The following is a 125,398-nucleotide window of genomic DNA, read 5'->3' as shown; positions in this document are numbered from 1 at the left end:
GGGACTTTCCGTTTGATCAGTTAGCACTCCTGGGTCTTCACCCTTCTTTCCTGAAGATACTGAGGACTTATTTCAAACTTCCATATAAAGTTTCATCCCAATCCTTCCCTTTCTGGGCGATCTATTTGTTTCGTATTTAACATGATTATTATTTTTGGAAGATAAGAAAGCTTATCAAGAGTGTCTGCCTTTTGGACCACACAGAGCTCATTTCCTCTGTGGAAACCTGAGGCCTCCACAAGGTTCTTCTCATCTTGTAATAGGGCCCTTTATACCTACCTATTAGGATGTTCTGTTTTAAGGCAGAGAAGCGCTTGAAGACAGGAACTGGGCTCTTTTCATCTTTGCAAAGCCAGTTTCTGAACAGGCCCCTGCACACAAGTTATGCTCTTAGCAAAACGGAATGAGTGGTCTTTGAGAAATAAAAGTCCAGTGTCTTTCAGGAGAGGAAATGGCAAAGCTCAGGCAACCTAACTGCCCTCTGTGACTTGAACGCTTGGTGGAGTGCCTAGGACCAAAATTCACTTGTTTCACATGTCCTTGTCCCTCAGAGGCTTTCCTAAATATGGCTCTTCCTTTCCTAATGGTGTGGATCATTTCCTCCCCCAGCCTATTCTCTTTCCAGTTATTTCCTCCCAAAGAAAGCCATTTTTATTTATTGCTGACAGTGCTTTCACCTACAGTGTTTTGTACTTTATAATTCACACTGCCTGTCATTTTAGGATCCAATTGCAAGTTTCTTCACAACACAGCACAGCTAGACTCAAATTCTTGTGTGCCGCAGGTGTACACTGATAAAGTAGAAACAAGAAACAATTAGAATTTATTTTTTTTAATTACTACAATAAAGTGAAAGTAGAAGTATCAAAGAGGAATCTCAGATGAAGAAACGTTGACAGAGCACTGGGAACAATGAGCAAAGCCCAGTGACCTGGTACAAACTTTCTAAATATCTTGTGTGATACTGAATATATTTTAAGTTCTCAAAGCCTACATCCAACGTATGGCTTCAGTTCAGTCGCTCAGTCGTGTCTGACCCTGCGACCCCATAGACTGCAGCACGCCAGGCCTCCCTGTCCATCACCAACTCCCAGAGTCCACCCAAACCCATGTCGATTTCTCGGTGATGCCATCCAACCATCTCATCCTCTGTCATCCCCTTCTCCTCCTGCCCTCAATCTTTCCCAGCATCAGGGTCTTTTCAAAGGAGTCAGCTCTTTGCACAAGGTGGCCAAAGTATTGGAGTTTCAGCTTCAACATCAGTCCTTCCAATGAATATTCAGGACTGATCTCCTTTAGGATGGACTGGTTGGATCTCCTTGCAGTCCAAGGGACTCTCAAGAGTCTTCTCCAACACCACAGTTCAAAAGCATCAATTCTTTGGTGCTCAGCTTTCTTTATAGTCCAACTTTCACATCCGTACATGACTATGGAAAAACCATAGCCTTGACTAGATGGACCTCTGTTGCCAAAGTAATGTCTCTGTTTTTTAATATGCTAAGTTGGTCATAACTTTTCTTCCAAGGAGTAAGCGTCTTTTTATTTCATGGCTGCAGTCTCTAGTGATTTTGGAGCCCCCAAAAATAAAGTCAGCCACTGTTTCTCCATCTATTTGCCATGAAGTGATGGGACCAGATGCCATGATCTTAGTTTTCTGAATGTTGGGTTTTAAGCCAACTTTTTCACTCTCCTCTTTCACTTTCATCAAGAGGCTCTTTAGTTCCTCTTCACTTTCTGCTATAAGGGTAGTGTCATCTGCGTATCTGAGGTTATTGATATTTCTCCCAGCAATCTTGCTTCCAGCTTGTGCTTCATCCACCCCAGCATTTCTCATCGTGTACTCTGCATATAAGTTAAACAAGCAGGATGACAACATACAGCCTTGACGTACTCCTTTTCCTATTTGCAACCAGTCTGTTGTTCCATGTCCAGTTCTAACTGTTGCTTCCTGACCTGCATATAGATTTCTCAGGAGGCAGGTCAGGTGGTCTGGTATCCCCATCTCTTGAAGAATTTTCCACAGTTTATTGTGATCCACACAGTCAAAGGCTTTGGCATAGTCAATAAAGTAAAAATAGATGTTTTTCTGGAACTCTCTTGCTTTTTCAATGATCCAGCAGATGTTGGCAATTTGATCTCTGGTTCCTCTGCCTTTTCTAAAACCAGCTTGAACATCTGGAAGTTCACGGTTCACATATTGTTGAAGCCTGGCTTGGAGAATTTTGAGCATTACTTTGCTAGCATGTGAGATGAGTGCAACTGTGCAGTAGTTTGAACCTTCTTTGGCATTGCCTTTCTTTGGGATTGGAATGAAAACTGACCTTTTCCAGTCCTGTGGCCACTGCTGAGTTTTCCAGATTTGCTGACATATTGAGTGCAGCACTTTGACAGCATCATCTTTTAGGATTTGAGATAGCTCAACTCGAATTCTATCACCTCCACTAGCTTTTTTCATAGTGATGCTTCCTAAGGCCCACTTGACTTCACATTCCAGGATGTCTGGCTCTAGGTGAGTGATCACACCATCATGATTATCTGGGTCGTGAAGATCTTTTTTGTACAGTTCTTCTGTGTATTCTTGCCACCTCTTCTTAATATCTTCTGCTTCTATTAGGGCCATATCATTTCTGTCCTTTATTGAGCCCATCTTTGCATGAAATATTCCCTGGTATCTCTAATTTTCTTAAGAGCTCTCTAGTCTTTCCCATTCTTTTGTTTTCCTCTATATCTTTGCATTGATCACTGAGGAAGGCTTTCTTATCTCTCCATGTTATTCTTTGGAACTCTGCACTCAAATGGGTATAGCTTTCCTTTTCTCCTTTGCTTTTTGCTTCTCTTCTTTTCATAGCTATTTGTAAGGCCTCCTCAGACAGCTGTTTTGCTTTTTTCTTGGAGATGGTCTTGATCCCTGTCTCCTGTACAATGTCACGAACCTCCGACCATAGTTCATCAGGCACTCTATCAGATCTAGTCCCTTAAATCTATTTCTCACTTCCACTGTATAATCATAAGGGATTTGATTCAGTCATACCCAAATCGTGTAGTGGTTTTCCCTACTTTCTTCAATGTAAGTCTGAATTTGGCAACAAGATGTTCATGATCTGAGCCACAGTCAGCTCCTGGTCTTGTTTTTGCTGACTGTATAGAGCTTCTCCATCTTTGGCTGCAAAGAATGTAATCAATCTGAATTCGGTGTTGGTCATCTGGTGATGTCCATGTGTAGAGTCTTCTCCTGTGTTGTTGGAAGAGGGTGTTTGCTATGACCAGTGCATTCTCTTTGCAGAACTCTATTAGCCTTTGCTCTGCTTCATTCTGTACTCCAAGGCCAAATTTGCCTGTTACTCCAGGTGTTTCTTGACTTCCTGCTTTTGCATTCCAGTCCCCTATAATGAAAAGGACATCTTTTGGGGGTGTTCTAAAAGGTCTTGTAGGTCTTCATAGAACTGTTCAGCTTCTTCAGCATTACTGGTCAGGGCATAGACTTGGATTACTGTGATATTGAATGATTTGCCTTGGAGACAAACAGATCGTTCTGTCATTTTTGAGACTGCATGCAAGTACTGCATTTCGGACTCTTTTGTTGAGTATGATGGCTACTCCATTTCTTCTAAGGGATTCTTGCCCACAGTAGTAGATATAATGGTCATCTGAGTTAAATTCACCCATTCCTGTCCGTTTTAGTTCGCTGATTCCTAAAATGTCAACATTCACTCTTGCCATCTCCTGTTTGATCATTTCCACTTGCCTTGATTCATGGACCTAGCATTCCAGGTTCCTATGCAATATTGCTCTTTATAGCATCAGACCTTGCGTCCATCACCAGTCACATCCACAACTGGGTGTTGTTTTTGCTTTGGCTCCATGTCTTTGTTCTTTCTGGAGTTACTTCTCCACTGATCTCCAGTAGCATATTGGGCACCTACCAACCTGTGGAGTTCATCTTTCAGTCTCCTATCTTTTTGCCTTTTCATACTGTTCATGGGGTTCTCAAGGCAGGAATACTGAAGTGGTTTGCCATTCTCTTCTCTAGTGGACCACATTTTGTCAGAACTCTCCACCATGACCCATCCATCTTGGGTGGCCCTACATGGCTTGGCTCATAGTTTCACTGAGTTAGACAGGGCTGTGGTACATGTCATTAGATTGGTTAGTTTTCTGTGATGCAACCCCATGGATTGAAGCCTACCAGGTTCCTCCACCCATGGGATTTTCCAGGCAAGAATATCGGAGTGGGTTGCCATTTCCTTCTCCAGGAGATCTTCCCAACCCAGGGATTGAACCCAGGTCACCTGCATTGTAGGCAGACGTTTTACCATCTGAGCCACCAGGGAAGCCCAACTATGGATTATACCAAGTTAAAATGCAGCTCTCACACCCCTCAGTTGGTAAGGAAACCCAGCCTTGCTGAACGTTGCTACTATACTCATGGTTTACTTAACTTATAGTAGGTTAGAGTCAATATGTACTAGTATTAAACTTAATTCTTTCTTTGGACAGCTCAAATCAAACTGTTAATTTAGGGACTTCCCTGCTGGCCCAGTGGTTAAGACTCTGAGCTCCCAATGCAGGGGGCCCAGGTTCAATCCTTGGTCAGGGAACTAGATCCCACATGCTGCAACTAAGACCTGGTGCAGCCAAATAAATGAATAAATATTAAAAAAAAAAAAAAAAAAACTGTTAATTTAAATGACTTAAGAGGTAGGGATTTCCTGGTGGTTCAATGACTGAGACTCAGTGCTCCCAATGTAGGGGTCCTGGGTTCGCTACCTGGTCAGGGAACTAGATCCCACATGCCATAACTGTAAGATCCCACATATGGCAATGAAGATTGAAGATCCCATGTACTACAACTAAGATCTGGTGCAGCCAAATAAATAAATATTTTTTAAAAGATTGAGAAGTAAAACTCAGGAAGCATGTTTAAAAAGACATAGGTTTTTAAGTTCACTGTGAGTGACCTTTGAGCTTACTGCAGATGAGTTGTTCAGCGACAGTAAGTTCTTAGATACAGAAAATGCTAATTAGCCTGCACTAAAACATGAGAAGAGCTAAAGAAGGAAGGCATAAATTATATTCTGCATAATTTAACTTAGGTGAGATAAAGAAACTACACACTTCCTGGTTAGCCAGAAATGCCTTTAAAACTCAGAAATACTTTGTAATTCACGCAAATAATCAGTTATTTAACTCAACTGGAATCTCTTTTGCACACTTTGTGCATATAGCCTCAGGCCTTTGACAAATTGTCTGCTTGATTGGATTGACTGTTGTTGATTGGTGTAGGCAGCAGCCATGAATTCCCATTGACACAACTCACAGGGGACTACAGGGTTATCCTAGAGTGGGAGAGAAGTTCATGGACAGTCTCAGGAAACTGATAGTCAAGGTCCTTTAGCCCCAAATTGCCTTTTAGTTTTAAATCTCATTGCTGACCTATATAAAATAATTTATAAGATATTTTGCTGGACGATGAAGGGACTAGAAAACTATATGAGCTGGTTTCTGTCTTCTCAAAGCTTGCAGTTAAATTGAGGAAACAAGGCATATACTCAGGAGAGACTACAAGGCACATCTAAAGTGTAAGTCATTCAATCGTGTCTGACTCTTTGTGGCCTCATGGCCTGTAGCCTTCCAGGCTTCTCTGGCCATGAAATTCTCTGGGTAAGAACACTGGAGTGGGTTGCCATTGATTCTCCAGGGGATTCTCCAGATCCAGGGATCAATGACCTGGGTCTCCAGCATTGTGGGCAGATTCTTTACCATCTGAGTCACCAGGGAAGCCCCACCAAGCACATCTAACATACATGTAATCACAGCAGCCACTTAGCATGCTGTATGCTGTGCTAACCACTGCAAGGGTCATGTCAGTTAAGTTCTGACAGAAACCCCCTAACAGAGGCATTATTATTGCTGTGGCCATGGTACAATTAAAGAAAGTCGAGGAGAAGTTAAGAGACCTGCCCTAGAGTCACAATTAGTAAACTGGAAAGCCAAGACTGGAACCCAAGAATCTGATTCCAGAGCCAGTACTTTCATCAAGAAGAATGATGATTTAAGTGTTATTTACTGCCACGGACATACAGATCAAATTTAGAGTCACTTATCATGATACTTATTCATTCACTAATTTCTAACAGGGCTTATACCTGTAACTCTGGGAAGGCATAAATAGATTTATCACCTTTTTCACTGGTATAAGGAAATTCAATTAGCTTCCATAGGAAATTACAAATATACTGTTTTAGTATTCATTTTAAAATGTAATTTCTATAGACAAGGCCCAGAAATCATAAAGTCTCACCATCTTCTGATGGATGCATTGCTTTGAACAACTAGAGATACAAATGATAAGATTTTATGCCCAAACTCAATTTTCAATATTGCTGTTTTGCTGAATACACAAAATTTTGTTTCCTGCCTTAGCTTCTGCAAAAATCAAAGCCTTCATCTTACCTGTGAACAATATTATCCAAAGGATTGTAACCCTAGAGATGTGTTTTAAATAAGACATATTTAACATGAAGGGATTCTCTGGTAGCTCAGCTGGTAAAGAATCTGCCTGCAATGCAGGGGACCCCGGTTCAATTCCTGGGTCAGGAAGATCCCCTGGAGAAGGGAACAGCTACCCACTCCAGTATTCTGGCCTGGAGAATTCCGTGGACTGTATAGTCCATGGGGTCGCAAAGAGTTAGACACAACTGAGCAACTTTCACTTCCAGCTTCAAACAAAGTCCATTCAGAAATATTTCAATTATTAATAGTTCCTATGAAAGTTTGTCAAATCCAGAGTATATTGTTTGTGATACCATTTTCCTTGTATGAGATCACCAAGAATGAGCACTATGGTGCTATTACCAAAACTAACCCCTTTAATTCAGTCCACATTTGGTTAGTTTTGGTGAAAAGAAACCACCGTTCCAGGAGGATGCGCCCTGCAGGAAGTGCATCAAAGCACTATTACCTAACTGTGCAGTCAAGTGTAACCACAATGGTATTCTATTTCAGATGCTGTCACCCAGCACATTCTGCTTTGGGCCGGAGCTGCCACTGTGTTTGGTCTCTTCAAAAAAAAACAAAACAGTAATTTGTGACAAATCTGCAAAATGAATACATTGACCCTAGAACGATATGTGGTATATGACCAGACAGTGACAGGTCATATTCTTGTTATCAGTTATAGCCACTTACCCCTAGTCTTAGCAACAATATTGACATTATTTTTACCTTCCTGTCTGACTCATGTGAACTGATAGTGTTTAGACATCTTTAAAAATAACTGTAATAAATAGAGTAAAATCATAGCATCTGTTCACTGTTTAGAATAAATAGAATTTATCAAAATAAATTCATCTTGCATATGAAAATAGAGGTAAAGCAAAATTAACCAGGTGCTCACTTCGGCAGCACATACACTAAAGTTGGAACCATACAGAGAAGATTAACATAGCCCCTGAGCAAGGATAACATGCAAATTCACGAAGCATTCTGTATTTTTGAGAGAGTGGACATATGTATACCTATGACTGATTCATGTTGATGTATGGCAGAAAACCACACAATATGGTAAAGCAATTATTCTTCAATTAAAAAATAAATGAATTTTAAAAAATTTAACCAGTGGCTGTTAACATTTAACAAAATGGTATTAAGTGCTACAGATCACCCCAATAGTTTGTGACCCGTAGCATGTAATACCTTTTTGTTAAATATGAGTTCTCATCTAACAGATATCTTGGATATGGCCCACCCCACCCCATCAAGGAAATTTTTCATAAGGAATTTACTAATAACCTCATCCTTTTCTGATCTTTGATGGCCGATATAAAATGACAAGAAATGCTAACGATAACACATAAACTAGATTTTTTGACGGTTTTGTTTGTTTGTTTGTTTTTGACCTTACCGTGTGGCATGTGAGACTTTAGTTCCCCATCCAGGGATTGAATCCATGCACCCTGCAATGGTAGCTCAAAGTCTTAAGCATGGGCCCACCAGGGATGTCCCTAAACTAGACTTTTTAGACCTCAGTTTTTTGACCTTTGCTGTCTAGCTTTCTTGGCCTGGCAATGTCTTTCATTCTAAACATTATTCAGTCGCTAAGTAGTGTCCGACTCTTATGTGACCCCCATAGACTGCAGCATGCCAGGCTTTCCTGTCTTTTATATCTCCTGGAATTTGCTCAAAGTCATGTCCATTGAGTCAGTGATGCCACCCAACCATCTCATCCTCTGTTGCCCCCTTCTCCTCCTGCCGTCAATCTTGCCCAGCATCAGGATCTTTTCCAGTGAATCAGCTCTTTACATCACGTGGCCAAAGTAGTGGAGCTGCAGCATCAGCACTTCCAGTGAATATTCAGGGTTGATTTCCTTTAGGATCAATTGGTTTGATCTCGTTGCTGTCCAAGGAACTTCTCAGGAGTCTTCTCCAGCACCACAATTTAAAAGCATCAATTCTTTGGCACTCAGCCTTCTTTAATGTCCAGCTCTTACATCCAAACATGACTACTGGAAAAACCATAGCTTTGACTATACACACCTTTGTCAGCAAAGTGATGTTTCTGCTTTTTAATATGCCATCTAGGTTTATTATAGTTTTTTTTCCAAGGAGTAAGCATCTTTGAATTTCATGGCTGCAGTCATATGTTAGGGGACATTTTAATAAAATAGAACAGATTTTAAACAGAATTGTATAACTGTTTCTCTTGTTGCTGTTTATTTTTCCAAACCATTGCACCACTTTCCCCAACCCCACCTATAAGACCAGAAAATTAATAGGCCACCTTTATTTTAAGACAAAAGAAAAGGGTCTTGCCAATACATCATCCCCCCTGCACTACACCCTCAGGAACCACAGGTCAGCTGTTGTGTTTGGCTTAGACCTATGCTGTCCAACACAGCAGTCACTAGTGACGCACAGCTATTTAATTTAAATAGATAAATATAAGGTTCAGTTTCTGAGTCATACCAGCCATACTTAAGTGATCAATGACCACAAGTACAATTGGCTGCAGCTTTAGACAGTACTGGACTGAAGTGTAACATAGAAGATGACTGTGTCTTTTTCATCTTTGTGTCTTTAAAACCTAAAACATTGCCTGGTAGGTAGGAGGCACTAACTAACTAGACATTTCTTGATCTAAATCAAGCTTCTCTTTCACATAGCTCATGAAAAAGAAACACATAAAACATGTGAACTTTGCAAATTATGACTATGCTGGTGTCTCAAAGACTGATTTATAATTTGATGTGCTCTTCACCCATATTTGAAATGAGATCATTTGTAAGATATAACTCTGTTTTTCAAACAACTAAACAATTAGCTTATTTTGTGCACTGAATGTACCAAGATGTGTATTAAATGTGTAAAGCAACAATTGTATTAAATGTGAGAGAGGCATATTTTAGTAAAAGGTTTCCTATTGTGGATTTTTTTCAGAAGTAGAAAATTCCTCTCCCCAAATGAGTAGTCACTCTATGATTTATCTTTCAGAATACCTTTATATGAAAATCAGGATTTGTACTGAATTGAGAATTAGGCAAACAAAAATAGTTCTCTCTAAAGGTGCTCTCATAAGCATCCAATGTTGAAACCCTTGTAGGATAAAATTATTATTATTAATTATAAACACTCAGCACTGTGTAGCACTTTGCTGTGTATAACGCAGTTTCACATACTTGGCATCATTTTTTTTTTTTAATTTATTTTTTTTTGTCATACATTGATATGAATCAGCCATAGATTTACACTTATTCCCCATCCCGATCCCCCCTCCCACCTCCCTCTCCACCCGATTCCTCTGGGTCTTCCCAGTGCACCAGGCCGGAGCACTTGTCTCATGCATCCCACCTGGGCTGGTGACCTGTTTCACCATAAATAGTATACATGCTGTTCTTTTGAAATATCCCACCCTCACATTCTCCCACAGAGTTCAAAAGTCTGTTCTGTATTTCTGTGTCTCTTTTTCCGTTTTGCATATAGGGTTATCGTTACCATCTTTCTAAATTCCATATATATGTGTTAGTATGCTGTAATGTTCTTTATCTTTCTGGCTTACTTCACTCTGTATAAGGGGCTCCAGTTTCATCCATCTCATTAGGACTGATTCAAATGAATTCTTTTTAACGGCTGAGTAATATTCCATGGTGTATATGTACCACAGCTTCCTTATCCATTCGTCTGCTGATGGGCATCTAGGTTGCTTCCATGTCCTGGCTATTATAAACAGTGCTGCGATGAACATTGGGGTGCACGTGTCTCTTTCAGATCTGGTTTCCTTGGTGTGTATGCCCAGAAGTGGGATTGCTGGGTCATATGGCAGTTCTATTTCCAGTTTTTTAAGGAATCTCCACACTGTTTTCCATAGCGGCTGTAGTAGTTTGCATTCCCACCAACAGTGTAAGAGGGTTCCCTTTTCTCCACACCCTCTCCAGCATTTGTTGCTTGTAGACTTTTGGATAGCAGCCATCCTGACTGGCGAGTAATGGTACCTCATTGTGGTTTTGATTTGCATTTCTCTAATAATGAGTGATGTTGAGCATCTTTTCATGTGTTTGTTAGCCATCTGTATGTCTTCTTTGGAGAAATGTCTGTTTAGTTCTCTGGCCCATTTTTTGATTGGGTCATTTATTTTTCTGGAATTGAGCTTCAGGAGTTGCTTGTATATTTTTGAGATTAATCCTTTGTCTGTTTCTTCATTTGCTATTATTTTCTCCCAATCTGAGGGCTGTCTTTTCACCTTACTTATAGTTTCCTTTGTCGTGCAAAAGCTTTTAAGTTTCATTAGGTCCCATTTGTTTAGTTTTGCTTTTATTTCCAATATTCTGGGAGGTGGGTCATAGAGGATCTTGCTGTGATTTGTGTCGGAGAGTGTTTTGCCTATGTTCTCCTCTAGGAGTTTTATAGTTTCTGGTCTTACATTTAGATCTTTAATCCATTTTGAGTTTATTTTTGTGTATGGTGTTAGAAAGTGTTCTAGTTTCATTCTTTTACAAGTGGTTGACCAGTTTTCCCAGCACCACTTGTTAAAGAGGTTGTCTTTTTTCCATTGTATATCCTTGCCTCCTTTGTCAAAGATAAGGTGTCCATAGGTCCGTGGATTTATCTCTGGGCTTTCTATTCTGTTCCATTGATCTATATTTCTGTCTTTGTGCCAGTACCATACTGTCTTGATGACTGTGGCTTTGTAGTAGAGTCTGAAGTCAGGCAGGTTGATTCCTCCAGTTCCATTCTTCTTTCTCAAGATTACTTTGGCTATTCGAGGTTTTTTGTATTTCCATACAAATTGTGAAATTATTTGTTCTAGTTCTGTGAAAAATACCGTTGGTAACTTGATAGGGATTGCATTGAATCTATAGATTGCTTTAGGTAGAATAGCCATTTTGACAATATTGATTCTTCCAATCCATGAACACGATATGTTTCTCCATCTGTTTGTGTCCTCTTTGATTTCTTTCATCAGTGTTTTATAGTTTTCTATGTATAGGTCTTTTGTTTCTTTAGGTAGATATACTCCTAAGTATTTTATTCTTTTTGTTGCAATGGTGAATGTGAAAAGAGACAAAGAAGGACACTATATAATGATCAAAGGATCAATCCAAGAAGAAGATATAACAATTATAAATATATATGCACCCAACATAGGAGCACCGCAATATGTATGGCAAACACTAACGAGTATGAAAGAGGAAATTAATAGTAACACAATAATAGTGGGAGACTTTAATACCCCACTCACAACTATGGATAGATCAACTAAACAGAAAATTAACAAGGAAACACAAACCTTAAATGAAACAATGGACCAGCTAGACCTAATTGATATCTATAGGACATTTCACCCCAAAACAATCAACTTCACCTTTTTCTCAAGTGCACACGGAACCTTCTCCAGAATAGATCACATCCTGGGCCATAAATCTGGTCTTGGAAAATTCAAAAAAATTGAAATCATTCCAGTCATCTTTTCTGACCACAGTGCAGTAAGATTAGATCTCAATTACAGGAAAAAAATTGTTAAAAATTCAAACATATGGAGGCTAAATAACACGCTTCTGAATAACCAACAAATCATATAAGAAATCAAAAAAGAAATCAAAATATGTATAGAAATGAATGAAAATGAAAACACAACAACCCAAAACCTATGGGACACTGTAAAAGCAGTGCTAAGGGGAAGGTTCATAGCATTACAGGCTTACATCAAGAAACAAGGCATCATTTGATTCTCACAGAAACCTTATGAGGTAGGACAGGTCCTTACTGCCTCCATTTGTCAGATGAAGTTCGGAAAGACTAACCTTTTGTCTCTAAATTCCCATAATCTTTTCATTATACCAATGAGGACACATGAACTATCTGTGGTGATTAGATTGGAAATGGAACTTTTAATTTCTATGCTCTATTTAGATGGAACTACTTTGCTGGAAATATAATTTGTAAAACAACATATAATTTCTGTGATCTAAAACTATTGTTTGACACATCTGAAAAAAAATATATATGTATATATATATCTCATCACTTGTTTCAGAAAAGGCCTTCAATAAATATTTGTTAAATCAATGAAAAATGCATGGTCCTAAAAACAAATTGAGCAGATTATATCAGTCAAAGTTAGGCTGCAGAGAACAGAATATACTCCAGTTAGTAATACACTTGACAAGAATAATTGAGGATATTAAGGGAGCAATTCTCAAAACCACACCTCAGAGCTAACGCCAAAAGAGCTATGCTCTTCCTTTTTGAGAAGCTTGACATCTTCAGAACTACAGCACTTCGGCCACTGTCTGGAAGCTACCAGAATCAAGAAGCTGCCCCCTCCTCAGCAAGCTCCAGAATCACACCATACCACCTGCAATCTGAACCAGCAAAATGGATGCACCACCCATGCTTCCTAATGTTCACAAAACTAATGACTGAACAATGACACCTCTGGTAACTCTGCTACAGAAGAAAAAATTGCTTCCACATCCGTACCTTTCAAAGAAACAGCTTTCCAAATCTTACATAAAGGGTTTGTTGAAACCTACATACTTCCATAATATAAGAGCTGCAACAGATTCTAGAGAATGTGATCTTGGCCTACCAGTCCTCTGCCATACAGGAAGCATATTTGAAGCTTGAAGGAGATGACTGTTAGGTGCAAGCTTGTTTATCTTCCATACTCAAAAGAATGTTTGGTTTAAGTAGACCATGCATTTTTGTGCTGCACATTTCACAGAATACTGAATATATATATATATATATATATATATATATATATATATAATACTCTATATATACTTTCTATATATAGAGAGAGCTCCATGCTGCCAGAAAAGTTACAAGATCAAATCTCAGATCCCAGGCAGGAAATGCACAACTTCTTGCGAGGTAAAAAACATGTTAATGATTATCTGTTTTGCCTCCAAGCAGTCTAGTAATATTATCCACTATTTTCTAGATCAGTGCTCTCAAATTTTAATGTGCACGTAAATCACCTGGGAATCTTATAATAATGCAGATTCTGATTCAGTAAATTGGGATAGAGCTGTGATTCTGCATTTCTAACAAGCTCCCAGGTGATGCTGCTGCTGCTGATGTGAAGGCTACATTTTGAATAGCATTTTATCCTCTCCAACCAGGTTGCCCATTGAATGGAGTATGCTGAGATGATTCCCTTCAATCCCTGGGGGCAGTTAGGTTAGGCCAGGTGCAGGCAGAGCCTCCAGGTTAGATGGCTCCACCTTACATCATTGTGCAATACACATATTAATATTTTCTACCTATACTGTGATGTGGGAAGCATTTGAATAAATGCTTGAATAAGCATTTCCATTATTGAATCTTGGTCAAGTATTGACCAATATGTATCCTCATTTTGGAACCTGAGTCACAGGTAGTTTTTTAAATATTAAATATTCTTTCAACAAATTAATAAAACTAAAAATATAATCAACTTATGTATCACCAAATCAACTCTTGTAATAAAGATTTTCCTTTTCTATTGAGGTATAGTTGATTTATATTTTGTAATGTTTACAGTGAGAAAAGAATATATTAATATAGCAAGTTATCTTTGTCCAAAAGCAGTTTTAAGATGGTCTCAGCTGTTCTGCCAATGACACCAAAATGACCACAGGAAGGGAGAAGAAAGTCAATCTGCTTGATTATTTCCATAGTACAATGCTTTTTGCAGAAAAGAAGTGAAAATTTGTAAAAATGGTTTCTCCACAAATTCCAATGTGTAATCTATAATGAAGACATTTTATGTGTATATGTTTGGGGGTTTTGTTTTTGTGGTTTTGGGGGGAGGTTGTTTGAGGTTTTTGTTTTGTTTTGTTTTTTGGTTTTGTCCTGCAAACAGTAAGACAGACTTTAGTCATTTTAAACTAGGTAAGGCAACCATTCTACCTAATCAAATTGAGTTCTTTTCACAAGTGGTAACATTTCAACTACTCCTTAAACAACCCTTTTATACCACATTTCTCAAACCTATCAACCAGCTAGAGGTGGAGTAATAAAGGGGTAATTGCTGGGTGAGCAAAGAAGGGAATTTTATAATCACAACCTTACATGGAAAGCTGTCTTGTATGTACCATGCTGTGGGGTTCTGAATGGTCAGGGCCCCTTGGGTATTGTATGCCCAGGGAAGAAGGGCAAAGAAAGCTAAGATTGCCAAAGACAGATTTCCCCTACTTCACAACTTTAAAAGATTAACTCTGCCCGCTGTTGTAGTGGAGAAGGAATGTTGGCTTGCCAGTGAGTGACCTCTAGTGCTCTTAAAGCTCTACAGCCACCTGATGTGAAGAGCTGACTCATTGGAAAAGACCCTGATGCTGGGAAAGACTGGAAGTAGGAGGAGAAGGGGACAACAGAGGACGAGATGATTGGATGGCATCACTGATTCAATGGACATGGGTTTGAGCAAACTCTGGGAAATAGTGAAGGACAGGGAAGCCTGGTGTGCTGCAGTGCATGGGGTTGCAAAAAGTCAGACCTGACTGAGCGACTGAATAACAACAGTCTTAGAGATTCAAATAAGAAAGAGAAGAATGGGTTAAAGAAAACAATCTACAAATGCCATGGATAGAATCATCAAGTATTTACTGATTGCTGTTTATCTCCTGGTATTTTAGAGGGATCAAGTTCTGACATGCCAGACTTCATAGTTCAGTAGTGGAACAGATTCATTGATTCATAATCCAGTTGATACTACTGCCACATTTGGAAAGAATTCTTATTTATAGACACTCGTAACTATAAATTCAGTTCTCTTCTGCATTTTCAGCTAGGCATACAGCCACCTAGCTAAAGACTTCACTTCCCAGCATCCCTTGTAGCTAAACATGGCCACATGAGAAAATTCTTACTAGTGGAATATAAGTAGAAATGATGGTGCAACTTCTGCACCATTGGTTTAAAAAGAAATTGTTTGACTTTCATGACCTTTCTTTCTTTTTCCTATATGGCTGGAGTACAGATGTGCTGCCAAGTTAGCTTTCACCATGCACAACACCAAAAGAGCAGAATAGCAAATTAAAGGCACCTGGTCTTGGAATGGTTTTTGTAGAGCAGCGCCACCCCCATGAACTTACAGACTGTTACATGACAGAGGCAAACTCATATTTTGCTTGTGTACTTTATTTGGTGACCTGTTGTCTATGGCAGTTTCTAGACTAAACCTAGCATATCCATGTTAGACCCTCCAGGGAGGGAAACTGGATTGCTGGAAATCCCAATTTGAAAAAATATTTTATATATTCTTTTATACTTTTCTGCTTTTGTGCTGTGTATATGTATTCCCTAGTTATTAAAAATTCATCAATCAGTTAATTAATTTTTAATGCCTTTGTGTCCCTGCTAAACAAAAACCAATGTTATCTTGCTAGAGAGTGCTTTTACATCCTGGCGGAGAGGAAGAAGAATGTATTTGTTCCCAGATCTTTAAAATGTTGGCTTCTACCACCAGCCTTAGCAGATATTTCTAGCAGAGTCTGATAGCAAGGGCAACAATTCTTAAATCATTAAGTATAATGATAAGTATAAGAACGAATCATAACACGAATGCTAATGGTTTTATGGGAACACCAAACTTTATATGCTATCATCAGCCCCAGCAAAGTCAGACACATTCAGTTAGTCACTTCATGTGTTACTGCTCTTACCCCTCTCTGACCGTTCAACAAATGTTTATAATAATGTACCTTTTCAACCTGAAGTTGTGGTGGGCACTAAAGATACGAAGATGAATAAGACACCATCACAGCTCTCTCTGGATCCATGTCAGTGTGTATATCTATATAGGTGTGTGTTTCTTTTTTTTTGACCAACATGTGGCATGTAGGATCTTAGCTCCCTGACCAGGGATTGAAACCCTGCAGTGGAAGCGTGGAGTCTTAACCACTGAACCATGAGAGGAGTCCAAGTACTTATATTTTAGAGAAGGCTAAGGCACATGGTTCTTTTCCTCCCATGGACTTACGTGATATTTCATAAAACAGTGAGGAAGGTAATATGGGGAAAGAGAAATCCTCTGCTCCTGAAATCACATTGCCTATTCAAAGGCTGAAACTGTCAGATAAAATCTTCACCCAGCACCATTACTTCCCACTTACAAAATCAGAGCATTAGAAACTGTAATTAAAGGCAAACTTCAATTCTCATTAATAAGCTATTAATAATGAATGTGTTTTGCTAAGTTAATGTTTATAAGGTCCCTATACCAAGTTTGAGCCATAAAATAATACCATTTATCAAAGTAGTTTTACTCATAATAATTTAGGTTTAATCCAAACAAATTTAAAAGCTATGTACATGAAGGTGCTCACATTATCTATATCTGAGAGCGGGGAATCATTTACATAAATTATGATTGTCAAATAGATAAAATGAGGAATAACTCTGAGAATCTTGTTACAAAAAAGGATGTATTATTTAACAGTTTTGAAAAGCATAATACAAATGTGTGTGTATGTACAAGGGTTTCTTAATCTTGGGACTACTGACATTTTGGACTGGATCATTCATTTTTTTGAGAGGGGCCTATACTTTGTAGTATGTTTAGCAGCATCCCTGGCTTCTACCCATGAGATGCCAGTAGTGCACTCCTGCCCCTAGTAAAGACAATCAAAAATGTCTCCAGACATTTCCAATTGTCTCCCGGGGGAGTGGGAATCACCTCTTGTTGAGAATCCTTATTCATATATGATGAACTACATATATAGTATATATTTCTGTGATCACAGTTATGTAAAACATATGCACATAGAGACAAAGCTGGAAGGAAATTTGGAAGATTTTTAAAAGCATTTTTAATAGGATGATGAAGTTTCTGAAGCTTTTAAACATTCTCTTTAATATTTTTGAAATGAAAATATTAAGAGTGTTAAAATTAAGGACTGTTATGATTTACAAAATCTTCTAAGGAATTTAAATCTTTAAAGATTATTATATTGATACATTTCACTATTAGAAATAATGTTTATCTCCCCACTACAAACATATCATCAAAAGAAACTTTATTTAGATGGTTACAAAATCATTTTTAAAAAACTCATAAAGCCAAATTGATATGTGATTCAGATGAGGAAGAAGGACACAATGACTCATTAATACTGGATGTGACTCTTATTCTGCAGAATGCTTCTTGAGTTAGTCCACATTCAGAGTTGTCACAATTTCAAAGGAAAGGAACTTCATACAAGAAAAAAGTGAACTCAGAATTATTCCATCACCAATCTCCATCACTGGATTTGAGTAAGAACTTAATATATGTTTGACTTCAATGAGAAAGTTACTGAAAACATTTTGACAATGCCCAATTTTGTAAAAAAAAAAAAAAAAAAAGGTATTAGGGATTATAGCATATAACACTTGCAGAATAAATGGGGAAACAATGGAAACAATGACAGACTTCATTTTCTTGGGCTCCAAAACCATTGCAGATGGTGACTGCAGTCATGAAAATAAAAGATGCTTGCTCCTTGGAAGAAAAGCTATGACAAACCTAGACAACATATTAAAAAGCAGAGACGTCACTCTGCTGCCAAAGATCTATATAGTCAAAGCTATGGTTTTTCAAGTAGTCACATATGAATGTGAGAGTTGGACCATAAAGAAGGCTGAGTGCCCAAGAATTGATGCTTTTGAACTGTGGTGTTGGAGAAGACTCTTGAGAGTCCCTTGGACTGCAAGGAGATCAAACCAGTTAATCCTAAAGGAAATCAGTCCTGAATACTCATTGGAAGGACTGATGCTAAAGCTGAAACTCCAATACTTTGGCCACCTGATGCGAAGAACTGACTCCTTGGAAAAGACTCTGATGCTAGGAAAGATTGAAGGCAGGAGGAGAAGGGGACAACAGAGGATGAGATGGTTGGCATCACTGACTCGATGGTCATGAGTTTGATGGGCATGAGTTTGAGCAAGCTACAGTAGTTGGTGATGGACAGAGAAGCCTGGCATGATGCAGTCCATGGGATTGCAAAGAGTTGGACATGACTGAGAAACTGAATGAACCGAACTTACAGTGTTCATTCTATCATTTAATGGAAATGAGCCCAAGAAATAGAACTTCCATTTATGAATGTGTGCTGAGCAACACGGCCAGTATAGAACATAGAACAAAGAGTGTAGGCTATTCAACCACTGTAGGATTAGGAAAGAATAAGACTATTGTCATCATTTACATAGCCATTCTGTTCCCCGCTCCATTACTACGGGATGATTAAAAGCTAATTTTGGAAGTCTCAATGACATTATTCTGAAAAGCATTCTATCTGAAAAGCAGGTGATCCATCCAGTGGACCTCCACTTTGGCAAAGAGAATGATGGTTCTGGGGCATATATTTGAATCTGTAAACAAACAAAGGTGTTGGCTGGCGGTTTGGGTGACTTGAAAACTGAGAAAGAAAGGAAAAGAGAGCAGATTGTGAACAAGAATCTGTCAGACCCAAGTAACAAAGAACAGAGTGGACTGGGGATATCGTCTTCATTTCTGCATGAGTGGAGCAAAGCAAGTACAATAAGTGCTGTGTGGAATTCAGCAGACAAAAAGCAGAATTTATCTGGTGAGTTCCAGCAACAGGGTTGGTGACTCCTTCAAGCAGATTTTGAACAAGGGACTTCCACCAGGAGATTAGAACAAGACAGGAAATGAGCAGATTTATTCCTAAGTGCGTGCAAAATACCCAGTCACAACTCCCAAATTAACTGGTGAAGATTTTGTGAGAGGAAGTTATTGTAGTCTTTTGGGTACGCGTTTATTATTGATGTGACTCTTTTGGTTCCCATAGGCTAATAGGTATGAGAACATTCAGACTATATCTGATTAATAAAAAATATCTTGCAGTTCCAGTTTTATATTTGCTAGGTATTCCTCACTTTATAAAATAAATACTTCAGAAAAGTTGGTAAAATTCTTTTTTTCTTATAAGTAACCATTTTTAGGTATAATTTACACACATGAAACCATTATATTCTTTTGCAGTCAGGAAAAAATCAGATTAAAAACTTGATAAGAAGAACATTGAGACGAAGACTAGGTTGAAGTCTGGGCATTGACAAGTCAGTAGGGGCATATTATCTCCTCTAAAATTATTCCTCCTCTGTTAGCCGCTGCCATGGTCTCCATGTTCACAGCTAGCAAGTTTTTAAGCTCATATTTATGAAGCCTAATAAATGAGGCTGTAATAGCAACCTTTCTACAGGTACTATGGTCATCACACTAGGTTAAATTTTACTTAATTATTTCTTAGAACAAGTCAATTCCATGTTTATTCTAAAAGCTTGGAATGTTTTATGTCAAATGACATAATCTCTGTTGGGGACCATGCTTGCTAGCACACAGGATAAGATTCTACTTCACAGGTACTGAGTGAATCTGTAATGGACATCATTTATTTTTAATAGTCTGTTTCCTTCCCTTTAGACTAGCTCTTCTTTCCTGTTAGGAACTCAATGCAGGTATCTTAGTTGGGGCTGAGCTTTGAGGGTCACATGACCATCATCACAAGAGAGCACAAGTGGCCAGATGAGGCCAACCAGAGTTACCCATTTCCTGAGTGTCATTTCTTGTTTCAGAGATGTACCGGTATCCCAGCAGAACATCAGAATCACCTTCAGGAATTTTTCGTCAGAGCTATTGGGAAAGGCTTCCCTCTTTTCTGGATTTGCTAAGCTGGAAGCATAAACATCTGGGACTTGAGAAACCCAGAATGAAACTGCAAGAGATGAGCAGAGCTAGGAGGTAGGGAAACAGCCCTGATGACATCATTTGAGCCCCTGGATCCAGTAATATCTAAAGCCCACTCCGTGTTAACTCCTTTTTCTCTCCTACCATCTGCTCTGAAGCAGTAGGTTCAATTGCTCCAGTCCCAGACTTATTTACCTGAGTTTCCTGCATTGCAGGCAGATTCTTTACTGTCTGAGCCACCACGGATGCCCTTGCCCAGCTCAGCAGGAGTAAAAAGTCTCACTATTTCCCAATCCTGGATTCCTAGAATTTCCTTCAGGCATTTGTGTGAATGAAACAACTGTTGAGACAATTAGAACATGCAAGCACATGATTTATTGTCTTCATTAACTTTGACCAAAGTCAGGGAGAAAGATACCAGGTTGGAATTACCTAGAAGCTCTCTCAAGTCCATAGGGTCTAGATAATCCTTTTCACAAGCAAATTATTTTCTTTATGATACTACCCTTGTATCTGCGGTCAAACACTTCCAATCATTTCCAAAATTCCTCTCTAGATAGTTCCCCAAGGTTCAGCTAGTGAGACTACCTATGACTTTGCCCTACAGTTATTTACTTAATGTGCATGTGGTCTTTGTCATTATGATAAAGAGTATGTTCTATTGCTAGAACTACTGTGGGGAAGGAGCGTACATATCACTTGAGTGAAGCTTGAACCACACCAGACTTATTTCCACTGTGTTCTTCACTGCACTTGCTTTTGTGTTCACAAAAATATAGAAATTCTGCAATTCCTACCTGTTTTTCTTTTTTTTTTTTTTTTGGACAGGAAATAGCATTTATTGGTGAGCGTGATTAAGGAGGGAACAGGGCTGATGCTCATGAGTGCAGGGCCCGCCATTTGTCCAGGGGACCACGATTAGGGATGTATTTGACCCCACAGCCGTCCGGGATGAGTCGCTTTTCTGCCACCATGTTCTCAAATTCATCCGCACTGAACTTGGTAAATCCCCACTTCTTGGAGATGTGGATCTTCTGACAGCCAGGGAACTTGAACTTGGCCTGGAGGAGGGCTTCAATCACATGCTCCTTGTTCTGCAGCTTGGTGTGGATGGACATTATGACCTGGCCAATGTGGACCCTGGCCACTGTGCCCTGGGGCTTTCCAAAGGCACCGCGCATACCTGTCTGGAGTCTAGATTGAGAAACAGCAGGCCAGTCATGAATGGCCACTAGCAAGAGTTGTCTCCAAGGTCCCTTAGGGCTACCTGTACAGGCAACAGGTTGCATACACTACCAAGGAGGCTGCTGTCTGCAGCCATTGCACACCCTACCTGTTTTTCTTGTTTGTCTCCTTCCAAAACTTCTAGCTGACATGTTTACTTTGTCTTGAATTTATTAACTTATTTTACGTATACTAATTAATATAGATAGCTTATGTTCCTCCTATATAATAGATTATTTCTCTGAATTTCTCTTTTAGACCAAAATTGTTCTTTCAGTTCCCTGAATCTCCCAACTGGCATGAGCCAACCAGTTCTTCTTTTGCTTGAGCCTGTTTGCACAGGGTTTCTTTCACTAAAAAGTGACTCAAGGACTTCCCTGGTGGTTCAGTGTCTATACTCCATGCTACCAGTGCAGGGGTTCTGGATTCAATCCCTGGTCAGGGAAATAGATCCCACATCCTGCAACTAAGAGTTCACATGCCGCAACTAAGGATCTCACAAAGCAGCAGTGAAGGTCGAAGATTCCACGTGCCACAACTAAGACTTGGCACAGCCAAATAAATGAATATTTAAAACAACTAAAAAATGACTCAAGCTCCTTCAACAACCTGCTCAACTGTTAAACCTTTCCTGGGAGTTTTTATTCCTACAGCCAATTATTGGGATGCTAACTGTCATAATGCCTGGGATTAAAAATCAAGTTAACTAGATAAAGGAAGAAAGACATGGCAGAGTGACCACACGTCTATTCCTCCTCTCAAGCACCAATAAAATAACAGTAAAGAAATACAAGTTGGAGGGGAAACAGAAACCAAAAATATTCAACAAACTTACAGAAGATGGAAAGTGAATGTAGTAATAACTAAGATAATAGAGCAGAGGAAGTGGAAATCTAAGCATTTCAGAGGGGAATTTCAATGAATGAGCTAATACTGAAAGTCTCAGTGTTTGGAGGTAGCAAGTACCACAAAAGGTGAAGTGAAGATGTGACTTTAAAATTAGTGGGATTGGAGGACAAGTGTGGGAAATGGTTGGATCCCTAGTCCTGGGTCCCCTTCCAACTCTAAGCAGCCAGGTAGATATTCCCGCTCTCTACTCACCACTGCTCAGGAGAATGGATGTTCGTACTCTGGAGAAATTAACCCAAAAGGCTCTGAACTTGGAGACCAAGCCACACACAGGGCAAGGACAAGTCATTGAGTTGAAAACTGGTGTATTGTATAAGAAGCTATATGCTGAACCACAGAAGCCCTAGCCATGTCCCTTTCCTGCTCCCTGAATGCCAGCAACCAAACATATACCTAAAGAATCTGCCTCCCAATGCAGGAGACATGGGTTCCATCCCTGGTCCAGAAAGATCCCACATGCGGCAGAGCAACTAAGCCCATGCACTACAACTATTGAGCCTGCAGTTCTAGAGCCTGGGAGCCACAACGCCTGAGCTGGTGCTCTGCAACAAGAGGAGCCACCACAATGAGAAGCCCGCACACCTCAACTAGAGAGTGCACACCTCAACTCACCACAACTAGAGAAAAGCCTGAACAGCAACAAAGACCCAGCATAGCCAAAAATAAATAAATAAGTTTAAAATAACATCACAATTTCTATAAGAGTTCTCATTGGTGGGTACATGTAATTAATATCTACAGTAAGTTCCAAACATGGCTACAAAAAGCATACAGTAGGCTTAAATGTGAGCCTGTCATTGTGCAAAAATAGCTCCCATACTCATGTGCAACATACTCTGTGATAAAACTTTATTCATTTCTATCTCGTTAGAACTCAAGCTCAAAGCAGGATCTTTGCAAGGATCCTGGCTTTGTTTCTATCAACAGTGCCTAGAACAACAGTTGGAATATAGTAGGGCTCAATAAATATTAATTTAACGAATGACTCTCCTGACTTCCCTCTTTTCTTCTTGCTTTCCTACTCTACCTCCTACTACTTTTGCAGAAGAAAACCACCACATGTCAGGCATATGAGGAACTTGACTGCAAAAGATAGAACTGCTGCCTAGTTCCTATTCTATGCTGTAGTATTTTCACATTGTGCAGCTGGCAAAAGGGTATTTTCAACCATAAAGAGGTAGCTGATGCTTAGAATTGTTTTTACCATACCCCCAAAAATATGATGAAGAAAAAGAATTTGCATAGACTTTATTTACCTCTACTCCTACTACCTGTATAAAGCATGTGGTCATGGTTGTTTATGAATGAAGACATTAGTGACCACTGTCATTGGCAAAGCTCCTGTCTTCTTTACGCTGAATGTTTAAGGAGGGAATAGAATGGTGAAGATAGAAGGTCATTTAGGACACAGGTCTGAAACAGTGCATTTTTAAAGTCACTTTGATGTAACCAGGTCAGAATTGCCGTATATAAATGTGAAATCACTATTTTAAAAAAGCTCCAAGTATGAATGCAATAGACACACTTAACTTTGGCCCACCCCTATCAGAACTATTATTAAGACACCATTTCCAAATTTAATGATGACTTTTTTGGAACTGAGAATAACATCCTGTTTATTTATTTTTTGTTAGTTTTTTTATTTATATAGTCCCTCCTCAATCAGAGTCTAATATATACCAGATCAAGAATAGCATAATCATGAGGTGTACAGAAAATAGAAGTATCTATACTTTAGTGTAAAACAGTGTTTCTCACCATTTTTAAAAAACTTTTCTCCTTTTTCTATAAATATTGATACAAAAATGCCAGGTCTAACAAACTCATTTTCCTGAATTTCCCTAGCCATCTGATGGCTAAGACTCACTCCTTTTGCTATATGGGGACATGGGTTCAATCCCTGGTAGAGGAATTAAGATACCCCTCCCCTTTCTTCCCCACATGCCCTGGAGCTGGGCCCAAATAAATAAATTCGTTTTCCCACTTTACAAGGAGATTTTGTAAAGCTCTATGTTTTTTAGTTAGACTTTGTAAAATGCTGAATTAAATGATCAAAAGTCTCTCAGTCTTGGCTTTTAAAGTCTCTTGAATGACTCAGTAATGAGGGTAGATAGATGCTCAGTGACTTTGAGAGGATACTGGCTCAGTGATAGGAACTGTAGAATGCTGGGGCGTAAGGGGAAGAGCCTGCAATCTAGGGGGTGTCCAGGATCCTTCTTAGTCACTGTTCTGGAAGGATGTTTGGTCTTATCCCTTGGTGAGGAACTTTTAGCTCATATGTTTTCTTCCTCTCTGCCATTTAAGATATTGTGCTGTTACCACTGAGGGAGTTGATGGTTTTGTCCATTTGTTTTCAGTCATGAAGTCTCCACAGAGCTCTTTGTCCCAGCACAGACCTCTACCCAGTGGTGTGAGGCTAAACATTTAACAACCGGCTGTCTCCAAATTACCTCAGGTCCTCAGACCCCTAACTGCTCAGGGTGCTCCCTAGGGCAACTCTTGTGGACCAGCCTGTTACCCTGGTCTGCTATAGACCTTCTTGAATCTCTGGCGACTGTGAAAGAATAGGACTTCTCAAAACTCTCACCGTGTTTCTTCCTCTGGTCTCTAGATAAGTGGAGATGAGAGCCTTAGGTGGCCAGAAGTGGACAAGGACTCCAGAGAGTTACACTGAGTAAATTCATGGTGGTCTCCTATAGCTACCCCTTTATACCCCTTCTCATGCAAGACTGTCACTAGTCAGGTCAGAGAGAAGCTTGGAGAATAGCTAACTTTCCTTTCCCTCTTGGTCTCGGTCTCCAGTAGTCAGACGCCCATCTTTATCAATCTCATTCACTTTTCCAACAGATATTGTCCTTTATGTACAAGGTACACAGTAGTGAACAAACCGTGATCTTCATTTGTTCTCTGAGACTGTAATCTCCAACAGGAGATGTGTACACAGACTATGTTTCTTTTAATAAGCACATTTTAAAAATTATTTATTCATTTTAGCTGTGGTGGGTCTTCATTGCTGTTCAGGCTTTTCTCTAGTTGTGGGCAACAGGACCTATACTCTAGTTGATGTGCATGAGCTTCTCATTGGAGTGGCTTCTCTTGTTGCAGAGAATGACTCTAGGGTGTGTGGCCTCAGTAGTTGAGGCATGTAAGCTCATTAGTTGCAGCTCCCAGGCTCTAGAGCACAGGCTCAATAATTGTGGCACACGGGGTTATTTGCCCCACAGCATGTGGAATCTTCCCGTACCAGGGATGGAACTTGGGTTTTCTGCATTGGCAGATGGAGTCTTTACTACTGAGCCACCAGAGCAGCTCCAGATTATGATCTTTTTTAATGTTGCTATAAGTGTCAGAAAAGTTTTTAAAGACAATGAAACCTCTTGTGTGGTGTTACCCCTCAAATGCTATGCAAGCATCTCTCATAGCTCAAAAGCAATCTGTATTTGTGTTGCCAATTTGTAATTTCAAGGGTATGTGTCAATCACCATTAAAAGACATATGGACTAAACATGTAAAAGTGAATATGGTTCATTTGTTGAGTGAGTGAGTGACTGAAGTCACTCAGTCATGTCTGACTCTTTGCGACCCATGGACTGTAGCCTATCATGCTCCTTCGTCCATGGGGTTTTCCAGGCAAGAGTACTGGAGTGGGTTGCCAGTTCACTTGTTAGGGTGATGAAATATGTTAGGGTGATGAAATTTCCCCAATGGTTTTGACTTGCATTACCATGAAGTTTATGAATTTTTTGTGTTTAAAGCAGTGGTTCCCAAACTTTTTGGTGCCGGGGACTGGTTTCATAGAAGACAATTTTTCCACAGAAGGAGGGTGGAAGAGATGGTTTGGGGATAATTCAAGTGCATTATATTTATTCCATAACTTTATTTCTAATCTAATGCCACTGCTTATCTGACAGGAGTTATCAGTTCATGGCCTGGAGGTTGGGGATCCCTGGTTTAAAGGAAAAAGGCTAGAAATTGTTGTCAACAACCTAGCTCCAGAGACTGATTCCCAAGTTAGCCCAGTTCATCTCCAAATTAATCTCCTGAGAATCTGAGAATTCCGTAAGATCCCACAGAACACTGCCAGCTTTACATTCATAGCAACATTTTTTTTTAACAATTTGAGAGTGTTTTATGTATTATATACAACATGAAATACTGTTTAAAATGGTAATTGTTACACCTTTGGAAAAATGATGTGTTCAGGTTACAAAATTATACAAAAATCAATTGCCTTTCTATATACCAACAACAGAATATCTGAAAAAGAAATGAAAAAAATCTCATTTCTAAAAACATCAAAAACAATTAAATAGTAATACATTTAACCAAAGAGGTGAAAGAACTGTACACTGAAAACTCTAAGACTTTGAGGAAAGAAATTGAAAGAAACAATTAAATGGAAAGATATACTGTGTTCATGGATCAAAAAATTAATATTATTAAAACGTCCATACTACCCAAAGCCATCTACAGCTTCAATGCACTCTCCATCAAAATTTCAGTAACATTTTCATAGAAATAGAGCAAATAATCGAAAATTTGTATGAACCACAAAATATCTTCAAAAGCCAAAGCAATCCTGGAAAGAAGAACAAAGCTGGAGAAATCACACATCCTGATTTCAAATGATATCACAAAGTTATAGTAATCAAAAGAGTGTGGTACTATCATAAAAATGGACAACAGAACAGAATCAAGAGTCCCCTTCTCCCAAAATCATGCATATATGGACAACTAATGGGCTTCTCAGGTGGCGCTAGTGGTAAATAACCTGCCTGCCAATGAGGGAGAAATAAGAGATGCTGGTTTGTTCCCTGAGTTGGGAAGATTCCTTAGAGGGGGACATGGCAACCCACTGCAGTATTCTTGCCTGGAGAATCCCATGGACAGAGGAGTCTGGCAGGCTGCAGTTAATGAGGTTGCATAGAGTCAGAGATGACTGAAGCAACTTAGCACGCACATACCCACCCACAACTAATAATTTACAAGATAGCCAAGAATACTCAATGGGGAAAGGATAGTCTCTTCAATAAATGGTGTTGGAAAACTGTATGCATGTGTGCTAAGTCGCTTCAGTTGTGTCTGACCCTTTGTAATCCTATGGACTATAGTCTGCCTGGCTCCTCTGTCCACAGGATTCTCCAGGCAAGAATACTGGAGTGGGTTGCCATGACCTCTTCCAGGGTATCTTCCAAACCCAGGGATCAAACCTGCATTTCTATCTCTCCTGCATTGGCAGGCCAGTTCTTTGCCCCTACTGCTACCTGGGAAGCCCAGAAAACTGGGTAATCTCATGCAAAAGAATTAAGTTGGATTTGTATCTTACACCAGTCACAAAATTAACTTGAAATAAATTAAAGACTTCCTGGAGAAAGGAATGGCGATGGAGATTAAAGACTTAAAGAAAAGACCTGAAACCGTATAACTTCTAGAAGAAAATATAAGGACAAAGCTCTTTAACATTGGTCTTGGCAACGATTTTTTAGGTATGACACCAAAAGCACAAGCAACAGAAGCAAAAATAAACAAGTGGTACTACATCAAACTAAAGTTTTTGCACAGCAAATGAAGCAATCAACAAAATGAAAAGGCAATTTATAAAGAAAATATTTGCAAACCATCTATCTAATAAGGGGTTAATATCCAAAAAATATAAGGAACTAACACAACTCAATAGCCTATCCAAAAATTGTTTTAAATGGGCAGGAGATCTGAATAGACATTAAAAGAAAAAAAAAAGACATGCAAATGACTAACAGATACATGAAAAGATACTGAACATCATCAGAGAAATGCAAATCAAAACCACAGTGAGATACCATACCTATTAGAATGGTTATCAAAATGACAAGAGATTACAAGTAGGGACAAGGATATGGAGAAGAGAATCCTTGTGCACTGTTGGTAAGAACGTAAACCAAAAAAGAAAGAAAGGGGAAAAAAAAAAAAGCCACTATGGAAACCAGTAAGATTTGAGCTAAATAAAACTCCCCCTCCTACACAAAAAGGAAATTTAAGAACAGAGGGTTGTTACCAGGAACCCAAGAGTCAGGAAATAACATCAGGCACCAAGATGGACTTGAATCAAGAAATGGAAATCTGTTAGAGGCAGTACAAATGCCTGGAATTCATATGAGGGTACTTTTGTGGTTAGTTCATCCCCATCTCTCTTTCTTCCTTAATATCATCTTCCTTCCTCAAGGTTTCTTGCTTCTTTCTCTGTATATCTTCTTCCTCTGTCTCCTTCTTTTGTATGCCCCAGGCATTTGCTCTCTTTCTCTACGTGTGCATGGCCAAGTATAGTTGCCCCCCAGCCTGCAAGTTTACTTGTTCTAAATTCAAGTGGTCATAATTCTAAACATTAGAAGAGGAAATCCAATTAACCTTGTCTTCTTCTCTTCTGATGCAATCGAATATGTCCAGTCAGGCAGTCACATAATGCAAACACGAGTATAGGGCACATTCCTAGGGGAAGTTCTCAGAGAAGGAGGCTTGTGGTCTGGGCAGACTTCCCAAAAGGTATATTCTCCAGCCCTTGAGGTTAGATTAGAATCCTGGTCTTTCTGACTCCAGAGCCAGCGTTCTTAACTACCATGTTAATCTGAGAGAAGGAAACAATACCTACTGGGTTTCCACATTGTTAGAGTCACAGCAGGGGCTTCCCTTGTGGCTCAGCGGTAAAGAATCCACCTGCCAATGCAGGAAACACGGGTTTGATCCTTGATCCAGGAGGATCCCATATGCCTCAAAGCAGCTAAGCCCATGTGCCACAACTATTAAGCCTGTGCTCTAGAGCCCAGGAGCCGCAACTACTGGGCCCATGTGCCACAACTACTGAAGCCCTTGAGCCCTGTAGCCTGTGCTCCGCAACAGGAGAAGCCACTGCAATGGGAAGCCTGGGCATCACAATGAGAGGGTAGCCCCCACTCTCCGCAGTCAGAGAAGGCCTACCAGCAGCAACAAAGACATGGCTTTGCTGGTGGCTCAGACGGTAAAGTGTCTGCCCTCAATGTGGGAGACCTGGGTTTGGTCCCTGGGTCGGAAAGATCTCCCGAAGGAGGAAATGACCCAGAGCAGCCAGAAATAAAATAGATAAGTAGAAGTTTTAAAAAAAGATTTATTGTAGAGTTTTGTGGTGTTAGCTCAGAAACAAATAGACCAACAGAATAGATTAGGTGACACAGAAATAGATTTACACACGGAAATCTAATATATAATAGAACTGGCATTGCAACAAGTTACAGAAATATGAATACAGTATGACTACATTGAAAAAAAGAAGTTGAAAATAGACAAAATCAAGCAGTATATTATTTAGGGATTACCTGGTAAAACTATTTTAAAAAGTAAGAACCAAAACTCAAACTTTGACAACCCCAGGGCTTAGGGAGGATAAGGTTGGAGAGTTTTACACAGGTGTCATAAAAAATATTGTTTCTCAACTTGAATGGGGATACAGAGGTGTTCAATTTATTACAAAGTTTTATATTGTAAAAATGTGCAACATATATTCTTTTGTTTGAGTATCTTTATATTTTTAATTTAGAAGGCCATCTCATCCTTTTTTTCTGAGTTCATTTTAAAAATCAATAGGTTAAAATTTGAAAATGCATAAATAATAAGGTTAAAGCATCACTATTATATAAAATTCATATAAATTAATCAGATAAAGATTGTGTTGGAAAAGGACAAGTCAAGAATAGACAAATTCAAACAAGAGATATAAATAGCAGTTAAACATATGGGGTTAAAAAAAGAAAACAACTTCCATCAAACTAAGTAGTAAAAAGAAAAAAACCCTAAAATTGAATATTTAAATACTATCATCTCTCAAATTAAAAAAACAAAAAACAGTTTAAAAGTGTTTCTACTCTTTGGTTAAATAATACCATTTACAGGAAGCTGTTCTATATCCACAAATATTTTCATTACAAAATGAATAATATTTACTGAATATTTATGCCATGTGCCAAGTATGGTGCTAAACCATATGAAACATGTAGTTTTATAATCCCCATCACAAACAGCTGAGTTGGGCTAAATCACTACTCAGATTACTCAGCCTAGATGTACTTGGGCCAGGATTCAAACCCAGGCAGTGTGCCTCTAGGGCCCATATTTTTAACTGCCACATTATACTATAGTATTGTTTCTAATTGTCAAAACAAAATATTGTTAATGATTCAATAACAGAGTGAGACAATTATTCATGGGGAAAAAATGAAAGAAAAAACTGAAAGCAACCTAAATGTCTAGTGAAAATTAAATAGCAAAAAAACCCAAAAAACAAAAAAATCCAATGAAAGTCAAATAGCAAAGTAAAGTATTTATATTTATATGCAATAGGAGAAGGGAATTACTCATTTCAGAAATTTTCATACATGGAAAAAATACATCTTAGAATGGAAGAAATGTGGTATCATGATTCACGCTAAATGTATCACTGTTAAACTAAAAATAGAATTCATACTAATGGTGAATCAATAATATACAGACAAACAAAGGATAGCACATTCTTATTTCTATTTTAATGTTAATAATATATTCACATTGTCCAAACATCAAACAAGGATAAAAATGTACACAGTAGAAAGTCTCACTTCCATTCAGTCCCAGATCTTTGGTTCCCAGCCCTAACCATAGCACAAGTCATTGATTTTAGAAGTTTCTTGTTTAGACTTACAAAGAATTGTTTCGGGTAGAAGACAACATGTATTCTCTGTCCTCTTACATTGTTTACATGAATAATAAAATACTATAAACATTTTCCCAGCAGCTTGATTTTTTTCATTTAATGTATCTTGAAGATCTTTCTAAATCAATACAAAAAGCATGTACTCATTCTTTTCAATAACTGTGTAATATTCCAAAGTGTAATTATCTATTATTTAACAAGGCTTATACTAATTGACATTTGTGCTGCTTCCAATTTTTCGCTATTGCCCCAGAAGAATGTTGCATTGAATACTATTTCTTAGATACTATTTCTAGAATCATTATTAAAAGTAGAATGCTGGATCCAAATGTATACCCACTTACAACTTTGAAGGACACTGCCAGCCCCTAATGGGCTAACATCATCATGCCTCTTAAGTTTTTCTACCCAAGAACACAGTCTACCTTTCCATTTGCCCCAGGCCTCTTTTGTGAAGGACAACAAATCTCCAAGCCTTTACCTCTCAAAAAGTAGTATATACACAAAACTGTATACATTGATGATTTCAGTTATCAAAAAAAAAAGAAGCAGCTTATGTCAACATTGATTAATCTATCAGTGCAGGTGAGATTATGGTTTATATAGGCTACCACTATATTCTTTTTAATCCTTTTCTACATTTTTCAGTTCTTTATTTTGTTTTGTTACAACGAGCATGACTTTTTTTTCCTGGCTGTACCCTGAAGCTTGTGGGATCTTAGTTTCACAATCAGGGAGTGAAAGTGCCAAGTCCTAACTACTGGACCACCAGGGAATTCCCATGATTAGTTTTCTTTTGTTTGTTTTAATCTTTTGGTGGAGTCACACAGCGTGTTGGATCTTAATTCTCCATTCAGGGATCAAACCTCCGGCCTCTGCATTGGCAGTTCAGAGTCTTAACCACTGGACCACCAGGAAAGTCCACTCATGATTACTTTTAAAATATAAGTTTTAATAATGGTCATCTGGCCCAGCTTTTGACCTTAAGTCTGCCAAGATGAGACAACTCAAGCAAAGAGTTTAAATGACAAGTCTGGGGTCACATTAAAGTATTCATCTTTGCTAGATGAAAGGTCAAATATCCTGCCTCCCAGTATGGGATTTCCCATCCCCACCCCCACCACCCCCCACACCCCTACCACCCCCCACACCCCTACTTTCCATATCTTGCTGCTTCATTTGGCAACAATGAAGGTTTTAGTTACTTGCTAAAGTTTGGGAAAGGGTTTCCCTGGTGGCTCAGTGGTAAAAAATCCTCCTGACAATACAAGAGACACCGATTTGATCTCTGGGTCAGGAAGATCTCCTGGAGAAGGAAATGGCAACCCATTCCAGTATTCTTGTCTGGGAAATCCCATGAGCAAAGGAGACTGGCGGGCTACAGTCCATGGGGTCCCAAAGAGTTGGACAGAACTTAGCAACTCAACACAAGCAAGGTTTGGGAAACTGAGTTTCATACATTTAATTCAGCCATTAGGGACTGTTTTTAAGCTTGACTTAGTGCTGAATTTCTATACAACTTCAGACAATATTTTAAACAGGCAATCACCACATCCCAAGGATAAATGTCTCCCAAGAAGCCCCATTCATTACCACAATATTTCTGAAGATTAAGCTGAATGCAGCTTAACGTGGCCAACACCCACTCTTCTATCCTACATCTTCACGGCAAACATCTACTTGGATCTTCAAAATAAATTTCTAATCTGAACTACCAAAAGAAATCATCTTTAGGGCTTTTGCTTGGTGAAATCTGGCTCAATTTTGTGACCAACAAATACATTAGACGTTGTTTGACAGAAAAGGTGAGGAATGGTAGGAGATACATAGTTTTCCAGAGGCCTAGAAAGGAAACACAAATTTTTAGTTACTTTAAATTTTTTTAATTTAAAAAATCTGAGTAGTCAATAACTTATCAAAATGATAAGATTTAGCATCATTCTTCAGAAAAAAGCATGATAAATCCAAGAATAATTGGCTCAGAACATTAGGTACTTGGGATGAAATTGTAAAGTATCTAGATTAAGCAAATTTCTCCTTTGTCCTTACTATATGATAAATAGGTGACAAGATCATGAAAGATAAGTAAGGAAGAAGCTATACCCTTGCTCTGAGTTTGACCTTTCTCAAAGCAGAATGTGGTTTTGCTAAAATATGAGCAGAATCTATCAAGGTCATGCTATACGTGGTTGTTATCTTACAAAATGTGGCAGAAGCTTGGCCCTAAACCTATCAGCAGTGCTGACAATTCCATAGAAGAATTTGTTTAGGCAGGTGCCATCACTACTGATGCATAAACTCATCTTAGGAAGCTTTATGGTCTTGGGAAACCACAGTTTAGATATGTATAATTTGATTTTCTATGGAACAGTTTAAAGAATTTATGAAGAGAAAAATTCTAATATAGAGACTCATTGAAGGAAAAATTTGCTGAAAATTTCCTTTATGGGAAATTTCTTATGTGGTGTAAATGATTTTATCCTCTTTGGTCAATTCTTACAAGAACTCTTTTTTTTTTTTTTAGACCAAAACCTTTTGAACTTTCTATTTGGGGAAGAAGGAAAGAAAGAAGAAAAGGAAAGGAAGAAAAGTCTTAAAATTTTAGCCGAAATAAGAAAGGACTATTCTCAATTTTGCTAGGGGCTCATCCTAGGGAGAATTAAAAGCAGTTTTCTCTTTTGCCTTATAACTCTCTGTATCCTCTCCAAACTTATCTGTTTTATATTTGTTCATATTGTTCTTCCCAGCCAAATTTCAAACATGGAAGCTTATAAATTCATAAGATGGTTTTCTTTTCCAAGGGATATTCACATTTCAAAAAACTTTCTAAAGACCAAAAGGAACGTAGCTCTTAATACTGGTGATTTAGAGACTGTAAGAGGCCGGTGTGGAAACAGGAGAGGCCCATAGAATTCCTGACCATACATGCAGATTGGTTACATACACCACCTACTTAAGGTTAGTTCCAGATCCCCAAAATGCCCTAGGAAAAGAATCTTCATTACTTCTACCTCAAAATAAAGGGAGAAGGAAAATATTTAAGTGGATAGCATGAAGGTTTTATTTTTGGTTTTCAAAGAAAAAGAAATTTTCAAACCATGGCTGCAAATCATGTTTCATTTAGAATTTCATTTAATACATTCAAATTTTAACTATTAAAGGAAATGTATAAATTATTCATAAAAGTAAAAAAGGACATCTACCACACCTAATGTGTACCTCAGTACAAGAAATAATTAATCTTCCTAAATATAAATTTTCTTTTGAGGCTACCTGTCAGATCACTCAATTTTCCTGGATCAGAAATAACGAAAACTCCTGCCTGCTACAACAGATTGTGAGAGTTTTATTCTCCCAATTTAAAACAATGAGGTGCCTCTTGGACAGTTTTGTAAACTCCACAAGGTAAAAAATGTACATATAAAGAACATTAAGACAAAAGGTGGGACTTTCCTGGTTGAGTCCCATGGTTAGGACTTCACCTTCCAAAGCAGCCATTACAGGTTTGATTCCTGGTTGGGAACTAAGATCCCACATGTCTTGTGGTCAAAAAATCAAAACATGAAACATAAACAATATTGTAACAAATTCAATAATAAAGAATTGAATTTGAATTATTTAATAAAGAATTATTAAAAAGTGGTCCACAATAAACTCTTGAATAAGTAAATAGGATATTTTTAGAAAAAGACAGAAGATAAATGAAGGTTAGAAAATAAAGCCATAATGAGGTTAACACATAAAAGCCATGCCACAAAGCCAACTTTCCTGTTAATATGGGTTTATGGTATGTTGGTTTTGAGCTTCTGACAGCCAAACAAGAGGAAAATTAGATCAGTTAGAAAACCAAAAGCCAAGTTAAAGTTCTAGTCACAGAACCCAAGAAAATAGGGCACAAATGTGGTCAGGTACAACATCATATGTTTATTTGAGCTCTTCTATGAATCTGTTATCAAGGACCAAGATGCAGAATTGTAGCAGGGAGAAGTCAAGACATACCTAGGCGAGAGCATGCCCCCAACTAAATCTGGTGGCTGGAGGATATTCACAGATCATAGTCAGCAAGGGCTGGCCTCTGGGAGATACAATTGCCTCCTGGTTCATCCCCATCTAGCAGGGAAAACTGGACGTTCTAAGATCAAGGGCAATACCTGGAGTTCCTTACAAAAAAAAAAAGAATGAAAACATTTATGATACAGAATAAAGAAGACAGTGGAAAATATGAAAAGAGAACTTAAAGGATTCATAGCAAGTTTATGGTTGATAAACACAGGGGGTGAGGCAGAGCTGGACTGTGATGATGGGTGAAGATCCAAGGTAATTAATGTATTGGGGAATATTTTATTATTTACACAAAAATATACATAAAGACTAAAAACAAATATGCAAAAAATGCCAACCACTCTCAATTCTGGGAGGTGAGAAAACTTTATATTTATCTGTATTTTTAACTCAGCTTTGTGTGTGTGTGTGTTTTTTTAATAGAAGAGATTGCAGTAGAAGTGGTACATTGGTAAAGAATTCTTGGATAAAATGCTTTGAGGCAGACTGTAAAAAATGGACTCTAGAAGGCCTCAAGGGAGATTGCAGGGTCAAAGACTGAGGAGCTTTCTGTTTGGAAATAGTCACGGTTCTTCAGAAGCTAGTTAGGGAGTTTTTTTGGGTTTTTTTTGTGAAAGTCACTCAGTCATGTCTGACTCTTTGGGACTGCATGGACTATACAGTCCACGGAATTTTCCAGGCCAGAATACTGGAGTAGGTAGCCTTTCCCTTCTACAGGGGATCTTCCCAACCCAGGGATCGAACCCAGGTTTCCTGCACTGCAGGCAGATTCTTTATCAGCTGAGCCACAAAGGAAGCCCAAGAAAACTGGAGTGGGTAGCCTATTCCTTCTCCAGGGGATCTTCCCATCCCAGGAATTGAACTGGCGTCTCCTGCATCACAGGCAGATTCTTTACCAACTGAGCTATGAGGGAAGCCCAGTTAGGGACATAAGAATTATCTATGTGAAGCACCCAGACACCAATACAGAGTCACACAGACTTAAAGTTATATCACTTATTATTAATAAAAGAGAAAGAAGAAGGAAAGAAGGCAGGAGGAAGGGAGGATGGAAGAGAAAGAAAGAAAAGAAGAGAGGAAAGAGGAAGGAAGGAGGGAAGAAGAAAGGAAGGAAGGAAGAGAGAGAGGGGAGGAGAAAGAGGAAGGGAGAGAGGAAGACCGAAGAGAGAGCAGAGAAAACGGAGATCTACATTTGTCCAGGTAACTCACTATTGGGCAGGGTTATTATTCATCCTAGAACAGAAAGAAAAAAAGAACAAGTCCACAACTGATGTTCCACAGTATCATCTTTGAAAATAAGTTTTGTATTTTGAGGGACTTCTGCCCTGCAATGGTTGTGCTAGAAGGATACCTGGCAAGTCTCTCACCCTGTGATTAAAATATACCTGACACTTCTGGCTCTTCGGAGTTGTCTATTTTTATGAGTACCTCGTTATAACAAAGGGGCTCCCTCAGTGGCTGAGTGGGTAAAGAATCCGCCTGCAATGCAGGAGATGCAGGAGAGGCAGGTTCAATCCTTGGGTCAGGAAGGTCCCCTGGAGAGGGAAATAGCAACTCACTCTCATATCTGTGCCTGGAAAATCCCATGGACAGAGGAACATGGTGGGCTACCGTCCGTCCAAAGGGTCACAAAGAGTTGGTAAACACCTTAGTGAATAAGCAACAGTTGTAACAGAAGTCCTCCCCATCATGTTCCTTAATGCTGTTTGTATCAGCTCAAGTTCTTGATGTCATTTTTGTGTTGAGTCCTTTGCTTTTTAAGGATACTTTATTATCTTGATATCTTTGGGAACCATATTATTGATTAGCAGCATGGCACAGACGCCCGGCAATAAATTGTTACCACAGCTGCAGAACTCATCTATGCTATAAAACTGCATTTAAAATTTTGTCTTTTCAAGTTTGAATGATCTATGATTCCATTATGATGGTAAAAAGCAAATCTATAAGGTAAGCATTCCCAAACACTCCCTCTATGATAAGATGGCCGCTTGTCCCCCTGAACTGTTGAGGCCTATCTGTTACCTGGTTTAAAACAACATTAATGTGAGGTCAGAGTCAAAATGCTCTAAGTCCTGCAGATCAAAAAGCATAAAACCAAGCTGACCATATTCTTTGGGGGGAAAAAAATGTGCGTATTTTCACTATAATTACTGTGTCTTAGTCCTTAATGAGATATGTCTTTTTCAGAGAAAATTAAAAAAGAAATTCTGATGCAGATAAAATGTTTACATGAAGAGGGAATGTGAGAACATTTAAATCACTCTGAAACTAAATAATGGTAAATTGTAACAGCTTCCAACAATTACTTAGTTCTTATGGAAAGTATTTACCATGGCAACCATGGCATCAAATTGTTCTTAAATAGTCCTGAGCTGTACACAATAAAAAAGGAAGCAGGAAAAAATTTGTCTACTAGACCTGTGTTTGTTCAGTTTAGAGGCAAGTAGCCTACAGTAACCTGATAATACAAGCATACTATATGTGCACCATGCTTTCCTCTTTAAAGAACACCTCATATATACCATTTTTGTAGATGTGCTCACAATGGTGCAATCAGTCTCATTATCTTGATCTCCTTTCTGACATTTCAGAAAGGACTCCCTGACTAATTGTGAAATAATAGGTCTTTAGCAAATGGTAATGGAAAGGTCCCTCCTCTCATGGGATTACTGAAAACGTTAAATTCTTGAAGCCCCTTCCATAACCACATGGCTTCTTCCATATTTGATTTCATATTATAAAAGAAAATAGACATATTCTTAAGGAAATAATTTGATGTACGGACAAAGATAAACAGTGCAGCACTAAAATAACCTGGATATTAGAGCATACCCTGGCCCTTTTATTCTTATTAGGCCAAGATAAGAATAAAGGAGTAAGAGCATGGACTCTGGAGCCAAATTGCTTGATTTTAAATCCAGGCTATACCACTTCAAACTACCGCACAATTGCACTCATCTCACACGCTAGCAAAGTAATGCTCAAAATTCTCCAAGCCAGGCTTCAACAGTACATGAACCGTGAACTTCCAGATGTTCAGGTTGGATTGAGAAAAGGCAGAGGAACCAGAGATCAAATTGCCAACATCCACTGGATCATTGAAAAAGCAAGAGTTCCAGAAAAACATCTATTTCTGCTTTATTGACTATGCCAAGGCCTTTGACTGTATGGATCACAGCAAGCTGTGGAAAAGTCTTAAAGAAATAGGAATACCAGACTATCTGACCTGCCTCCTGAGAAATCTGTATGCAGGTCAAGAAGCAAGTTAGAACTGGACATGGAACAACACACTGGTTCCAAATTGGGAAAGGAGTACATCAAGGCTGAATACTGTCACCCTGCTTATTTAACTTATATGCAGAGTACATCATGTGAAATGCTGGGCTGGATGAAGCACAAGCTGGAATTAAGATTGCTGGGAGAAATATCAATAACCTCAGATATGCAGATGACACCACCCTTATGGCAGAAAGTGAAGAAGAACTAAAGAGCCTCTTGATGAAACTGAAAGAGGAGAGTGAAAAAGTTGGCTTAAAACTCAACATTCAGAAAACTAAGATCATGGCATCCTGTCCCATCACTTCATGGCAAACATATGGGGAAACAATGGAAACATAAACAGACTTTTTTTTTGGGGGGGGGCTCCAAAATCACTGCAGATGGTAACTGCAGCCATGAAATTAAAAGATGCTTGTTCCTTGGAAGAAAAGCTATGACCAACCTAGACGGCATATTAAAAAGCAGAGACATTACTTTGCCAACAAAGGTCCATCTAGTCAAAGCTATGGTTTTTCTAGTAGTCATGTATGGATGTGAGAGTTGGAATATAAAGAAAGCTGAGCGCTGAAGAATTGATGCTTTTGAACTGTGGTGCTGGAGAAGACTCTTGAGAGTCTCTTGGACTGCAAGGAGATCCAACCAGTCCATCCTAAAGGAGATCAGTCCTGAATATTCATTGGAAGGACTATGCTAAAGCTGAAGCTCCAGTACTTTGGTCACCTGATGAGAAGAACTGACTCATTGGAAAAGACCCTGATGTTGGGAAAGATTGAAGGAGGGAGAAGGGGACGACAGAGGACGAGATGGTTGGATGGCATCACCGACGCAATGGACATGAGTTTGAGTAGGCTCCAGGAGTTGGTTATGGACAGGGAAGCCTGGCGTGCTGTAGTCTATGGGGTCTCAAAGAGTTTGACACGATTGAGCGACTGAACTGAACTGATACCACTCCCAGATGCTATTTCGCTCCTGTAGTCACTGATCGACCTACGTGTAATACTAAGATCTTTTAAGCTAAGATCAGTAGAAAAGCAATGTATTTGGGGATTATCTAATTTTTCTCTAATACTTTTTTCTTTTTTTCATGTACTTTATATTTTGATATATTTTGATTTTGATATGATTTTGGAATTCTCCCCTTTTGGTAAAATTTTGAGTTGGCAAAATTGACATTCCACTTTAAATTTATCTTCACAAAAAGAAGAAATTTCCCAAATGGCACTTTCTTGAATAATTCATGATATAAACAGAATTTTAAATAGTTCTTAAAGATTATTGTATTTAATCCATTTAATGATTAATTAATTAATTAATTTATTTATTTGCTATATTTATTTACTTAATAATTACACAATTATTGAAATTATAATATAATCTAATCTCTCTTATTCTGACTTATTATTTTCATAAGGATTTAAATTTATTCACTCAACAAAAATCTATTGTTCTTCCTATAACTATCTAACAAATGCACCCTTAATAGTTGTATTAACTGTCCATCTGTTTCTCTATTTATTTAACTACTGAAAAGTTCTTAATAATTTTCATGGAAAATTAATATCTTTTATAATCATCATGAATTATTCTGGCACATTCTTCTTGCAATAATAAATACATATTTTTACTTCAAAGACTGATAGAATTCCAATGTACAAAAGCATGCAAAGAGGTTTTTCACCCCAACTTATATCCACAAAGCTAAATTATATTTGAAAAGGAATTTCCAGATATTAAGAATAAATCCAAATTGCATGTCTTGTCCAAATAATTGGAATAGCTGTACTGATTAGCTAAAAAGTTAACTACAAGAGCATGTGATCATTGATCACTGCTTGACCCCAGAACCAGGTGCCAGGAATGATCTGGAAGCAGGATTCAGCTCGTTGGCCTTCCCAAAAACAAAGCTTATGTCAGTATTGTAGCACTTCTTTCACTTTGAAAAGTTTAAAATATGCAGAAAACCTGATTTTGTTTAGGGATATTTGAGGACAAAATTCAACTAAAAACATTTTAAAGATATTATTGGCTGTATTCAATAATTTACAAATCGGGCAGCATCAAGTCTGGAAGATAGAAGGGAGCTCCAAGACGCTCCACCAAATGATTTTTATAGGCAGAAGGGAGCAGGAACAAGGAAGTCGTACTTGGCAAAAAGGCAGATTGGTTATTGCACGGTTACTTTCCTTTTGGAGATGATAGGGGTCTCAGATAACCTAACTAGTGCTGATCAAGGGACTCTTAATTGACTGATTTAAGATTTCATTTCTGGGAGAACTAAGTCTCATTTCAGAGACTGAGGACTTAGCTTAGTGACTCCACTTTGGGCCTGTTGTCTCTTTTTAACAGGAATTACATGACTATGTATCACAATTACAAAGGCATGTCTGAGAGTAAGAACCAAATTCATACTTGAATGAATGAATTCAAGTATGAATTTGGTTCTTTTGTGGGAAAAGTGAGAAAAGCACTAGGTGAAAGATACACAGAAGGGCCAATCATATTTGTAATATTTCATTTCTTAAACAAGATTTGAAACTTGATTTTTTATTATATTTTCTCTACTTTTTGCATGCCTCAAAAATTTAGTATTAATAAACAAAAGAAAAAAGTAGAGAATTAAAAAGTGTGCTTATCAAGAAGTCCATGTACAATTCTAGAAAGTGGCTCAGATGGTCGAGAATCTGCCTGCAATGTGGGAGTTTCAATCACTGGGTTGAAGATCCCCTGGAGATGGGAATGGCTACCCACTTCAGTATTCTTGCCTGGAGAATTCCATGGACAGAGGAGCCTGGCGGCCTTTAGTATACAGGGTCACAAAAAGTCGGACACAACTGAACAACTAACACTTTCACTTTTTCATGCACAGTTCTAGAAACCAGAAATATTACTTTCCCACTTATGAACTTTTCTTCTGGCTTTGCCATGTGGCATGGGGCTCCCCCATGCTTAGCTCCCTCATCAGGGATCTGAACCCTTGCCCCCTGCAGAATCTGAAGTGCAGAATCTTAACAGTTGGACCACCAGAGAAGTCCTATGAACTTTTCAAACTGGAAAAAGGTTTTTAAATTGGGATTTATCTTTCCTTCAGAGATGAAATTATTGGTTATTAAAGCATCCACTTAGCTGTTAATTTATTTAAATCTCAAAAAAAAAAAAGACAAAAATAAACAGAAAGCTAACTTTTTAAATAGCAAACTGGTACAAAATGTCTTCCTGCTATAATGACGGCAATGAAAGGCAAAGGGAAAAAGTAGCTAAGAGGAAAAGAAACTTGATAGTTTGATAGTGTCAGGGTAAGATCTCTACTTTAAGTGTAATGTAACCCAATATCAAAAGCTGTCTCATTGAAATGTTTCCTCACTTTTGTTCGGGCACAGTCTTTCATTTCTCAGTACTAACTGTCACAAATTTTCTGTTTCTCTCCACGAGTCCTCAAACCTCTGATCAGAAAGCCCTGGCCTAGAACATTTAGGTGATAGCTGCTTGCTCAGTACCTGCTTCATTTCCTGTTTTTACTCTCATCTAGATACACCAGGCTCTAAGTAGAGCAGGAGATGACAGTTAGAGGGAATGCTACAAACGATAATGAAAGCAGTTACTCCGAGTCTTAGGCCCATTGGCTCATTTTCATTTCAGTAGGTAAATGATATTATCTCTTGCAAATAACACAAACAGGGACATGGGCTGTACCATCCCAGGGGACAAGAAAAGGCACCTGGCTCAGTTAGCACTTCTAACCAGCAAATGTTTGGCCCCCCAAAACCTTAGGGTTTTGTTTTTTCTAATTAAACTCTTCCCACTAATGAGATTTTGCATTTGCATTATGAGTTTTGTAACTTTATATCTAATTTATATCTTTCTAAATCTCATCTTTATTTTTTTAAAAAGGCTGAAATATAAAAAAGACAAGATTTAGAAAACTGTATGATTCTTTAGGACAAAATGAGAAAAGAGATAAGGTGCTTAAAAGCTCTGCTTTCACTGAGTGCAATATTGCACCAGTTCACACACACACACACAACTCTACTATAGCAGATGAATTGCCTTCTGTGACATATTTAAATCAAATTACCTACCCCAAAGCTCATTTTTACAGTGTTCCTACTGACTTACCAGAAGAAAATCACTCTTTTAAAATTTTTTGCTCTAAGAAAATTAGTGGTTGCCTCGGCCGGGGGGTCTGGGGGTGGAAATAAGAGTAACTGCTGCTGGGTAGGGGATACTTTCTATGATAGTAAAAATATTCTGAGCTTAGATTTGGGTGGTGGTTGCACAATTATGTGAATATACAACATCATTGAATTGTTCACTTTAAACGGATGAACTTGATGGTTTGTGAATTATCTCAACAAAGATTTTTTAAAATCTGTTCTTGAGGAAGAATCTGGAAGAGAGAAGAGTGCCATAAAAAGAAGTCTCTTGGATGTGAGTAATCTCTTTGCTACAGCTTTAAGGCCAGGAAACAAAAGCCAGACCTGAGGTTTTTGATCTAATATATCCTAATATTTCACTATTTTCTTTCCCCACTTTTCATCAAGATCCTTCTTCATAATTTATCATATGAATAATCTAACCCAGTGGAGCCCTGTGATAGATTTTGGGGACTGACAGCCCATCAGTCAGTCAGAATGTCCTCTTCTCCTGCCCTTTTCCAATATAGGAACTAGACAGCAAACTAAAATTGGCTTTCTGTATTATGGGTTCTGTATCTGTGGATTCAGCATCCATGGATTCAACCAACCTCAGATTGGAAATATTCAAAACCGGAAAAGATTCTAGAAAGTTGCAAAAGGCAAAACTTGAATTTGGCACATGTTGGCAACTATTTACATAGCATTTACATTGTATGGACAACTTTTAACATAGCATTTACATGTATTAGGTTTTCTGAGTCATCTAGAGATGATTTAAAGTATCAGGGAGGATGTGGGGAGATTACGTGCCAGTACTACACCATTTTGTATAAGGGATTCAAGCATCCACAGATTTTGGTATCCAAAGAGGTCCTGGAACTAATCCCCCAATGACTATATTTCTTTTTTCATTTTTGCTGCTAGAAGCAACTATGTGACTTTGATCCAGTCAATACAGTGTAAGCAGAACTCTCTCATTTGAGATTTCCAGGGAAAGTTTTAGTTCCACATGAAAAGGGATAATTACAACTGGCAGAGCCCTTTTGTCCCTTTTGTCTCTTCCTCCTTCTTCCTACCTAGAAAGCAGACATGAGACCTGGAGATGCAACAGCCAGTTGGTGATATGAGGGGACAAGCATGAGAAAAAAAACCCATAAGCTAAGGAAGGTAGAGCAGAAACATTTGGTCCTTGTCAGCATTTCTCAGCAGCTGTACCAGTGCTGGACTGCTCAGCTCTGGATTTCTCATTATGTGAGGGAAAAAAAAAAAACTGTTTTTTGTTCACCTACTATTACTTGTTGCAAACAAGTAGTTTGTCATTGTTGTTCAGTCGCTAAGTTACTTGTAACCAAACGCACTTTTTAAAGTATAGTTTTTATTTATTTATTTTTGGCTGGGCTGGGTCTTCTTTGCTGTGTGGGCTTTTCTCTGGTTGTGGTAAGGGGGAGCTACTCTCTAGTTGCAATGCCTGAGCTTCTTGTTGAGGTGGCTCCTCTTGCTGCGGAACATGGCTCTAGGGTGCACAAGCTTCAGTAGTTGTGGCAAATGAGCCTTGATTGCCCTGGGGCATGTGGGATCTTCTTGGACCAGGGATCAAATCTGTGTCCCCTGCATTGGCAGGTGGATTCTTATCCACTGTACCACCAGAGAAGTCCCAAAATCACTTTTAACAAGCCAGTTATGAGACTTTTCATATTTAAAAATTATCTAAATATTTGAGTCTTTCAAAGTGAGTTTATTTTAATGTCCAGGGGCTGCTGCTTGTACACAAAGAAGTCCATTTATAGTTAATCGGGGTTTAAATTCTTATATACTTTCATGAATTATACAAATTGGTATATACTTTATTGAATTACACAAAATTGCACAATTTTCCTTAAGCTTTTAAGTTTAATTTAAAATATTTTATCTTCCTTAAAAAGCTATTAAGTGCCATACTACAGATCTATGCAAAAATAAAGAAAAATAAAAAGTTGCTTTACAGAGACACATTTGAGCTAGGCTTTAAAGGAAGAAGAGAAAGTAAAATTCTATACAGAAGAATACATAAACTCAGAGGCATGAAAGGGTATGATGCGTTAGATGGGCGTGGGAAGCCAGAGCAAAGATGAGGCTAAAAAGCTAATTGAAGTCAAATTGTTCACTTTTATATATCAGACTAAGCACACTAAAGTTTAAACTTTATCCTGCAGCAAACTGGAAGCTCTTAGAAGTTTTGAAGGGAGTGATGTGATTATGCAGGTATTTAAGAAAGAGAAAAAGCTTGGAGAAGGCCATAGAGACTAGTTGAAGACTATAGCACTATAACTAATGAGAGAGGATAAAGGTTATTAAAAACAACAACAACAAAAAAAAACCCAGTGCAGATGCTGCAGGAGATCCCAGGGCAGGAGGCCAGTGGAGGATGAAGCAGAGGCTCAGTCGGAAGGAATTAAGAGGAGGCCAAGTCTGCAAGGGAGAGGGTCAATATTTCTAGGAAGCAATGCCGAGTCTGTTCTGAGCCACATATTAACTAAAGCAGGCTGCAGCTTTGGAAACCAGTGAGGCCCAGAACAAACAAGTGAACAGGGGAGCAGAGGAGGCAAGGGACGCCCAGCCAAGCACCCTGGCTTTTCCTGCTGTGACAAATACTCATAAGCCATACCTCTCCCTTTTCTTAATACCTACTCGACACGTTAGGAAAAGAAGTAGGGAGAAGGGAGTTTATCTGGGAGTTTGGTTTTGGTTTTTTGTTTGCTTGGTTTGTTTTAATGAAGAGAAATTTAACATACCACTTAAATTAATTCAATGAGGCCATTAAACTGAGGTGGCTCTAATGCCATGGGGGCCTATGTAAGCAAACTGAAATCTAAGCCTGTCAATGCCTCAATGTTAGGAAATTGAAACCTAAAGGCAACCAATCACAAATAGCCAACTAGGTTTTAAGATACAGCCTATCAGGACCCTGGCGGACTGATGGTTAAGGCTCCACGGTTTCACTGTGCAGGGCTTGGGTTTGATCCCAGCTCAGGGAACTAAGGTCTCACAAGCTTCATGACATAGCCAAAATATGTGTGTGCATGTGTATATATAGCCAATCAATAATTTCCTTACTTTGCTTCCACCTTTTTCTGTAAAAGTATCTCTTCGGGCTCCTATTGGTAGAGTGTTCCTGACTATTTCCGATTTGGTGCTGCCCAATGGTAACCCATTTTTGCTCTAACAAATTCTTTAAAAGTTTTAAATGCAAAAAAAAAAAAAAAAGTTTTAAATGCTTCAGTTTATATTTTAACATACCTTAAGGGTTCATTAAATTATTGGCATTGTTGTGCTTTAAACGAGATGGGACATTTAACTTGTCGTCACCACTACCAATAACTAACCAGTGGGTGGGAGCTCTAGAGAAGACCGCATCAGTTATGGACAAAGTAGTAGGAAAAATCCATTTTATCTGCACAACAAAGTTGAATTAATTGACTCTGAATCAGAAGCCCACAAAAAAAGCCAAGTCAAAACTACAAACATTGGCTGTTTATGTGCCACACCACCCTGAATCTGTGGGACATCAGCAATTCGGTCATCAGAGGAAATGCCCACTTATGAAGCAAGTACATTTTGGGGGGCCTAGCCCCAGCCCAAACTCCCCAGCTTTCTGCTCCAATCCATGCTTATCAAATGGTCCTTGATTATTAATCCATCATAAACTTAGTCCATTCTAGAGACTGGCAGTGGAAAAGCATAACCTCCTTTTGAGGAGATAGAATGGGCTTTTGTTTTACACATCAGTCTCTTAACAGCGTAGCTGGTATTAGTCACGCTAAGCAGGACTCATCCTGGGGCTCTCACGAGATGGATTTTCCTCAACAGAACACTGTAATTCAACTGTCCTTCAAGAGAGAGTTCCCTGGTGGCCTAGTGGTTAGGATTCAGGGCTTTCACCTGCCAACGCCAGATTCAATCCCTCGTCGGGAAACAGATCCCACAAGCTGTGTGGCAAAGTGAAAAAACAAACAACTATACTTTAATAAGGAAAAAAAAAAAAAGACTGAGTCTCTTGCCTGAAAGGCTGAGGACCAGACCTTGGACTCATGGGTGAATCCACACTCTGGTAATCACTTGTCCAGTTTCTCCTGGTAACACCACTGTTTCCCGGCCTTGCCCCTTCAGTCAATGGCACGTTACAGTGGGGACTCCCACTTTAGACGCAGAAGGACCTACATGGAAGTAGAACAGAGTCCGGCCAGATGTACATACTTCCTCTAAGGTCCTGCACCTGTCCCACAACACACTCCAGGGGTGGTGGCCAAGCTGGCCACTCAGTCCTCATCCCCGGTCTACTTCCTTCTGACCAACTCTTAAAAGTTCTGGCTGCTGACATCTAAACTCCTTCTCCTGCTTACGTCCCCACTGCTCCTCTTGGATTTGACCTTGGCTGACTTGAAAAGCCTTGGGTGACTCCCTAGCCTGTCTCCCTCTACCTCAACCGTGAACTGAAGGGCTGCTCTCCCACCAGGCCTACCCTGGCCTTGCTGACAGGACTTAAATGCACAGAACTCTCCGGGACACACTCCTGGAACAACCTGGACTCAACCACGCTAGATGCAGCATGAGATGTGACAATCCCAGCAATTTCCAGAACCCTTGGCTAGGCTCCTCTACCTCAGGGATTTGAGTTCAGCAAAAAGACAGGGAAACACTCATCAGGACTGGTGATTTCCCAGAGAGGTTCTGAGAAGGTAGCTATTCAGTTAGTAACATTTGTAGGCAAAAGCTTTTCCTAAGTGGCAGTCCAGGGCTGCCATGTCAGGGCGGCCACTTCCACAGCTGTGATTATGGAGGGACTGACACTCGGTACTGTGGCGGCAACTCCAGCTCACAATTAAGTCACACCGGTTCAGCGTGTTCCCTTTTAATTACTTTCCATTCTGAGGTAGGACTTCCTTGGTGGCTCAGCTGGTAAAATCAATCCTGAAGGAAATCAACCCTGAATATTTATTGGAAGGACTGATGCTGAAGCTGAAGCTCAATGCTTTGGCCGACTGTTGCAAAGAGCTAACTCACTGGAAAAGACACTGATGCTGAGAAAGGTTGAAGGCAGGAGGAGAAGGGGACAACAGAAGATGAGACGATTGGATGGCATCACCGACTCAATGGACATGAGTCTGAGCAAACTCTGGGAGATGGTGAAGGACAGGGAAGCCTGGCGTGTTGCAGTCCATGGGGTCTCAAAGAGACAGGACTTAGCAACTGAACAACAACGAAGTCCGAGGTAGGTAGTGGGGGCAGGCAGGGCTGAGTTTGAATACTAACCATACCTACTTGGCTGCATTTTCTCAAGTCTTGGCTTTCTCAGCCATGAAATTATAACCTTACACTTCCCTCACAGATAAACCACCGAGAACGCCTAGCATGCACACACCTGACACAACAATGACCGATGTTAATTCTGATTCCTGATTCTGATTCCAATCTGAGGCAGAATCCCCAGGATCCTAATGATCAGCTTCATCTGGGAGTCCTTTGTACTCAGTTGTAATTCTTCCTTGTCTTTAAGTCGGGGCAAGGTGGTAACCTACAGTCAGACTTGGGGCTCTGACTGGACAGGCTTCTAGAAGGGAGTAGTGTTGGGGCTGGGGGTAAGACTAAAGGAAATGCTTACTCCCTGGCTTTCAAACTTCCGTGAGTGTGGGGAATCATTTAGGGAGTTTATTAAACTACAGGGACTTCCCTAGTGGGTCAGTGGCTAAGACTCTGAGCCTCCACCTCAGGGGGCACAAGTTTGACCCCTGATCGGGGAACTAAGATCCTGCATGCACAAAAAAAAAAAAAAGAATAAATAAAAATACAGATACTCTGGTCCCTCCCTCAGTGACTGAGAGTCAGATCCAGGAATCTACATTTTTAATACGTTTCCCAGAATATTCTAACATGCACCAAAGTATGAGAATCACTGCCCTGTCTGGAAATTTCTCTTGTCTCCTTCTTGACCTAGTTATTCTGATAGACAGAGTGGGTGCTGGGGTCCAGTTGTGGGCCATGGTATTTAAAAAAAAAAAGAAAAAAAATTGGTCTTTATCTCCAATTCCTGGCACAAAGCTTCCAAATCCTTGGAATTTGAGTGATGAGTTTGTTGAGTAATGAGTGTCATGAGTGATGAGTGTCTTGAGTGATAAAGGTCTTATGCTAATAGTGACTAGTCTTATGACTAATAAGATAACCCTTGGAGGGGTTTGGTGGGGGGCATGCTAGATAGCTTCAGGATGGGAACTGGTCACAAGAAAAATCAACCAAGTGATTAAGATGTGGTGATTAAGTGATTAAGACTAGACTTTCAACCCCAGCCCCTGACTTCCTCAGGGAGGCAAAAGGGGTGGAGACTGAGTTCAATAACCAATGGCCAGTAATCATGCCTAGCTAATATAACCTTGATTAAAAACCTAAAAAGTTCCGTGAGCTTCCAGGTTGGTGAACACATTCCTGTGGTGGGAAGATGGCATAACAGGAGATAGCATGAAAGCTCTGCACCAACCCCCACTCCTCACCCCTATCCCATATAACTTGCCCTGTGCATCTGTAGGGGAATCCAATTATCTCTTTGGCATGCAGAGTATATTGAACTGAAAACTATCAAGGTCCAAGAGACTCGGGAAGAACTTGTGACCTTCCCCCTAACTGCCTAAGAGTATACATAGAGGACTTGTTCCAGGAAGGGCACTATCACCATAGATACCTATCGTATAAACTAGGTATGATAGACAGACAGGAACATAACAAAGTCTGTCAAAACTCCTCCCTGTGTCCTATTGCCTCTGCCTGGCCCAGCAAACATTTATTTACTAACAAACATTGCTTATCCACCTCCTGTCAGTGGTCTTCCTCCATTTTGAAGTCCCAAACCACTAACACCAACATCCTCTTTTGTCTTGAACTGAAGATGGTGTGTAAGGTGAGGACTCTGGCCATTTTGGTGAGTTACTCAGCTTTCCTCGGAGAAGGCAATGGCACCCCACTCCAGTACTCTTGCCTGGGAAATCCCATGGATGGAGGAGCCTGGTAGGCTACAGTCCATGGAGTCGCAAAGAGTCAAAGGAGTCGCAAAGAATCGCAAAGGACACGACTGAGTGACTTCACTTTCACTTTTCACTTTCATGCACTGGAGAAGGAAATGGCAACCCACTCCAGTGTTCTTGTCTGGAGAATCCCAGGGACGGGAGCCTGGTGGGCTGCCATCTATGGGGTGGCACAGAGTCGGACATGACTGACATGACTTAGCAGCAGCAGCACTCAACTGTCCTGGGTCTCTTCCAGGTATACATATTATTACTTTTTGTTTCATTTTCTTCTGTTAATCTGTCTCATGTCAATTTAATTCTTAGACTAATCAGAAGAACCTAGAAGGGTAAAGGAAATTTTTTTCCTTCTCTGACACATCTATTTGGCTGTCCCTCAGTTATATTCTTTGTAAGGAACTGGTAGACATTAAGTGTTTTTCAGGAGTTTTATGTCATTCTAGAACATTAACAACCCTGAGGGGAGCCCATGGGGACTCGCAACTTTGTAGTTAGCCAGCCAGAAGAGTGGGTTGCCCAGGTACCCCATTTGCAGCTGGTTTGAAGTAAGGGCAGTCACATGAGACTGAGCCCCTTAACTCATGGGATCTGACCCTAATTCTAGGTAGATAGGGTGGAAACTGAATTGTTGAGGACCCAGTTAGTGTCATAGAATTGGTTGGTATGTGGAAAAACAACATACATTTAGTATCAAAAGTGGTGTCAGAAAAAACCACTACATAGGGGCCCATCACATTGTCTCCTCCTGACTTCACCTGGCCCTTGTATAACCACACTTCTTTATAGAATGTGGTTGAGCCCAGAAGAAACAGTCAATTCCGCTGCAATTCTCTGACCTAAATTCAGTGTTAACCTTTTGAAGAGGAAAAGAAGTGGGGCTAAAATTTTCTCTGTTCAAGCCTACCCAGAAGGAGGGCAGAATTTGCCTCTAGGCTTCTGCCGTACTGACTGTAATCAGTAGCACACCCAGAAGACAGTCTCCAACAAGCCAGGGAGCAAAGGGCCTGCTCCACAACAGGGCACAAGCTCATTTACTGGAATCATCTATGGACTAGCTGACTGCCTTAACTCTGGCTGGACCACGCCTGAGCTGCTTCAAAACATTTTGAACCTGGTCATTTGTGTCTGCCAGACCCGTTCCCTCTAACTAGATTCTCTGCCTCTGTTCCTCCTGGCTATTTTTCAGTGGCCAAGCCTGTCCTCAGGCCTCAAAGTTGCTGCAATAAACTTACGCAGCTATGTCCACTAGAATGTGCCCCAGGAGACCAGGTAAAGTCTTTTCTGATAAGCCTTCCTATCTTGGCCTCACCTCTGAAAGGCCTCCTGTGCTCCCAGAGTTTGATGTTAGAAGGCTGTCCCCTCACTTCCTTGCCTTCTCTTCTCTCTTCCTCTTCCTGGAGAATCCATAGTTTTATCAATCAATGCCACATCTCTTGGTACACCTGGTGGCATACCTGAAACCATTCAAAGGGGCCTCATTCCTAGTTTTTTTTTTTTTAATATGTGATAATTTTTGACAGGGATTTCTTCTGCTATAACCCTGTTCAGGACAAAATTAACCTTGTCAATAACTGTCTTACCCACCTGTAGGGAGAGAGACACAGTCAATTTGGTAAGGGAGATGACTGAGGCCTAATGTGCTGAAGTCCAAGTAGTATGAACTGGCCAAGTGCTTCCACTTTGAGCAGAGCCTCAAGTCTTCCATGAAGGAGAAGCTTCCCCGGGACTAGAAGAGTATACTCCAGAGTCACCATTATCTAGAGAAAAACACCTGCCAAATGCATGGTCATCCCAGGAACCTCAACTGAGTATTACTAAGGAGAGTGCCAGGCAACACCTAGTCAGCCTTAGGGAATTCCTTACTGTAACTATATTGGGTCAACACTGACTCTTAGAAATCTTTCCCTCCAACTTGGTTCTGTCTCCTCTTCCATGACAGAAATAGCCCTTGTCTGGGCCAACTGACTTGGAGTATTCAATGTCTTTTACGGAAGCCACTTACATGAGGGTTGGGGGGAAATTCCGTGTGGCTTGGGCTCTTCCTCAATCAATGAACCCATCACCATCAAAATGGTTCCCTAACCTGTACCACCCACCTCTGGGCATAATAAACTTCTCCAGCTAGAGCTCCTCCAGACTTTGCCACACCGATCCTATCCTTGGAGCCTCCAGAACCTTACTCACAAATACACCATTTTCTAGAGTAAATTCTCTATCTTCTTCCAGACCCCTGATAGTCATATGATTCATTTGTCTTCTCACTTTGGGCAATGCCTTCAAAGTATGGGACTTGTAGTTCCATCCCAGGTGTGTACTCATAGATTTCTGGCTGTGACCAGTACACACCCAAGCCACAGGCTCAGGTTATTATTATGTACAAACAGTGGGAGGACTTCCCAGGTATCTTAGTGGTAAAGAATTGGCCAAGCAGGAGACCTGGGTTCCATCTCTGGGTTCACTCCAGTATTCTTGCCTGAGAAATTCCATAGACAGAGGAGCCTGGCAGGCTACAGTCCATGGGGTTGCAAAGAGTCAGATACAACTTAGGGACTAAACCACATACACCACAATAGAATACCTAGAATAAAGACTATACATTTCCCAACATATCCTAAAGTTTGACATGATTATATGAACACATTCTGGCCAATGGGAGATGAAGGGAAGTGAAGTATAGAACTTTCAGTATGTGTCCTTAAAGGGAGGTGGCTGCCCTTTCTCCAGCAGTCCCTGTCTCCTCTTCTCTACCCCAGTCCTCTATATGTGGACATAGTAGCACACCTCATTAGCTAAGTGGACATTAGGCCACACCCTACAGATGATGAAGCAACAGGTTAGAGGGAACCTAGGTCCCAGATGACCACAGCAAGCAGAACTGCCATCCTAACCTTGGATGACCTGTTGAGACAAGCAATTGTGAGCTTGAGCATCCCTGAACACCCCTTTTGGGTATGCCAGCAGTGCAAGACTTGACCACTCTTTAGCCAACCATTTTCTGAGTTGAGTTTGCAATGAGCAGGCTCAAGAGATAATATCAAGGTAATATCTTCTCTCAAACAAAAAGCAGGCTTGCTCTCCCTCACTGTAAAAGTGGTAGATTCCAGTTGACTCTCAAACCCACTATATGAAGGGACCGTATTGGTCCCTTCATGCTGCCTTCATGGGTTTTGAAGGGCATGAGGAACAAATACCAACATGATGCCCATTCTGCTTGAATGCAGTGAGTGGCTAAATCCTCTATCTCAGACCTAGGAATCTTGTATCTTCAGCCAGCATCTGTGAAACAGTAATTTATTAACTGGCAAGCAAAGTAAAATCCTAGAATTTTACTTACGAACCTCTGACTGTTTTTAGGAAAGAAGTCAATTTGTATCTCTTTTAAGCCATAATTGTTACATCTTGTCAGAAATTTATCACTGAAGCTGAGCCAAACATGAACTATCCAAAAGCAAGAAATTGTAAAAGTGTTGGGACCTCTTGAACAAGTGGCATAGCAGATAGGAATTGAGAAAATGACACTATGTTTCCCATGATTAGCAGAAATGAAAGGGACTGAATCCAAGCTGACTGAATCAGCCTGGAAAAATCATGAAAGTGGATTCTCCACATTTTTTTGAGTAAGATAATCTTTAAAAAAACAAATTTTTTTTTTTGGCTGTGCCGCACACCATCTTAGTCCCCTCCCCACCATCAGGAATCAGGCCTGCACCTCCTGCAGTGGGAGGGTGGAGTCTTAACCACAGGAGCACTAGAGAAGTCCCTTAAAATGTTTTCTGAATGCTATTTTATGCCAAGAATTATATCCACCTGTGAGTTTTGATATAAGATTCCATGTCATGAGAAATGAAGTTCAGATAAACTTGGAGAGCAACTCCCTCATCTGCCTTGTACTTTGACAAGGCAGGGATTAATACCCATCAGGCTAGACTGAATCTGAGCTAGCATTCTCTCTAGAATGTTCAGGGGTTCTCAATCTGTTAGGAACCAGGCTATACAGCAGGAGGTCAGTAGCAAGCTAAGTTTCATCTGTATTTATAGTCGTTCCCCATAGCCCCCAGATGGGACCATCTAGTTGCAGGAAAAGAAACTCAGGGGTCCCACTGATTCTGCAATATGGTGAGTTGGATAATTATTTCATTATATATTACAACATAATAATAATAGAAATAAAGAGCATAATAAATGTAAAGCTCTCAAATAATCTGTAAACCATTTTCCACCGCACCCCATTGGTCTGTGAAAAAATTGTCTTCCAGAAAACCAGTCCCTGGTGCTTTAAACTGTTGATAGCTCTTGTCCTTTGAATAGCAGCAGAGTAATTGACAATGTTGAGAAAGGTTCAAGCAGAGTTGCATCAATACCACATTAGTCAAGAGAAAAGGCAAAGATAAAACAAGAATAGATGTGAGGATGTGGCAACACCTGCTACTGAAACCACTGACAAAATGTTGAAAGTTCTTCATGAGACACATGTATTCTGATGTGTCAAAATATTCTAAATGCTTGAACTCTCTACAAGGACTCCCTATGTAGCTATTTTTTATTTCCAACTTCTAATACTCTAATGACATTACTCTTTTTGGTGAGAACATGTTGTTTTTACCTGATCAGTATCCATTTTCTCTTTGGGAATAACATCCAGATTTTCCCTTGGGGAATCACCCCTCCCCACTCTCACAGTCCATATCCTTGGGTGAGCCTGACTCCACCTACCAACTACCAGTTAATCGGTTCAGAAGAGCACGTGACCAAGTGAGATTCAATACTGGGACTTCTGTTGATAATATTGGGAATGTGAAGTTTGCTTTATTCTAAGATTGTTGTATGGGCTTCTCAGGTCACACTAGTGGTAAACAACCCGTCTGCCAATGCAGGCAATGCAAGAGATCCCTGGGTCAGGAAGATCCCCTGGGTCAGGAAGATCCCTGGGTCAGGAAGATTCCCTGGAGGAGGGCATGGCAACCCACTCCAGTATTCTTGCTTGGAGAATCCCACAGACAGAGGAGTTTGGTGGGCTACAGCCCATAGGGTCGAAAAGAGTCAGACATGACTGAATCAACTTCGCACACACACAAGATTGCTATATAGGATGATATAAGCCTGGGGATACTAGAAATCATAGATAGAAAAGGAATGCTGGGAAAAGGGCCAGCATTGTGGAAAACAGAAATAAGAGGAAGAGAAATACCAGGTCCTAATGACATAGTTTTAGTCCGGATCCAGCCATGCCTGAACATGCCTGAACATCTTTGGACTTTTCGCTGTTAGTCAATAAATTCCCTTTTTTGCCTAAGCCGGGTTTGAGTTGGTTTATACTTTTCAGAAATAAAAAATGTTCTGACTTTTGAGAGTATTGCTATCACAAAAGATTCCTAGAAGTAGCTACCTAGTCTGTATAAAAGAAAATAATGTGCTCAGGCTAGCTGTGGCTCCAGAATTTATATAAATAGGTGTTATAGTTAAATCAGAGGGAATGGATGAGGGACTTGTTTTAAAGCTGCTTTACATAATTTGCTTAAACATCTATTATTCATATCAAAGAATGGGAGGAAGAAAAGACCCAACCAACCCTCCAGGCCAGTCCCTTGGCACCACCACTGACTCAAACTAAGTAAAGATCAATCACCAAAGTTTACAGAGCACTATAGGGTCGAATCCATATCTGACTATCAGTGTTTACCAGAGGCATTTTGATAGAGTGCCCTGGATTCAAATCCTAGCTATACAACTTACCAAGCTAAATGACCCTGGGCTAATGTCTTGAATTCTGGGATATCTAGTGTGTTTTACAAAATTTTGCATTTGACATAAATGATATGGGCTTCCCTGGTAGCTCAGTGGTAAAGAATCCACCTGCCAATGCAGTTGAAGCCAGTTCAATCCCTGGGTCAGAAAGATCCCCTAGAGAAGGAAATGGCAACCCACTCCAGTGTTCTTGCCTGGGAAATCCCATGGATAGAGGAACCTGGCAGGCTACAATCTATGGGATTGCAAAGAGTCAGACATGACTTAGCAATTAAACAACAACAATAAATGATGTATCTGTATCCTTCTGCCACTGATCTGTTTCTCCCTTAAGCATCATAATTATGAAATACATGCTTGAGGTCCTGTGGAGCCTGTTATGCTTCGTTTTCCTGTTATTCTATATTCCATTACATGGAATATGGATCTACCACAGTACTTTTATTCATTTTTCAATTGACAGACCTTAGGTTGTTTCCAAATTCTCACTCTTTCAGGAGTTCCCTGGCGGTATAGTGGTTAAGACTTTGCCTTTCAATGCAGTGGGTGCAGGTTCTATTCCTGGTCTGGGAGCTAAGATCCCACATACTGAATGGCCAAAAAAACCAAAACATAAAACAGAATCAATATTGTAACAAATTCAATAAAGACTTTATAAATTGTCAACATTAAAAAAAATCTTAAAAAAAACCAACAAAAATAAATTTTCACTTTTTTAGCAAATTTTCATTCTTATGCATACTACGGCCATAAATATTCTTATGCCTATATGCAAAAGATCATCTATGGTATATTACAAGGAATATAATTGTTGGGTTATGGACCATTGCTGAGTTATATGCAATTTGACTTTACTAGATATTGATGAGTTGTCCTCCAGAGTGGTTATATGAATTTAGACTTGTACCAGCTTTGTATTAATATAAGAGATGCTTCTCATCATTTCTAGCACTCAAACAGTCACTCAGCAAATATTTTTTAGTTATCTACTAATCTGTCCTAAGTACTGGGATTTCCTGCTCTCTTGGAGCAGTAAAATTTCCTGCTCTCTTGGAGCTTCATTTTCTTGGCAGGAGACATAATAACAAATAAAAAATGAATATATAAAGGGTCCAGAGGTGATGAGTGTCTTGTTTCCAAGGTCTTTGGGTGCCAAGGACTAGTTCTTCTCCTTGGGCCCTTCTTTAACTATAGTAAGTGAATACAATGCCGTCTTGAACCTACTTTCAGAAACTGATTTTTTTAAACTTGTAATTACCATATAATTAGAAGATGACTATTTTACATTGATGTAATATTTTAGAATTTAGTTAGTGCTTTGGAATCCATGTTATCAGTTGACCATAATACTAGCAGCATATAAGGAAGTGGCAAAATGCCCCTATCTCTGCAGTCAAGCTGCCCAGGATCAAATCTTGGTTTCCTGGCTTATAATCATGTGATCTTGAACAAGTTACTTTATCTCTTTAAGCCTCAATTTCTGTGTGAGACAATAGTGTTGACTCATAGGGGTGCTTAGTTGCTCAGTCAATTTTTAGCACTCTACTTACTAGTGATCGATTAATAATTGGATGGGTCAATCATGTGATATTCCCATTTTATAGATGAGAAAACTGAGGCCTAGAGTGGCTGAATAAACTGCCCAGACAGTAAGTGCTGGTGCCTCATGAACTCAAGTTTTCTGGCACTAGAATGATAAAGAATCCGCCTGCAATACAGGAGACCTGGGTTGGATCCCTGGGTTGGGAAGATCCCCTGGAGGAGCACATGGCAACCCACTCCAGTATTCTTGCCTGGAGAATCCCCATGGACAGAGGAGCCTGGCGGGGTACAGTCCATAAAGTCGCACAGAGTCAGACACAACTGAGTGACAAAGCACAGCATATATGTATGTATATCATGTATTCATTCAATAGTTATTTACTGAGCAGCTAAAATTGCCTGTCATTGTGCTTGGAGCTAGGGAATTCTAAAATATTCCCAACGTGGTGGATCATCTTTGGGCAGGTCTGAAATTAAAGCTATCTTGAGGCCAGTCTCAGTACTTTGTTTCGTCTGGCATTAACTAAACTCATGAATTGAATTTTGAAGATTTTACTTATGTTTTTATGGAGGATAGAGATGAACATTACCTCACTTTATATTGTAAATATCTTGAAAGCAAGGGTCATATTTTACCTGCCAATGTACAATCAGCAGTTAGCAGAGTGCCCGGTATATATTCATTGACTATTTGATAAATGAACGTGTCATACAGCAAGGTTTAATCTATCTTCCTCAACAACTTCTTACCAGTCTCCATAATACCTTCCCCAGCAGCTATTTCAAACTCGTTGATGAAATGGAGATGAATTGAACTGTGAAGACTCCTACCTCTCTTGAGCTTGATGGCATTCTCCCAGGTACGTGTGGCTTCCAGATTCAAGTAGTTTTCATCTGAAACCAAATATAGTGTTGTTTGGGTTACAAATATATATACATACATAAGTCAAAAATTGAAAAGAAAGTGAAGTTGCTCAGTCGTGTCCGACTCTTTGCAACCCCATGGACTGTATCCTACCAGGTTCCTCTGTCCATGGGATTTTCCAGGAAAGAATACTGGAGTGGGTTGCCATTTCCTTCTCCAGGAAATCTCCCCGACCCAGGGATCAAACCCTCGTCTCCCGCGTTGTAGGCAGATGTTTTACCATCTGAGCCACCAGGGAAGTCCCAAAAAATCGACTCAGGGAGCTAATAGTTGAGTAAAAAGTAACAACAACAAAATGTATTTGTGGATAGATAAGGAGTGATCTAAGATAGTACATACTAAGTGTCTGGTGAAAAGAAATGATAATAAACATTATTGGAGAGCAAGGAGAAAGGAAATAGAAGGGTGGTAATGTATCAGTCTGACTGAAAATCTATTCTAGGTCTCCTTATTGACAAACTGTGAGGTATTGGTTTTATTATTATATTTCAGAGTTTACTATCATTTTTTTTTTTTTTTTCCTTTTTGGCCATGCCGTCCAACTTGTGGGATCTTGGCTCCTTGCCAGGGATCGAACCCAGGCTGTGTGAATGAAAGTGCAGAATCTTAAGCACTGGATCACCAGGAAATTTGGAGAGTTTGCTATTATTATGTCTCAGAGAGCTTAGTATTATTGTATCTCAGAGAGTTTCCTCTGCATAGCAGCCTGTCAACAGCTTAAGGTTTTGGAGACTTGATCTTCATGGGCTTAGGGTCTGATGGGCCCACCTCAGTTTTTGTGTAGAAGGAGGAGGTGGGGCCCAGAGATGGAGATTCCTCATTCCTGACTTTGCTAGCACTCAGCTTTGGGGACTAACCTCTATCTGTGAAGAAAAACAGACCTTATTCTTGACCTATTCTCCCTATACCTCACTCTCTGGTGGAAAGAAAAGGTATTCTCTGTAAGTAACTTCTCTTTGACATAACTATGACAATTCTTACACTCTTTATCTCATAAACAAACCCTTAGCCTCTACCCTCCAAATAAAAATAAATATCCCCTAAAATTTGACAGTACTTCACTCTCAAAATTACTACTTTGTTTTTAACCCAATCTAACATTTGGGATAGAGAACATTTCTTTAGATTTAAATGGCTTCTTCTTCTTTTTAAGTTCACAGATATTCCTTTAAAGTATTACTGTAGGACTAGGAAAATAAGACATTTTGGTAAGAAAAATCAAGATTTGTGCCTGGCAGCTGACTTAGCACAAAGTGGGACACTATGTTAAACCCTTCAAACCTAAAGGAAAATTTCGGCTCTTAGAGAGGCCTCATGGTATGTTTCATTTTCTACGAAGCCAAGTTACAAGACACCCACAGTAATACTTGTCTTTGGCCATCCAAATGCATTTGTTTATTTCTGTGACAACATGAGCTTGGCAGAACATTGAGAACTGGTGGCTGAGAAAAGAAAATTTGGTCTTCCTGCTCACAGAAGAGATTCTAAGTCATCCCTGCTAATACAGCATTGCCAAAAGGGCTTATGTATGAATCAGACATAAATGTTAAGTGGGCTGATGAGGGTGGCAGAGTTTATGAGAATTTCTGATGAAGCAGCACTAAGAGTGCCTAGCCATTATTGTGTAAGTGCAGTGCAGTCTATAATTTGACTTGTTTGGGTCTTTTTGTTATTATATGTTATGCTTCACTGAAGCTTGTTGCAAGTTCTCTTTTTTCCCTTTTCTATCAGAACTCCCTTGATTCATGAATGAGAATTGAGGCTTTGTGACAAGAATGTTAAATATTCCTTCAAACTACACAGACATGACTGAGAGACAGTTTTGTTTTATTAGCACTTGATTCCCAGAGCGTGACCCCAATTCTCCCAATTTCCTAGACATAGGTGCATTTTGCTTTCACCATAGTCTAGCTGGACTCCTAGGTTACTCAGTAGTAAAGAATCTGCCTGCCAAGCAGGAGACCCAGTTTCGATCAGTGAGTCGGGAAGATGCCTGGGAGAAGGAAATGGCAACCCGCTCCAGTATTCTTGCCTGAAGAATCCCATGGACCGAAGAGCCTGGCAGGCTACAGTCCATGGGGCCACAAAGAGCTGGACACGATTGAACAACTGATCATACATTGTCTAGTTGGTATATACGCTGCCGAAGCGAGCACAACACACATTGTCTAGTTGGATCCCCTCTGAAGTATCTAGAAACCAAAACAAAAGCACTATCAAGCAAAGATGAGATGAGTATATAGACAGTCGAGTAAAACATGTTGTTAGGCTTCCAGAATCCTTCCCCTTCCTAGGCCCAGTACTGTCTGGACAGATTAGCAAAGAAATACCAGGCCCCTGTATTTTATCTGACAATCCTAATAAGGCCTTTCATATCTCTATTTTAGTCCTCTGCCATCAGTGGGGGAAGAAAAACCAAAAACACCTGAGATTAGTCATCAAAACCTGGAGCAATATTTCTCAAGGCCTCGTCCCAGATAGACTGCATTAAAATACCATGAAGAATCTGTGAGAAGAGGAGATTCCTGAGTTTCACCCTAGACTCACAGAATCAGAAACTCCAGGTATGGGCCTGGGGATATGTAATTTTTTTTTAATCTCTATAGATAATTCTGAGGCACATCAAAGCATAACAATTATCCATGACCTCTGTGTCTTTTCTAGCAGTATATACTTAAAACATTTTTCTGATTATGGAAAGGAGATAACAAAAGTACTGCGTGTTCACTCACTCAATTGTGTCTGACTCTTTTCAACCCTATGGACTGTAGTCCATCAGGATCTTCTGTCCATGGAATTTTCCAGGCAACAATATTGGAGTAGGTTGCCATTTCCTTTTCCAAGGCATCTTCCTGACCCAAGGAACCTGCCTCTCCTACATTGGCAGGCGGATCCTTTACCACTGAGTCACCTGGGAAGCAATCAAAGTACAGTATTTGACATTTATTAGGACCTTAATAAATATTTATCCTTAATCCCTTTTTAAAGGAACTTTGGGTTTTAGGAATAAGAATGGGTATATACCCAAGGTCCATTCCCAGTTCCCTGAGGAAAGGAAAGTCAGAGACTGCCTCTGACTATGTCCTAATCTCTACATGGGACCCTGTGCAGGCTACTAACTCCAGGCTGGCAGTCTGGAGAGACTCTCTGCAGTGAGAAGCAGAAACACCTTCAGAGTTGTTTGTGCGGGACAAACAGAATGGATCCTCAGTCAGTGTCCAGAGAAACCTGCAGTTATTTACCCCTTTTCTAAATTAGCTTTGTACTTCTTTCCCATCTGGTTCAAAGAGTTAAAATCAAAATTTCCCCCCAAGATTTCCTCCCCTCACTATTCCTAATTCTCATCTCTTCAATTCTCAGCGTCTTATCTGAAAGTCAGCCACCATTAACGGATGAATCTTTGCTTGTTAAGAACCTCGTGCCGGAAAAGCGGTAGAACATTGCAGTCAGGATTTCGGTTTAGAAAGACTACAGGCCCCAAAATGCAATTTCACATTCCCAAAACTACCATTCCCAACATGCAATGCGGCCAGAGGTCCAAAGGAAAAGAACTGAGTGGAACTTGCCTGCCTAGCTGGAAACTTTGCCTTCCCTCAGGCAGAGGAATGATTTAGAGAAGTCCCAGAGGATATTTTTTTTGCAGGAGTGGTCACTCCTTAAATCCAGGCAAGAAAGGGGAGGAGTGTGAGCCGTCCCGCCCCTTCTCCAGTAAATTTCTGCCGCTCCAGGGTTAGCGGCGGGAGTTCGAAGGACGTGGAGCAGCTGCACACCCTGAGCTCAGCATGGTTTCGGTGACCAGAGCCGTGTTTGGAGACCTGCCCCTGGGAGCAGGGACGGTGGAGAAATTCCAGCTGCAGTCAGACCAGCTGAGAGTGGACATCATCTCCTGGGGCTGCACCATCACAGCCCTGGAGGTCAAAGACAGGCAGGGCAGAGCCTCAGATGTGGTGCTCGGCTTTGACGAGTTGGAAGGTGGGTTGAATTCCGCCGCGCACACAGCCCCACACCAGCAGCCTGGGATGCGGCGACCGAGGGGAAGTACCGAGCTTGTGACCGCTGGGAGCCGGCTGACTCAGTGTGTTGCGATCCAGTGTTTGGGAAAAGACAAAGTGAACAGAAACTGCCGTAGCACTTAGCTTCCGGTTATACTTTCAGGCTTTGCCTTAATTAAAAAGTCAGTTGAGGGAAAGATAAAACTTCAGCAACCCTGGAGCGATCTTTGAACTGCCTGATCTCAGAGGGCGGGAGAGGAGACACATAGGCTGGAGCGGGTGTGGCTCCCAGCTCTTTCTCTTGCCATTTCTGAAGAAGGGGAAAAAAATTAAAGACGTGCGTCTTCTACTTCCTTTCTTCTTGATCAGATTCTCTTTGAGGTCTGGTTGTTTCAGAAATGCTCCCTAAGGTAAGCTCAGCGGGTGCAGAAGCTTATCTGCTTTGTTCTGTGGAGTTCGGTGTCCCACACCCTCTGGCTAATCGATAACCGTGTACTGGAAGAACATGGAAGACCAACTGACTGTCGAGAAATGAGTCTCCTTATAACTGGGGTGGATTTTATTCTGCAGGAATCCATGACAGCTAAGAACGTGTATTAATTCATGCATTCAATCATTGTTGATTCAGTTATCTCATTCCAGGAGACAGGTCCCCACCCTCATGCAGCCTGCAGTTTAGATGTGGAGATAGACCTTAGCCAAATAATGGCATAAACAAATAATTAAAACTGCAACTTCACTGCAGTTTCTTGGGGCAAAGGAAAGTGTACATAGTGCTTGCTGTTTCTTGGCACAGTGAATAAGTAGAGAGAAAAAAAGATCGAAATAAAGTTAGCAAAGGGCAATTGCTTGAGAATTAATTCTCTGCTCAGTGGTAAGCGTGTGGACAAAATCTGTTAGAGAGGAGGTTTGAGGTTTTCCTTTAGGTGTGTGTCTTTCTGTCTGTTTGCTTCTTCAGCAACATAGCCCAGGATGGGAGGTCAACAGAAAACAGAATTGGTTTTCCCTTAGCAGACTGAAATTGGCTCTTCATTTCCTTAACAAAAATGTTTTCTAAATATTCCTGAGGATTCTATTCCTTGCCCTCTGGTGGGTTGTCTTTTTTTTTTTTTTTTTTGGTGGGTTGTCTTTAACTGCCTTGGAGCCTCCACAGCTTGGCTTGGAGAAGGTGTAGGTAACATTCAGCAGAATTTCTCTGGTAATTTCAGCAAGCCTATTATAGGAGACTCAGTGGTGGGAACGTGCAGGGGCTGGGAAAATCAGCTCCACTGTCCCCTTACTCTCTACATCCCTTTCAGTTTCTGGGGTGGGTGTTCCTATCTCCTGTCTTCAGAGTCAGAAGGCAAGAGAGTTGACAAGTGACAAAAAAAGAGAATGCTTTAGAATCATGTTTGCTGAGTCATCTTTCTTTTAGCATAACCATTTGCTTGGCGGAAACAGAATCACAGAGATTACTTAACTGGTGCAAAATTGCCCATGGAGTCCAAGAAGAATTGGATAGATGACCTAGAATTTCTGAGCCTATAAAGCACTGGAGATGATAAATGGTATCTGCTTTTATCACCTCATTTACATCTCTGCCTTATCACCATTCAGAAGGTAGCTACCCTGCCCTCCCCTCCCCTCCCCCCACTCGTACACACACTCATTTCTTCCTAGTTTTAATTAATTTTTTTATTAAAAATATTTATTTGCTTGCTTTATTGGGTCCTAGTTGCGGCACTCTGGATCTTTGATCTCTGTTGCAGCATGCAAACTCTTAGTTGCGTCATGTGGGGTGTATTTCCCGACCAAGGATCAAACCTGGGCCCCGTGTATTGGGAGCGTGGCGTCTTAGCCACCGGACCACCAGGAAAGTTCCTAATTTCAGTTCTGATATAAGAGTCACATGGATCTTAAAACAAAAGGCATCTTTGCACAATTCGTTTGAAAAGTGTGCCATGATGATGATATGGCACCTGAGAAGCACCAGATTCTTAGTAGGCATAGAAGTGCCAATTTTGTGAGTGCAGTAATGTTGAATACGTTGTCTCTGTGAGTCTCTGAGTTTTGTGGGAATCTAGGTGAAAGAAAGTATTATCACCAAATGTTCTTAAAAGGGAGGAAAAAAAATAGATCCCCTTGGATTACAGTGATCTAGCTTTTATTGACTGTATTGCCCCCCACCCATGTTGTTAACATATCTTGAGAGAGTTAAATGGCATTCTTTTGTCAGCATCCATGACTGGTGCCACAAAATGCCAGGTCGAATCAAAGCATCTAAAGTATATTCTAGGTACTGGGAATTCCCTGGTGGTCCAGCAGTTAGGATTCCGAGCTTCCATTCCAGCTGGCTGGGGGTGGGGGCAGGGGGGCACACGTTCCATCCCTGGTCGGGGAACTATATCCTGCAAGCTGTGTGGCACATCAAAAAAAGTGAAGTATTCCAGATGCTGGATCGAGAGAAACATTTTCAACCTTATGCTATAATTTAGATAATTTAACTGTTTACTTAAAAAGGAAAGCAAGCTATTTTCAAAAGACAAAGACGTATTTAGAATATCAAGTACGATATTCTGATATGTTCAGCCATCTTCAGGGATGAACTTCATATATGTCATTATGAGGGTACAGTTCAGTTCAGTTACTCAGTCTTGTCCGACTCTTTGCGACCCCAAGGACTGCAGCACACCAGGCTTCCCTGTCCATCACCAACTCCCAGAGCCTACTCAAACTCATGTCCATCATGTTGGTGATACCATCCAACCATCTCATCCTCTGTCGTCCCCTTCTCCTCTCACCTTCAATCTTTCCCAGCATCAGAGTCTGCTCCAGTGAGTCGGTTCTTCTCATCAGGTGGCCAAAGTATTGGAGTTTCAGTTTCAGCATCAGTCCTTCCAATGAGCATTCAGGACTGATTTCCTTTAGGATGGACTGGTTGGATCTCCTTGCAGTCCAAGGGACTCTCAAGAGTCTTCTCCAATGCCACAGTTCAAAAGCATAATTTCTTTGGTGCTCAGCTTTCTTTATATTCCAACTCTCACATCCATATATGACTACTGGAAAAACCATAGCTTTGACTAGGTGGACCTTTGTTGGGAAAGTAATGTCTCTGCTTTTTAATATGCTAAGTTGGTCATAACTTTTCTTCTAAGGAGTAAGCGTCTTTTAATTTCATGGCTGCAGTCACCATCTGCAGTGATTTTGGAGCGTCCCCCCAAAAAAAACATCTCTCACTGTTTCTATGAAGTGATGGGACCGAATGCCATGATCTTAGTTTTCTGAATGTTGAGTTTTAAGCCAACTTTTTCACTCTCCTTTTTCACTTTCATCAAGAGGCTCTTTAGTTCTTCTTCACTTTCTGCCATAAGGGTGGTGTCATTTGCATAGCTGAGGTTATTGATATTTCTCCTGGCAATCTTGATTCCAGCCTGTGCTTCATCCAGCCCGGCATTTTGCATGATGTACTCTGCATATAAGTTAAATAAGCAGGGTGACAATATACAGCCTTGAGGTACTCCTTTCCCGATTTGGAACCAGTCTGTTGTTCCATGTCCAGTTTTAACTGTTGCTTCCTGACCTGCATACAGATTTCTGAGAGGGCAGGTCAGGTGGTCTGGTATTCCCATCTCTTTCAGAATTTTCCACAGTTTTTGGTGATCCACACAGTCAAAGGCTTTGGTGTCGTCAGTAAAGCAAAAGTAGATGTTTTTCTGGAACTCTCTTCCTTTTTCGATGATCCAGCAGATGTTGGCAATTTGATCTCTTGTTCCTCTGCCTTTTCTCAATCCAGCTTGAACATCTGGGAGTTCACGGTTCACGTATTGTTGAAGCCTGGCTTGGAGAATTTTGAGCATTACTTTGCTAGCATGTGAGATGGGTGCAATTGTGCAGTAGTTTGAACATTCTTTGGCATTGCCTTTCTTTGGGATTGGAATGAAAACTGACCTTTTCCAGTCCTGTGGCCACTGCTGAGTTTTCCAGATTTGCTGGCATATTGAGTGCAGCACTTTGACAGCATCATCTTTTAGGATTTGAAGTAGCTCAACTGGAATTCTATCACCTCCACTAGCTTTTTTCATATTGATGCTTCCTAAGGCCCACTTGACCTCACATTCCAGGATGTCTGGCTCTAGGTGAGTAATCACACCATCGTGGTTATCTGGGTCATAAAGATCTTTTTTGTATAGTTCTTCTGTGTAATCTTGCCATCTCTTCTTAATATCTTCTGCTTTTGTTAGGTCTATACCATTTCTGTCCTTTATTGTGCTCATCTTTGAATGAAATGTTCCCTTGGTATCTCTAATTTTCTTGAGGAGATCTCTAGTCTTTCCCATTCTTTTGTTTCCTGTATTTCTTTGCATTGATCACCGAGGAAGGCTTTAGTTATCTTTCCTTGCTATTCTTTGGAACTCTGCATTCAAATGGGTATATCTTTCCTTTTCTCCTTTGCCTTTAGCTTCTCTTTTTTTCTTATTATGGGAAGGCTTTCTGATATGTTCAGCCATCTTCAGGGTTGAACTTCATATATGTCATTATGAGAAGCAGAATTGTCTTAATCATAATAGTGTGAATGGCAGCATATTACTATTTTGATCAATTCTAGTGTATTAAAATCCGTGTTAAGAAATCGGTGACAGAAGTTGTGTTTGAGAAGGAACTCTGGGTAGCTGTGGTACAGGGATGGGAAGAAGGCTGGATTTTCACTGGATAATCTTTGAATGTCTGAGTAAGTATTATATAAACAAACTGAGGCAAATAGTTTAAAGCAATACGATGTGACAGAGTCAGGGTTTATCTTCACGTTACTATGTCCCCAAAATGTTTTGAGCCACAGGGAAGAGCTAAGCATGGATAATTCCATGAGACATGGTCCTTTTGTAATTGCCAGGTTAGATGTGAACTCTCTGATTTCCCAGATAGATTATGTAAGCTACTTGGATGATGGCCACGAATGGAGGTCAGAATAGTTCACATACTCCCTAGGAAATGAGGTCTTTGTTCTGTAGAATTCTAATGAGGTAAATCATATGATCTTTTAGTTATAGCCTAGAAAAGTCAGTAATGCCTCCTGTGAGGTTTTTCTTCTGCCATTTTTTGTATTGAAAATTTTTTTTCTTCTTTTTTGACTTGCTGGGTCTTCGTTGTAGCATGCAGGCTTTTCTAGTTGTGACATGCAGGCTTAGTTGCCCCTAGGCATACGGCACCTTAGTTCCCTGACCAGGGATCAAACCTATGTCCCCTGGTTTGGAAGGCTGATTCTTTACCACTGGACCACCAGGAAAGTCCCTTGAAAATATTTTTTAATGTTTTTTCATCTGCGTGTCCCACTTGCAGTCATTATGACTTCTTTCAAAACCTTGGTGAGAATATTTGCTCATGAGCTACAGGTATAAATAATCTACCCAGATAATCAACACAATTCTTTTCCTTTCATCTTCACCTCAGTTGCTACCAACACCCAGCTATTACTGCCATGAGAGGCATTATGAAAAAATTAGAAAAAAAATCAACAGTGCTTTTAGAAAACCTGAGTTTATAAGAGGTGGTGGGAGGAAAAGGGACCAGTTTAGAGGCTGCAGTTTCATATTACAGATGCCCAAGAGTGTCCTTTTAGAAGCATTAAGGATTCCTAGTTTAAATTCTCTGCTTTGTCCCTTATAGCTCTGTGACTTTGGGCAAATTATTTAACCTCTCTAGAACTATTTCCTCACCTGAAACAAATAGATAATGATTAAACGTACTATTGGCTATGATTGTGTCTGACTATATTGAACAATTAATAATTTTAATCATCTTTACTTCCTTTGCCCCCACATATCTTCCTTCACACTCCTCGAACATCCTATTTCACTTTGTTAACACTGCACAAAATGGCATGGAGATTCATTTGGGACAACCAGCAGCGATTGTAAAACATATAAAAGATTTGGGATGTTTAAAGTGCTCGTCAATTAAACTAGTGTTGATTTTCCTCAAAAGGCCAAAAGAAAGTCATTCAGGGTGTGGAGGGTTTGTCTGAGAATCCTGAGCAATTTTAAATGAGACTTTTAGGGCACTCTTGTTAAGGTTTGGGCAGTCTGAGGTTGATGTCATGGCTGGAATCCTTGGGATGTTTGAGGAGTGGAGAAGACCATACCCCATTTATTAATGTATTCTGGCCAGTCCCTTGCCCAGAAAAAAGGGACAAACTTTGTCTCTACCCTTTACCCTACATCAGTTCAGTTCATTCGTTCAGCTGTGTCCGACTCTTTGCGACACATGGACTGCAGCATGCCAGGTCTTCCTGTCCATCACCAACTCTTGGAGATTACTCAAACTCATGCCCATTGAGTCGGTAATGGCATCAAACCATCTCATCCTCTGTCGTCCCCTTCTCCTTCTGCCTTCAACCTTTCCCAGCATCAGGATCTTTTCAAATGAGTCAGCTCTATGCATCAGGTGGCCAAAGTATTGGAGTTTCAGCTTCAACATCAGTCCTTCCAATGAACATTCAGGACTGATTTCCTTTAGGATGGACTGGTTGGATCTCCTTGCAGTCCAAGGGACTCTCAAGAGTCTTCTCCAACACCACAGATCAAAAGCATCAATTCTTCGGTGCTCAGCTTTCTTTATAGTCCAACTCTCACATCCATACATGACTACTGGAAAAACCATAGCCTTGACTAGATGGACCTTTGTTGGCAAAGTAATGTAAACTCTTGGAGCTTTTTAATATACTGTCTAGGTTGGTCAAAATTTTTCTTCCAAGGAGTAAGCATCTTTTAATTTTATGGCTGCAGTTATCATCTGCAGTGATTTTGGAGCCCAAAAAAATAAAGTCTGCCACTTTTTTCAACAGTTTCTTCTTCTATTTGCCATGAAGTGATGGAACCAAATGCCATCTGAATGTTCAGCTTTAAGCCAAATTTTTCAGTGTCCTTTTTCACTTTCATCAAGAGGCTCTTTAGTTCTTCTGCACTTTCTGCCATAAGGGTGGTGTCATCTGCATATCTGAGGTTATTGATATTTCTCCCAGCAATCTTGATTCCATCTTATGCTTCCTCCAGCCCAGCATTTCTCATGATGTACTCTGCATATAAGTTAAATAAGCAGGGTGACAATATACAGCCTTGACGTACTCCTTTTCCTATTTTCTCCCAGCAATCTTGATTCCAGCTTGTGCTTCCTCCAGCCCAGCGTTTCTCACGAAGTACTCTGCATATAAGTTAAATAAGCAGGGTGACAATATACAGCCTTGACATACTCCTTTTCCTATTTGGAACCAGTCTGTTGTTCCATGTCCAGTTCTAACTGTTGCTTTCTGACCTGCATACAGATTTCTGAGAGGGCAGGTCAGGTGGTCTGATATTCCCATTTCTTGAAGAATTTTCCACAGTTTATTGTGATCCACACAGTCAAAGGCTTTGGCATAGTCACTAAAGCAAAAATAGATGTTTTTCTGGAACTCTCTTGCTTTTTCAATGATCCAGCAGATGTTGGCAATTTGGTCTCTGATTCCTCTGCCTTTTCTAAAACCAGCTTGAACATCTGGAAGTTCACGGTTCACGTATTGTTGAAGCCTGGCTTGGAGAATTTTGAGCATTACTTTGCTAGCATGTGAGATGAGCGTGTGAATTATGCAGTAGTTTGAACCTTCTTTGGCATTGCCTTTCTTTGGGATTGGAATGAAAACTGACCTTTTCCAGTCCTGTGGCCACTGCTGAGTTTTCCAGATTTGCTGGCATGTTGAGTGCAGCACTTTGACAGCATCATCTTTTAGGACCTGAAATAGCTCAACTCGAATTCCATCACCTCCACTAGCTTTTTTCATAGTGATGCTTCCTAAAGCCCACTTAACTTGACATTCCAGGATGTCTGGCTCTAGGTGAGTGATCACACCATCATGATTATCTGGGTCGTGAAGATCTTTTTTGTACAGTTCTTCTGTGTATTCTTGCCACCTCTTCTTAATATCTTCTGCTTCTGTTAGCTCCATACCATTTCTGTCCTTTATTGAGCCCATCTTTGCATGAAATGTTTCCCTTGTATCTCTAATTTTCTTGAAGAGATCTCTAGTCTTTCCCATTCTTTTGTTTTCCTCTATATCTTTGCATTGATCACTGAGGAAGTCTTTCTTATCATCTCCATTTTATTCTTTGGAACTCTGCATTCAAATGGGTATATCTTTCCTTTTTGCCTTTGCTTTGGGCTTCTCTTTTTTTCACAGCTATTTGTAAGGCCTCCTCAGGCAGCTATTTTGATTTTTTGCAGGTCTTTTTCTTGGGGATGGTCTTGTCCCCTGTCTCCTGTACAATGTCACGAACCTCCGTGCATAGTTCATCAGGCACTCTGTCTATCAGATCTAGTCCCTTAAGTCTTTTTCTCCCTTCCACTGTATAATCATAAGGGATTTGATTTAGTCATACCTGAATTGTCTAGTGGTTTTCCCTACTTTCTTCAATTGAAGTCTGAATTTGGCAATAAGGAGTTCATGATCTGAGCCACAGTCAGCTCCCTGTTTTGTTTTTGCTGACTGTATAGAGCTTCTCCATCTTTGGCTGTAAAGAATATAATCAGTCTGATTTCAGTGTTGGCTATCTGGTGACGTCCATGTGTAGAGTCTTCTCTTGTGTTGTTGGAAGAGGGTGTTTTCTATGACCAGTGCATTCTCTTCGCAGAACTGTATTAGCCTTTGCTCTGCTTCATTCTGTACTCCAAGGCCAAATTTGCTTGTTACTCCAGGTGTTTCTTGACTTCCTGCTTTTGCATTCCAGTCCCCTATAATGAAAAGGACATCTTTTTTGGGTGCTAATTCTAGAAGGTCTTGTAGGTCTTCATAGAACTGTTCAACTTCAGCTTCTTCAGCATTACTGGTCAGGGCATAGACTTGGATTACTGTGATAGTGAATGGTTTGCCTTGGAGACAAACAGAGATCATTCTGTCGTTTTTTGAGACTGCATGCAAGTACTGCATTTCGGACTCTTTTGTTGAGTATGATGGCTACTCCATTTCTTCTAAGGGATTCTTGCCCACAGTAGTAGATATAATGGTCATCTGAATTAAATTCACCCATTCCAGTCCATTTTGGTTTGCTGATTCCTAAAATGTCAGCGTTCACTCTTGCCATCAGGTCCTTGATTCATGGACCTGACGTTCCAGGTTTCTATGCAATATTGCTCTTTACAGAATCAGACCTTGCTTCCATCACCAGTCACATTCACACCTGGGTGTTGGTTTTGCTTTGGCTCCATCTCTTCATTCTTTCTGGAGTCATTTCTCCACTCTTCTCTAGTAGCATGTTGGGCACCTACTGATCTGGGGTGTTCATCTTTCAGTGTTCTATGTTTTTGCCTTTTCATACTGCTCATGGGGTTCTCAAGGCAAGAATACTGAATGGTTTGCCATTCCCTTCTCCAGTGGACCACGTTTTGTCAGACCTCTCCACCATGACCAATCCATCTTGGGTGGCCCTATGTGGCATGGCTCATAGTTTCATTGAGTTAGACAAGGCTGTGGTCCATGTCATTAGATTGGTTAGTTTTCTGTGACTGTGGTTTTCAGTCTGTCTGCCCTCTGATGGAGAAGGATAGAGGCTTATGGAAGCTTCCTCATGGTAGAAACTGACTGTGGAAACTGGGTCTTGTTTTGATGGGCGGGGCCATGCTCAGTAAATCTTTAATCCAATTTTCTGTTGATGGGTGGAGCTGTGTTTCCTCCCTGCTATTTACCTGGGGCCAAACATCAGTTACTGACTAGATTAAACCAGCATTCTTGGCTTGACCTAGAAACTGCCCTTTTTCATGGAAAATAGTATTTTCTTCATTTCAGAAACAAGCTTCTTAGCCCTATTCAGACTTTGGGGGACTGTCACTTTTTGTAATTTTGATTTGATTTAAAAGCTTAGTAATAGGGACTTATGTGGTGGTCCAGTGGTTAAGAATCCACCTTCCAATTCATGAGACTTGGGTTCTGGTCAGGGGGCTAAGATCCCACATGCCAATGGGCAACTAAGCCCAAGGACCTCAAGGAGAGGTTCTTGTGCTGCAACTAGAGAAAGCCTGTGTGCTGCAACAAAAAGTTGCTGTGCTTTTTCTTACAAAGACCCAGTGCAGTCAAAAAAACACTTAGTAACGTAAGAAAGTAATATAAAATCCATTTGTTCTGAAGAGTTTCTCAGAGACAGTTAGGAGCAGTCATTTCTGCTATCCTTACCGTTTTATCCTTAAAAACTCTTCATCTAAACCAAGGGTTGAAAAGTGCTTCTTACTTCGGTGGGCTTATTAATTGTTGCCAGAAAGTGGTCCCTTCTGAGAGAATTCTTGCAAGTCCATGATGCAGCTTGCTGTTGAATTTATCCTTGTCTCCGATGCCAAGCATGTGGCTGGCAACGAGTAGGGGCTTGGTGTACACCAGTTGGATGAATCAAGTTAGGAGTCAAAAGGAGATGTAGCTAAATGACTTTTGAACAGAAGTCCTGCTTTTCACATTTCGAGCTCCTGGAAAGCAAATGAAATTTGTTCCACATTATATGTCATCAGGGAAAGGGAAATTAAAACAACATTGAGACCTATTAGAATGGCCAAAGTCCAGAACACTGACAACACCAAATGCTGGCAAGCACATGGAGCAACAGGAACTGTCATTCGTTGCTGGGAATACAAAATGGTATAGCTGCTTTGGGAGATAGTTGGCAGTTTCTTGCAAGATTAAACATACTCTTATCATATGGTCCAGCAGTCACATTCCTTGGTATTTTACTCAAGGGAGTTAAAAATATATGTCCATACAAAAACCTGCATATGAATATTTGTAGTAGCTTTATCCATAATTGCCAAAACTTGGAAGCAACCAAGATGCCCTTCAATCGGTGAATGGATAAGTAAACTGTGGTACATCCAGACAATGGAATATTATGCTGTGCTAGAAAGAAATCAGTCCACAAAAATATATGGAGCAACCTTAAATGCATGTTATTAAGTGAAAGAAGCCCATCTGAAAAGCATATGCACACGTATACTCAAATATTAAAGGGAATATGCAGATCTACATAGGAGGGAATTCCCTGGCATTCCAGTGGTTAGGACTGTGAGTTTCCACTGCAGGAGGCACTCAGTTGATCCTAGGTCAGGGAACTGGTGGGGCTTCCCTTGTAGCTCAGTTGGTAAAGAATCTTCCCTCAATGCAAGAGACCCAAATTCAGTTCCTTGGTTGGGAAAATCCTCTAGAGAAGGCAATGGCAACCCACTCCAGTATTCTTGCCTGGAGAATCCCATGGACAGAGGAATTTGGCAGGCTATAGTTCATGGGGTCGCAAGAGTCGGACACAACTTGGTGATTAAACCGCCACCACCACCAGGGAACTAGGATCCTGCAAGCCATGTTATGTGGCCAAAACAATAAGCAAAAAAAAAAAAAAACAATATAGATATACATACAGATATAAATGGTGGACTTCCCTGATGGTCCAGTGGTTAAGCATCTGCCTGTCAGTGAAGGGGACATAGGTTCAGTTCCTCACCTGGGAAGGTTCCACATGCTGTGGGACAAGTAAATCAGCACCACAACTGCTGGAGCCTGCATGCCTTGGGGCCCAGCTCCCATGCTCCTCATCAAGAGGAGCCACTGCCGTGAGAAGCTTGTGCCCTGCAACTAGCGAGTAGCTCATGTGCAGCAACCAAGACCCAGCGCAGCCAAAAAAAAACACCAAATATTAACAGTGGTTCTCTCTAGTGAGAAGATCAGGATGACTTCATTTTCTTCTTTGTGCTTTAGTCTTTTAAAATGCTTTGAATATGAGAATATGAATTACTTTTGTAAAGGGGAAGGGTTGTGTGTAAAGAACACCAATTTTCCCTGCTTCCATGCACACATAGTATGCCCATGTTGTTAATACTTACAGCTGCCCTCAGAAGGAAGTGGTGGGCAGCAGTGTGAGCCTCATCTTTGGTTTGAAGGTTTTAAAATCGCTGTCATCCCATATCCTTGCAGGGTACCTCCAAAAGCAGCCCTACTTTGGAGCTGTGGTTGGCAGGGTGGCCAACCGAATTGCCAAAGGAACGTTCACATTGGATGGGAAGGAGTATAAACTGGCCATTAACAACGGGCCCAACAGCCTGCATGGAGGAGTCAAAGGGTTTGACAAGGTGAGTTGAAGTCATTGCACAGTGTCCTCACCTGGCACACTTCACTGAGTACCTTCAAGCATGCCTTGCCTTTGCCAGGCACAGCCCTAGGCCCTGGAGTCAATGCGTGGTAAGGTGATCCAGGAAGGAGGCTGCTCTCATGGTTTGGGCCTGGGGGGACGCAGATTGCTGACTGTGTTTCAGGACCCAGCTGTCTCTAGCTAATCTGACTATAGTAGGCAGGGGAGCCCCTGAGTGAAAGGATGACAACCTTTGACTTAGGAAAGACAGGAAACGAACGCCTGTCTCACAGTTTTGGGATCAGAGAGTTGACTTTAGGCAGAACAGAAAAGTGGATTAAAGACAATATGTACCACTTCCTGCACAAATTATTTGCATATATTATCTCCCACTCTTATTAGAGCCCCGTATTATCACCAGATGAGAAATCTGAGGCCCTGAAAGGCCACACAACTCGTAAGTTGGGCTGCCTGACCCAAAGCCCTCATTCCTATACTACAGTTGCTGGTGTCTGCCATAGTCACTGGCATCCCCCCAACCCAGCATCCCCCTAGAATCTGTCTATAAGCTCTTCCCCCCGACCCCGACTGGCATGTACTGTGCTGCCATATCCAGGCTACCCTCCCAGTGAAGGGTCTCACGCCTCAAAATGACGTCAGATTCTCCCCAGTTCTCCCTTTCCACATTAACTCCCATCCTGTAAGTGAATTCCTGGAAAAGCAGGTTAGGAAAACAAATTGATCAGACAGCTTCTCCCTGAGGTGGGAATGCCTGGCTTCCTGTTCTTTCCTAGTTGTGTGGGAGTCTGCAGGTTGAGCTCAGTGATTCTCTTACTAGTCTAATTTCAGAGAGGTAATTTTGGTAGTGAGCTTTCCTTTAAATTATACCACCCAGGTTATTTCCTAGAGAAAAGCCGGAGAAGACAGGAACATATATGGCATGTTAAGAATCGCAATTTCTTCTTTTCTACCTCTTAACCACCAGCTATCCTGATGAAGGAAGTTGGTCACTCTCTGTTTCCCCTGTTCTATCAGCTTCCTGTCTGTGGCTTAGAACCAGACAGCCCCATTACTTCCCCTTTCCTCCATGATGAAACTCCTCATGCCAGAGATGGCTGAAGGCAGAGGATGGCTTCTGTGCTGGCAATATGAGGGCAGAGGGTCTCTGGAATATGCCAGGTCCATGGGCAAACCCCAACCAGAGGAAGTTAGCTTCAGCTTTGTTTGGCCAGGGGTCTTCAGAGGAGCCTCAGCACCTTGTTCTAGCTTGTTCCTGCGGCCTCTGTTCCACATGGAGTTTTCTGCGGTGTCACGTACAGGGCACGCCCTGTAGGAACAAACACATGAAGAGAGTGAGTGTTTATATCCTCCTCTGCCGTGTGTTTACTGAGCCTCTTCTGTGAACCAGGGAGCATAGTGGAATGGAGATTGCTGATACTCTAGTATAGTGAGTATCATGTAGTAAGTTACATGAATAACAGTTATAGGCAACGAGCCCCATAATATAGATGCCAGAGGTGTGCTACAGGAACTGGAATTAATGGCAGCTAGGGAGGTTGGAGTTGAACTGTTCTTCAAGAAAAGATAGCATGTCATTTAATAAGTGGATATTTGAGAGAGTGGCTGTGCAACAGCTCACAGAGGGTGGGGAAAGACTCGGAATATAATCATGAAGCCGTTGAAAGTTTTAGGATACTAGGTTTTCATGGAGCAACATGAGCAGTATCACATGAACTTCGTTTTCAGTTTTGTTTGATCTCAACAATTACTGCGTAATTGTCGGTTTGCAGGTAATTGTTTTCTTATTTATACCAACACATTTTTTTAACAATGAAATTTGAGTAACCTGACAGGATTAGAAATGGTGTAAGCAGGCCTAGAGAAAAAAATTTGGAAGTTTTCAGGAAAATTTGGAAACTACTGAATCAGGGAAATCCTCCTGTGAATAGGAATTGTACTTTCCACTTTGTCTGATGATATTGACTTACACAAAAATCTTTCCATTGTATCCTTTCTCTAAAGGAGAAAAACTAGGTAGCAAGTTAAGACCATTTTATTTCAAATATTTTATTTATAAAATTTCCCACTTGGGGGATTCCTTTTTCTTTCAGTTCAGTTCAGTCTCTCAGTCACATCTGACACTTTGCGACCTGATGGACTGCAGCACTCCAGGCTTCCCTGTCCGTCACCAACTCCCAGAGCTTGCTCAAACTCATGTCCATCGAGTCGGTGATGCCATCCAACCACCTCATCCTCTGTTGTCCCCTTCTCCTGCCTTCAATCTTTCCCAGCATCAGGGTCTTTTCCAATGTGTCAGTTCTTCGCATCAGGTGACCAAAGTATTGGAGTTTCAGTTTCAGCATCAGTCCTTCCAATGAATATTCAGGACTGAGTTCCTTTAGGATTGACTTTAATTGACCTTTTTCTTTAATCACACATATACCAGGTTTTATATTTTAAGTGTCTCAAAAGTTTACCATTTCCAGGAGATAATTAGGGTGTAAAATTAATTTTTTACCAAGGTCACTGAATTCGTTTCAGATGCCAGCTGCTTTCACTGTAGGTGAAGGCAGAGACCTCCCTTCCTACCGGGCCTCACTTCCTGGCAAATGTAGTGTCGGTGAGAGATGCAGGCATGTCAGGAGTGGGTTGGCAGAGCCTGGGCTCGTGGGCCACTCTTATGGCCCACACAAGTTACTGTCTCCCAAGTCTATTTGGAATGACAGTGTTTGGTCTCAACTCTGCTGTTGAAAATGAAGATTGGAATAAAACATTCACTGAAAGTAAAAATGTGGAATAGTGTAGACTGTCAGGCTAAGTTTGAACCCTAGCTCTGTCACTCATTACATGTATGACTTTAAACAAGATTTTTTTTTTCCCTTTAAATAACTGCATGAAGTGTGAAAGGGTTCTACTCCATCCTCTAGAATGTGGGAGGTAGAGTTAACACCGCCCACTTTAAGGGCAAGTTAACACCACTGAACTCGGTTTGCTAATCTGTAAAATGGGGGTAATGATATTAGTTGTACCCATATGAAATTACCAGTGCACAACTGTTTTGACCTACAAAAATGGTAATTTTAGTTGGTTCAGCCAAATCCTTATCAAATGGTTTGTGTAAAGCACCAGGTCAGTGGCTAATGAGCACCCAACAAATGAAGGTCTCATGTCAGCAAAGGTCCCCTTTACTAGTGATCCCAGGGCTCCCCAAAGGGACTGGAGGTCTCTGGCTACCTCATCCTCTGATGGTGTAGAATAAGGAGTCAGGCTCTAGGATTAGACCACTTGATTTAAATCCAGCATTTTACTAGCTGTGTGGCCTGGAACAAGCAGTTTATCCTTTCTGAGCTTCTGCTCTCTCATCTTTAAAAGAGGATAATGGTACCCACTTTAAGTCAGTCCTGAGACAGAAAAGATAGTGTGTATGATGTTTCTAGTGAGTCCCTGGGCTCATAATGGGCACTCGATAAGGCATAGAAGATTACGTACAAATTTCAGGTATATAACATAGTGATTCACAATTTTTAAAGATTACATTCCATTTAAAGTTATTATAGGCTCTTCCCTGATGGTTCAGTAGTAAAGAATCTGCTTGCCAATGCAGGAGACCCAGGTTCAATCCCTGGTGCTGAAATATCCCACATGCTGCAGAGCTACTAAGCCCATGTACCACAACTACTCAGCTTGTGCTCTAGAGCCTGGGAACCACAGCTACTGAAGCCCGCACACCTAGAGCCCATGCTCTGCCACAAGAGAAGCCCCCGCAGTGAGAAGCCCACACAGTGCAACTAGAGAGTAGCCCCTACTCGCCGCAACTATAGAAAAGCCCGTGCAACAATGAAGACCCAGTGCAGCCAAAAAAAAAAAAATTAACCTCTTCTCTAAATCAATAGTTACTATAAGTGAAAGTGAAAGTCGCTCAGCCATGTCCAACTCTTTGTGACCCCATGGACTATACAGTCCTTGGAATTCTCCAGGCCAGAATAGTGGAGTGGGTAGCCTTTCCCTTCTCCAGGGGATCTCCCCAACCCAGGGATCAAACCCAGGTCTCCCACATTGCAGGCGGATTCTTTACCAGCTGAGCCACAAGGGAAGCTATTGGCTATATTCCCCATGCTGTACAATAGATCCTTGTAGGTTGTTTATTTTATACATAGACGTTTGTACATTTAATCCTCTATCCTTACGGTAACCCCAATGGCAACACTAGTTTGTTCTACCTGTGAGTCTGCTCCTGTTTGGTTATCCTCACTAGTTTCATTTTTTAGGTTCCAAGCTGTCCTTAAATATTGCAATGTGGCATTTAGCTCGGCACTGGAGTGACTAAGTAGCTTTGAAAACACTTTCTTCCAGGTCCTCTGGACCCCTCGGGTGCTGTCAAATGGTGTCGAGTTCTCACGGGTCAGTCCAGATGGTGAGGAAGGCTACCCTGGAGACTTAAAGGTCTGGGTGACGTACACGCTGGATGGCGGCGAGCTCGTGGTCAACTATCGCGCACAGGCCAGTCAGACCACCCCGGTCAATCTGACCAATCATTCTTACTTCAACCTGGCCGGCCAGGTAAGTGAACTTGCCTCTGCTCACCTGCTGTAGTGTGAAGTGTCACTTGCCTCTTCTCTCTTGCATTGAGCTGTGTGGAATGACCTGGGGGTGGAGGGGGGCTGTGACTGAAGAGACTAACCCACTAGGGAATTACCCTGGAGATGGGGTCACCCTTGGAGTGAGGAACAGCACCCAGCAAAGCATCTGCCTCATAGTAGCTGCTCAACAAATGGAAATTATAGGGAAGGGAGTACATTGAGTAGCTTGTGCTGCCCACATGCTCAGACAGGTAAAACTAGCGCTTTCAAGAACTCCCTCTCATCTGGGACTTCCCAGGTGGTCCAGTGGCTAAGACTCTGAGCTCCCAAAGCAGGGGTCCCAGGTTCGATCCCTGGTCAGGGAACTAGATCCCACGTGCCGAAACTAAGAGTTCACATGCTGCGACTAAGAGTTTGCATGCCACAACTGAAGATCCTCCAGGCTCAGCCAAATAAATAAACAAATAAAAATATTTAAAAAAAAAAACAAAAAAAACAACTCCCTCTCCTCTAACTGTGACAAGGGCTTACATTTGCTTCCCCTGTTCCACTCCTCCCCCTCCCCTAAAAATTACTTCTAAGTAAGGCATTTTCCACATTGGATCCTTGGAAATGTACTTAGCCCAGTCCCTTTTAGGAAATGGGGTGTATTGGGGTGCTCCCACTGTACAAACCCACCTGAAGAGTGCTGTGAAGACAGGGAGAGACCCTCTTAGGTAATTCCTTCTAAACTACCTCATTCCCCCTAGCTGTAATATTTTAACTTATTGAGGAAGCTATTACATGGCACAGAATAAAAGGCTTAGCTAAACTCTCGATTCCGTCTATGACTTTCTCTTCATCTTTCTCTTCTCTTTCTTTCTCTTTCTTTCATTTCATCTTTTTTCTTCATCATTGTCACTATACTTGAATCACTTTGGCATGATTTCCTACCACAAGCTGATGTTCACAGCCAGCTAGTAATCCCTAACATTTTTATACTTTTTTGGAGTTTGCTGGTGATATGCTGATTTTTTTCTAGAATCTTTTCAAATAGCATGAGCTAATTTGTTCTTACATAATTTCCAAAGCTCTTCCTTTGAAAATAAGAAAGATGGTTCTTCACTTGCTCATTCCTTATGTTCAAGAACCATCCTTCTTGAGATCTTAAACAAAATAATAATAATAATAATAAGACAAACATGCAGAAGCCATAAAAGACTCTGCAGTCATAAGCATAAAACCCCACTTTTAAAAATAAGTTCAGAAAGAAACTTCACAGAAATAGCACAAAATATTAATGGTATTATGTGGGTAGCAGATCGTGGTGGTTTTTCACTATTTTCCACATTTTGTAACCAAGGGGGTGGTCTAAAGGAATAGATTGAGAAATAGAGAAATTAGGTGTGAAGTATTACATCTGCCTGTGTGTTCCAATGAAGGACACAAAATGGGGATGTAAGGTTCACTAAGGCTCTTTCTGTTTACCCGAGAGGAGGACCCTCCTGACCAGAATTTTCCACCCTTCCAATACTACAAGGACTTGGAGGGACAGGTATTTCTAATTTTTTTTTTTTTCCAGAGGCTGGATAGTTTCCCAGATCACAGACCCCACACAGAAAAGCGGTCAGGGCGAACTCCCTTGCGTGTGCTATCTTAGAAAGTACAGCTCAGATCCACAGCCAGTAGCTTCACGAGTGGGGCTGGGTGAGGGCCACCAGCCTTTGGAGCAGACACGTAAGTGTTGCTGGGCAGTTAATCAGCCTGGGGTCAAGGGGTCTCTCTGAATTTTCAGAACATCTCTTGCCCCACCGGAAAAGTATTATCGTGTGTTTTAAACCCTCCCCAGGAAAAATAGCTCAAAACTTAATATTTAAAGCAGTCAACTCATCATGTATATTTTCTTTTTGTTTGTCCTTTAAATTTAATAAGCAAAGTTTTGTCCTACATAGGGGGTCAAGCTTTGACTCATCACTTCTAAGTTTGAGTGTTGAAGGCCTAGAGACAGGAAAGCACGGTGTTTTTCAAAGAATGGAAAAGGTATGTAGATTGTAGATTAGTTGAGGGTTTTTTTTTTTTTTTTTTTTGGCTGTTCCTTTCTTATCTAACGCAAAAATGGGTGAACTTTTTTTAAAAAACAAAACTGAAACTTTGCCTTAAGAGCTATGAAAGCAGGCCTGGGGCAATTTGAGATGAAAAGCAATAGTTATGGTTCTGGTATGTCTTTGTAGGTATGTTATCAAGGACCCAATTTCTTCCTTCATTCCATTCTGCTTTTTCAGTGTTATGGTTTTTGTCTTCAGGCTTATCCCCTCATAATTACAAAATGGTTGCCACAGCTCCACGAGTCACCTTTTCATATAGTCACATCCAGAGATTTTTAAAAAAGAACCTACTCTTTTTTTTTCATATCTCTAATGTTCCATTTTTAAGAAGAAGCAAAACTTTTTCCAGAAGCTCCTCAACAGACTTTCCTCACATTTTGTTGGCCAGAGTGTGTCTTATGCTCTGCTTAACCCAATCACCAGCAAGGGAATTAGACAAATCAAAGTTTGCTCTCTGGGGCCCAGGTCGGGGTCCTATCCCTGAATATATCCTCATTATAGAATGAATCAACTAGTCAGTATTCTGCCAGGGGAAAAGGAGGGTGTTTGCTAATAATGGAGTTAGATGGCTTTTGGGTAAGAACCAACGGTGTCTCTCTTGCTAGAGGTGATTAGAGTTGAATTAAGGTGATGGTCATGGCAATGCACAAAAAGGTCTTTAATGCCCCCATCCAAGCCATAGTGAGCTCTAAATGGTTAACATTTTTAATACAAATAGTAGCAATCAAACAAAGTTAACAAAAGCAAACACTGAACTCAGAGATGGGCCTCAGTTCTGTTTGTGACTCAGCATTCCTTGCCAAGTTTTCATCAGCCTGGAAAAGAAAATAATCCAACAGTAATATTCCACTAGAGGAGACTTTGCATTATTCCGAGTAAGAGAGTCATAGACTGAAAAGCATGCTTTCTTTACTGAAGGAGTGTTACTGCTGTTTAGTGACTCAGCAATTAAGAGAGTGGGTGCCTAGTCAGTGTTCCTTTCTTTCTCCTCCCAGACTTCTTCTCAACATCTTGGACTCAATTTATTGGTCTGTGATTTTCATATGGAATCATTTTCTTCCTGCCCTAGTGTTAAAAAAAAAAAAAAAAAGTAAAAGGAAATTCCTAAGACACTCTATTCATAATAAAAAAAAAAAAAAATTCAAAGCAACTCAGAAGTCAATATTAACAGGAGAACAGATAAACAAGTGATATATTCATACAGTGGAATACTACTCAACCTTGAGGTGAGCATTGAACAAATAATTAGAGCCAAGGAAAGAGTCCCAAATTCTTCCTCAGTCCGGGGGGCCTCTTGGGTGCTCTCATAGCCTGAGGCATGAGACGATGACACAGGGAGAGTCACACAGGAGAGAGACCCTTCTAGGCTATAACAGCTGTAGGCAGCGATGCAGGCCACTACCATCTTGGACCTGCCTTCCCAGGTCAGGTCAGGGATGAAAGGAGTGGCTAAGAAGGTGTGGGCAGAGGCCTCTGCTCCAGCCTTGTCTCCCGCCCACTCCTACCCCTGACCACTGGACAACCCAAGAGAGTCCTAGTTCCTCAGAAACAGAGCCTCTTGGTAGTGTAAATAAACTAGTCTCTGTCGTGTGTAGACATCGATTCTCATGGCCTCTAAAATCTTGGCCTTTCTCCTCAGGATGACTCCATTTGATTGTGCGGCCGAGGCCATCTCACCATAGAGTCTGTTTTCAGTTTATCCCCAGAGCGCACTGCCTCTCTCTGCCTACTTCTCAGGAAACTGCAGGGCCTTCAATTTACCTCGGCTCTGGGTTTCTCAGCCTCAACACTGTTGACATTTTGGGCCAGATAATTCCTCGATGTGGGGGTGGGGAGGCTGTCCTGGGCGTGGTCGGCTGTTTGACGGAATCCATGGCCTCTTCCCAGAACTACTTCCCCAGGAGCATGACTGTCCCTGGTCATGACAATCAGACATGTCTCAGGACACCTGTGGGGCAAAATCATGCCCAGTTGAAAACAACTGGTGTAGTTTACTTTTGAGCATTCACTCAGCAAAGCCCTCAGCTGCTTTCCATCCCACATCTTTTGCTGGGAAGCTCTAAAACACTGCTGTTAGGGCTTCCCTGGTGCTCAGTGGTCAAGAATCCGCCTGCCAACGCATCAGACACAGGTTAGATCCCTGACCGGGGAAGATCCCACATGGTGCAGAGAACTGAGCCTGCACCACAGCTATCGAGCTCTAGAGCCTCGGAACCACAGTCCTGAGCCTGTACGCCACAGCTGCTGAAGCCCGTGCGCCCTGGGGCCTGTGCTCTGCGACAAGAGAAGCCACAGCAGTGAGAAGCCCTCGCACCGCAACTGAAGAGTAGCCCAGCTCTCTGAAACTGGAGAAAAGCCCGTGCAGCAGTAAAGACCCAGCACGGCCATAAATAAATAAATAATTTTTTTAATTAACTAAAAAATACTGCTATTAAAATATAATCCTTCTTGTTAGAAGCATATATGTGTATTTTCTAGTTTGCAAGCACATTTGACTAAACTGTTCCCCACGAGAACCCTGGACAGAATGAGGGCATCAGCCCAGTCTTATGCTGAAGGAAGTGAGATTCCAGGAGGTTTAATGACTTCCCTGGGCCACTCACTGGGAGCCAGGATTAGACCCCAGGCCTTTCTGACCACCAACTGACACTTCATGTACCAGCCTTGGACTCTGCCAGGAGGGCAGGCTGTCTTTATGGAGGAGCTGGGACCCCAGTTCTGACTCCCAGTCTTATGCTTTGTGGCAGGGAGTGGGGGACTTCTGGGTGGGAACTAGGCCAGAGAAGTGGTGACATGGCCCACCCCTAGTGAGCCTACAGGCAATGCTTTGAACACCCAGCACGTGTGTTACATGTCACTGACCCTTGCTCTTCTCTTTGCCTGGGATGTGAGGCGAGCAGAAGAAACCCCTCTGCTAATAAGTGAAAACCCTAAAGGCTTTCAAACCACCGTTGTCTATCTGACTTTTCACTTTCATCATTCCATTCAGAAAAGTCATGCTGGGGTCACCCTTGAAAGCTTCTTTCAGATGTATCGGCTAATATTTTGAGCCCCTACCTACCTAACTTAAGTGAACTTATTAGTCGTCCTCATCGGTCAAATGAGATTTCTAAAGTTTTCATCAATACTTGAAATCATTTCTGCAAGAGAAGTTGTAAAGCAAATATATAAGACTGAGCATTAAATCTTCATTTCTTTCTCTACTTTTTCTCTCCCAGGGTTCCCCAAATATATATGACCATGAAGTCACTATAGAAGCTGATGCTTTTTTGCCTGTGGATGAAGTCCTGATTCCTACAGGTTGGTGAATTTAAACCTTTTATAGGAATGCAGAGCTGGGGTGCAATGTGAGAAACATTAAAACTTCATTTCCCTAAATTTATTTCCCCTGTTGGCCTGACACAATGCCCATAGTTGCCATGATTAGTCATTTATTTTGGGTAAGGTTGGGAGACCATGTACTTAGACGATCAAACCATGACACTTTTGAGAGAGAAGGAATGCTGTTAATAATTAAGCCACGGTAACAGGCATATGCTGAGATAGTCCCAAAGAAACTGGGTCAGATGATCATCCCAGCTGAGCCTTAGACTTCAGAAGGTCTCCACTAAAGTGTCAATCTGTTATTTCTTAGCATCTTAGCAGAAGGGAATTTACCTAAGCATTACCCTACAAATGCAGGACCCTGAGAGAACTTGTCATGGTTTTTGACAGAAGAAGAAAAGGGTGGGATGGCGTGCACCTTGAGTAGGACAAATGAGGGTATATCACCTCTGAAACACAGGGGAATGGCATGGAAGAAGGAGTCCTGCACATCAGAAGGGAAGGTGAGGTGTTGCCAGAGAGGAATTTCGTGGGGGGGGGGGGGGGTGTATCTGTGTGTTTGTGTGTCTCCTGGGTTCTGAATTGAGGTCACCTTGGTTATTATTATTTGGGATCAAAAGTACCTTGGTTCAATAGGCAAATCCATAGAGATAGAGAGTTGATTAGTGGTTTCCCAGGGGCTAGGGACAGAGGAGAATGGGGAGCGATAATGAGTATGAGATTTCTTCAGGGATGAAAGATTCTGGAACTGTATAGTGGTGATGGTTGCACAACCTTGTAAATACACTAAGCATTCCTGAACTGTGCACTTTGAAATGGTATGTGAGTTATCTCAGTTTAAAAAAAGAAAGAAGGAACCTTGGTTCATGTGTTATCTCTAGGATTGACAGGTGTAATTTTGTACTAGATCATATGTGTACCCCCATCTGGCTCCAGGGGACAGATGGATGACAACAAGATGACTTGCAGGGGTACTGTTATTTGTGGCAGGTTATAGAAATTAACTTGGAGTAATTACCCCCAAAGCAGTATGTACATATTCTTATTTTGTTAAAATCAGAGATAAGGTGAATGTTAAAAGCATCATCAAAGAAATCTAAAGTAAAAGTAGAGGATGAAGGGAAGGCAGAGCAGAAGTCTAGAAAGACAAATGCTTTCTTCATCAGCTCCCCTGATTACAATTTTTTAGCATCACAGAGTTGAATGTTTCCCTGGCTCCAGGGTTTTTTATATTTACCTTGGTCTGATAACCTGTGTTATCTGATATGGACATGGCTCAATAGGTAGATGCAGAATTATTGCATTGGAACTGTTATATTGTGAGCTGCAAGGGAAAAATAGTGGCAGCTACTGTTGTGTGACTGACAAGAAAATGAGGTAAGCAGCTTACAAGCGAGGTAATGAAATAAGGGCATATTTCTTTCTGTATATTTATAAAATTTTATGCTATCCTACTGAGTTTTGATCAGATGAAAATCACAAAAAAAAAAAAATGCCTAATTCATGCCAGGTAAAGATTATTTGTCATGATTGTAAGAGATAATTGTGGCCAAGCACAATATAACTTAACAAGTAATCTAATTGACCACGTAAAACTCACATTCATCACAGTTCTGCACTGTAAGTAGCTTTAGGTCAAATTCTCCCCTCTGTACTAATCCTGGACACCGGTGAGGCTGAGTAGGCTGTAAAAGCTCTGAACTTTCAGGAGGCAAGAGCCCAGGTTCCAGTCTTGGCTTGGCTATTGACTGGCTATGGGACCTTCAGTGCATGTGTAATACTTTAATATTTAAACTCTCTAGACTTTTTTTTTTTTGTAAATAGGATGTTGAACTCAATCAGGGTTCATAAATTTTTATAAATCATACCCATAAATATTATTTTAAAAAATTAGGGAGATTTATCTCAGGTTGTTCAACTTTTCATTTTGCCAAGGCTAGAAAGCTGTTACAAATACAGAGCTATTAAAATTAATTAGGAATATATGCATATTATATTTTGATTTAAAAAATTTAACTGATTGGGATAATAATAAGAAGCAGAGTTAAATAGGCTACATTAAAAAAAAAAAAACTACCATTCATAGTCACCGTTTTTCACAAAAGAAAGAATATATTAATACCACAAAAATGGGAAAAATTTAATCTTGGAATAAAGAAGGACCTTTTAAATTGAACTTATCTTACTTTGTAAAAGAATGTGGCAACTGATTATCCAAATCTATCTTAGTTTTCTGTGGACCAGTGAAAATTTTATCGTGTATTCATGATTGCCTGTGCACTCAATTGCTTCAGTCATGTCCAACTCTTTGCTACCCCATGGACTATAGCCCACCAGGCTCCTCTGCCCATGGGAATTTCCTCGCAAGAATACTGGAGTGGGTTGCCATGCCTTCCTCCAGGGGATCTTCCCTACCCAGGGATCAGACTTGTGTCTCCTGCCTTGGCAGGCAGATTCTTTTTTTTTTTTTTTCTTTTTTTTTCTTAACTCTGTTTTTATTTTATATGTGCATCTCTTTTATGCTAAAAATCTTGGTTTCTAATAGCATCAATATGTTTTGTTTATTTGCTTTGTTCTGCACTTAAAACAGTTGCAAAATTGCAATACTAACATTACTATATTGTCAGTATAACTGACAATAATATTATGAATTGAAGTGATATATGTGTGAAGCTTTAGATTTCTTTGAAGTAATTTTTTGTCTCTCTTGAGCAATTTATATGATACTAAATTGAATTGCCTAAACCCTAAAGAGGATGAAGAATTTATCCAGTGGCTTAAGAATGTGGGTGTTGTGCTCAGAATAATATTGACTGTGAGGCTTGGCCCTTCTAGACAATTACTGCTGTGGAGCTCCCACTCTTTGCCCTTCCCCCTCCTTTTTCCAAATTGCTTTTTGAAGGATTTCAGGGTTTCCACTGGGGAGGGGTGCACCCGTGGGGATGCACTCCTTTCTCTCACTTAGAGGTTCTGTGGTCACCAGCTTCCCCGACCCAGGTTGTGATGGTTCATTTTGTGTCAGCTGGACTGGGCTCTGGTGCTCAGTTGTTTGGCCAAGTATCAGTCTAGATGCTACTATGAAGGCATTTAAAACATATTTATTTGGCTGTGGCAGGCAGATTCTTTACTGCTGAACCACCGAGGAAGCCCCATACTCATGATTAAGAACCAACAATTGGTCTATAAAGTCACTTGTAACTCTTACATTCTGTAATTCTATAAGGCTCTTAGTATAACATTTTACTGCAATCTTCACATCCTTCAAATTTTTTAGAACTCTATTACATAAATAAGTTGCAACAACTTCAGAGCTCTTGAAAAATTTGTGATTTTCTATTACATAATCATACTTTAGCTGTTCCCTCATAGATTATATCTGTTTGCCCAGTGGCACTTAAACTGAAATTATAGGGATTTTTTTTTCTTCCTTCTTTCTCAGAAATGCTTAGGAAACAGCTATTGTTCCTTTGGAACTTCTTCCAAAAAGGGCGGTAACTTCTATTCTCCTCCTCAGTGATGTAAGATTTCACATGTCTGGCCAACTTTCAGCCAAGAAGAAATCTGTAGGAGCTCAGATTACATCTCTTTTTTAAACTTTTTATTTTATATTAGAGTATAGCCAATTAACAATGTTGTGATAGTTTCAGGTGGACAGCAAAGTAACTCAGAATACATATAAATGTATCCATTCTCTCTTATCTGACTCTTAACATTACCCAAAAGCCCACAGGCAAGTGACTTAACTGAGGCCAGTCCAGAGTCATTTGGTCATTCAGAAATGCCTCCCCAATTTTGGTAATGATGGTGGATTTTGAGGCTCTGTTTACCTGGCTCTGAAGATGATGGACTTCAAAGGGTGAAGATTAAAAATTTCATGATAGTTTCTGCTTTTGTTGTGGGAGTTTGTTATATGGTTTAAACATTCAGAAATATGTTTCTTCTTAGAAAAAAATTTTTCTTGCCCAATATGTGCTTTTATTTATTTTTTTTCCCATTTATTTTTATTAGTTGGAGGCTAATTACTTTACAATATTGTAGTGGCAACTTTACAAAATTTACAATTTTGCCATACATTGACATGAATCACATGGATTTACATGTGTTTCCCATCCCGATCCCCCCCACCTCCCTCCCCACCCCATCCCTCTGGGTCTTCCCAGTGCACCAGCTCCATGTGCTTTTATTGTACCATGAAAAAAAAAAAAGCCTCCCCAGTGTAGCTGGGCTCACCAGAAATTGACTGGTGGAGGAGTCAGCCAGAATATTATCCACTAACCTGGAAAATAATGTCAAGATAGATGTAATTCCCAGATAGAAGAGATGAGAATGAAATAAATCTTGGAAGGGCACGTAGAATTTTGCCAGGTAGTGAGAAGGAGAAAGATGTTTTGGATGGAGATGAATAAGAATGGGCAGTGCAGGAAACAGCAAGACTGTCCCCAGGGAAGTGCTCGGCTTCTGAAGCATTCAGGGCATGCTTTTGGTGGCAGAAAATTATGGATGGATCAATAGAGGTTTGTGGGGGCCAGGTCAGATCTGCACCAGGCTCTGGTACGGCTGTAATCCTGGGTTGGCCCTGGATGACCCTAGGCTTGCCTGGGGTTCGTCAATCTACCCAGGGCAGACTCACAGGTGTACCAGGTATTCAGCCAGAACTGGGCTGCACTGAACCCCAAGCCCACTTCCTTGAGACAGGCTACAAGAAACCTGTTAGACCAGCCGCACTTATTAAGAGTTCTGGGAACTGATATACAGTAACTAGAGACGGCAGTCGTGTTGAGTCAAAGGAAGATACTGTGTACCTGAGAGATGAGGTGAGGGTTTATGATAATCATGGCTGGCATTTCAGAGAGCCCTTTATAAATAAAGAGTCCATACCACAACCCTATAACCAGGTTCTGCTCATTTTTCTTATTTAATGGAGGGTGGGAACTAACACAAGGAGTTTGAGTCACGTACTGAGGGGCACTCAGTTAAAGAGCAGTGAAAGGCTGGGGATCAAACCAAGGCAGTCTGGTATTAAAACTGAGGCTCTTAACTAGACCTGTATCCTACAGATGGTTAGATGTCAAAAAATGTTCTGGGAGATGGGAAAGGAAGAAAAGAGAGGGAAAAAAAGAAAAGTAAATGAATTTCTTGACTATATAGACAGACAGGATCACCATATAGCCAAGAAACAGAAAGCTAGGAACTAAATAAATAAAGCTTTGGATGGTTGTCAGTTCTCATTCTTCTGCCACCTTTTATACAGATGGCCTCCCCACTTCTCTCACTATTTTCCTTCCCGTTTCTCCTTTTTCTCAGTTTATTTCTGCTTTTCTGCAAAGAAAACAGAAAACAAGTTTGTTCAAAATATTTACAAAGAAAAAAGAGAGAGAGACAAAGATAGAAGCCAAGTCTCCATCTTTTGTGGCTCTTAATTTATATTTGTTTTTCACCTCCTTCATGAAAGCTGTAACCTGAGCTCTTAAGGGAAATGCTGATGCAGATCTAAACTTTGGGGGTGTTTTACCTTGGTTACAGACCCTCAGTAAATAACTTTTCAGGTAATGGGAAAACCCATTGTATGAGAAAGTAACACCTCTTACTGTACAGTAGTTGTAATACTATGGCTGAGCTAGTCAGTAAAAAGGAACTTTCCCCCCATGTGTGTTTGGGTAGAAGTAAAGTCCTGTTCTCCATTTTGTTTTTCTCAGTCTTACTGATTGGGTGTTATTACAGAGAGAGGAAAGGAATACTCTGACAGAGAATTTCAGGGAACCAAAGCAAGCATAATATGATGAGATCCCCTCATCTTAAACTTATAGCCGTGTTTATTATTTTTTTCTAATTTTATTTTTGGCTCCACTGGGTTTTCGTTGCTGCATGAGGGCTTTATTCTAGCCGCAGAGTCTGTGCTTCTCATTGCAGTGGCTCCTCTTGTTGCAGAGAAAGAGCTCTAGGGCACAAGGGCTTCAGTAGTTGTGACGCACAGGCTTAGTTTCCCCACGGCTTGTGAGATCTTCCTAGACCAGGAATCAAGCCCGTGTCCCTTGCATTGGCAGGCGGATTCTTAACCACTGGAGCACCAGGGAGGTCCCATAGCTGCCTTTAGACCTCTACTACAGGCAGGGCGCAAGGACCTCCAGCAACCTTGGGCAGCTGTTCTACTCCTGCCTTTCTTCCTGGTGACAGTTTTGGGAGGACATATAAAATGTCTTCAGCCCTTTCTGTCAAAAAAGCATGGAAGACAACAGCCTGCACTATGTGGCCTCTTCATTCTTCCCCTTTCTCTGCTCTGGTAGAAGGCTGTCCTTTTCCTCAAAGCCCACCAGAAATGCCCCAGCAAGTGTGAGGCCTGGTCCTTGCTCACAGACACCTCTCTCCTGCACCAACAGGTCTCTGCAAGGCTGAGAGCTCATTTCACCTGTAGACCAGGAGCAAAGCTGCAGCTCAGCTGTCAACGCTGGGTTTGCATATCAGCAGTTCGTGGAGCTTAGCTTCTTCTGAGCAGCTGTTTTTCTCCACTTAAAAAAAAAAAAATGTGCAGCCCATATAGCATTTGCTACTGCTTAGGATGGGCACATACTCTGTTACCTGAGGCATCTTCAGCTATTCTTGAGAATGTTTTTGATGTTGTCGTCAGGGCTGTCCCTGCAGTTTCCCAGAGGTGAAACTCCTAGAAGCTGTTTACCAGGAAAAACAGGTGGAAGTCCACAGAGACCCAGCACTGACAGGTCAGATATTTAGCTTCAAGGCTTGAATCTGGTATCCTGCCCTGTGGCAACAGGAGGAAACCGGTCCTTGGCGCCCTGCTCAGGTTCTGAGCCCGCTGAATGTGAGCAGGTGAGAAAATTCAGTCCTTCTTTTCTCCAGGGATTAATTCATTCCCAGGGCTGTAAATATTATATTTCATCCTTTTGCCTTACAGAACTGTGAGACTTGGAGGCGATCTGGGCCACCTGCCCAGCAAGACTTTATGATGCATACAACATAGTGCAGAACTAAACATGTGTCTTTATAGGCATTTAGAGCACACAGCTTTTTTTTTTTTCTTCTTCTAATTTTGCTATTCTTTACTCGTAGTTGTAGATAAGGAATTAAGTTAACAAAGTGAATGATTTGATTTGCCTCTTAAAGTAACATTAGTAAAGACTCATCTTCTTCTCTTCCTTGAGATGTGATACTTTTCATTTTTATAAAATGAAATCCACCCTGTCCCCCAGCCCATCTGTGTTCACTTGCGGTTCTTGCTGCTCTCCATTTTTGAAAGCTTCTTCTAAAATTACATGAAAGCAACCCCATTTTGACAAAATTAGAACTGGTAGGAAAGGCTTACCACGAGGCTGCAGAGAGAAGCTCAGCAAGACGTTTGTATTTTATTTCAACCTCTCTGGGTTCAACCTACAATTCAGTTGATTTTATAATTACTTCCCTAGGGCAGGTCTAACTCTCTGACCTGGAGAAATAACAAATTCCAAAGTAGTGTCCTGGTTCAAAGATAGTGCAAATGAAGACTGTTTTGATCTATGTGTTTTAATCTGTGCAGAGCTTCTTACAGAAAACTCCTTTGGACTTTATGTAATTCTAAAGTAATGGGTATAGTATTAGTTTCAACCCTCCATCAATAGATTTCCTCTTACCTTTTCATACTACCTCCCAACCCCGCTCAATATCATCGTCAGGTCCTACTGATTTTTTTTAATAAGGCTTAATCTTTTTTAGAGAAGTTTTAGGTTCACAGAAAAATTGAACAGAAAATACAGATATTTTCCATACCCTCTATTCTGACATATGCATGTTACTGTTGTTTAGCTGCTAAGTTGTGTCCAACTTATTCAGCCCTGAATATTCATTGGAAGAATTGATGTTGAAGCTGAAACTCCAATACTTTGGCCATCTGATACAAAGAACTGACTCCTTGGAAAAGACCCTGATGCTGGGAAAGATTGAAGGCAGGAGGAGAAGGGGACGACAGAGGATAAGATGGTTGGATGGCATCACTGACTCGATGGACATGAATTTGAGTAAGCTCTGGGAGTTGGTGATGGACAGGGAAGCCTGGCATGTTGCAGTCCATGGGGTCACAAAGAGTCAGACAAGACTGAGCGACTGAAGTATGTCCAACTCTCTTGCTACCCCATGGACTGTATTCCGCCAGGTTCCCCAGTCCATGGAATTTCCCAGGCAAGAATACTGGAGCGGGTTGCGTCTCCTGCATTGGCAGCTGGATTCTTTACCACTGAGCCATCAGAGAAGCCCCACATATGCATAACCTCCCCGTTATCAACATCCTCCACCAGGATGGTGCACTTATTATAATTGATAAACCTACACTGACACAACTTTATCACCCAACGTTCACAATTTACATTAGGGTTCACTTTTTTTTTTTGGCGGTGCCGTGCATCTTGCAGGATCTTAGTTCCTGCAGTGGAAGCAGATTCCTAACCACTGAACCACCAGGGAATTCCCTAGGGTTCACTCTTGTGTGGTGTAATTCAGTGGGTTTGGACAAAGGTATAATGACATGTATCCATCATTATGGTATCATACAGAGCATACTCTAAAAATCCTCTGGACACAGTATTAGCTCCAACCATCCATCAGTGTGCTTCCTCTTTCCTTTTCAGTCCCTCCCCCCACCTATCCCCATGTTGTTAGTCACCGGAGGATTTTTTAAAACTTTTGTTCATTTATGGTTGTGCTGAGTCTTCCTTGCTCCACACAGGCTTTCTCTAGTTGCCGAGAGGGGGGCTGCTGTCTAGCTGCAGTGCGCAGGCTGCTCGTTACAGTGGCTTCTCCTGTTGTGCAGCATGAGCTCTAGGGCATGAGGGCTTCAGTAGTTGTGGCTCCTGAGTTCAGTATTTGTAGAACCTGGGCCTAGTTGCCTTGCTGCATGTGGGATCTTCCTGGACCAGGGATCGAACCCGTTTCCCCTGCATTGGCCCGCCAGGGAAGTTCCAAGGTCTTGATGATTTTTAACAACAAAGTATTTCTTGAACCCGTCTCCTCAATATGTGTTACTGAGTCCTGGTGTAGGCTATCTTTTCTTCTCTAGATCAGTGCCTGGCTTATATTACAAACTTCATAAATTGGGATCAGTGAAAGAACAAATGAATGCGGACAACAGTTCTCTAACCAGGCGGTGAAAAATCTCTCTAGATTTGTCCTCCATCTAGTTACTAAAGTTATCTAGCCAAAATGCAAATCTTACTTTATAATACTTTCCAGTTTAAAAAAAAGTTTTACATGGCTCCCAGGCCAGACACCAGCTGCTTCCCTGGTGCCTCACTCACGCCTCACACTGTTTCAGTACCTCCCTCCCAACCACTGGGACCAGCTGATAACCCTTCCTTGCTGCACAAACCCCCACTCTCCTCAAGCCTCCCACTTCCTCCTTAGAAATATTTCCCCTACTTCCTGGAAACAGTGGATTCTTTGTTGCTCTGGGGGTTTTGTAATGACATAATCTGTTTCAGAGTTTATGTGCCCAGGCTTATTTTCCTCTCCATTAAGCCTACGTCTACTTCAGATATTCTATCAGGATTTAGTAGTTATAGATCCAAAGTAGGGAGCTAGACGGGAGTTTCAGGTTGGGTTTCTTTGGCTTGAAGCTAGAAAACTTTATCTATGCTAAACAGAAAAGTGAAACCAAGAAGTAGCCACCCTGCACATGCTATCAATTACTCCTTCCTTTCCCCATCCCTGTGGCTCAGATGGTAAAGAATCTGCCCACAATGCGGTCACCTGGGTTCAATCCCTGGGTCAGGAAGATCGCCTGGAGAAGGGGTAGACTACCCACTCCAGTATTCCTGGGCCTCCCTGTAAGTGGAAAGCCAGAGCATGGTGTTCTGTCTGTTACCCTCAGCTCTGCAGTTCTGGAGACTAGCCCCTCCAGGTCCAAGGCTGTCCCCCAAGTTTCTCCTCCCATGCCCTGTCACCAGATGATATCACGTACTAGGTGCCAGGTACAATACAGCCGTGGGGAAGGTAAAAGGCTGAGCAAATTAGATATACCCAGGCTGTGTGGAGAACATACAGCTATGGACATAGCACAGGTCGCATCCCCAAAGAAATAAAGTGAAAGTGAAGTCACTCAGTCATGTTCTGAGTGTTCTCATTCTCTGCGACCCCATGGACTGTAGCCCACCACGCTCCTCTGTCCATGGAATTTTCCAGGCAAGAGTACTGGAGTGGGTTGCCATTTCTTCCTCCAGGGTATCTTCCCGACCCAGGGATCAAACCTGGGTCTCCCGCAGTTCAGGCAGACACTTTACTGTCAGGTCTTCCCTGGTGGCTCAGACCGTAAAGTGTCTGCCTACAATGCGGGAGACCCGGGTTCAGTCCCTGGGTCGGGAAGATCTCCTGGAGAAGGAAATGGTAACCCACTCCAGTATTCTTGTCTGGAAAATCTCATGGACAGAGAAGCCTGGTAGGCTACAGTCCATGGGGCGGCAAAGAGTCGGACACGACTGAGCGACTTCACTTTCACTTTACTGTCAGAGTCGCCAGGGAAGCCCCTAAATAAGGCTACAGTTAAGAAAGTACTTGAATGACACTAACGGAGTAACACTGGTGCATCGGGTCTTATAGACTGTTATTTACCCTAGAGCTGTTTTGTCTATGACAGATCCCTCCTAGAGGGTACTCAAGGAAGCTCAACAGTAGAAACTCCAAGGACCTCTCCTGGCAGCAACAATACCCCCCGAGGGGATGTGTTACTGAATCCCACTCTATAAAATGGCCCAGGAACAACTTTATGAGATCCAGAATAACTCCCAAAGCTACTCGTGTTCACTGCTAGAAAATATCACTGCTACAAGATTGGCAAGCATGAGTCAGCATGGTGAAAATTTGGCAGGAAGAAAGCTCAGAAATAGCGCTTGGCCAGACATTGTATAACTCCTCTGGAAAGTTCAGACTAACATCAAGTTAATTTGTCAGAGGGGGAGTTTGCTAGAACTCCGACTAACACCCTTTGAAAGCTGATGGTTTAACAGCCACCCCTCTGCCCTCGGAGGTCTGGACAGAGGCCTGACTCTCGTTTATAGCTGGCGCATAGCAGTCCTTAAGAGGTCATTCTGAATGGGATGAAAGGTAGCTGTGGGTCTGAGGCTAACTCAAGCGAGTTCTCAGAGCAGACTTGTATTCAGTTCAGCTAACATTGGTAGAACACCTGTGGACTGCTACGTGCTGCCTGGGGTGCTAGCCAGAGAAACAGTATCTGTGCTCTTGAGAAAGCTCACAGGGAATGGAGACTCTGATGTAGTCAGGGCAGTGGTAGCAGTGATGCCCATGGAACTAAGGGACCATAGAGATAGGCTTGGAAGAGGCGTTCTGGATATCACTCTGAGCTTTGGGAAGTGTGTCTGTGAGGGTCTAGCAACAAGGAGAGTAAGAGTACTAAGCACAAAATGTGGGAGTGGGGGGTGGACTGTTAAGTCAAAAGCTACAGAGACAGTTTGGGCAGGGTGGAGGCTAGGGTGGGGCAATTTTATGGTGCAAAATGTAAGGCAGCACTCACTCTCATGGCCATGAAGGTGCAGGGTCAGCACCCGAGAATGAGTGTCTCCTTAAGTTTTGAACCCTGGGTCCTTGATTGCCTCACCCTGCTCCCAGCCTGGTAGTTGAATATAGTCACCATGGGCATTCTGTGCCATCCTAAGGAGCTAGGATTTTATCTTTCATTCCTGGAAGACTTTGAAGCATTTAAGTCAGGGGATGGACCTAGCAAGACTGGCATTTTACAAATATCACCCCAGTCACTGTCAGGATGGGGCTTGACTAGAGACAGAGTCTGAGGTAGAGTCTATTTCAGTAGTCCAAGTAAGAAATAAGGATGACCGGAACAAGAAGTCAGATGGGAGAAGTGTAGTCTTACAATATTTAAGAGGTAAAAGTCAGGAAGCCTGAATGACATGTGGTAGATGAGGAAGCAGAAGGCTATAGGATGGCGTCTGGGTTTCTAGGGCAGCTCCTGGGCAGCAGAAATGGAGATATTAAGAGATATTAAGTAGCACAGGATAAGGAGGAGGAGCTGGCACAGGGCTGGAATGAAGGAAGGGAGGGGCTGGGGGAACTGTGGATTTGGTCTCAGGGATATTTGAGGTTAAGATGCCTGGGGGGCAACCAGGTGGGGATGTCCAGCAAGGATTTGGACGAATGGATAGGTTAGGAGAGAAATGAGAGCGGAGTGCAATTCAGCATGTGTTTTGTAGATTAAGCCGCATGGATTTCCCAGGGAGGAGCCATAGACTGAGATGGTCAACGGGTCTGAGGGCTGAACCCAGGGGAACTGGAGGCCACCACCAAATTTATTTAAAGTGCAAGAAAGACTGACACTAATGGCATTGAGGAAGATGGTCAGAGGAAGAAGGCGAAAAAAAGAGAAAACGTACCCAGCAGTCTTGGAGTGCCCGGCCACGTCAGTTCCCAGAGAGGTCCTGGGAAACCTGGGTGGCGTGCCTGGGTTGTAGTGACTGGCACTGCTGCCCTGTTTCTCAGAGTGTGAGGAGAGAAGGCAGGCTGACAGCTGGTGAGTAACTGGAAATGAGGCGAGAGGGTCAGGGAATGTAGGCCAGTGAGAGGTTCCCAGCTAAGGCAATGTCTAGATACGGCATCTCGGGACCTCCCTAGAGAGTCTCATTCATTTGCTCGAATGTAGAGCCAGGGAATCTGAACTTGTAAAAGCTGCCTAAGTGAGCTCAGGAAGCCCCTGGTGTTGAATCTGCGTTCAAACAACTCGAAAAGAGGGAAGAGGATGCCTCCCTAAGATGGAAATGCAGGATCAAGGAAGAGGAGGGCTTTGGTGGGAGAGGAGCAGAGCTGACTGAAGAGGACTGAGATGTTTGCAAGTGCTGCTGAGAATCCAGGAGAGGACAGCGACTCTGAAATTGTGGTGGGTTCAGTTGTTTCTGGGGGTTCTCTCCATCTCTCTCAGTAGCTGGAGATAGAAGCAGAGAAGGTGGATTGTGGGATGATCCCTTGTTGCATTTTGTCAGGAAGGAGGAGCAGGAGGAGGGGCAGGGCGTAAGGCCGGACAGCGAGGGTGTTACTGACCGAGTGGCTCAGGTCATAGACAGTGGGCCCGGGCAGGTGACAAAGGATGTGAGCGCCCTGACGGATACCTTGAAGACCAGGGGAACACGTTGGTGCTCGGGAGGAGAGAGGGTCTAGCAGGAAGGCAGTGGGTGAACTTCAGCACAAATCCCCAGATACCATCCAGATGAAAGTCTGGGGTGGAAAAATCCTTTGCATGAACAGGCCTCACACAGGCCCATCTGTGAAGTGTAAAATTGCCTTCTCACCTGAAAAATGTCATGTGATGCTGTTCGGCATTTTCTGCTTTAGATGGCATGGAATATCCAGAAGCAGTGCCCTCCCCCACTGTAAGTCAAGATCAAAAAGTTCTCAGTGGGGAAAAAAGAAAAAAAAAAAAAACAGCAGTAGCATAAAGCTGCAAACTCAAAGCAATGGCAAAGGAAAGAGAAAAAAACCTGTAGCAGAGACAAGCTTTGAGGTTGTGTGATCTATGAAAATTTATAGAAATGTTACCTTAAAAAAAAAATCCCAAGGTGCTTAACTTGCCAACCACTGGAATGAAGTCCAAATTCACACCGAGGCTGTTACTTTTAATTATCATTCTCTTTATGTCATTTCCTAAAATAATAACGGGCATTCTAGAGATGACTCGTCAAGATGGCTTAATTAGATGTCAGATGAGTAGCTGTGCCCACAGGCCCCATTACCGCTGGCTTCCTTATGCAGATTTGGCTGACTGTTCGGAACCCGACTGAAGTTATAGACTTTCACTGGAGCGGCTTGGGCTGGAAGGCACAGCTGGGCCATCCCCACGGAGACCAGACTCCAGGTCTTCCTCCGGCCCCACCTTTTTTTCTTTTTCTTTTGGAGACGGAAGCACAGCACACGTGAGCCCGGGTCTCTCTTAGGTGGTTTCCACATCCCTGCCTTTCACCTTTAAAGTGCACACGGGTCACCTGGTGGACTTGTCGATGACTCTGACTTGGTGTGGGTGGGGCCTGTTTCTAACAAGCACCAGGTGATGCCTGCGCTGATGGTCCCTGGTGCTTTGAGTAGCTGTTGAAAAGGCTCTACACAACTCTGTGTAACCTCCTGTAACTTTTGTTGCTTTCCCCACCCTGGGCACCTATTTCTGCTCATTGACTCCTCTTCTCAACAATCCCGAGTCCTCCTGCTACCCCTTAGCTATCTCTATACCCCACTCTGCTCCAGCACTTCACACGTTAATGCTTTTTAAAAAAAAAAAAAAATTTATTTATTGTTGGCTGCGCTGGGTCTTCATTGCTGCCCGTAGGCTCTCTCTAGTTGTGGTGAGCAGGGGCTACTCTCTAGCTGCGATGCTTGATGCCTTCTTCTGTTGTGGGGCATGGGCTCTAGAGCATTCAGGCTTCAGTAGTTGTGGTGTATGGGCTTTGTTGCCCTGCAGCACATGCATTCTTCCTGGACCAGGGATCCTGCCTTGCAAGGTGAATTCTCAACCACTGGACCACCAGGGAAGACCCAGGGCCTCTCTTACAAAAATCCTTTCTTTGTAGCTCATTCTGGAAAGCCATTCTCTCAATCAATGGCTTCCTTAGGTAAGACAAGCTGAGATTTTTATTTAAAAAAGAAGAAAGAGTTAACCAGATATCACAGGGTGCCCCCGAAGGGAACAACTTTCTGCATGTGTTTGTCACATGGGCCATTGTACCTATAGCCCTGGAATGTCCCAGCTGGACAGGACCTTATCTTCTCCAACCACCACTCACCTGTCAAATATTTGAATCTCAGAACTGTTGGCTTTGCTGACACTGGACAGGATGCTCACTGCCCATCCTGGGCCAGCATGTCAGAAAGGCCTTCCTGATGTTGAGCTGAAATCTGTCTACCTAGGGCTGGCCCCCACCTGGCTTAGTTCTGGGCCTTGGGTCCCTAAACAGCAGGCTCATAACTTTAGCAGGCAGCTGTCCTGTCACTTCAAAGTCATTTCTTCTTGAGGCGGAACATCCTCAGGTCATCCTGTGATGCCTCTGCTGCAAACAGTAACAAGAACTGTCAACACCTCATTACAGTCTTTACCTAACTTCCATCGAACTGACTGCCAACCACATCCTTAAAGTCATTTTCACACCTACTGTGGTTTAGCTACATCTCTCCTTGGTTGGTGGTTCAGTCGCTAAATCGTGTCTGACTCTTTGCAACCCCATGGACTGTAGCCCGCCAGGCTCCTCTGTCCATGAGATTCCCCAGGCAGGAATACTGGAGTGAGTGGGCTGCTGTTTCCTTCTCCAGGGGATCTTCTGACCCAGGGATCAAACCCATGTCTCCTGCATCACAAGCAGATTCTTTATTGCTGAGCCACCAAGGAAGCCCACGTCTCTCCCTTAGTCAGTAATAATTGTACTAACTAGACTTAACCTTTATGAGAGTTAGGATAATATGATGGTTAAGAACCACCTGCTCTGGAACCATACTGCCTGGGTATGAAGCACTGTACAAAGAACCATGTATTAACTGTTCTTAATCCTCATGACAACTTCATGAGGGAAGGGCTACAGTGTCCCAGTTTCACTAGTGGGGAAATAGAACTTCAGATTGTTTTGTACCTAGGATTAAGAGTTATAATCTAAACCTAGGTGGTATCCTTTGGTTTGGGTTTTTATTTTTCAGACACATGCAGGACTCTATCTGTTCTTGTTGTCCATAAATTTCATCTTGTAATCAGTGCTTTACCCCCCACTTTATACTTTCTTTTGGATTCCTGGTTCTGTTATCCCAAGTGTATCTGCCTTCCAGCTTCATGCTCTCTGTCATCGTTTGAGGAAAATACCTCCTGTATCTTCATCTAGATTAGCCACAGATCAGAGGCCGTTTGATGACTCCCTGCAGACTCTGCTCACTGAAGCCCGGATGCTTCATCCCTCCAAGCTCCCTGAGCCGCAGGCCATGTGACCCAGTCTGAGAAGCCAGTGGTTTATATTTGAATGCAACTGCGTTTGGTTCCTGGGGCGCGTGCTTCCTCTTTCCTTTTATGTCTCCACTCCAGAATTCTTCTGCAGGACAGAGAACTGCTCCCAGATTTGTAGCGTGTGAGATTATCCTTGTGGGCAGGGCCAGGTGCAAAGACAAAATAGAACTCCGGGCATGTAGAGTACACTGTCGCAGAGAGGATAATGACCACCTCTTGCAGGCAGTGAGACCGGAGCGGCTGGCCCTGTGTTTCAAGGCTGCCTGCCTCCAACTCTTCTAGTACAAACACAGAACTTCTGTGTTCAAACTAAGCCAAAGGAGGCTGAGCAGCTATAATGGAACCAACATTTCTGTGTTGGAGGAGCTTGGGGCAGCAGATTCAGGAAGAGGGAAACAGGCGTGTGCCTTGAAACTTAGATGGTATGTTTGTGTGGGGTGATTTGTGAGAAGGCGAAGCACTGATGGAGGTCAGAGGGGCTAAATCCCCCACATAAAGCCATTTCTTGTCACAGCCACTGGGTCACCTGACCAGAAAAACCAGACTGGTTTCTCCCCTCTCCTTCACAGGTTCTGTTCTCTGACCTAGGCTGTTCATGTAATTTGGCTCTCTGTGTTCAGTGACTGTTTTCCATGGTGTAAGAACGTCAGCCCACCTGTCCCTGCTGCTCTTGTTGGCTTCCTGTGAACCATGACTGTGGAAGCCTTGTGACTCTTGGTGGGGAGCAGAAGGCCAGGGGTTTCCTGTGAGCCTGGGCTTCCTGGTCCCCCTTTGTACTTGGAGCCTCTGAAGCAGCAAAACAAGCATGCGGGAAAATTCTTCTGCCCCAGTGTGTTCACCTTTTGAAATCCTCAAGCAAACCCCAAACACTGTATCTCTGTGTGGTCAGGTAGAAGGGCTGTCCCTCTCACGTCAGAGCAGTTAAGGGCCAGAGTCCAGTGGACGCAGGAGGGTTTGGGAAGGTAGTCTTGACCTTCCTTTCAATATCACCTTCCCAAAGCCTCCTGGATCAATATCCTCTGACCCTGGAAATGCACCTGCTCCTGGGCAGTAGGTCCCCCACCATGGGGCCATGAAACTTACGGGGCAGGCAAGGGAGCCCCAGCCAGAGAAATGGACTCAATTCACTGGCCTTAGTGAATTGAGTTCTTGGTACGACCATGAATGGCTATTTAAAAGGGCTGATTTTGACTCATCATGATCAGAAAAACACAGTAGTTAACACAGACTCAAACCTTGACTGCTTAGACTTCAATTCTCACCAGCTCCATGATGCTGAACAGTGTACTTTACCTCTGCGGGCCTTATGTGTAAAGTGGAGGTAATAACTGGACCTACCTCATTGGTTGTGAAGATTTAATGAGGTAATGTGCGTAAAGTGCATACAACAGTTCCTGGAATTTAGTTAAGAGTTTATTAAGTATTAGCTATTATTATGACCACCATCTGGAGAAGGCAATGGCAACCCACTCTAGTACTCTTGCTTGGGAAATCCCATGGACAGAGGAGCCTGGTAGGCTACAGTCCATGGGGTCGCAAAGAGTCGGACATGGCTGAGCAACTGCAATTTCACTTTTCACTTTTCACTTTCATGCACTGGAGAAGGAAATGGCAACCCACTCCAGTATTCTTGCCTGGAGAATCCCACAGACGGGAGCCTGGTGGGCTACCATCTCTGGGGTCGCAAAGAGTTGGACACGACTGACGTGACTTAGCAGCAGCAGCAGCATGACCACCATCATCATCATCATTGTCACCATTTACTGTGTGTTTAATATGTACCAGACACTGAGCTAAGCATATATACATGCCTTAGCTCATTGAATTAACCTTTGAAATAGGCATTATGCTTCAGTTAAGCCTCATTTGGAAAAAATGGGCATTTGGAGGGGTCAGGTAACCTGCACAAAGTTAAACGGGTAAGTCATTGGTGGAGTCAACATTTCTAGCCAAGTTTCCCTTACTCCACAGTCTATGCTGTTATTGCCCTTGGCTATGTTCCCTAGTAGCAACTGTACTACTACTCCACCATTTTTTTATAGCAAAGAAAGCCAGGATTAAATCCAGGCCTTTCTGACTCTAAAATCCATTCTGACATCTATTGAGTTTTCCCAACAAGTGAACGGGATGCTTCTGAAGCTGGTAATAATAATTGGTGATGATGACTCTGATATATCCTGTGACCAAGAGGACAATTTGCTTAATCAGCTGTCATGGGGGCAAGTTCCATTTTCTCAGATACATCATTTTCCTGCAGTTTCTTTGGGCTGTTGACTTGCCTCAGATTAAGACTAGCTTCTGTGTCCTTTCACATATTAGCTGTCCATGCTGCAAGAATATGGAGGAGTCATAAACAGTCTGGAAGGAGGCCCTGGTGTATTGCGCAAGGCCTTAACAACATTGCTACAGGAGGAATCTGCCAGGAGACACTCAGTCTGCATTTCTTGACTAAACACCTCAGGTTATGGGACTGCAACATTTCAAAGGTGCATTTTAGCGTCAGAGGGCAGCTTGTTTTGTGACAAGTAGTGGGATAGGCAGAAAATACTCACCAGGCTATATAGATCAGAGATTCTTAACCAGGCATGTATCACTGGACTTTGGAGGTTCTAGAAACATTGTGTGTGTGTGTATGTGTGTGTGTACATTTTCTTGCAGAGAGAGCCCATAACTTTTAGAATATTCTCAAAGGAGCCCATGATTCAGAGACACTTTAAAAAAACCATTGTTTTAGATTTAAAAATCACTAAGAGAGAAAGTTTCAAAAAAGAGAAATCTTTTTTAATGAAAATGCCAGTGCTCTTTGGAGGAAGTAGTGTACTTTTCTTTAGTACTGATAACTTAAAGACCATAATAAATAATTGTTCTGTTCTCTGTATTTCTGGAGTGTGTGTGTGTGACAGACAGAGCACTAACTATGTGCCAGGTGCTGGCCAAGAGATACAACCCCCTTCATGGCATTCTCTCACTTAAACATCACAGCACCTGGGATTTCCCTGCCAGTCCAGGGGTTAGGGCTCTGTGCTTTCACCGCCGAGGGCATGGGTTTCATCCCTGATTGGGGAACTAAGATCCTGCAACCTGCACGGTTCAGACAAAAACAAACAGACAAACAAAAAAAGAACAAAAAAAATCACAGTATCTGTATTTGGTAGATAACACTATTAGCTCCATTTTATAAGTGGGAAAATTGAATTTTACAGAGGAAAAGAAATTTATGAAGGTCAGTTGGTAAGTCTGTCTAAATCCTAAGACATCTTACATAGATTCATAAGTCAATGTATAGGACAAATCATAGAAAATAATTTTTGAATAACATACTTAATTTTTTTTTACTATTTATTTTTCAAAGGAGAAGAAATTATTAGAGAAAATATCTTCCCACCTACCCCTCCCCCAAAAAATTTTTCTAGAATGTCTGTGCTTCTGTTTTCTCAAAATGGTTTTTAATTGTTATTGTAAACAGGAGTTACTTGTGCTAAGGACTGTCTGGAGGGATTCTAGTTTTCATTGTGCACTTATGTTGCTGGGTTGTGTGAGATAAGTTAGAAAGGGGACCTGCCAAAAAGGAGAAGGCTAAAAAATGAATAAACATGACGACCCAGTGACTCCTGCAGTGACCATCTGTTTATCTTCTCAGAGTCAGGCACTAGGGCCACCAGGTAGTAAAAAGAGTTATTTCAGATGATGGGAAATTAAAAGCACTGCATTAAAATTCACCCCAGGTGAATTTTCTCAGTCAGTTACTGAGAAGAGTATTCATGTCCAGATGTTACACAGAACATCATTTCAGTAGTCAGTGTTTAGTCAGGAGTTCATAAGGACTAATTTACCTTCTGCTCTATTTCTTAAGTCTTTTGCCCCAAAAACTGTCAGAGCTAGGAGCCCATAGGATATGTGTAACATAACTGTCTTGCCTTCACCCCAAATAGGGACAACAAGAGTCCATCCCTGTGACAGATTTAATGCCTTGTGACAGAGATCTGGAATGTTAGAGAATCTTGTTTTCAATAATCAGATATACCTCATCTTGCAAGAATGAGGAGCTGTAGTTGCCAGAGTGACACTCACGTGACCACTCTTGTCATTCACAGGTGACAGTAGTCCGACACCTTTGTCATTAGCCAGTTCTGACTTACCTTTCCAGATTAGCCTCATGCCACACCTTTGGAAAACCTTTCCTGACCTCGCTGGCTGCACTAGGCTGCTGCTGCCACCTCCGTCAGGGTCCTGTGAACACCATACTCACTGCATCTGTCATACTCTCCTGTAAGGTTTTATTTTTTTGTCTGTCTCTTTCATCAGATTCTAAGTCCCATGAGGTCAGTTGTAGTTTTGTTTTAGTTTAATTAATTCACTAATTTGACTGCCTTGGGTCTTAGTTGAAGCACTCGAGATCTTTATTGGGTCATGCAAGATCTTCTCTTGTGGCTTTCAGACTCTCTAGCTGTGGCATGTGAGGTCAGTGGTTTCAGCATGCAGGCTTAGATGCTCCGCAGCATCTAGGATCTTAGTTCCCTGACCAGGGATCAAACCCACACATTACGAGGTAGATTCTTAACCACTGGACCACCAGGGAAGACCCCCTGAGGTCAGATTAATGCCTGGTACATAAAAGATACTCAAAAAAGGGTGAGCTAACAAATTTATATTTGTTTGTTCCCTGTCCAAAAGTAATTGCAAGGGTTAGTGTTCTTAAGGCAAAATCATCTAAAGGGACTTCTGACTATGTAAAGATAGCAGGGAGGGGTAAATTCACCTCCTGTTAGGACTTGTCAAGTGCCAAGAGGTGAAAACATCCCAAGGCAGTATACTAGTTATCTATCGCTATATAACACTTTATTATCTCTCACTGTGGTCAGGAATTTAGACAGGGCATATCTTGTCTCTGCATATTGATGTCTAGGACCTCTGTTGGAAGATGAGAGCCAGGATGGGAATCATCAGAAGGCTTATTCACTTGCCTGTCTGGCAGTTGATGCTGACTGTTGGTTGGAGGCTGTCAGCCAAAATACCCCTTTTGACATGGCTTTTTGATGCAACTTGAGTTGCCTTAAAACTTGGCAGCCAGGTTCAAGAGCAGATGTTCTGAGGCAGAGAGGACCAAGCCAAAGCCACTCTGTGTTTACAACCTGGCCTCAGAAATCACAGAGCATCACTTGTGCCACATTCTATTGGGTTAGGCAGTTACAGGGGTCCATCCAGGCTTAAGGGAGGAAACAAGACTCCGCCTCTCAGTGAAGGAGTGTCAACATCACATGTAAGCAGAGCCTGTGGGATGGATCTGTCCTGGAGTGGCCACCTTTGAAAAATGCAGTGTGCCACAAGCAGTCATGGGGAAAAGGCCAAGTTCCTATAAGAACCCCTCATTTGAGAGAAGAGATATGAATCAAGACAGATGAGTTTCACGAAGGGTGAGTTTTTCCTTTACTTCCAGAGAGCAGGTAATTATAACTCTCTCAGGAATGCAGATAGAGGAAGACTTAAGGCCTTACGACAGAGATCTGGAATGATAGAGAGTCCCGTTTCCACTGCCCAGGTCCACATTATCTTCTTGCAAGAATGAGGCAGCTGTAGCTGCTACAGTGACACCCCCATGAGCTCTCTTTGTAGAGCTACTCTATAGACTTGACCTTATTCCTGGCTCACTGTCACTCCAACAACACTCTTGTCATAATTCTTAATTATTTTATTATCCGTATTGATGATCCCTTGACCTTTCAGGTTCTTGACATCCTCTTGCAATGATCTTGTCCTCCAAGCCTTGCAGCTACTCACTCCTATGGTCTGTGGGTCATACCCCTGACTTTGTCACTACCTCTTATTGCTGCCTTCTATTATCATAATTTAAGATGTCTGTTTCAGCTTCAGTAATTCTTCAGTGCCACAAGAACTTGTAGTCACTTGATCCTACCATCCTTCCACTGTTCCTCACCTCCTTCCCTACTCCCTACTAAGATCAAAAGCCCCTTATTAGGATCACCCCTTTCCACATGCTCTCAATGCCCTTGCCCTCTCTTTTTCTTTGTGCTGTCCTAACAAAGCCCAACCCTAAATAGTCCTACCCCTCCATACTCTTTACAGTTGCCACCATAAAGCTAGTCTCACTCAGAATTCATGACCTCAAGTGGGTCATGCAACCTCAAGTGGGTCCTTAGTTGGGCCTGCAATCAGACTTTCCCTGAAATGGGGAAACAGAAGTACTGCCTCAAGACACTCCCCTGTCCCAGAGCTATAACTCCATATCTTTGGGTCAGAGCCCAGCATCTGCAAGGCATTGCTGCTTAGACCTTAGCACACACCCACCCTTATTCAGGATAGTAAGAAATCCTCATCAGAAAACAGCTTCTTGGGGACTTTCCTGGTGGTCCAGTGGTTAAGATTTCACGCTTCAAATGCAGGGGACGCAGGTTCAATCCCTGGTTGGGGCACTAAGATCCCACTTGTCTTTGGAGTGTGGCCTTTCAAAGAAAAAGAAAACAGCTTCTCTCTGCTGACACCATACCTTTCTGGTGGCTTCAAAACCGAAGTCTGGTGATGTGACATCCTCTCTGAAGGCACCCTCTTCATTTCCGCTTCATTTTCTGTACACTCAGCGTTGCTGATAGAGCTATTTTGACATCTCCTTCTATTCTTAGCACCAGAGCAGGAACTCACATATGCAGATAAACACAAATTAAAAGAACTGCACATTCATTTTCCAAATTCTTAGAAAAATCAAGAGTATTTGGGGGTTAAGGGTGGGAGGGGTTGTGGCCAAGCCCATCCAAGGGGAGGTGAAAAGTGCCTGAGTAGGGGCCTGGAGACTCTGACACGATGGAGACATGTCACCTTGGGCAAGTCCCCTTAGCTGTCTGGGTCCCAACCTCATCTGCAAAAGACTAGATAAGGTAATTCCTAAGGTTCTTTCTAAATCTTTCATTCTGACTTTGTCACAGGATGCTACAGCATTCACAGTTTCCCCTGTTTTTTTGTCTGTTTACTTGATTCATTCATCAGGTTTTCAATCAAGTAAAGGCTCTGCTTAATGCTCAGAAGATACAAAAGTCAGTAGGACACATACAGTCCCTGCACTTTAGGGGCTCACATACCCCATAGATATATAGCTTGATATAATCCTAGAGTTATGCCTTAATGTGATGAATGTTTGGGGGAAAGTATGTTCAAAGTAGGATGAACAAAGTCAAAAAGGGGGTTTGTTCTAGCTGTGGATGATATATTCCCTCACAGAGGAAACAGTATTGGAGAATAAGCATTCTTAAATAACACAGTGGACTTTGCCAGAATGGCGTGGGTGCAGAAAGCTCACTCCAGTTATAAGAAAGAGTCCAAAGACATAGTGAATCTGGGAGACAAATACTAAAGTTTTCATATGCCTGACCACTAAGTACGTGAGGGAGTGTGTTAGGGCACAAGGCTGGGAAAGATTCGATTGGAACCTTCTCTTTTTCTTCTCATTTAGCAAAAATCTCATTTTAGGATTATCCCCATTGTCTAATTTTTGAGTCAGGACTTCTCTGCTATTCTTAAATTCTTACCCTCTCTATTCTCTACTTGTGTTATATATAGATATTCCCTGAAATTTGGCCCATTTATTTATTCCATCTTCCTGAAAATGTTCAAGCATATCATTTATCAAATATTTCCATGTAATGTGTAGGGCAACAAATAATAGCAGCTTTGTTTTACAGAGAGAAAACCTAAAGTAAACACTGATTTGTAGATTGCACAATATCAGGTTAATAGACTTGAAAGATGCCCTGGGGTGCTTCCTTCATGAAAATTCCATGACTTTCTTTTTTCTTTAAACTCAAGAAAAGTAAATAATCTTGACTGACCCAAGCAATTGCATTAGGATTATCTTAAAAGGGTTAGATTTTGAGTCATATATGGCTTTAAGAAAGAACTAAATATTGTGAACACCATTTAAAGTTAGGAAAGAAAGCAAAACATAAATGATCACTCAGAATGTGTTGGTTAAAATTAAAATCTTGTTGAACCCATGAAAACAGCTGCTTTTTCCCAGTCTAACTGTTGTCTTTTTTAAAGTCGGTGTGGGAGGTGGTTGGTCACCCAGACTTCAGAGGACAGTAGTTACACCCTGGTGGGGTCACTACTGCCCAGGATTTGACATTAGAGATCCAACAAGTTCAGCCATCAGAACTGCTCAAGGTTTAGAGGACTTGACTGAACTCAGTGTGGATGTTTGTAAAGTAAGCTCTTTATATTGTGTCTCTAGCACCATCTACCGGGAAAAAAAGTGCCATTATTAGAATTACATTAGAAAGTGTCAGAAACCCAACTCAGGAAGCAGAGGAGAAAAGGGGAGGAAGGAGTTCAGAAGATTCTAAGAAACAGAGAATTGAGTATATTATGTTGATGTTTCTTGTATATAGATGTAATCACTAAAACAAAAACACAAACTTTCTAAATTATTAGGCATATACAAACACAGACCATATTGTAAAAGATTTTTTTTAACAAAGCAACTAGAATTCATAAACACATACCATAAAATACAGTGACAAAGAACACTTAGAATATACATATGTCATCTTAATGCATGCGTGCTGAGTTGCTTCATTCATGTCCAACTCTTTGTGACCCTATGGACTGTAGCCCTACCAGGCTCCTCAGTCCATGGGATGCTCCAGGCAAGAATACTGGAGTGAGTTGCCATGCCCTCCTCCGGGGGACCTTATGTCCAGTCTAAGTCTCTTACGTCTCCTGTACTGTCAGTCAGGTTCTTTACCGCCAGTGCCATCTGGGAAGTCCATGCATCTTAATAGCCCCTATTAAACAGTCTCAGATTAAATCACACAAAAAACCCCAACAGAATGCCATATACAAACCAAGTGATTAACTTGGTTTGAAAGGTTCAAAACATGAGCACTCGAAAGCAAACCAAGCAAGCGAAAGCCCAAGTAGCAGAGGGTCTCAATCTGAATATCAGAAAAGACTGATTTCAGGACAGAAAGCATTCGATTCCACAAAGGAAGACACTTGGAAATGATAACAGATGCAGTTCACAATGAAAGTTCACCCCAAAGTGACTGTATCTCAGACCGTGAAGAAAACCTCTAGCAGTTTCACAAAATACAATGCAGCTAATACTGACTTAGAAATGTTTTAACTCTTAATAATTCTTGGATCAAAAGAGAAGTCAAGGGACTTCACTGGTGGCCCAGTGGTTAAGACTCCACGCTTCCAATTCAAGAGCCGCGGGTTAGATCCCTGGTCAGGTAACTAAGATCCCACATGCTGAGTGGTGTGGCCAAAAAAAAAAGGAAGTAAAAAAAAATTTTTTCTTAAAGGAAGCCAAACCCCAGAACTAGGGATATCAGAAAAATAATTATGTATAATGGAAATGTATACATAATATATAGGACTATATAGTAAATAAATAGTATAATATTATAATTATCTATAATGAAATGCCTACGTGTGATATAATTAAAGTAGTACTCAGAAAAATTTAGCACTACTTATATGTTAATTAAAACTTGTGAAATTAAATGAATTAGGCATATAATACAAGATATTTGAAAAAGAATTTAAAAATAAATCCAAGAGAACAAAAGAAAAATTAACAAAAATAAAAGAAATTATAATTTTGAAAAGAATCAGAAAAGGTAGTACTCATAAGTTCAAGAGTCACTTCACTGAGGGGGAAAATAACTCAATAAAATAAATATAACAGTAGATAACCTATTCAGTCCACAGAATTAGATATGAGCATAGGCAAATAACCACAGACAGATGGAACTGAAAGGATCATAAATTATTTCTTTCCTCAACTCTTTGCAAATAAACATGAGAGTAATATAGATGAAATGGATAATTTTCTAGGAAAATATATAAATTTGCAATTGTGAGCCCCAAAAGAAATTTTAAATAGATTATCAGAGAAAAATGGAGAAAAATACGAGTGCAGTGGAGTTGTCTAATGAAATATGGGCATACATTTAGCAACAGCCTCCAAGATAAACTGAGTGAAAAGATCAAGGTGGATACAGGCTGTGTTTTGTGGACATGCACTTAGATACTTGGGTATTCTTGTAGCATCTCTGGAAGGTACGTGAGAAACAAGTGACTGTGGTTGCTTCTGTTGAAAGAAGTTGGGTCTGTGGGGAATGGAAGAGAGAGAACTTCTTTACACTACAGAGTATTACTTTGTACCTTTTACGTTTGTCATCTTTTAAACTGATTACATGTGTAAATATTACCTACTCAAGAATTTTTTTTGGAAAAGTAGAACCAAGACAAAGGAAATAAATGCTTTTTAAAAGATGTTTTCAAAAAAAAAAAAAGATGTTTTCAAGAACACTACTTAACTTTTCCTAAAGCTAACTCTGGTAAGAGAAAGATTCTCTTGGTTGAACGTGGACACGAGACTTTAGAATGGTCTTGGCCAGGCTTCCATGTCCCTCTCAGGTGCTTGGGACCCCAGGTACCCTTGCAGCTCTGTGTGAACTCCACACATCAGGAAGAATACATTTCTGAGCAGAAGCTCTGAGTTAAAAAAAGAACACCCTCTTTTCACCCAAAGGCAGTACATCCCTGTTACTTAGTATTTAGGAACTCACAGAAGCAGAACCAAATGCTTTAAATGGCTAAAAGTCAGTTCTCTGTTTACCTATTTAATTTTTTTAATGGTAAGATCCATGTTCCTAATTTTTATTAGCCTCTAAGATTCTAGCTCCACTTTGCATAGTATGTCTCTCAAAAAACAGACGAAACCAAATTCCTAAAACATCTCCAACTGACCACATGAAAGGAAAAATGACTCACATTCTGAAAGAATATGTTAAACATCTAATGTCTGTACTTACCTCTAAAATATATTATAAAGTTCTCAGACAATACAAAACTTTTAAAAGGACTAAATTGTATCATTGTGTAAGGTTCTATCCCTTTCCGCTTTCCCTCTCAAGAAAGATTGGCCAGATTGCTTGGCCTGCTGCAGAGGAACCTAGGATTCCTTGCATTTGGGGAAAGAGCCTAGGACCAGGGGCTTCTCACTACTGAGACATACTTCTAGGGTAAGAGGGCAAACGCCTCTGCTATTATCTGTTCCTAGGGTTTTCTAGCTGAGCTGCTCAGAGCCTGTACTGGCTTCACTCTAGCTTATACATATTTGTATTTGTAAATTTTTATTTGTATATTTTTGGTTGTGCTGGGTCTTCATTGCTGCACACAGGCTTTCTCTAGTTGTGGCCCTGCATTGGCAGGTGGTTTCTTAAGCACTGGACCACCAGGGAAGTCCCTACATATATGTATTTTATGTTGTGTACATTTGATCTTTGAACAATGCAGAGGTTAGGGGCACTAATCCTCCATGCAGTTGAAAATCCACCCATAACTTGACAGTTGGCCTTCCAAATCCAAGTATTCAACCAGTCAAGGACAGTGTGGTACTGTAATAGTATTGAAAAAAATCCACACATAAGTGGAACACACATTTCAAACCCATGTTTTTCAAGGGTCAACTATATATGTATATTTATTTTATGTGTGTGTTTGTTTATTGAGCTCCTTTCTGAATATTAACAATAAATTCTGCAGGAATGGGGTAGGGGTTGAAAGTCAGTGATTTAGTCCAATTTATCCATTGCACTGATGAAAAACCCCAGGCCCAGAGAAGTGATTTCATCTAATTTAGCTTAATCTCTTTCCTTATCTGAGGCAGGTTCTACCCTACTACTACTACTACTGCTTCTGCGGCTATTACTGATATGATAAACTGCCGGGGTCCAGCCCCAGCAGGATCCAGGGGAACCCTCAGGATGAACGGCGTCGGCAAATGAGAGAGTGAGACAAAGCTCGGGGCTAAGTCTCAAGTTTATTTTTGCACGGCCCCTTTATACCCTTAACAACATCTTTGGGGGAAGTGCATATTGCTTACACACAGGTCATCTCAAAACATTACAGCAACTTGACCTTCAACAGAAACAGGATGTCACCCACATACTTTTTCATTCACATGAGTCTTTCTTATCATTTGGCCTTCAGGCCTGCTAACATTTTATGGCTTGCACCTGGTGTGACTTAAGCAACTTCAGTAGCCGACCCTGTTTTTCTTATAATTAATCTATTTTCTTCCTAATAAGTGTCATCTCTATGGGAACTAGATAGGATTACATTTTTATAAGAACAGAAATGCGAAGGACTGCAGAAACAGCAGATATGGCACAAAACAGGCTCTTAGTCTAAAAGTTAACCACCTGCAAGAAGTCACCAGCTAATCTCTATCTAAAGTATTTTCTATTAGGCACATTCGTGGCTATCGTATTTGTGGAGCTTTTCTCACCCCGTGAAGGGGCCTATGCTTAATAGTTTCTTTTGTTAGCGTACTGTGCTTAGGATGTTTAGAACAATCATGAGCATTTTGTGCAATGAGAGCACACATTTATCACACAAGCCAGAATGCCAGCAAAAGGGTTTGAATTGAAGCATTTCCTTCATCCTTGGCCCCTTCATAGGGTACCAGCGTCCAGGAGATTTATTAATTAGCTTTTAAGTTGGTCCTCATTCAGTGAAAGAGGAGCAGGAGAGCTCTAGGCAGGCAACACAAGAATCCGCAACAGGGTAAACAAGAGGATACAGGGTGGGGTAGAGGCCGAGGCCAACCTGAGGGGTCCCTTATCCTAGACGGCCTTGCCTGTCAGGTTTTTTCCTCGTGACCTTGTCATGGATGGGGTCCCGGACGGCCTTGCCTGCCCGGTATTTTCTTCATGACCTCGTCGTGGGCGGGAGCCCCCATAACGGCTCCCGGCATCTCCCCCTTTTTTATTTTTCAAAACAGCCAGATGGATCTCAGTTGCGAGATTCTGAGTGTTCTGCCGAAGAGTTCTGACGAATCAAGGGAGAATAACAATAATAAGAAGAATCAGCGCTATTACAACGATGTAACTGAAAACAGTAGACAAGATATTTTTCGCAGAGATAAAGTTGGAGAAAGTCTTAAGGAAATCACTGGCGGCTCCAGCGGCAGTAAAATTTAATCAGGAATGCTAGATTGTTCTAATCTGTCCATGTAATCTGTCTAAATCTAAACTTATGCTGGAGCTATTTTACAGGGACCAAAGCTCTGATGGAGCAAAGGTGTTTTAATCAACATGGCATGGGCATATATACTGTAGTTATTTTCAGCAAAGATAAAGATTAAAATTTTAGACTTACAGAACACAAGGGGATCCCTTTTAAAGAGAGAAGAGGGTACTTATCACCATAATGAGAAACTAACAAAGGAAATGCCTGGATTTCTCAGCCCTGGGAAAGGCGTGCCTCTCCCCTCAATTCCTGAATATTCAGGAATTAATAAGGGCCAGAGGTTTCCTGACAGATCTATAACAGCACACGGGAAGCCTCCTGTTAAATGCTTTTTGACAATTTTTCTTATTTTATCACACCTGCAAAAAAGGTCTTGACCAAATGAGTTTGGCCAGTATTACCTAACCTTATAGAAAGGTGACGATAAACAACAAATACAATTATCAAGACAATCACCAAAGTTACAGTTCTAGACCCGATGTTGTGGGTAATACTTTAAAACCATCCTTGTGGGTTTAGCCCAGATAATTTGTTGAGCTAAAGTTTCCAAATTAGTGGTAGAGGGCAGACATTTAGAAAATGTTTCAAAGATTTTCTTTTTTGCAGTAATAGTACATTCAGAGAGGCATTATCATGTAAATGAAATTTGATTTGTTTTCAGTTGTAGGTACTATGATTGAATTGAACAGGAGTCACACAAAATTGGCAATTAATACAAGTTACAGATTAAATTGCAAGTGGGACACAGGCAATTACTGTATAAAATACTGTATAAAGTATGACTGATTATAGCGAAAGAAATAGTTACTATGACCACAACTGGTCCCCGTGAAATGTTCGGTCCGAGTCTCAAGTTGTCTGGTGTTGGCAGCAAGTTTTTATGTTTTATATATGTCTCATAGTTCAGGCCCAATTTGTTTATCGAGGATGATTCCAGGAGTAGGAGGAGGGTGTCATTCCACTGTCAAGCCAACCAAGAAGTCCTTTGTCATGGTAATGTTTCAACATAGTGTTAGTAACCTTTTAAACCACTTAAGCAGCATAATATATAATGTTTTTTGTTCTTTCCCTAAAGTTTTAGTAGTATAAACGCGGTTCACAGACAGAGAAAGGGCCGCAATGTCCAAAAGCCTTTTGGAGGTAGGACGAAAGCCCAAGTTTGTCTGCCGACGTTTATGCATAATTTTTCTGGGCCCAGGCAATGGAAGGACTTCATAGCCTAAAGAAATGTTAATTAGTTTTTTTTCCCTTCCCCAGGGTGTGAGGGTTTCAGGGAGGGAACATATGGGTGGAGTCATTGGTTGATATGATCCATCTTTCTCTGTCTATTTTATGACCTGTAATAAAGGGGAGTTGGATAAGTAAGCCCAGTTAAGTTTGGGAGACACAGGTTAGCAGGAAAATGTATTCAGGACTCTGAGGCATTCCCTGTTGAGAGACCAAATTTTTTCTATAATTAGTTTGAGAGGAAGGTTTTTCCTACTCCTGGAAAACATAAGATTCAAACCTGTAAATTTTTAGATAGAAACTGTAAAAGTTATAAGCATATTCGCTGGTTCATTCAGTCCTTTGTTAACTTTTGTGAAGTCATCAGGTTTTTCATTAGAATATTAAGACATATCAAAATGTTAAGAACTCTATATAGGATATCTGTATTAGTAATTTTACCATATATTATAACATGAGCAGATTTATTACTCATTTGATAATCTTTTTTATGTAATTTAACCAACCAAATAAACACAGTTTAATATCTTTCTTTGGGATGCTTCAGGGGCCCTCTGAAGCATCCCAAAGTTAACTAGAAGCTAAAAGTCCTTCATCAGAATAATTTAGGAAGTTTTGTCAACAAATAACAGAAAGGTTTAGAGCATTCAGTCAGATGGGACTACAGGTCACTGTGAAACAATAGCTATTTACTCAGCCAAAGTAACAATATAGGATTTTGGAGGCAAATATAGAACAGACCATTTAAGAGGTAAATAAACTTAAATCTATTGTCAAATGCAGTTCAACATCTGAAGAAAGTGTGTTCTTTTAACAGAAAGAAAAGTCAAATTCAAGTTTTTGCATCAGTTTACTTTTATTCATCAGCAGTCCCAAACTTCTTTAGTTTTTCTGATAAAGGAAATCAGTGTTTAGTAGTAAATGTTTCAAAATCTTATTTTATTTGGAAATGACCTAATTATTTAATAGACTTTCAATACTTAATTTAGCATAACCCTTAGAAATTTAAGTTACACCAATCTGGAGAGACTATTGTAGACAAATATTCCTAAAGAATAATTATTTTTAATAGAGTTTATATATAAACTCATATCTCACTTACATTTATTAGAAGTTTCTTTATTTGAGGTAATTATCTTGTTGACAAACTTGTAACAGATATAATACTTATATTAAACCTAGGTACAATGAAAATATTTTACTTGATGTTAATTGTTTTAAGACATGTCTATATTAGATAGGTCGACAAACAAACATTAATATCAGGTATTTAATACTGAATATTTTCTAGTTCACCTGAACATGGAATTTATTGTTTAATTTAGAATTATTTGATTTGTAAGCGCTTACCTTTTTTTTAAAGCCAATTAAATAGAGCTCATTTACAAATTAACCTAAAAAATAATATCCAGAGACAAAGACACACCAAGACATATTTAGACAGACACAGTGCAAGATCTAGCTTCATTTTCTAAGTTTGGTCATGAATTAGATGTTACAGTATAAGATTTACTAGTTTATAAAAAGTTGAAACAAATAAAAAATTTAAAGGCTTTTTAGATTCCTGCGTCCAGGACCGGGGGACTAGAAAAACGGAAGGATAGGAAGGGCTAAGGAGAAGAAAGAGAGAGAGAAGGGGAGAAAGGTCAATAAAGTCTCTTGTTCCTTACCGGTCAGAGCACTCTGGCCAGTTGTCCACGTCAGGAGGAGACCAGGGACTAAAGGGTCCCAGTTGTGGTCGCTGGGTCTGGTCCATTGGCAGGCAAGCTGGCCTCTGAGTACCCCGAGTGGTCAGGATGTCAGTCTCAGTGAAGAAGAGTCCCCACCAGTAACAGGAAGGGGGACCCTTCCAGGGCCCGAAACCGGGCTCTTGTCTAACACTCGGAAATGAATTGTCCGAGGAGACACATGTGCTGACAAAGCAAGAGACTCCATTGGGAAGGGCACTCGGGTGGACAGCAGTAGGGTAAGGGAACCCAGGAGAACTGCTGTCTTCTGGAAACCAAGGACATTGCTCCTGTACAAATGTGAAAAAAGATTGAACGCTGGTCTTTTTAACTTTAGTTACTCGGCGGTTAAGGAGTTGCATTATGACTCCAATAAAAAGCTCTCTTTCTTTTGACTCACTGTTACCCGTTTTCTGTTAGTAATTAGAAGAAGAAAAAGGAGAGAATGTTAATCTTAGAAAAGAAAGAAGCTGGAACCTACCCACCTTTTTACCCTACCTTTCTTATGTAGGGGGGCCTTTATCGCCCTAGTGGGGTCTTTTCTCAAACCTACCCACGTTTTTTGCCCTACCTTTCTTATGTAGGGGGGGCCTTTAGCACCCTAGTGGGGTCCTACCCACCCTCCTTACCCTACCTGTCTTATGCAGGGGGGCCCGCGGCACCCAGATTGGGGTCCTAGCCGTTCCGAAAACTGGACGATAAGAGACTTACCTTTGGGTCCCTGTTCAGGTGCCACTTGCCGGGGTCCAGCCCCAGCAGGATCCAGGGGAACCCTCAGGATGAACGGCGTTGGCGAATGAGAGAGTGAGACAAAGCTCGGGGCTAAGTCTCAAGTTTATTTTTGCACGGCTCCTTTATACCCTTAACAACATCTTTGGGGGAAGTGCATATTGCTTACACACAGGTCATCTCAAAACATTACAGCAACTTGACCTTCAACAGAAACAGGATGTCACCCACATACTTTTTCATTCACATGAGTCTTTCTTATCATTTGGCCTTCAGGCCTGCTAACATTTTATGGCTTGCACCTAGTGTGACTTAAGCAACTTCAGTAGCCGACCCTGTTTTTCTTATAATTAATCTATTTTCTTCCTAATAAGTGTCATCTCTATGGGAACTAGATAGGATTACATTTTTACAGAACAGAAATGCGAAGGACTGCAGAAACAGCAGATATGGCACAAAACAGGCTCTTAGTCTAAAAGTTAACCACCTGCAAGAAGTCACCAGCTAATCTCTATCTAAAGTATTTTCTATTAGGCACATTCGTGGCTATCGTATTTGTGGAGCTTTTCTCACCCCGTGAAGGGGCCTATGCTTAATAGTTTCTTTTGTTAGCGTACTGTGCTTAGGATGTTTAGAACAATCATGAGCATTTTGTGCAATGAGAGCACACATTTATCACACAAGCCAGAATGCCAGCGAAAGGGTTTGAATTGAAGCATTTCCTTCATCCTTGGCCCCTTCATAGGGTACCAGCGTCCAGGAGATTTATTTAATTAGCTTTTAAGTTGGTCCTCATTCAGTGAAAGAGGAGCAGGAGAGCTCTAGGCAGGCAACACAAGAATCCGCAACAGGGTAAACAAGAACAACAGCAGAAAAGGGGGGAGGATACAGGGTAGGGTAGAGGCCGAGGCCAACCTGGGGGGTCCCTTATCCTAGACGGCCTTGCCTGCCCGGTATTTTCTTCACGACCTCGTCACGGGCGGGACCCCCCATAACGGCTCCCGGCAATAAACACGCACAAATCACCTTGTACTTAAGGTGTTTTTCTCCACGTCAGTTATTCTTCAAACTTCTTCACCCATTCAGCCTACTATGATCTCACCTCAGGTCTCAGCTCAACCGCTAAACTTTCATCCATGAAATCTCCCCAGTTTGCCACATCTAAGCCAACCCGTTCGCACTGCTTGTCTTCTTTCTACAGCCGTGCCTCTGCTGGAGCACTCTACACTCTATGGTTATGAGCTGCTTATATGTCCATCTCCTCCTTCAGGCTGCAAGCAGCTGAGAAAGATGTGTTCCATGTCTCATCTGTGTGGCGTCTCTGCCCATCAGAGTGCCTGCCATACAGTAGGTGTTGATCAATCAAAAGAGTGACTGAGTGAATGGCACCTAGCCCGTTGCTTTGGCTTTGACACATTCCAGGAACATGCCTGTGGGGGAAGGCTTCCCCCACATTCCCTCAGCTTTCTTGATGGAGCTAAAGTCAAAATATTTGTGTACCTTGTTTGAGATGGCTCGGCCTAACATCTAAAGAACAGACCTGAAAGTTGGGAAAAGAATGAAAGGTAAAGCAAAATGGCACAATATTCAGAAGAATGTAAAATCCATGTTACAGTCTTTTGGCAAGCCCTATCTAGAGGATTGTCTATTGAGAAATTCACTCTTTCCCTTGGATCTCTAGAAAATTCACTCACAAGATTATTCTGATTCCTCTTTTCTACCCTTGAAGCCCAGACTTCTCCTTCAGTGCTTTTAGTAGAGAAGATGATGGGGTAAACTATTTTCACATATTTTATCAACTCTGAAATGCCATTGATTGTACATTTCACCATTATTTTACATTATTGTTGTTATTTAGTCACTCAGTTGTATCCAACTCTTTTGCAACCCCGTGGACTGTAGCCAGGCCGCCCTGTCCATGGGATTTCCCAGACAAGAATACTGGAGTGGGTTGCTGTTTTCTGTCTCCAAGGGGTCTTCCTGATCCAGGGATTGAACCCAAGTCTCCTGCATTTCGGGTGGATTCTTTACTGCTGAGCCACTGGGGAAGCCCTTATTTTACATACTATGAAATAAACAAACAAAAAAATCTCTGCCAGTTAAAATGACATGATATGATTTCAGAGATTTTAAAATATGAAAGTATCTTATAATAAATTGATGAGATGTGTATATTAACATCACGGGTTGTTTTTTGGACAATATCAAAAGCTTTATGGATCTTAGTCTCATCTGTTACATGAGTGGTTTGGAAACGATGAGCTCTGAAAACCCTTCTGGTCCCAACATCCTTGAGTTCTATGATGCCACAAAGGGATGTTCTTGACTGGGCATCATTTGTTGTGTAATAACCACCAAGATGGGGCTTCCATCCAGATTTCTTCTGTACTTTTCGCTTTAAAAGTTGAGGGTCTTCACACTGCAGTGTCCTCCCCAGGACTGGTCCCTCCCACCCACATCATCGTAAAGAGGCTTCAGAATGTCTCACCTTGATAAGAACAAATGTACCCATTAAAGGTTGAGGAATCTGGCTTACACACTGCAAGCGGGCAGTGCTTGCCAACTAAAACACCTTCAAGAGTTACTCCTAGAGACACAAAGCTTTGACTCTAAAACTGGCTAATAGTAGAGTGGCCAACTAAAACACCTTCAAGAGTTACTCCTAGAGACACAAAGCTTTGACTCTAAAACTGGCTAATAGTAGAGTGATCATACATCCTGGTTTGCCCCAGACTGTCCTGGTTAACTCATTTGTCCCAGTGTTGTTATTAACAGTTCCCCCTATAGTTCAAGTATAAAGACTGATCAGGGAAGTGACTGGGGAAGAGTGGTTACCAGTGTCACTTTGGCTAATAATGGCAACAAATGGTTTGAAAATCACTAGTCTCAGGGCCATTGTTAGCATCTGGTTAGCCAGTACCAGGTGCTCATGCTTGGATATGAGCCCTGGGGTATCTCAGGATTAAAGCAAGAAATGTCAACAAGGTAACTGACTCAAAAGTTAGGACAACCTTTATCCACCTTATCCTTTAATGAAAATTAAGTGCTTCCTTGATTTCTGTACTTTTTCCCACGCTTGAATGATTCTGAATTTTATCATCTTGCAATCAGTAGCACCTTACAATTAAGGAAATCTAATAATTTATTCTTCGTAAGATCTGACTCCCACCTCCTTTACAAATTGAAATTAAGGCTGGGAGGGTAGAACCAGTAGGGTCTTTAGGGTATAAAGATTTTATTCCGGCATTTATCACTCTTTTTTTCTGCTTCTTCCCACCAGGAGAAATAGCTTCAGTGCAAGGAACTGCCTTTGACCTGAGGAAGCCAGTGGAGCTTGGAAAACACCTGCAGGAGTTCCACGTGAATGGCTTTGACCACAATTTCTGTTTGAAGGGATCTAAAGAAAAGCGTTTCTGTGCACGGTAGGTACTTTTCATTTGCTGCCTCTGTTGGGAAGAGATCCTAACTCCTATTCAAGGAGCTTTTCCTCTGGCCCTATTAATGCCAGTTACTATGCTGTGGGGGACTATCTCCCACAACTCAAGTGTCTTTTCAAAGCTCTTATTCCACGGGTGACTTCATCCCCGCCGCCCTCCCCCCCCCCCGCCGTGCCCCCCTCCCCCCTGACCTATCTGCCTTTATCCCTGCCTGGCATTCTGTCTCTTTGGTTCCTCTCTCCCCATCTTTGCCCCATCTCTCAGGCCTTTGTATTTTTTCCTGTTAGAAGCTCCAGTTCCTCCTGCTAAAGTCACCTCTGCTTTCCTTGAACTTCCCGAGTCCTTCGTCCTTTCTTGACTCCTCTGCTGCCTTGCATGGAAGGCTGGAGGTTACGTTTCCTGTATAGTGCTCACCAGCCCCAGCCTGTCTGATAGGCATCTGTGTCCACACTGTCCTTCTCACTAAATTCCAAGTACTTCACATCATCTCATCTTTGTGAATCCCTCCCTCTACCTTGACACCTAACACCATGCTTGGCACTAGCACATAATCAATACATGTTTGTAGAGTGGACAGACCTTAAATAAAGCAGAGAAAATGATTGAAGCTCTAACAGAAACAGAAAGAACTTCAAAAGCCTTCCCTCCCTCACAGCCCCAGCACCAACCCCAGCTGTGTTCCTCTGTCTGTGCCTCCTGCTCACGTCTCTCTCCAGACGGCCTCCACCTGAGGAGACCTCTCGCCGCTCTTGCTGTTCAATCCCTGGCCTTTCTCTTTCTAAACATCTTTCCCTGAACCTCATTGTGGGATGTTTTACCTTGATAAGGCTATGAGAGACCTAGGCTTATGTATATCCCTTTGGCCCCAAATATAAGACCAAGTAGGTACTCTCTCCTCTGTAGAGGCTTTTCTTTTTTTTTTTTTTAAAAAGGGAACAGTCTAGCAGTCTATTCTGGGGGGATAGCTGACTAAGGAGCCCCCTGCCTGCTCTAGCCCCAGGGCAGCAGGTAGTTTAACTTAGAAAAGCATCTCTTCTCTTTCAAAAGACATAATTGGTTGTCTTGTCAGACCAAGCAGAGAGCTCCAACTCCTTATGAGAAATTATTCCAGTCTCCCCCCAGAGCCCTAAAACTGCCTCTGTCCAACCTGGCTCCCCTGACACACACAAACGTATCTGACTAGGGTAAGTCGCTTTTGCCTTCCCCAGGGAAGCCAAGCTCAGAGTGGGAAGGTGCTACTGCAGATCTTCAAAACCACCTACTTAAAAAACAAAAAACAAACCACCTACTTACGCCTCCTCTGAGAGGCTGCGAGAATCTCCTACCATGCTCTTCTCATCTTTGTCTCTTCCGTATCCTGCCTGGCTGCATGGCTGGGTCTGACTCCCATCTCAAAGCTGCTTCCCAGCTTCTCCCTGTCTGCTTTTTCACCCTGGACCTACATATACGTGATCTGGCTTTATCTCTAGGGTCTATCATGCTGGAAGCGGGCGGGTCCTGGAAGTGTACACCACCCAACCTGGGGTCCAGTTTTACACGGGCAACTTCCTGGATGGCACGCTGAAGGGCAAGAGTGGAGCAGTCTACCCCAAGCACTCCGGATTCTGCCTTGAGACTCAGAGCTGGCCTGATGCAGTCAATCAGGTAAGTCCACAAGCCAGCTTGTTAGAGTGGTGCTATGTCCAGGGTCATACCAGATGACGGAGATCACAACACTCAAGTCAGAGCTGTATGATTCAAAAGTCTGTGTGTGTTCTCTTCTCCAAGTCAAGATAAACATAGGAAATTCTTAGCCATGTTACTAACATGGCATTCACATGTTAAAAAAAAAACTTTATTTTGTACCTTCAAAGCCTTTATTCAGTTTCTTTCTCCTTATCAATATTTACTCATTTTATACAACCACACTGTTAAGATGATCCTCCAAATCTTTTCATCCTTTCACTTCCTCCTTTCTTTTCCAGCTACTGCCTAGAGTAATGCTCCTCAACATTCAAGCCCATAATAAGACGCTTGCAGCCTGTACCAGGATGTAAATCAACCCCTCTTCCTTCATTAAGAAAGTCTTTGCTGTGACAAAGTGTATTCAGTGATGTGGTTGACTTTCATCCTGGTTCAAGTTCTTTATCTCATTGTAAACCAATAATAAATGGTTCTTACCCTGGTTCACATTAGAACTGGTCTAGAGACCAGTCCAGAAGCCATCCTGAATGGTTAAGGGTGAAACCTGGGTTGGCAAGGTGTAACCTGTATTGTTTTCCTCTTCACAGCCCCACTTTTCTCCTGTGTTGCTGAAGCCTGGTGAGGAGTATGACCATACCACTTGGTTCAAGTTTTCTGTGGCTTAAGAAAATGTAGAGATATGACCTGCTCCAAGGCCAGGCTGGGAGCCCCTTTAGCAGCCTGATTCTCCTATCAAGAGATGACCTAAAGATTTAGAGGCTTTCAAAGTGATTCTGTGATTTAAAATCATACAAATGGTAGCAGTCAGGGTAGTCAAGTCTGAATGTTGATTTCCTTCTCAAAGACTGGCTCCAGGCCAGGTCTAATGACCAGCTCTCCTCTCTGTGAAGTGAAAAGGGACCCCACCACCTATGTCACCCATCATCTCAGCCTTGATCCTAGCCCAGAAGTGGCACCTGGGCTCCATCTGTCCATTCTGCCTCTTTCTTTTCTACTTTTCACCCTTTCTTTCTTTGATCCTACTCAATCCTTTTCTTCCCCCTCCTCCTCTAGCTCACATCACCTTGCCCTATGCATCCTATGGGGTTTTCAGGTCGCTTAGCTCATTCAGCCTGCTGGCAGAGGGACCCTGTCTGCCTCAATAAGGCAACAAATGATGAAGACGTGAGTCACCTTAGGCTTAGAGGGGATAAATGACTCACCTAAAGACACTGCACTAGGAAAAATTTTAACCAAGACTCTAAGTCGGGTTATTTGCATGAAAAACATGCAAATTCAAGTCCCCTTCTTTGTCTCCACTCCAGTCTTCAGGAGCATCCCTAGCATCAACTCATGGGCACAGAGGAGTCTAATCCTTACTGTTAGCCAGCCTTTCTTCCAAAATTCACTTTTATAAAAAGAAGCGTGAGTCTGTTTGAGCTTTACAGATGATGTGATTTAAGGTGCAAGATCAAAATGTCCAGAAAGCATCTGTAAATTTGATTCTGTGCCTTCACAGTTAACTGAGAAGGCCAGTTCAGCCCAGGCGTAGGAAGGGTCACTGGAGACAGGAGCTGTGTTAGTGTGAGGAGAGGACCTTAGCCGAGAGAACTGCAGATTGCACTGGAGAGCACCTGTGTTATGTAGATCAGCCTGGGCTTCCCACCTTTCCTAACTGAATCATCAGTGGTGGGTTTGGGTTGGTGGCTTTTAAAGAAATGTATCTTACACTATTATACACTAATAATCAGTTTAAATAAAATCAAAATCTGTACCTTCAAAAAACTCCCAGTTTCTTCATTCTGTCAGGCGTGAGCCTTTGGGAAATGGATCAAATATAAACCGTGTGTTCTGGATTCTACTATGCTCTCCAGTCCCAGCCCTAGCTGGGAATACTATCTACTAGCAGCCTGTGGACCTTCCTACATACTTCCCCTTTCTCCTTGTTGTTTAGTTGCTCAGAGAGTTTGACTCTCTGGGCCCATGGACTTACAGCACACCAGGCTGCAGGATCCTCTATAAGAGTATAGTATCCTCCACTAGCTCCTGGAGTTTGCTGATTCATGTCCATTGAGTCGGTGATGCTATCTAATCATCTCATCCTCTGCCACCCCTTGAAGATACTGTTTTTTAGTTCACTTTGAACTAAAAATGAATTTTCTGAGCACTTAACAGTTCTCTCCTGGGTCTTTTAAGCAGTTCAAGAGGTGATGTCCAAGATATAGTATGTTCCTTAGGAACATCACAAATCTCTTTGGGGAAGACAAGACTAATAGTAACAACTAGATGATGTAGAATTGCACCATGACAGAGCTGGGAGCCCTGACCACTGACTTTGCTCCTGGCTTTTACTACATGGGCAAACAGTCTAATTTCACTTGGCCTGTTTTCTCACCTCTGAGGCAAAAGGAATAGACTGTAATTGTCTGGAGGATGAGTATAAGTCTGCAGGCAGAAACTAAAGTTGGCCACTAGTACAATTAATGTGAAGTGGTGAAAACAAACCATGGTATTATTTGGTATGGAAAACACCATATATTATAGAATTATTAAAGACTTGTTGAAAATGTAAATATCTACTCAAATGCAACCCCCACCAAGAGTAAGTCTCCAGGTCCCCAGAAGTCCATGCCTTCTTTACCATACACCAGCCCCCACCCACGACCAAACTAGTACTGTATTATTCTGAGCTCTGATCTTTCATAGGTGAGCATATTATTGATTTCAGTTCAACGATCTATGTATTCCTTTGTTTCAAATTCATGACACAAGTTCTTATCGCTGACTGAAATTTTCATTTTTCCAGTTCCCACCTATTTTGCCTAACAAGGTAAGATTTAACATTAAATAATTTGCACAATCATTGCTATAAAGTCTAAGATGCATGCTATGGATGTTGAACTGTTGTGACTGTTAGGTGACCAATGACAAGCTCAATCTCCAAAGACTAAAGGAAACTAGCTAGCATCAAAGAATAAATGGGTCATTTGCAAAAAGTAGAACATGAAAAACTACCAGCAGAAAACAGAAAGCACAGCATATACCCTGTTCCCTAGCCAGTTCCCATCACCAGTTATAACTGTTAACTGTTTAAAATGAAACAATGGAATCAGAAGTTTGCAATGGGCTTTTTTTTCAAGTATTTATTTGGCTGCTCCAGGTCTTAGTTGCATGCAGCATGTGGGATCTTTGATCTTTGTTGTGGCATGTGAACTCCTAGTTGTGGCATGTGGGATCTAGTTCCCTGGGTTATTTGGAGGGTTTGGACAGGACTGTGATCCTTTTTCAATCAAGGAATTTTTATCTTCTTTTAAGTTCCAGCTTCTCAAATTCAATTACTCAAATCATAATGAAAGTCTCAGATGATCTGGGTAGCACTGCCAGCTATGGTTAAGTGAAGTCAGCAAACTCTCTTCTCAAAAAAGCAACTATAATGTAGAAAAAAACTGAGACAAAACAAGTTTGTCACTCTGGCAACTAACCCAAAACATACAAGACATGTTTGTTTGAAAAACTGCTGAACTTTGAGTAGAAAATGTAAGATTGTGTGTGGCATCCTTGCCTGGGGCTGCCCCCATTCCCTTCCCTTCCCCAGCTCACTTGCAGTGGAGCTTCTGCCAGGGCGAAACAGAGCATGAAGACCAGGAGACTGCTACTGCTATGGTTTCAGGGGTGGGAGGGTTCTCTCAGCTTGGAGTGGCAGGTGATACCCATACCCAACTGCTTTGTTAATAAAAATAATGATCTTGGTGCTCTATAAGCAGGGAGGC

At 41.3% G+C, this 125,398-nt stretch overlaps 2 protein-coding genes, 1 long non-coding RNA gene, 1 other non-coding gene and 1 pseudogene across 4 annotated transcripts; 2 read left to right on the top strand and 3 right to left on the bottom strand.

Annotated features, from left to right (window-relative positions):
- Nucleotides 1-7,388: 7,388 nt before the first annotated feature.
- Nucleotides 7,389-7,495, top strand: LOC122704113. Its single transcript, XR_006343743.1, has one exon. It is a non-coding gene; the product is annotated as a U6 spliceosomal RNA (small nuclear RNA).
- A 13,502-nt stretch (nt 7,496-20,997) lies between these two features.
- On the bottom strand, nt 20,998-21,494 carry LOC122703758 (60S ribosomal protein L10-like). Its single transcript, XM_043918216.1, has one exon. It carries the CDS (start codon nt 21,460-21,462, stop codon nt 21,052-21,054), a length of 411 nt encoding a protein of 136 aa, XP_043774151.1. The 5' UTR covers nt 21,463-21,494; the 3' UTR covers nt 20,998-21,051.
- On the bottom strand, nt 21,413-21,529 carry LOC122704152 (annotated as a pseudogene).
- A 39,746-nt stretch (nt 21,530-61,275) lies between these two features.
- On the top strand, nt 61,276-123,413 carry GALM (galactose mutarotase). The gene is made up of 7 exons (XM_043918205.1): nt 61,276-61,711; nt 73,682-73,836; nt 78,189-78,395; nt 83,718-83,799; nt 119,810-119,951; nt 121,436-121,610; nt 122,237-123,413. The coding sequence occupies exons 1-7, from the start codon at nt 61,522-61,524 to the stop codon at nt 122,312-122,314; spliced, it is 1,029 nt and encodes a 342-aa protein (XP_043774140.1). The 5' UTR covers nt 61,276-61,521; the 3' UTR covers nt 122,315-123,413.
- LOC122703750 lies at nt 114,201-116,644 on the bottom strand. Its single transcript, XR_006343594.1, has 3 exons — nt 116,512-116,644; nt 114,928-114,964; nt 114,201-114,274 (listed from the first exon to the last, which is right to left on the bottom strand). It is a non-coding gene; the product is annotated as an uncharacterized LOC122703750 (long non-coding RNA).
- Nucleotides 123,414-125,398: the final 1,985 nt, after the last annotated feature.

This window comes from Cervus elaphus, chromosome 11, assembly GCF_910594005.1.
Source record: "Cervus elaphus chromosome 11, mCerEla1.1, whole genome shotgun sequence".
Classification (NCBI taxonomy): Eukaryota; Metazoa; Chordata; class Mammalia; order Artiodactyla; family Cervidae; genus Cervus; species Cervus elaphus.
Note: the sequence above shows the minus strand (reverse complement) of the source record. Positions and strands in the feature narration are given on the sequence as shown.

Bases quoted from the DNA above. Each gene is read 5' to 3' on its own strand.
- LOC122703758 (XM_043918216.1), bottom strand. From the start codon at position 21,462: ATGCAACCTGTTGCCTGTACAGGTAGCCCTAAGGGACCTTGGAGACAA.
- GALM (XM_043918205.1), top strand. From the start codon at position 61,522: ATGGTTTCGGTGACCAGAGCCGTGTTTGGAGACCTGCCCCTGGGAGCA. The intron at 73,837-78,188 runs GTGAGTTGAAGT...ACTTTCTTCCAG, and splicing joins GAGTCAAAGGGTTTGACAAG to GTCCTCTGGACCCCTCGGGT. The intron at 83,800-119,809 runs GTTGGTGAATTT...TCTTCCCACCAG, and splicing joins TGAAGTCCTGATTCCTACAG to GAGAAATAGCTTCAGTGCAA.